General features: G+C 39.3%; 2 protein-coding genes and 1 long non-coding RNA gene across 4 annotated transcripts; 2 read left to right on the forward strand and 1 right to left on the reverse strand.

The window, feature by feature from the left end:
* The first annotated feature begins 28,077 nt into the window (after positions 1 to 28,077).
* Positions 28,078 to 58,279, forward strand: LOC141633774 (nicotinate phosphoribosyltransferase 2-like). 2 transcript variants are annotated; one of them, XM_074446183.1, is made up of 15 exons: positions 28,078 to 28,468; positions 30,733 to 30,880; positions 35,074 to 35,193; positions 35,313 to 35,447; positions 35,533 to 35,594; positions 49,819 to 49,894; positions 50,624 to 50,725; positions 51,316 to 51,432; positions 54,414 to 54,472; positions 54,923 to 55,097; positions 55,297 to 55,431; positions 55,515 to 55,613; positions 56,853 to 56,961; positions 57,719 to 57,831; positions 57,937 to 58,279. In XM_074446183.1, exons 1-15 carry the CDS (start codon positions 28,329 to 28,331, stop codon positions 58,012 to 58,014), a joined length of 1,668 nt encoding a protein of 555 aa, XP_074302284.1. In that variant the 5' UTR covers positions 28,078 to 28,328; the 3' UTR covers positions 58,015 to 58,279. The 2 variants fall into 2 exon arrangements, with proteins under 2 accessions (XP_074302284.1, XP_074302285.1); XM_074446184.1 differs by lacking the exon at positions 35,074 to 35,193 and having other exon boundaries at positions 28,149 to 28,468.
* A 1,685-nt stretch (positions 58,280 to 59,964) lies between these two features.
* Positions 59,965 to 61,561, reverse strand: LOC141628539 (PI-PLC X domain-containing protein At5g67130-like). Its single transcript, XM_074441666.1, has 4 exons — positions 61,316 to 61,561; positions 60,637 to 60,918; positions 60,383 to 60,469; positions 59,965 to 60,135 (listed from the first exon to the last, which is right to left on the reverse strand). Exons 1-4 carry the CDS (start codon positions 61,559 to 61,561, stop codon positions 59,965 to 59,967), a joined length of 786 nt encoding a protein of 261 aa, XP_074297767.1.
* Positions 61,562 to 61,796: 235 nt separating this feature from the next.
* LOC141633356 (uncharacterized) lies at positions 61,797 to 62,934 on the forward strand. The gene is made up of 2 exons (XR_012538129.1): positions 61,797 to 62,093; positions 62,419 to 62,934. It is a non-coding gene; the product is annotated as an uncharacterized LOC141633356 (long non-coding RNA).
* Positions 62,935 to 144,179: the final 81,245 nt, after the last annotated feature.

Raw genomic sequence — 144,179 nt, forward strand, 5'->3', positions numbered from 1 at the left:
ATGGTCTAAACTATACCTATCTTTCGATCTTAGCACAGTTTAGTCGATTCAATTGATGGTCTAACAACTTACCCTATCTTACGATCTAATGGGTCAGCCACAAAATAGGTATCTAACTGGTCGCATGCATTCGATTCGTTAAATACAACAATTAAAATCAATTAAAACGAAATAAGCTCACGAGGTCAGTCGATCGACCGGGTAAAGTGGTCGATCGACCAACACGCGGGTTCAGGCCGTGTCTAATCTAATGCCGCCTATGCTATAATTCGCCTACATCCTAGCACAAATTATTTAGCTACTCACGATGAAAGTGATAACAACAATAATACTAGGGCAATAAAGTACTGAATTCATGATTAAAGCGGTAAAACAAATAATTAACATGCAATAATAAAGATGGTTTCGGGAATCTATCTAGCAATTCTAATCTAATAACGAAAGAGATGAATTGAATTAGGGCAGAGAAATACCAAGATTGCAGAGGAACGATTAAGAACAAGAACAAAATTCCGATGCTCACAATATTCCAAACCCTAATTGGTAAACTAAAACTAAATCAAATTTCTGATAATAAAGTTTGAGTAAAAACTGATATGAACTCGGGTAAAAACTGATATCCTAAACTGAATGTTTGTGTTACGTTATATAGCAAATAAGCGTAACAATTATTCCAAAACCTAAACTTCACGGGCTTCAAGATTCACGGTCTTTTAATTCACGTCTGAAATAGCAATCTGGTCGATCGACTGATATGACTGGTCGATCGATCGCGCTTGCGATGAATGAAGCTTCGGAACCCGAACATTGGTCGATCGACTGAGGGTGATGGTCGATCGACCACTTGAGCTGCTACTTGACTTCTTAAAACTCGTGGACTTGTCTTTTGGGCCTTGAGATGCGCTCCAAGCTCGTTCCTCGGGTGAATACTTCACGTCAAGTGCAATGCAGGATACTCGGGGACGGATTTAGCTTGATTTCCGCTGGATTCTTCACATTTCTGCAATAATGTACAAAATATGGAAGTAGACGGAAATAGGGAGAAATGCAGCATAAACTACATGAATGAGCTCTGAAATGCGTGTAAAAAGGGATGTAAAACATCATATAAAAGACACGCATCAAACTTCCCCAAACCAAACCCTTGCTTGTCCTCAAGCAAGAACTAGACTCGATCTAATGACCTAATGGAACGAGTTCAATCTCAGAGCGAGATGCAAACTGTTAAGCCTAAACCAATTTAATGCACAACCAACAATCAATTAGTAATGTGAATCATGCAAACGAGTTATAAGGTCATTAAGAACTGCTGAACCGTCGACTGTAGAGACTTATCAAATCGGACTCTCACGAGTCGCTCATATCACACATAAGCACAGGTGAATATATAAGAGGATAGAAAGAATTTATTTTTGTAAAGACTCTCACCTAACTGCGACCTATAAGAACATGCCTGCAATAAAATATGAAAATGATCTCTATGACCGTACATATGCATTCCAACCAAACAGATGACCAATGACACATGCCGAGGTATATATGGGATATGTGAGGTATGGGTAAGAAGAGGCAAAACATTTTATGGTAAAGTGGAGGTACAGGTGATCAAGCTAGTACCAAAACGGAACCAAGTGGCAACATCCAACTTCTTGCTCATAAACAATCGAAACGGTGCTATAACAGGCACAAATCTCACAGTCTCCAAAATACTAAATCAATAAACTCCCCATAAGATATATATGAATCATGGGAGCAAAAATCGCCAAAAGGTAAGGATTGAATTATGCGAATTGATTCTTTCTTTTTCTCTTTCTTTCGAACTTCAGTCGATCGACTATATATGGCAGTCGATCGACTGCTTTGAACAGTACAGAACCTCTTTTTTTTTTCTTCTTTTTCGAATCATTTTTCATTTTTTTTTTCTTTCTTTCTCTCCTTTTTCATTTCAACTTTCCAACATAATCTCAAATAAAGCATATGCCACCAAAACGAGTAACAACCCCAAGAACACAGACTACTAGCTTGACAAAGGACAGGCTAAATGTAGGATGTAGTAAATGGGACAAAAAGGGATATTTTTGGCAGTGTGGAGCTCATGGGCAAAATGAATAAGGGGAAACCTCTACCACATGTGTCAACAAACCACAAATCGAATGCATACAGGTATTAAGTAGATCAAGTTCATATTTATGCAAATTAAGGAAACATGTCTCATAAGGAGTACTACTCACATTTCTAAGTAAACCGGTCATAGATGTCACCAGTTATAGGCTCTAATAACTCAGAAATATGATGTAGCTTGCCAATTATTAAAGTCAAGTCTCAAGCCCAGCAAAATAATTGACGAAAACTCGTAGACTATGCATATACGATTCTACTAAAAACATGTTAATCTAGCAAGGCCCAGGCAAAACAGATGCAAATGCAAAATCATCATGGAAATACTACCGTTCCGACTCGACCTACATGCTAAAATAAACGTGCATTTTATGGGAATTTTTTGAAATTTTTCAATTTTTTTGGAATTTTGTATATATAAGAGAAATGAAATGAAACAATGCAAAACAGAATTAAACGTGAATGCAAGCAGATGATATGCGACGCAAAACCCTTCCCCAAACCAAATCGCACAATGTCCCCATTGTGCAAAATCATGTAATGAAGAAAAGAGAAATGGGAATTTGCGAGAAAGGAAATAAAATATGACATGAAGTGGGAATAAGGAACTCACAAGACTTTAAGCGCAGCAAAGGAAACCTCCCCAAACCAGCGTGAGCTAGAAGGTTTCAGTAGCCAGCAGTGCTACCAATAATCACCTGAAAAGACAAACAAAACCACGGATAAAACCAAGAAAGACAATCATGAAGCGGTAAAATTGTGCACAAATGAGAAAATCAGAAGAAATAAATAAAACGACGGAAGATAAAGTGGAGTAGAAAACTCCCTTAAGTCCGCATATCGACCAAACACAAAGGGGGGAGAGGTCGTGAACAAATACAAAGCAGTGTCTATGGTCGATCGACCTATATGGGCAGTCAATCGACTAGATGAACAGGAACAGAAGCTCCTGGAAAGCGCAACTCAGTCGATCGACCATGATGGCCAGTCGATCGACTGAAAGTATTCCTGTACTCCTTATTTCTTCGTATTTGCTCAATGATTTGAGCTAACAAGCTCTAAATAACTGCAAGTACACAATAATACGCGCCCAAAATTGCACAAAACCCAGAATAAAGTCTAAAGTGCTTAAAAATTCGAAACAAACAAAATAAGATGCGAAGTTTTCGCGCACACAAAAAGCAATGAAAATTGTTCGAAAGCAATAAAATGTTTGTAAAGCTTTTGATCAACTAGTAGTTAATCAAGAAAGGCCAAGGTATGGCCCACTTCATCGGCTTCTGCCTACTAGAGGTAGCCTCAATGGTGCTCATCTTATCAGTTGCACCCTTCTCATCTTCAACAGTCGGAGAGCCCAATGGATCAACTTCGTCATCTCCCCAATCAGGGATCTCCTTGGAATTGTTAGAATCCACATCAGCCCATCTCACCTTGGCTGGCTCATCCTCCACTTTCTCATCGGTTCCATAGCTCAAGCAACCAAGACCTCCTCTTTGAATGATAGGCTTTGTCGCAGCTAGAGTGACCTGCAGCTCGTCCTTCCCCAAACCAGCTCCTGCAATGTCTAAAACAATAGATTCTTCCTCCTTTTTGCTCCCAATATGGGGCGGAGGGGTTAGCACAGGAGTAGTAATAGAGACAGGCAATTCAGAAAGCACAAAGTACGATTTCTTTTCAGAAACCGTATTACATGTAACAGGCCACATGGAGTCCTTCTTTTTAGCAGGTTGGGCAAAAATGATAGAATGTTTCCCAACTTTGAAGGTCAAAGTTCCAGAGCCAACGTCAATGATCGCACCCGGCGGTGTGCGAAAACGCCTTCCTAGGATGATCGGTATATGGGCATCCTCAGGCATGTCAAGGACAACAAAGTCAACAGGGAAGAAAAACTTCCCTATTTGGACGGGTATGTCCTCTAGGACTCCTATAGGCTCGACCGCAGATCGGTCAGCCATCTGAACTGTCATGTCTGTGATAGCAAACCGGGTCAACTTAAGCTTCCTAGCTAAACTCAAGGGCATGACGCTTATGCTAGCCCCTAAGTCACACAATGCCTTCTCAATTGAGAAGGTACCTATGTTGCAAGGAACAGAAAAACTGCCCGGGTCCTCTAACTTAAGGGGTGCAGTGTGAGACAGATAAGAGCAAGACTCCTTAGTAAGTGCGACAGTGTGCACTGTTTCAAGTGACCGCTTTTTTGACAAAAGTTGTTTCATAAATTTAGTATAAGCGGGTACTTGGTTAACTAGCTCGAGAAAAGGAACCTGTACATTCGGACTACGGATAACTTTTTCAAATTTGCTTTGAAAGATACTGTTCCTTGGTCGGCACTAGCCTCTCCGGGTAAGGGGTCAAAGAAGTACCTTGGCCCTCTCCTCCAAATCTCGCGGCATCCTTGGACTTAGGCTGAAAGTCCGTCACCTTCTCTTTGTTGAAGCTAGACCCCTCCTCAGACCGTCTCAAATGAGAACCATTGACCATCATTGGGTCGAACTTCGGGACCGGGACTGACCCATCAGCACTCGGGTCTTGTCCTAACACCTTCGAGACTGTGGTACCCCGAAACAGGTGGTCTCGCAGATTACTTGGCATTAAAGGACGAAACTCCTCAGCATCAGCAGCGATCTCGGCCGATCGACCACTGTCCTCAGTCGATCGACCGAGATGTACAGTTCCAGAAGCTCCTGTAACCCGTGTTTCAGTCGATCGACCAGGCACTTCAGTCGATCGACTGAAATACCTGGTAGACGCCTTTTTCTTTGATTTGTTCGTTGAAGCTTTCTCTTGACTCGTCTCCGGCTCATCTTTTTCAACAGTGTCCTCGACCATGGCAGGTCCCTCCGGAGTGGACCCACTCCTTAAAGTGATGGCATTTAAGGTCTCCTTTTGGTCGGTTTGAGTCGGCAAGTGTCCGGGAGCTCGAGTGTTGCTTTTGCTAGCCAATTGAGCAATTTGGCTCTCTAGTAGCTTCATCCCGACCTCTCTTGCTTGGGACTCCTTTAGCAACAAGTTCTTCAGCTCGGAGAATTCAGAATTCTGTGATTGTTGCTGCTGCGGCACATAAGGAGGTTTCTGATATTGTTGTTGCTTTTGATGAGGGGTTATATAAGGCTGTTGCTGCGGCGGAGCTTGAGTTGGGTTAAGGACATTTTGGCTCCTCCAACTCAAGTTCGGATGGGTATTCGGCTCATAGTAGGTGTTGATCTGCCTATAGTGTTGAAAGGCAGCACAAGATTCAAAGGGACTAGGGCAATTTTTTGAGACATGGCCCTCACCTCCACACCTTTCACAGACGAAAGGACCGTTTGACACAGAATTGACTTGGTACATCCCACCTTTAGAAGCTCCTCTAGCTCATACTTTCAAATCTCGCAGTAAGAGCCTCAAGCGCAGCGACAGAGGAGGATTCAGCAGCACTCCTCTGGTTCCCTCTAGAATTTCCATACTCGGCCTTGTGGGTAGCTAGATCGTCAATGATCTTCCACCACTTGGTTGCTCCCAAATTTTCAGCGAATCTTCCATTGGCTGCAGCATCCAAAATGGCCCTCTGATCGTCGTACAACCCATTGTAGAAATGATTGCACAAGCTCCACTTTTCGAACCCATGGTGCGGTATGGTTCGCACCAACTTCTTGAATCGGACCCATGCTTCATGGAAGTTCTCACCTGGCCCTTGTTTAAAGCCCGTGATTTGAGCTCTAATAGCGATCGTCCTTGAAGCAGAGAAGTACTTCTTGTAGAACGCCAATGCCAATGAATTCCAGTCAGTAATTCCATGAACGGCTCGGTCCAGATCTCTATACCACTCCCTTGCAAAGATCACGAAGGGAGAAGATGAACATGGTCTCCTTGATCCGGTCCTGGGTCACACCGGCTGGTGGGGGAATGGAGCAAAGATGAATCAATAAAGGTCTCCATGTGTTTAGTGCATCTTCATTTGCAGCTCCCCCAAACTGGTTTCTCTCAACCATGTTGATGTAAGAAGGCTTTGGTTCGAACTTCCTGGCATCTCCTGGTAGTTCGAACCCCTTGTATAAGTTTTCAGCTGTCGGCTCAGAATGACTAGCTATACTCGCTTCCTCGGCCATGACTGGAATTTCAGAGAGAAGTAATCGCCTCTTGAAGAAGTGGAAACGGTGAAGATCGTGGGTCTTCTTGAACAGATTGTGCTCGTAATAGCTTGACAGAGTACTCAGCTCTTCCTCTGTCGGTAGTACTCTTTGTGTTCGTCTCAACTCGCGCAAAGATTTCTCTATCTCAGGGTCAAATGGCACTAGTTCACCACCCTGTGACCTGCGCATAAGAAGAAACTACAAAAAGAATATAAGAAAAGTTTAAGGAACAGAAGTCCCTTAAACTAAGACAGACTAAAAATAAAAACAACTAAAATTAGGACTATTGCCTCCCCGGCAACGGCGCCAAAATTTGATACCCGTCGTTGTGAGTACCAAAGATAAAATTTATAATTCCTATTAAGACTAACCTAGTCTAGTGGTAACAGGGTCGAACCACAAGGAGGCAGTTGTAAATTCTAGTTGATTTATATCTAGTCTAAGGTGACAAAAGTGGGGGTTGATTTGAGTTGGTCTACAGCTAACAGTAAATAAAGACAATAAACTAAAAGACGGATTAAACAGATAAAGAAGGGGTACTAGGATGGTCGGTTCATTATAGCTTCGGCGGCAGCAAACTAAGTCGGTCTGAGTCAACACAGGTGAGGCGGGAAATAAAGAGGTCCTCTCGGTCCACTCTTAACAAATAGCATCTTTCGATCTCGCTATAGGTCCCTAATATCACTAATACTAACTTTCGTTCTGAAAAGTGACTAATGGTCTAAACTATACCTATCTTTCGATCTTAGCACAGTTTAGTCGATTCAATTGATGGTCTAACAACTTACCCTATCTTACGATCTAATGGGTCAGCCACAAAATAGGTATCTAACTGGTCGCATGCATTCGATTCGTTAAATACAACAATTAAAATCAATTAAAACGAAATAAGCTCACGAGGTCAGTCGATCGACCGGGTAAAGTGGTCGATCGACCAACACGCGGGTTCAGGCCGTGTCTAATCTAATGCCGCCTATGCTATAATTCGCCTACATCCTAGCACAAATTATTTAGCTACTCACGATGAAAGTGATAACAACAATAATACTAGGGCAATAAAGTACTGAATTCATGATTAAAGCGGTAAAACAAATAATTAACATGCAATAATAAAGATGGTTTCGGGAATCTATCTAGCAATTCTAATCTAATAACGAAAGAGATGAATTGAATTAGGGCAGAGAAATACCAAGATTGCAGAGGAACGATTAAGAACAAGAACAAAATTCTGATGCTCACAATATTCCAAACCCTAATTGGCAAACTAAAACTAAATCAAATTTCTGATAATAAAGTTTGAGTAAAAACTGATATGAACTCGGGTAAAAACTGATATCCTAAACTGAATGTTTGTGTTACGTTATATAGCAAATAAGCGTAACAATTATTCCAAAACCTAAACTTCACGGGCTTCAAGATTCACGGTCTTTTAATTCACGTCTGAAATAGCAATCGTCGATCGATCCGATATGATCGGTCGATCGATCGCTTGCAGCGAAACAGTAGCTTCTGGAACCCGAACATTGGTCGATCGACTGAGGGTGATGGTCGATCGACCACTTGAGCTGCTACTTGACTTCTTAAAACTCGTGGACTTGTCTTTTGGGCCTTGAGATGCGCTCCAAGCTCGTTCCTCGGGTGAATACTTCACGTCAAGTGCAATGCAAGATACTCGGGGACGGATTTAGCTTGATTTCCGCTGGATTCTTCACATTTCTGCAATAATGTACAAAATATGGAAGTAGACGGAAATAGGGAGAAATGAAGCATAAACTACATGAATGAGCTCTGAAATGCGTGTAAAAAGGGATGTAAAACATCATATAAAAGACATGCATCATTTATGCACTTAATAGTCATAATTAAGTACAACTATAAACCCAAAACTAGATTGATTACACAATGACTCTATCTCTCGACATTATTTGATGCTAGTCGTCATATTATAATTATTTTATGTATCGAATACAATGATGAAAACCTCCACTGGTTTCTAATATTGACGAAGTAGTACTAGCAAAATTTATGTTAATCAAATAAACATTTAAAGAAGAAGGTCCCATTAGATGTCCCACAACTAACTTGTTGATTCTTCAAAAATTTGGGGTAGTTTCCTTTCTAGCGTCCAACAATTAAGACAATGGAAACTTTATCGGTCGGGATTGATAGGTTTAGTATCGTTATTCTCAATAACTTTACTTTTAACATTACCTTGTATCAATTCCATTCTAATTTTACTTCTTTGAAAACCTTATCCTTTTCTTAACGGTTTAAGAGAATGCTCCCACTCATTTCAATGAGTCTTTGCTAAGCGAAGCAATATTGAAATTCATGAAGACTACTCTTCATTCGTTTGTTTAGTCTTAAAACTTTCATTGAAGTGGTTACGGTATTTTGGTCAATTTTGATTTCAAACAAATCTAGTTACCAAAATGATGTAACATTTCAAGGTACTTAATTTAATTAAGCATATGAGAAACAATTCATTGTAAGTAGATATGTTGGCCAAGAATCAAAAACCCTTTTGATCACGAATAACTTTTATCTATACTCTTCACAAGAGATCCTTACAATGGATAATACGAGGTTTTTAGAAGAAAAATCAAATTTTGTCTTTAGTTACGATGTTTTAATGGAGATTTGAGCTAAAATCGAAATGATATCGTATAGGTAAAGAAATAGAACAATATGATTAACGAAATAGTGGAAAACTTAACATTTATCGTTTTATTAATACTTGTAAATAACAAGTAAAGCATTTACATAGTGACCTCTACCCAACTATGATAAATGATTCCAAGATCCAAATTCATATTAACTTGGGGCACGGTGTGCCGAAATACCCTTTATTAACATGACTCGGTGGATTGACTCTTTAATCGATTCTACTTTCAGAACTCTTGGTCGATAAAATTACATTAATATTTATCTCTAGCCCGAAACACATCCGGAAATCGTCGTGAATACTTTCGTTGAGTTCAATCCAAATTTCGAATAAATGTGTCCATGATCCCAATTCATATTAACTTAGGGCACGGTGTGCCAAAATACCCTTTATTAACATAAATTCGGTCGATAGACATTTATCACCCACTTCCCCTACGTAACAAGATTTGTACTCCGGTAGGGCCGAGTGCACTCCCTCATGAAATAGGTTTTCATGGTTTCTACTTTTTGGTAAGGCTAAGTCTCAATTGTTTATTTTAGCGAGAGGTCATGTCAATTTATTATCTATCACGTTTTAAGTGAACTAAAGCGGTGAACTACGATAATTGTAATTGACACGGTCGATAAACTCGATTTAAAATGCATGTTTAGTTATGGCGATTTAGCGATGCATGCAACATATAAATAAAATGCAAAGCATAAAAATAAAATCCTAGTATGGCGTTCCTAAAATAGTAAATCTAATTAACTATTAGAAATTCGGAAACCAACTCCTTGGTCCCTTGAACTCCGGTCTTGGCACACATCCCGAGGTAACACATTCTTGATGGACCGTCTTCTCGAATGGCACCGTCTTCAAGGAACTCCGGAATAATAAAATTATAAAATGAATTACATAATTTCCTATTATACATTTGTAATTAAAATAAAAATAAATATATTAAATTACAAAACGGTGATACGAGATCACCAAAATTACAACCGAATCGATATTCCCATACATTTCGGGTAATACCAATTAAAACTAAGGCCATACTAAGTAAAATTACATAATTCAAAAATTACATAAAATTAAATTATGATAATCATAAAAAAAAATGCAGCATTATATTATGTATGAACATGCTAGATTTTATGCTAAATCACCTTTTAAGAGCCAATATCGTATATTAATCGGTTTTTACGGATTCTTCCCTTTTTTTATTCGCATTTTGAGGCGTGCGTTCACCCATGGACGGTTCGAAATGATGATTCATGTCAGCTGACCCCAAATCATTTTGGGATTAAGGCTCTGATGTTGTTGTTGTTGTTGTAATCGGTTTTTACGGATTTGCGTGATTTAACCTTTTAAAATCACAATAATTGCATAAATTCATATTTATGTACAAGTTAATTACCCTAACCATCTTAGGACTCAAAATTAGTCTCCACTAACATTTTGACAATAATTAACCTTGATTTCTTAATATTGTTCATAAATGGACCTAAAATACAAAATTATGCTATAAACTTCAAATTAAATTATAAAAATTTCAAATAAATTAAAAATTTGAAATTTAAACTCATGAAAATTCTGGAAAAATACCATGACACTCATAATATTCAAAACTTAGGTTAAAAATTTCGAAAATTTATCGAGAAAAACAATGTTGCGGTTTATCGGTTTTAATAAATATGACCATAAAAATATGAGAAAAATTATATTCATCAACTTTTCACTTTTAGATATGAAATATGCGATAAAATGCAACATGTGACATTTTTCCTTTAGTCATGAAGTATGTTTTAGCATTATAACTAATTATAGTCACTATTTATGTGATTTTTCATCAAAAATTCATAAATCATGCAAAAAGACTTCACTATAGCCAAATATTTTACACACATCTTGTAAAATTTCATGTGACAACATACTAAATTTCCATGACCAGATTCGAAATATAACTCATATTAACCTATTTACCCATTTAAATACGATTTTAACTTGAAAAATCCATATTTCGAGCAAAACAACTCATTTTATCATGACAATTTATAGGTAATCAGTAGATAATATATGTGAAAACATATCCAAAAATCACTAAAAAATTCAAAGTTTAGCTAATTTTTGTCCAAAAATGACATTTTTTATCATAAAAATCACATTTTAATGCCAATATTATAACAAAATGAACAATAAAATCCATAAATAAACCAAAATGTCCTAAAAATCACTTAGGACTAGAAACTTTTAACATGCAAAGTTATTTTTAGGTTTATCTTCATAAATCCATATTAATTAGTTTTGTATGTTAATCTTATAACTCGGAAAAACTATAAAACGATTTGCATGCAAACAACCTAAGGCTCTGATACTGCTTGTTAGGAATATATAATCTCATTAATTTAACATATTCATATATGTAAATATTTATTTAGTCATAAAATAAAAGCTAGATCTTATGCATGCAAACTAAATAACAAGAGATGAGAAAATCGTTTTCTCACCATCAAAAATTCGGCCAAATGGGCACAAATGAAGGTCTCCTACCTTCATTTGTTCTTGAGCTAGAAAATACATTAGGATGATCATCCATGACTTCAAATAGAAGCCCTCCAATAAGTAGCACCCAAGACTATCCCAAAATCCCACAAAATAATATGTACTAGATATTTGTAATGTGGTTTACCTTAAAATTGATTACTAATACTCATATACTAATACTAGTATTATTAGTGATTGATTTGTACAAATTAGATTCATAAAAATAATTTTTATGAAGAACAAGAGAGAGAGTGTTGTGTTTTTTTTCATAAAAACATGAGAGAATGAATAATTGAGAAAAATCTCTCAATTGTAGCTAGTAAAAACCGGTGGGTGTGGGTGGTTTTTAGGACCCTTTTTTTTTCCTTTTTGTCTTCACAAGACTAATTAGTGTAAGTCTTTGTCATAGTCAAGTCACTATCAAATGTCATGGACAAATGAATAAGACAAAACTTCTAAAATTGCCCACCAATTTTCGGTTATCATGTGTAATATGGAGTCCATTTTATTTTTGTCAATTGTACAATTGTATGTCATGTGACATGTGACATGTCTTATGTCATGTTTTAATTTAAAATGCATATTTAACAAATTAAATATCATTTATAAATTAAATAAATCACATTTAACAAATTGACTAGTAATTCAAAATTACTTTCACATAAAATGGTCATTTAAATACTAGTTAGTATAATTCACAACATCTTGTAATTATAACTAACTTATCATTCTCATCTCGCGTGTTTCGCAAACACCGATTAATTTTAGTAATATAACTTCTTAAATTACTAAATAAAATCTTATTTAATCACATTATAATAAGATGTCATTTTCTCTCTTATGATAATGATTTGTTCAATTTTAAGGAATTAATTAATCTATATCGACATACAATTAATTAACCTTTTTCAATTAAGGGAATCATCCTTTAGGTGTGAGCTCAAGGGATCAACAGATCACCACCGTCGCACGACAGTAATGTCAAACTCTAGCCAGCCAATCATTACCGATATGTGTGGACCAGTTGACTATATATGTAATGTATCATCCCTTTTGTATTCTTGTTATGAGATTTAAATATGTGATCAATATGATCGACAATTGTGATCGCATTATTGTCGGGGACACTTACTCCAACAATCACCTCTTCTCCTCGCTGCCATTCCCCATAGTATCCTGCCTTCACCGTCCCGACATATCACTCCTATTCCCACACCTTTTCCCCCCTTCACTCTCGCATCAATATGAATAATCCCATCGCACCCCCTCGTTCTCACCTCCCGTCCTCCATTGTCCCCTGCTCTCTTACTCTGTCCAACACCTTCCTGCATTCCCCTACCTCCTCTTACTTCCTCCTCTTCCCCTCTGATTTCCCTCAACAGTTCCTCCACTCTCTTCACCACTCTATCACAATTTACGCTGACCCCTTCAAAAAGTAATTTGTTTCTCGCCTCCCATATCGCCCAACATCCGACCATTAACAAATCTCTCTCGCTGACATCAACGTCTCTCCACACATCCTCCACCCACTCCCTCACCTGCTCATAACCCATCATCGATCTCACCCCCAAGTCCTCTCATATCCCTTCCACCTACCCACATCCCATGGCGAGATGAAGACAAGTCTCCATCCCCCTAAAACATATAGGACATCCCGCATCGATTCTTTGAATTCGAATAGCTAAGTTGCTCCTCGTAGCCAGCCCATCGTTACAAAATTGCCAAAAGAATGTCTTGATTCTCGGCCAAACCCCTGCATCCAAATACGGTTCCATAACCACTTCTCCTTTACCCTTTCCAACTGCCCATCTTCATCACCAAAGTCCCCTACAAGAGCCTTATAGGCCGACTTCACCGAATATAGGCTGTGCTTCTCGAGGTCCCAGCACCATATGTTTCGTTTTTATTCATGGGAATGTGCATTGCAAGAATTCTATCTTGTTCGAAGGGGAGAAATAAGCTATGTACCTTTTGCGTGTTCCAATTCCGTCCATCCACGGTAAACAGCTTCACCACAACCATATGCTGATCAGCTGTTCTTTATGGGGAGATTACTCTCCATGATTGTGTGTTAGCCATCCACGGGTCGTTCCACACCTCAGTACTCATCCCATTACTTATTATCCTTCTTAAACCAAGGCTTAAAACCCCTCTTGCTTCAACAAACCCGCGCCAGGTATAGCCCGGATTAGAGCCTAATCTTGCATTCATAAAAGAGCCATTCGGAAAATATTTACCACCTATAATTCGGGACATGAGGCTATCACGGTTTACGAGCAATTGCCAAGCTTGTTTTCCAAGGAGTGCTGATAAGGCTAAAGTCGTATTACCAAATCAAAGTAAATCCTAGCTTAGTACTAACAAAATAGCTAGCGGTAAGTCAGGGTCGAATCCACAGGGAGGCGGTGATTATCTAGTTTGTTTATATTTAATTCCGTCTTAAGGTAACCAATTTTGGGGGTTTGATTGTTTGTATGCTAATCAACTAATTGCAAGTAAATAAAAGATGAATAACAATAATATTAAAAGGTCTAGGGATCGGGTTCACTAGGTCGTCGTCAAAGAGTAGAATTTAATTCATTGATTGAGCAATTTATATTGTTGAAAGTCATATGATCGGTCGATTCAATATTTCTTTTAGATCTAATTTAACATGCGGTCGCTATCATTAAATTATCTCTATTCAATTATCGTGGCCTATACTAGTCTTAACCCGGTCGGTGATAATCCTAGTTTATGCAAGACTAATTAATCAATTCTGATCAGTAATCAACTAATTAGAAGTAGTACGATAATCAAACAACAATTAAGAGCAATTTAACAATCAATTCATAATAATCCCTTTTCTAACAACCTAGATCCCCTTTCACCCTAGATAAGAGATTTAGCTACGCATAATAGAAAGAAGAACAACAATAACATTAATAAGAAACATGATTGCAAGCATAAAAGATGAACAATGAAATAAATGATTAATAATAAAGGAAAGATTAAGAACAATACCGTAAATAGCTAGATCCGGAAGTAAGAACAATAAATAAACTAAACTAAGTATTTTAGAGAGTTTTCTAAGGTAGCTATATTAAACCTACTGAAAATAAAGCATCCCATAACCTAGGGTACGAGTTTTGGTATTTATAGCAATACATAACCGACTTAAGGAAAGTTGCGGGAATTATAAAACTGGAAGGTTCCTCGATCGAGTCAAGGGTGACTCGATCGAGGCACCAAAGTTCAAGAACACCCAACTCTCGACATTGCGAAATTTAGTTGATTAGGTTGGTTCCTCGATCGAGTCGAGAGTGACTCGATCGAGCATGAAGTTCCTCGATCGAGCCAAGGTTGACTCGATCGAGGCACCAATTTCCTGCTTCGCGCACTGAACTTCAAACGACCGCCGTTTCTTCGTTACTTGTCAGAAATAAGCGATTTTTGCGGCGTTGGAAAGCTAAGAAGATAACCTTTCACCTCCAATTGGAATCACTTGAAAATCTGTTGTAGAACTCGAGATATGGCTCTTCAAAGGAGGCACTTGTAATAAGAAGCTCTTTTCTTCGTGTTTTCTTCTTAACTTCTCTTCCTTCATTCTTATGGATTCTCGTGCCATGCTTCGTGTATCCCTTCATGCTCACTCCGCGATGCCCATTTCATTCCTTTGCTCCTCAAATGCATCATTCCTGCATTAAACATCAAAAGGCGGAAGTATCAACATTCTAACATAAAAGGCATGTAAATGATATAAACTAGCACGAAAACCGTATCAAAAGTAATTAAGGGGAGGCATAAATATGTATATAATTATGACTCATCAAACTCCCCCAAACCATCTCTTTACTTGTCCTCAAGCAAAGCATCACGCAATACAAAAGGCAATCATACAAATGGCGAATAAACGACTCAGAGCTAATGTTTAATGCACATACAAATCCCAAGCTATCCATATCTGTAACAAAGTAATGACTAAAGTGTACCAATAAAACAAATTCAAAGGTACGGGAAATAGAAAACGTAGCTCAAGTCTCAAGTCACCATACTAGATACAAATGCCAAATACCTTTCGATCTTGCAAGACAAATTAGTCGGATTCTCGCGGATTCACTCATGCACTCATAAGTATATAGGGTGAGTTATATGTGAAGATAGAAAGAAGTAGAAACACTCACTCAACTTATGAAACATGCATGCAATCTAATGTGATAGGGATTTCCCCAACTAATATGCAATCATCATATGTAGACAAAAGTACATGTATCAAGGACAATAAGGGTGGCAAATGGGTTAAAGGGATAGAAATGGTTTGTGCCAAAGCACGTTATGGATATGAGGAGCTAAGACGGTAGTCGCAGCGCTAACCAAAACAAAAACCAAATCTTTGATAATAAATGAACCCAACTTAGAGAAATGATCTCAACTTTACAACATATGAGAGCTAACAAACTACTCTCCAATTATACATTAGACTCTAACAACCATCTTTTTTATCATTGACAAAACCAAATGAAGCAATCTCTTTTCTTTTCTTTCCTCTTTTTCTATTTTTCGATTTTTTCTTTCTTCTTTTCTTTTTTTCTTTTTTTTTTCCGCTTCATATTTTTCTTTTCCAACACAAGGATACAACACAATCGCTAAAAGTATTTTGCTATACCGACAGGACAACAATAAGTCCCAACCCAACCATAATAGCAAAATAATTATGATAAACAAGCAACTGCGACTGTCCCGAAAAGGTAGACAAATTCTTGGATTGTAGCTAATAGGATGTAATTTAAGATTGGCTACAAGGGTTCAAACGGACTAACAAAAGGATAATTGTAAGGCTTATTTGAACGATAAGAACCGCCTATCCACATGTACTTAGTCAAATGAAAGCAATAAAAGTATCAAGAAATCAATGTCACACTTATGCAATTTGATATTACACATTCCACAAGGAGAAACCACACTCAAGCCTAATTGACAATGAGACCAGTTTATTGATGTTCCTGGCCTAGGAAGCTCTATAGACCTCAGAATTTAAGTAGTTTACCAACGTAATTATGTCAAATCTAATCAATATAAGGCATGTCAATACGGTAAAGACTTGAATTATGAGCTTTGTTTTCATGGCTAACGAGTCAAAACAATGTACATGGACAACTATTTGGGATTCAAATGCAAAAACAATGCAATTTAACATCATAGTTATTAAATTCACCAAGACTCGACCTAAAATAAATAAATAAAACATGTTTTTGTATTTTGAAATTTTTTAATTTTTATGTATTTTTGATATAAAAGCACACAACAGAAATAAATCACACAACATAAATAAACTCCCCGGCAACGGCGCCAAATTTGATAAGGCTAAAGTCGTATTACCAAATCAAAGTAAATCCTAGCTTAGTACTAACAAAATAGCTAGCGGTAAGTCAGGGTCGAATCCACAGGGAGGCGGTGATTATCTAGTTTGTTTATATTTAATTCCGTCTTAAGGTAACCAATTTTGGGGGTTTGATTGTTTGTATGCTAATCAACTAATTGCAAGTAAATAAAAGATGAATAACAATAATATTAAAAGGTCTAGGGATCGGGTTCACTAGGTCGTCGTCAAAGAGTAGAATTTAATTCATTGATTGAGCAATTTATATTGTTGAAAGTCATATGATCGGTCGATTCAATATTTCTTTTAGATCTAATTTAACATGCGGTCGCTATCATTAAATTATCTCTATTCAATTATCGTGGCCTATACTAGTCTTAACCCGGTCGGTGATAATCCTAGTTTATGCAAGACTAATTAATCAATTCTGATCAGTAATCAACTAATTAGAAGTAGTACGATAATCAAACAACAATTAAGAGCAATTTAACAATCAATTCATAATAATCCCTTTTCTAACAACCTAGATCCCCTTTCACCCTAGATAAGAGATTTAGCTACGCATAATAGAAAGAAGAACAACAATAACATTAATAAGAAACATGATTGCAAGCATAAAAGATGAACAATGAAATAAATGATTAATAATAAAGGAAAGATTAAGAACAATACCGTAAATAGCTAGATCCGGAAGTAAGAACAATAAATAAACTAAACTAAGTATTTTAGAGAGTTTTCTAAGGTAGCTATATTAAACCTACTGAAAATAAAGCATCCCATAACCTAGGGTACGAGTTTTGGTATTTATAGCAATACATAACCGACTTAAGGAAAGTTGCGGGAATTATAAAACTGGAAGGTTCCTCGATCGAGTCAAGGGTGACTCGATCGAGGCACCAAAGTTCAAGAACACCCAACTCTCGACATTGCGAAATTTAGTTGATTAGGTTGGTTCCTCGATCGAGTCGAGAGTGACTCGATCGAGCATGAAGTTCCTCGATCGAGCCAAGGTTGACTCGATCGAGGCACCAATTTCCTGCTTCGCGCACTGAACTTCAAACGACCGCCGTTTCTTCGTTACTTGTCAGAAATAAGCGATTTTTGCGGCGTTGGAAAGCTAAGAAGATAACCTTTCACCTCCAATTGGAATCACTTGAAAATCTGTTGTAGAACTCGAGATATGGCTCTTCAAAGGAGGCACTTGTAATAAGAAGCTCTTTTCTTCGTGTTTTCTTCTTAACTTCTCTTCCTTCATTCTTATGGATTCTCGTGCCATGCTTCGTGTATCCCTTCATGCTCACTCCGCGATGCCCATTTCATTCCTTTGCTCCTCAAATGCATCATTCCTGCATTAAACATCAAAAGGCGGAAGTATCAACATTCTAACATAAAAGGCATGTAAATGATATAAACTAGCACGAAAACCGTATCAAAAGTAATTAAGGGGAGGCATAAATATGTATATAATTATGACTCATCAAGTGCCATATTAAAATTGTGAAAATCACGGAACCAAGGCCTCCAAGGCTCTTCGGTTTCACAACCTCTTCCATGCTATCCAAGGGATTTTTCGTTTTCCATTTTCCGCTCCCCACCAAAAACGAGAGACCATCGAGCGTAATTCATCACAAAAATTCTTCGGAAACTTAAAGACACTCAAAAATTCTTCGGAAACTTGAAAATTTGTAATTAAAAGAATATTATATGTTTTAAATAATTATTTAGGTAGCACAATATTATTATAAGTTATTTAACAATAAACCATGTTTTATTATTTATCGAGTATATTTTAAATGTTGATACATACATACATACATTATATACTTACATTTTTTACATTATATACTTACATTTTTTAATAATAAATATTAAATTTGAATCACATTAATTAGTTAGCGTGCAACGCACGGACATGAAATCTAGTCTTAAATAAAAGGGAGTAATATTCCATAACAAATTCATGTTTATCCATCCTTGCATCCTTTTTAGACCATGCCCAAGCAAGGTCAATTGCTAGGTCATGACCTTACTTGGTCACACTAATCACCATTTAACTAGAAAATTATTGTGACCTTTGGGGAGAAGAGGTCAATTTGTGACCTTTGGTGAAGCAAATTGACCCAATTCATGACCTTATAGGTGGAGATATGTGATTGGTTGACAATATTAATAATTAATAAAAAAAATATATATGAAAAGGTGATATAATGTAGTGGAGAGATGTAATTAGTTGGAAAGTGAAAAATAATTGGGTTGATGACCCAGTTGGGAAGGTGAAAGTAGGTTAAGATAAATAAGGTGGAATTATGGGTAAAAGCGGGCCGCGACCTAATTAGTGCGACCTCTACTTGGAGATGGTTTTAAAACAGGGTGATGCTCATTCATGGACATGATTCACTCAATCATGGACATGAATGACCATTATGCCCTTGTCATTTTTAAACCCTAATTTTTCATTTCCATTTTTCCTAATCCAATCCAACTCCGTCAAACCACCAGACTCCCCCACCGGGCCACCGCCGGCTCCCCTCCCTGCACCGACCACCTGCACCGGACCACTCCTCTCACTGGATTAGCCGCACCGGAACCCTAATTAATTGAATACGATGACATCAAAGAGTGGGATAATTTACTGAAAGCCTGACATCAGAATCTTTAGCATTCCACTTTCAATTATCTCATGTTTTTAGTGCGATTGAAATTGTTAAACAAGTATTGACTTCTCTGAACTACATGGTCAAACCAGAGGCCACCCTTTTGCCTACCAGCGCAGTCACAGCCATACGAAACTCGGATCATAAATTTCAATTATTTTTTCAAACCCTAATTTAATCTACTTGTAACATCGTTAATAAAGTAAATATAAATTATTAATTTGTAATACTCCGTATTTATGAGTCTTTGGGTACTCTATCGAGTAGGCCTTACTCTGTCGAGTAAGGGTGAGTTGCGTTTTAAAATAGTTTCTGACCTGTTGGGTACTCGATCGAGTAACTAGGATACTCGATCGAGTAAGGGGGTACTCGATCGAGTACCTTGGGTACTCGATCGAGTAGCCGGTTTACGGGGAGTTTTACTCGGGTTTTGTTAATTATGCGATTAAGATATATAACCTTCTTCGTCATTATACTAAACAATTTTGCAAAACCTAATTTACTGTTAAAGAGAGAAAGCAAGTACGTTCATCATCTTAATCGCATTGTTAGCAAATCCCGGAGTTTGGAAGGTCGGTTTTCATCGTTTGTTATACCGTTGAGATCCTTGCGTCAAGGGTAAGATCTATGTACCCTTTTTGTTGTCTTTCCTTTAAGTTGGTTAAACCCTAATCTAGGGATTTTGGGGTTTTTGAGTAGTTTGTGATTTGGTAGCATTTGTATGTTGTATGATAGGAGGAGGGTTCGTAGAAGAAGCTTTTTGATTCAGCTATAGAGATCGTCTGATAGTTGTGCTTTCCAGGTAGGATTTCCTACTCAGTATTAGTCCCATAATGGGATGATTGTTGATGTGTTGTGGTTGATTGAATAATATAGTAATTGTATTGTGACGGTTGTTGATTGTGATTGTTTGTCTCTAGTTCTCGAGGCGTGTCCTCGGCTGAGTGGGGTCACTTGCGGGAGTGACTTCACGCCTAGTTTCGCCCTTCGTGGAACCCGCCACGGAAGGGGATGTGCACATTAATGGACAGGGTTATCGCTCGTTATGAGGAGCGGGGATTTGGTGGGTACGTGCCGCGTCCCCCATCGGCGGATCGGTCCAAAGGGACGATCGGTGATTGAGATTGTTGGAATTGGTGTGGTTGTGTGTGTGACGGTTAAGTCTCTTTTATCTTATTGATGATATATATTGAGTTGTGTGATTAGTACTCGACCCTGTTGTTGTTTTGTAAACTGCGGTGATCCATTCGGGATGGTGAGCGGGTTTGAGTTGAATCTTGGGATAGGCGGGAGGTGCCACCGTCTGACGATAGAAGTCTTCCGCTTTAGTCTTTTAGTTTTATGACATTTCAGTATTTCAGTAGACAGTTGGTTTTAAGAACTTGTACCCGTATTGTGGGATTTGGTTTCAGTTGTACTTTTCACTAAAAGTTATATCATTTAAGTTGTTGCGTTATTGTCTTATGAATATTATGCCTCGGGTAACCGAGATGGTAATATCTTCATACCTGAGTGGTCCTGGTAAGGCACTTGGAGTATGGGGGTGTTACAAATGGTATCAGAGCGACGATCCTGAAACCTGTAACCAATGAACCTAATGAACATAGGGAGTCAATTAAAATGAACCCGGGGTAAAGGTTGTAGGAGCTAATGCAAAGGCTTGGGAGACGTCCTGAAGTCGCAAACTCGCCCTACAATTTTGAACCGGTCACATGGGGGGTGTATGTCAAGCTCGAATGCGTTGTTTGGTTAGCTGGTGTATGAATGTGATGAAGTGTGTGTAACTGTTGGGTGTTTGCGGTAGAAAGTTAGGAATGTGAAAGAAAGGTTGATGATATATGTAGAATTGTAGTTGGAACGAAAACATGTTGGGTGTTTACAATGTGGCGTTTAATAACATGATATAATGATTTCGTAGATCGTATGAAAAGATGCGTAGCATTATATGCTTAGTTATGATATAATGTTGGTTTTATAAAGTTTTTAGCATGTTAGCATATGATATAGCATGCGGGTAGCGTTTCTGAGTTAGCATGACTCGATCGAGTGGGACTGACTTGATCGGGTGGGTTTTTGACAATTTTGAGTCCAGAATCGTGTTTTTGGGCACTTGATCGAGTACCTCGGGCACTCGATCGAGTAGGGGGTCACTCGATCGAGTAGCCTACTCGGTCGAGTATGTTAGAGATCAGAAGGTCTGTTTGGGGTCTGAGGTTGGGGCACTCGATCGAGTATAGTGGGCACTCGATCGAGTGGCCTATTACTCGATCGAGTATGTTTGGGAACTCGATCGAGTAGGGTCTGGGCAGCTTGTTTTCGTGTTTTGAGGTTTTGGCGCGTATGTTTATATCCACCCCTTTTTCTGTTATAGTTTCAAGATGCCGCCCAAGAAGAATGCGTTGTATGCGAGAGCTGAGCTTATGAACATAGATGACATCGTTAAGATGTTGGAGCATCAGGATGCTCTTACTGAGGCTTTAAAGACTGTGGGGAAAGATAAGGATAAGGAGAAAGAGGTTGATCACTCTAAAATCAGCCTCTATATAGCGAGGTTTAACCCGAAAGAGTACAAGGGAGTTGGGGAGCCGAACCTTCTTGATAGCTGGCTTAGAGAGATGGAGAACATATTAGATTTGGTTCACTGTCCTGATGAGATGAGAGTGGAACATGCTACATTCTATCTGAGGGAGGCAGCTGGTAAGTGGTGGGATACGGTGAAAGTGAGTGCTAAGGAGTTGTATGTGAACCAAGGTTTACCTGCTATACCTTGGGAAGAGTTTCGTAGGGCTATGAGAAAAGAGTTTGTACCGGAGCATGTGAGGAGTAAGTTGAGGGATGAGTTTGACAGTTTTAAGATGACCGCCGAGATGTCTGTGGCCGAGTACTACAGGGCGGTTCAATGACAAGTCTAGGTATGCCGAGGATATGGGTTTGAGTGAGGAGAATCTGGCGCTGAGGTTTGAGAGGGGTTGACCCCTAAGATTATGGATAAGTTACCCGTGGGAGTCCTTACGATGTTAAGGAAGCTTATGAGAGGGCCGGGAGAGCCGAGAGGTTGGTGGAGATGGCTCGGGAGAGGCCGGTGGTAAGAAAAGGAAGTCGAGAGCGAGGGTGGTGGCCAATCTAATCACAAGAAAGGCAACCACAATCGATCTAAAGGGTTTTTTTCTGGTCGGGGTTCGATCTTTGGGGCTTCCTTTGGGCGTGGCCGTGGAAGTGTTAGTGGTAGTTGGGGAGTGACCTGCTATAGTTGTGGTGGTGTAGGACACAAGAGACATGAGTGCACAAGTGCACCGGAACTTTCCGGAGACTGCGCGCAGAGCTATGCGAGCAATAGACCGGGCCGGGTCATGGCCAAACCGGGGAAGTCGAGCTACCAGAGTGAGGCAACCGCAACAATGGTAATTCTTATCAAAAACCACCAACGAACAACAACAACAATCAAGGGTCGGGTGCTAAGCCGACCACATCACCAAGATCTTGTCCAGGGAGGTAGACGAGAAGACCAAAGTGGAAAGTTATTCATGATGGATAAGAAAGCAAACAGGAGGATGCACACGTTATCACCGGTACTTTTCTTGTTAATGGTATTCATACCTTTGTTTTGTTTGATTAGGGGGCTTCTCAGTCGTTTGTATCTTCGAGTCATGTTAAACGGTTGGGTTTGAGGGTATATGAGTCTGTAAGTGAGCAAGTTTTTATACCTTCGGGTGAGTCTGTATCTTGTGGGAGGTTATATAGGGATGTACCTATGATAGTTGGGCAAGTTGATTTCCCTGTAGACTTGCTAGAGTTTCCTTTTGACGGTTTTGAGATGATAGTTGGGATGGATTGGTTGGGAAAGTATAAAGCTAAGATAGACTATCATCAAAAGAAAGTGTCTTTAAGAGGTCCTAAGGGTGTTAGTGTGTCTTATCGTGGGTTTCTAGTCAAACCCAAAGTTAAGTTGATTGCAGCTGTCACTTTGAAGTCTTACCTGAGGAAGGGATGTCCTTTGATCTTGTGCCATGTGAGAGATGACCGGATAACGAGTCCGACAGTTGATCAGATACCGGTGGTGGGAGAGTTTGAGGATGTGTTTCCAGAGGAGATTCCGGGGTTGCCGCCGAGAAGAGAGATAGATTTCACAGTAGAGTTGAAACCAGGGACGGGGCCAATCTCTAAGGCACCGTACCGTATGGGTCCTAAGGAGATGGAGGAGCTTAGGAAACAGTTGGATGATCTGATAGAGAAGGGATACATTAGATCTAGTGTATCGCCGTGGGGAGCACCAATTTTTTTCGTGAAGAAGAAAGATGGGAGTTTGAAGTTGTGCATAGATTACAGGGAGCTGAACCGAGTGACAGTGAAGAACAAGTATCCTTTGCCAAGGATAGATGACCTATTTGATCAGTTGAGTGGTGCATCGGTCTTTTCCAAGATCGATCTGAGGTCGGGGTACCATCAGGTGAAGATTAGAGAGGTGGACATACCAAAGACAGCTTTCACGTCAAGGTATGGCCATTATGAGTATATGGTGATGCCGTTTGGATTGTCTAATGCACCAGCAGTGTTTATGAATTTGACGAATAGGATCTTTAGACAGTTTTTGGACAAGTTTGTAGTGGTGTTTATCGATGACATCTTAGTCTACTCTAACACTAAGGAGGAGCATGAGGAGCATCTGAGGATCATGTTGCAAACTTTGAGGGAGCATGAGCTATATGCTAAGCTATCCAAGTGTGAGTTATGGTTAGAGAAAGTTGCTTTTCTGGGGCATGTGATCTCTAAGGAGGGAGTAGCTGTGGATCCGGAGAAAATTGAGGCAGTGACAAAGTGGGAAGCACCAAAGAATGTTGCTGAGATCAGGAGTTTTCTGGGTTTAGCTGGGTACTACAGACGGTTCGTGAAAGATTTCTCCAAGATATCTAGACCTATGACAGCGTTGATGAGGAAAGAGAACAGGTTTCGTTGGGATGAGAGTTGTGAGACGGCGTTCCAAACGTTAAAGGAGCGTTTGACCACAGCTCCTGTCTTAGCATTGCCTGAAGGGATCGAGAACTTTGAGGTTTATACAGATGCCTCAAAGAACGGGTTGGGATGTGTGTTGATGTAGAACGGTAAAGTGATTGCCTATGCTTCTAGGCAATTGAAGCCTTATGAGGAGAACTACCCTACTCATGATCTGGAGTTGGGTGCAGTGGTGTTTGCTCTCAAGATATGGAGACATTACCTTTATGGAGCAATCTTTAAGGTATTTTCTGATCACAAGAGTCTCAAGTATATTTTCACTCAAAAGGAGTTGAACATGAGACAGAGGAGGTGGATGAAGCTGATTGGCGATTATGACATGGAAATTATCTACCATGAAGGGAAGGCCAATGTAGTTGCTGATGCTTTGAGTAGGAAGAGTGTACATTCTCTGTGTACATCTCTATCTTTGATGAGGTTGAGAGATGAGGTAGCGAGATTTGGGATACATATGATGCAGAAAGGAGATGCCATGGGTGATATGACAAGTGCGGCTTGAGTTTTATGATGACATTCAAGTAAGCGGGCGTTGGATCCTAAGATAGTGGAGTGTAGAGTCGAGTAGAGAAAGGGACAATGTCTCGATTCTCCATTCACACAGATGGTAGTTTGAGGTTTGACGGTAGGTGGTGTGTTCCTAATGATGAGGAGTTGAAAAAGACTATCATGACAGAGGCACATTGCACACCGTATTCAGTACATCCAGGTGGTGACAAGCTATATAAGGATTTGAAGAACACGTTTTGGTGGCCTGGGATGAAGAAAGAGACAGCTGAGTTTGTGGCCCGTTGTTTGACATGCCAGAGAGTTAAGGGGGAACAGCGACGACCACAAGGTAATATTCAGTCTTTAACGGTACCTGAGTGGAGTGGGAATCCATTTCCATGGATTTTATCGTGGGTTTGTCAAAGAGTCAACAAGGTAATAACATGATTTGGGTAATAGTGGATCGACTGACTAAGTCAGCTCACTTTGTTCCAATGAAAGATACATGGACTAAAGCACAATTGGCTATGGCCTATCGAAAGAACGTGCTTAAGTTGCATGGAGTCCCTAAGGACATAGTGTCTGACAGAGATGCGAGATTTATATCAAGGTTTTGGAAAGAGTTGCAGGAATCGTTGGGAACAACTTTGAAGATGAGTACAACATTTCATCCTGCGCGACAGACGGACAGATGAGAGAAACAATCAAGACTCTTGAGGATATGTTGCGAGCTTGTGTGATGGATTTTGGTGGTAGCTGGGAACAGAGGTTGGACTTGATAGAATTCTCTTACAATAACAGCTATCACACTAGTATTGGTATGGCACCGTTTGAGACTTTGTATGGAAGGAGATGTAGGAGTCCGATTTGTTGGGACGATAGTGCTGAGGCAATGGTTTTAGGACCAGAGATGGTGCATGAGATGGTGGAACAGATTAAGATGATCAGGGAACGGATGAGGGCAGCTCAGGATAGGCAAAAGAGTTATGCGATCTACATCTACATCGGGGACATAGAGTTTCAAGGTGGGGACAAGGTTCTTTTGAAAGTGTCTCCTATGCGTGGAGTTATGAGATTTGGGAAGAAAGGCAAGCTAAGTCAGAAGTTTATCGGGCCTTATGAGATCTTAGAGCGAGTTGGGGAAGTTGCATATCGTCTGGCTTTACCAGCTGCGCTAGAGAGAGTGCATAATGTGTTTCATGTATCGCAGCTGCGGAAGTATGTGAGTGACCCGTCACATGTGTTAGAGGCAGAGAACTTAGAGCTAGATGAGTCCTTATCATATTTTGAGGTGCCTAAGCAGATTCTTGATCGAAAGGTTAGGAAGACTAGGAGTGGTGAGACAGTTTTGCTTAAGATCCTTTGGTCTAACCACGAAACTGAGGAAGCTACATGGGAGCCAGAGGAAGCTATGAAAGAGCGTTACCCTTTTCTTTTTGATCAGGTATATATGGTTACGGGGACGTAACCTTGTTTCTTTTAGGGGGGTAGGAGATGATCGCGACGAGTTTTTAAGAGTTTCATACCCTTTTTGTATGTTGTGTCGGTATGTGTGTCGGGATGAGTTGGGTTAGTAACACGTTTTATGTTGAGTTTTGTTTTGGTTGTTGAGTCGGAAGTGTTGAGGGAGTACCTTTGTTTAGTAGTGGTTTGAACTTCGGGGACGAAGTTCTTTTTAAGGAGGGAAGACTGTAATACTCCGTATTTATGAGTCTTTGGGTACTCTATCGAGTAGGCCTTACTCTGTCGAGTAAGGGTGAGTTGCGTTTTAAAATAGTTTCTGACCTGTTGGGTACTCGATCGAGTAACTAGGATACTCGATCGAGTAAGGGGGTACTCGATCGAGTACCTTGGGTACTCGATCGAGTAGCCGGTTTACGGGGAGTTTTTCTCGGGTTTTGTTAATTATGCGATTAAGATATATAACCTTCTTCGTCATTATACTAAACACTTTTGCAAAACCTAATTTACTGTTAAAGAGAGAAAACAAGTACGTTCATCATCTTAATCGCATTGTTAGCAAATCCCAGAGTTTGGAAGGTCGGTTTTCATCGTTTGTTATACCGTTGAGATCTTTGCGTCAAGGGTAAGATCTATGTACCCTTTTTGTTGTCTTTCCTTTAAGTTGGTTAAACCCTAATCTAGGAATTTGGGGGTTTTTGAGTAGTTTGTGATTTGGTAGCATTTGTATGTTGTATGATAGGAGGAGGGTTCGTAGAAGAAGCTTTTTGATTCAAATTTGTAGAGACCGTCGATAGTTGTGCTTTCCGTAGGATTTCTACTCATTATTAGTCCCATAATGGGATGATTGTTGATGTGTTGTGGTTGATTGAATAATATAGTAATTGTATTGTGACGGTTGTTGATTGTGATTGTTTGTCTCTGGTTCTCGAGGCGTGTCCTCCGAGTGAGTGGGGTCACTTGCGGGAGTGACTTCACGCCTAGTTTCGCCCTTCGTGGAACCCGCCACGGAAGGGGATGTGCACATTAATGGACGGGGTTATCGCTCATTATGAGGAGCGGGGATTTGGTGGGTGCACGGCTGCGGTCCCCCATCGGGGATCGTCCAAAGTGGACGATCGGTGATTGAGATTGTTGGAATTGGTGTGGTTGTGTGTGTGACGGTTAAGTTTTGTTTATCTTATTGATGATATATATATTGAGTTGTGTGATTAGTCATCGACCGGTTGTTGTTTTGTAAACTGCGGTGATCCATTCGGGGATGGTGAGCGATAATGAAAGCGAGTTTGAGTTAGTCTTGGGATAGTTTGGGAGGTGCCACCGTCGACGATAAAGTCTTCCGTTTGTAGTCTTTTAGTTTTATGACATTTCATATTTCAAGAGATGATTGGTTTTAAGAACTTGTACCCGTATTGTGGGATTTGGTTTCAGTTGTACTTTTCACTAAAAGTTATATCATTTAAGTTGTTGCGTTATTGTCTTATGAATATCATGCCTCGGGTAACCGAGATGGTAATATCTTCATACCTGAGTGGTCCTGGTAAGACACTTGAAGTATGGGGTGTTACATAATTGATCAAGATGAGAACTAACGTCTATAGTTGATTAATTTGACGGATAAATTGAACAAAAAGTCCATAAATGAGTAAAGTGCATAACTACGTTAAAAAATTCCGGTCCAAAAGAATCGAGCGTAAAGGAGAGGGAGTTGGTGACGAACGAAAATAATAAAGGGTGGTGACAAAGGAGAGAGATTCAGGAGAGCGGCAACAACAACGACATCTATCTCATCACATTTTCAACCATTTTTTTTAAAAATATTATTATGATCTCATTAAACTTGTAAATGAATCAACAAAATTCCATACAAACCCTAGAAAGTTGACTATTAATCAAACAACTTGGAGGTGAAGAAAGTGAACGGTCCGAGGACAACAATGGCGGAAGATGGACAACGACGTCGTTCTGCAATCCAACCTCCCACGAATCCAATGGTGACACCTTTATTGACTGATTTGTATCAGTATACCATGGCCTATGCTTACTGGAAAGCTGGCAAACATACTGAACGCGCTGTGTTAGTTTCTTCTTCTTATTCTTCTTCAATCTTTCTTTCTATCTTAATTATTATGTGATGATTTCAATTGTTTTCGTTTTAGTTATTCCTCATCGTTAGTCATTTTGATTGTGTAATATTTGTATGCGGTTGATGATTGGCGTGATTTGTGAGTCGTTAGTGGTGTAATCAGGATTTGAAGTTCGCAGTCGTAGTGTAGACTGCAAATTTTAGGATGCGAATGAGTAGTGATTGAATGAGTTTGATCAACTTGGATAAAGATACCATAATTTATTATGGTACTTGCTAAATCCCGCCCATCAATTTACTTAATCACGCGCATTATTCTCCTTTATCCCGAGTATACCCCTCTAACTTCTCACCCCACCAAGAGAAACAAGAGTGAGAAACAAAAGAGAATTAAAAACCCAAAAAAAAAAAAAAAAAAAGAGAAAAACCAATTAATTGAATCGTTCCATTTGCATAACCCTCAGAATAATCAAATTTTATGAAACACATATGTTAATTTGAAATTAAAAAATTAATTCAATTCTGTAATTGTAAATTATTAAGTAGATTAATATTTTGTATCATGTTTTTAAAGGTTTTTTTTTTGTTTTGGTTAGGGTTTTGAATTTCTAATGTTAGAAATTGGTTGACTGATTGTTTGGTTGTGGAGGAGTGGCGCAGGCTGCTTGGGTAGAGGACGACAGAGAAAACGGCGTGTGTGGGTGGCCGCTCCTAGTGTTATGGTCTATGGATGGCGGCAAATGTTGGTTTGTGAGGGCTATGTTCGATGTGGGGGAGGGGGAGGGCGAGGAGAACAGGTGGCCGGTCTAGAGAGGGATCGAGACGGCTGAGTCTCCGAGTGGTGGCGCGGCTGGGTGGCTCGTAGTGGAGTGGTGGTGGTTGACGGTGGTGATGGTTGAGAATTAAAGGAGAGAGTTAAAAGATGAAAAGCTAGAGGGAAAGAGATTTTTTAATTCTCTTTTAAGATGAAGGGTACTTTTGGAATAACAGGAGCAAAATGCGCGGGATTGAGTAAATTAGTGTGCGGGATTTAGCAATTACTTGAGTTTTAATTGGTCGCCACTCGCCAGTTGCCACCGGCCCCTCGCTCCGCCACTATGGAGCAAAATTAAAATTAATGTAACGTTTTTGACTGTAATTTCATTGGTGACGTACAAGGCTTCAAACACATTAATTAATAATGCTAAGGATTTTTGGTTAGAACCACACACATAATCATAAAATAGGAATCAGTATAATGAGGACACAATTTACGATGTTTACCAAAAATGGTTACGTCCTCACTATAGTCGCACTAGGAATATAATTGATCACTCATATAAAATATAAATACAACAATGAGTATATGATTACAACAGTGAGGATATGATTGATTATCTTTTAATTACGGAACGTTGCCTTACCTTCTTTTATAGCTAATGACAAGTTATAACTCCAAGACGCTAATAACTACATGAAACATCTCTCATTCATGTTAGTGATCAATGAAACAAGTAATTCATAATGGTGGGAATTAATTCCAACAGTTTATGTATGTATTAAGAGTTTATAGAGATAGTATAATTGATTATCTTTCAATCACGGAAAGTTAGCTTTAGAAGATCTAACTTTGTTCATTTGTGTTGTTGCTGCTTTAGTTTTTGTTCGGGAACACGGTTGTTGCTGGGCTATTTGGTCTTAATGTCTGGTGGATTTATGTATTTGAATGATATTGTTTGTTGCTGGGATTAAGGCTCTGATGTTGTTGTTGTTGTAATGATATTGTTTGTTGCTGGGCTATAAGATGAACTTATATCCCTACCAAAAACTTATGATAGTAAATCAGTAACTAATCTTTTTTTATTAGGGTATTAGTTCCGTTAACATCTGGTTTTACAATATTACTTGAGTAAAATCTCTTGCACGAGTATATGTGGATTGCAAATATGTATATGGCATTGGAAGTAGGTCCGGTCAATGAGGTGGTGCCTTGGTGGCTTGTTGCTTGAAAATGTTTCTCAATAATGGGCCAAGGATGGAGATCAGCACTCGGCCAAATAAGATATTGTGTTCATACAAATTCTCAAGCGAGATTGCTTATAGAACCAGTAGAGTCTTATTCTAAAACCAATTGCCATTAGGTGGTGTTGCTAATTAGGATATGATAAACAATTGCCTATTTTTTATTATTTCGATGACATGTGGTTTGTCGTGTCTTGATATATAATTGTGGTTATTGATTTTTTTTGTTATATTCCTGATTTTTTGTCTTTTAGTTTTGATTTATTTTTTCGAAGGAGCCCCTTTGGTGGCGAGTATACAGTTTTTGCTGGTCTAGAAGAGTGCATAAGATTCATAGCCAACTTCAAGTTTACTGAGGAGGATGTTATTTTTGTTAGAGACGCTATGCCTGGTAAATGTGAGGTAAATACCACTAAATGTTCTATGATATAGTAGATTCTTTTTTTTTTTTTTTTTTTTAATTTATGGTAGTATGAATGCACAACCTCTATTGTATTGCTAACACAAGGGCAAAATTGCGTACACCCGATTCCCTTTACACCGCAATTTGCGGGAGCCCTTGAGGGACTCGGGTAATATTGTTGTTGGTAGTAACAATGCGTTGAGGTGATAATTATGACTCATTTACTTAGTACCCAAGTCATTATGATGCTATTGCATAAGTATCTTTCCTATGTTGGAGGGATTTTGATTTGCCTTGGAGGAGGGAAAATAGATCCCTCCAAATCCTTCCTCCTCCATTTCCCTCTACCCTTATTTGCTATCCAACAACAACAACAACAACAACAACAACATCAGAGCCTTAATCCCAAAATGATTTCTGGCATGAATCATCCTTTAGAACCGTCCATGCGTGAACGCACACCACAAAATGCGAATAGAAAAGGGAAAATGAAAAACAAAAGGGAGAGCGAAAATGTAAAGGAAAGTCAAAGTAAACTTAGAGGTTTTAAAATCGAATTCCGGTTTTTTTTATAAAAACTTTAAATTTAAATCGAGAGAAAAGATTAAAACGATTTTGAAAATCGAAATAGAATTAAGGATCCGGAATGCCTTAAAAGTAAACCAAGTAAAATACATAAGAAAGTGGTTGGTAAAAAAGTGTAATAAAGGAGAGAAGAACAAATAATTTAATTTTATTAAATTAAATAAAAACACTAAATATGTCAAAAAAAACATCAAATACCAAAAATCCACATGTATCATTTCCCTCCATTGTGCCATCTCCGTCACCATACTCTCCTCAAGCCCCAGAAATCTCATATCGTGCTCTATCACTCTCAATCATGTATGTCTCGGTCTTTCTCTACTTCTAGGGACCTTTTCTGTTCTCCAAGTCTCCAGCCTCCTAACTCTCCTAACTGGTGCGTCCATAGGTATCCTTCTCACATGGCCAAACCATCTTAGTCGGTTTTCCATCATCCTGTCCTCTATTGGCGCCACTTTTACCTTTTCCCTAATCACCTCATTCCTTAATCGATCTTTCCTTGTATATCCGCACATCTAGCTTAACATACGCATCTCCGCCACACTCATCTTTTGAATGTGACAATCTTTCACGGCCCAACACTCGGAACCGTAAAGTAAGGCAAGGCAGGCCTAGGCCTAATTGCTGTGCGATAAAATTTTCCCTTTAATCTTTGGGGCATATCTTTATCGCATAAAAACCCTGAAGCACTCTTCCATTTCAACTATCCCGCTTTAATTCTGTGAGCCACATCTCCGTCTAACTCCCCATCTTTTTGAATAATAGATCCTAGATATCTGAAGAAATCTGACCTCTTAACAACATTCCCATCGAAAATAATACTCCCCGCCTCTGTCGATCTCACCCCCATCTCACCCCTAAAGTCTGCCTCCATAATTCCAACTTTCTCTCCATCCCCTCTTTCGTCTCATTAATCAACACACTATCATCAGCAAACATCATACACCAAGGGATGTCGTCCTAAATATCCCTTGTCAACTCATCCATAACTATAGCAAAGAGAAAAGGACTAAGTGCGGAACCTTGATGCACCCCGATGGTAATGGGAAATTCTTCCTTTCTCCCAACATTAGTGCGAACACTTGCACTAGCCCCCTCATACATGTCTTTTATGAGGTCAATATATTTTCGAGACACACCCTTTCTCGCCAAAGCCCACCAAAGTACTTCTCTTGGTACCCTATCATATGCCTTTTCCAAGTCAATAAAAATCATATGCAAGTCCTTCTTCTTGTCCCGATGGTGTTCCATCAACTGTCTCATGATAAAAAACGCATCCATAGTCGATCTCCCGGGCATAAATCCAAATTGGTTATCCGAGATGTCTACACATCTCCTAAGCCTTTGCTCGATTATCCGCTCCCATAACTTCATCGTATGACTCATAAGTTTAATTCCCCGATAATTGGAACACTCTTGAACATCACCTTTGTTCTTGTACAAAGGGACAAGAGTGCTTCTCCTCTAAGCTCATGGCATCTTGTTGCTCCTCCAAATCTTGTTGTAGAGCATGGTTACCCATTCGATCCCTTTCTCCCCGAAGCACCTCCAAACTTCTATGGGTATACCATCCGGTCTTTCTGCTTTCTTTGACCCCATCTTCCTTAACGCCTTTCTAACTTCACTCTTTTGTATTCTATGCACAAATTCCCGATTAACCATGCTTGGTGTTACCTTTACATCTCCAAAACCTTGTTCCTGATGTCCATTAAATAAAGTATTAAAGTAAGAACTCCATCTAGCCTTTATTTCGTTATCCTGAACCAGAACCTTGTCGTCCATATCTTTCACACACCTAACTCTCCCAATATCTCTCGTCTTTCGGTCTCTTATGCGAGCCAGTTTATAGATATCCTTCTCTCCTTCTCTCGTGTCCAACCTGACATACACTTCTTGGTTAACTTTTGCCCTCACATCCCGTACTGCCTTTTTAGCGGCTCGTCTAGCCTCCTAGTACTTTTCAAAGTTCTCATCACTCATGCATTTCGCCAAAACCTTATAGCATTCACGTTTTGTCTTTATCGCTTGTCTCGCCTCATTGTTCCACCAAGATGTGTCCTTACTTGATGGTCTATTCCCATTAGATTCCCCTAATACCTCCCTCGCCAAATCCTTTACAACATGCTCCAATTTATCCCATGTTGCATCAATATCTTTCTCCTTGCAACCCGACCAAATATCGCTACTTCCAACCTTATCCAAAAACGCTTGTTGGTTTTCCCCTTGTAGCTTCCACCACTTGATTCGTGCCTCACCGATTATCTTTCTCTTCCTCAAGTCTCTCTTACCCCGAAAATCAAGCACCACTAGTCTTTGTTGTGTTGCTGCACTTTCCCCGGGTACTCTTTCCTCCACACATTCCTTACCAAAAGGAAGTTAATTTGACTAGCATTTCCTCCACTCCTATAAGTCACCAAATGAGAATGTCTTTTCTCGAACCAAGTGTTCATTACACCCAAGTCATATGCCAAAGCAAAATCTAATATGTCACTTTATGCTTCATTTCTCTCCCTGAAACCAAAACCCCCATGAATGCTCTCGAAGCCAACTTGACTAGTACCCACATGCCCATTGAGGTCACCACCAATGATCAATTTCTCTCCAATACGGACTCGTTCTACAACTTCTTCCAGATCTTCCCAGAAGGCTCGTCTAAAAGAAGCATCCAAACCTACTTGCGTAAGCACTTATAGCAGTCACCACCTCATCCCCGACTACAAGCTTAATGCTCATAATCCTATCACTCTTTCTTGATACTTCTACCACATCATCGATGTAATCTTTATCAATGACAATACCCACTCCATTACGACTTTTGTCTTTACCCGTGTACCAAAGCTTATAACCCCAAGGCCCTATCACCCTTGCTTTATCTCCGACCTACTTTGTCTCTTGTAGACACATTATATGCACTCTCCTCCTTTTCATAAACCCCCCCACCTTCGCTCTAATCTCCCTGTCAAAGAGCCAACATTCCAATTACGAAAACATAACCTACTACCCTTCCTAAAGTCATGTCTTGATTTCTTTACCCGCTCTTGACCATGCTTCCTAGATCCAAACCTATTTGACACCACACCCATACTTCGAGGTGGCGTGCCGCTTTTGGGCGACGACCTAACAACCCTTGCATATTTTTCACTACACCCGGGTCTAGAAGATGTAGCGCACCCTTGCTTATTTGACACCACCCCCAAATGTAAAGATGGCGCGTCGCTTCCGGGCGACGACCTAGCAACCCTCACATACTTTTCACTACACCCGGGTCTAAGAAGTGCAGCGCGTCGCTTCTGAGGAGACGCCCCAACGATGTTCAAATTCCGATTCATGTCCATAAAATGTGACTTAAGTTTTTATGCTGGCTGCCATAGACCTACCGCAACCCTCCTCCTTTATCCAGGCTTGCGACCGACAGTGAATGCCCGAAAACACTCACAGGCGGAGTTTTATTTGCTATCCAAACAAGGAATTTTAAAATCTCCTACTCTCTCTCCCTTTCCCTCTCTCCAAATCTCTCCATCCAAACACACCCTTAGTGTCTATACTTCTGCTTGTTGATCATGTATTATCTTTTAATTAATTTGCTGTCATGCCCTTGAAATATCAGGAGGGTTTTCTGGATTACCTTCGAGAATTAGATTGCTCTGAAGTTGAAGTCTATGCTATTCCAGAAGGATCAGTTGTTTTCCCAAGGGTGCCTCTTATAAGGGTGGCAGGACCTGTTGCTGTGAGTCATGATATATACCACGATATTACACTTAGTCCTCATATTGGGATTCATGGTAATTACTACGTATTAACATAAGCATTGGAGTTTTCTAATTGAGTCTCTTTTATTGAATTCAGGTGGCTCAACTTTTGGAAACCACTCTTGTCAACCTTATCAATTTTGCATCACTGGTGGCAACTAATGCTGCAAGGCATAGAATGGTTGCTGGAAATGACAAAGCACTACTTGAGTTTGGCCTTAGAAGGGCCCAGGTTCGATTTTAAATACCTTGCACTGATTAGTTACAACACTTGACAATTTGTTATCAGTACATAAAGGTTTAATCTTGTAATATAGGGCCCCGATGGAGGAATTAGTGCGTCAAGATACTGCTACATGGGTGGTTTTGATGCAACAAGGTAACTTCTTTTCTGTAAAAAAGTGTTGTTAAGATTCAGTTGCCTTTCGATGCAGTTCATGATGTTGGAGGCAGGGTTGCCGAATATGTAATACGCTCGATACGAATTCGTAATACGAATTTGCTAATACGTATTCGTATTAGCTTAATTTACAAAACAAATAAATAAAAAATAATTTTAGCAAAATACTTAAATTAATGAGAAAAGAAATTACAAAGACTTCATGAGAGAAAATTGATCTAGTAATGATCTTACACGTCCTTGAATATCCAAAGCAAAAGAAAAGCTAATAAACAATAGCAACAAAAGACAATCTGCGACCCGCAACTGATCTGTGCTCGCTTGAATCCGTCAAACATTAATACCGGTGGCCAAACCTTGCCAAGTCATCTCTTGGAGCTTAAGGGATGAATCCTCTAAGCTTGGATCATCGGGCTCAATATCCCATTTCTTGAATTCCCCCGTCACATAGTCAATTGTAAATCTGGATATGAGACGGAGTTTGAATGAATAAATACAAGTTTCTCGGCTCTAATATTATTCAATCGGTTTCTAACAAAACTGTGAATGAACTTGTATGTGCTCCAATTCCTCTCGGCAGAAGAAGAACTGATAGGCTGTGATAAGATCTTAATCACAATCTGAGATAATTCCGGCGCTTCCGAACCATACGAAGACCGCCAAGTGATACCATCCACTATTAAAGCATTTTCTTGGGCCGCCTTCAAACCAAATAATCCCTTCTTCATATGAAATAGGCCAAACTGTTCTCTTAATTTGACTTCTTCAGTTGGATTTGCAGCAAACTTCTCAAACGCCTTCATTACTCCCGTGACAACCTCTTTATCCAAAATTTGGGGCCTTTCTTTTAACACCTCCTGGAGCAGGGGATAGAAGATAATTAGCATCATAGAAACGAGGATTCAAAGCAAATCCTAAACAATGAATGGGAACATTCATCTTCTCCCATCTCTCTGTTATAAGATGCTCCATTGTAGGAAAATCAGCAGAGTGCCTACATGAAAAAAAAAAAAACAATAATTACTCTTACACATGTCATGAAATAATACACTACATTAATAATTTTTAGCAGGAATGTAAAGGCTTGTAATCAATCAATCAATCAATATTTATAACTAAAGGAGGCTTTTTTTTTCTTCTAATTATACTATCAGTATTAGAATTAGGAGATAATTAATTATTTACAAGTTTTCTATTATAATTAGGAATATAATTTTCTATTAGAAATGAGAATTAATTAATTATTTTACAATTTTCCTATTAGAAATAGGAAATAAATTAACAATTTATTAAGGCTTTTTTTTCCTAATTATACTATTAGAATAAGGAGATAATAATTATTTAAAATTTTTGCTATTATAATTAGGAATATGATTTATTAGAAATGAGAATTAATTAATTATTTTACAATTTATAATTAGAAACATGAAATAAATTAATTATCTACAATTTATTAATATTAAAAAATTATTCAGTAGTATTTGGTCACTTTTTTTATTAAATTAGAAGGAAAAAAAACCTTTGATATATTTATAATATCCACTTTTATAATTTCCGATTAAAAAAATGAGGTATTATGAGGCTAAAAGGGCCTAGGCCGAACCGGGTTGTGACAAATGTGCATGCATAATATGTACTACATGGAATTTACTCATGTAAAGAGTAAAATGAGTAAAATGAACGCTAAAATATGCCTCTACGTCTTCTGTTATTGCTAATGTCATATTTAATTATACATAATACAAAGTTTATTTTTCAAATGTCATATGTATTTCTCCTACTAATTTTAAAGTTATTTCCCTCACAATACACTTCAACTTCTATTGATAATTTATTATTATATTATTTACATTCATTTGTCATTATATAAAAGTATATTAATCAAAATTTAAATAAGATATTCACAAATTATTGATAAGTACAAAGTTTGATGTCTATTTTTCAAGGAGTATTAAAAGATAAAGAAAGTTCCTGCTAATTTGCGAATCGAAATATCATATTATAACAAATGAGTAAATGTTTTGAAAAACTTTATTGTGCGATTGTTTTACAATTTAAAGTAAAAATGGTACCGCGAGTAATAAAATAGATTTGAATAAGGCTTGAAGGTAAATTAGATACACTTATTATAGAAATATGTATAAGGTTAAGATTCAATTCAAGCAACGTTCAACATTAAAAAAAAGTCATGAAAAACACATAAAAGGGTAAGAGTAGTCTTTCCCTAACATAGTGAAGACCGTTTCTCTCAAGCTTTTCTTCTGACAAATTTACATGCATAAAAAACGGTACTATTCAATTATATGGAGCAAACTAATTATTGTTGATGCTATAACTTTTTTTTTTTTTGTAAATTGAGCGCATCATTACTATAATTTAGAGAGAGATACGAATTGGGGAAGGGTGAGACATATTCGTCATGCATAATACGATGCTTTAACCACCTTTAGCAAAAATATAAAAATAAATGAAAAAATTTCAACCTAAAAGGAGGTCACGTACTTGCCAACTCTTCTATAGTTCTCTATCGCATTAATATTATCGTGAAGTTTATGACATTTATTTCATATTAATAAAAAAAATGATTATACTGCTTTGTACAATTTGTGATTTATAACTTTTAGCTAACTTATTTGAACTTGCTTAAATTTATATATTTTATTTGAAGAATATTAATTATAAATATGATAAAGATAAAGTTTGATCTTTAATTTCATCAGAGATAAAAAAACTCAATTTTTATTTTCTTATAATATACTAATTAAAGGTCATAATGTAAAACATGAAATTACACCACAATCTACTATTTCAATATGTCGATGATCAACACTCAAAATAACACATTTGTTATTTAAATAGTGTAAAAACTCTCAAAATGCTAAAAAAAATGTTCAATTTGTCGTTATCAAACAAAACCTAAGTATCTGCATTTTTTTTGTCATATTCAACTTAATCTTTACGGGATGTAAAAATGATGAAATTCAGATAGTAGCGGTTAGTTAGATGGACTTTTCAAGAGAGAGATGAAAGCTTTGCATTTTAGACCGTTTTATGCGTGAAGCGAAGGGATTAAGTAGTGGGCTAAAGGTTGTTTTGAGTGGGAATGAGGTTGATTGCGACGAGTTGGTTGACTAAAGTTTTTCCTTACTAGATCTAGAAAGGGGATAATAAATATGAGATGATAAAATTTGAAGAAAAAAGGACAATAAAAATGAGATGGAGGTAGTAAGATTTATTTATGCAAAATGAAATAAATAGCAAAGTTCGTGTATATATATAATATTCAAACTTATTCAGTTTACAAACATAGTACCCAAACACTTTGTTTGAGTATCTGGAATGGAGGTAGGAGAGGGGACGAGAAAAAGACTAGGAAGGGAAAGAGAGAGAGAGAGAGAGATAAGAGGGAAGAAGGAGAAATAAATTGTCTTCGATAAGTGGAGACGGGGATCCATATCATCTAGAGTAAAGATTGGTGTTTCATGGAGGTGAATGTGATTTATGACTTCTTAGATATAAAACGTGGCAGAAAGGTAGTGATAGTGGTAATGGATTGGAGGTTGTTTCAAGTAGTAAGAACTAATCACAGTGGCTGATTTATTTTGCGGGTAAATTAGTGGGGTGGAGGAGGGTGCATTTGTGCAGGGTGATGAGTTTAACGAGGATAGTGATAATAAATAAGGTTATTTATCAGCAAAATATCGCTTGCATTAAAACATATAGGTAACATGAATAATAACAAGAAACCTCAAAACATCATACTGATAAACTTAATCTTGACCCCATCAATCCAAATTAAAGTAAAATCTTAATTCTAACAACATTGTCGAGAGAAGGGTTAGTTTCCATTGGATTGTGGATTTTTCTAGAAGTAGGGGTTTAGTTTTTCATTTGGTTGGATAAATTTGAGAGAAGTTTCGAAGACAAGATCGATCTTTCAAGGGATGAGATTATTTTAGATCATGTGTGAATAGGGAAGAAAAATAAGGGTCTGCGTAAAGGATTTTGTTTCAAATGAGAAGATGGGGGGTAAGACTATTGTTATAGGGGGGGGGGGGGTGTCATAAGCAGCCCCAACCATGTAGTATTGCGTTGGAATTTGGTTCACATTTAAAGGTACGTCTATAGTTTGACCGGGAGATATAACACTTAACTACCTGTAAATATTTTACGTAACTACCATTTGACCCAATAATGATTAAATTATGATTGTTTTTCTAAAGAAGGAGATTTGTTGCATCATTGAGTTGATTATGCAAAGTAAATATTATTGTTTTGCTTGACCAATTGAAAAACAAACAGGTATTAATGAACAAAATCTAAAAACTTCGAGTCCTAAATATCATATATATAAATTTCATATTGGTTTTATTTTCCTAAAAAAACAACATTGTCGAGAGCAAGGGTTAGTTTCCATTGGATGGTGGATTTTTCTAAAAGTAGGGTTTAGTTTTTCACTTGGTTGGATAAATTTGAGATAAGTTTCGGAGACAAGGATCGATCTTTCAAGGGATGAGATTGTTTTAGATCATGTGTGTGAATAGGGAAGAAAAATAGGGGTCTGCGCTGCGTGAAAGATTTTGTTTCAAATGAGAAGATAGGTGCCAAGACTATTGCTATAGACAGGGGGGTGGGGGAGGGTTCATAAGCAGCTCTAGCCATGTAGTATTTTATCAGAATTTGGTTCACATTCAAACGTACTTCTATAGTTTGACCGGGAGATATAACATTCTAATTACCTCTAAATGTTTTTACATAATTACAATTTGATCCAACAATGATTAAATTATGGTTGTTATTCGAAAGAAGGAGATTTGTTTCATCATTGAGTTGATTATGCACAGTAGATATTATTATTTTCCTTGACCAATTGAAAAACAAACAGGTATTAATGAACAAATTCTAAAAACTATCAGTCCAAGTATCATATATATAAACTTCATATTGGTGTTATTTCCTTAAAAAAAACACTCTTTTATTCTTAAATCAATATTATGTTAACGGGAATAATTTGTTGGTCATGCGGCATATATAAAGTCTTAGACATGAACGATGTACTATATGTCTATATTCCATTTTATTGTGAAATTTATATTTATATTCACACATTATTTTAATATCCGTGCAACGCAGGGGCAAGAAAATTAGTTGTACCTATTTGTAGCCATAACATCCTTCACCTCTCCTAACATATTGTCCATTTTCTCATATATTTCTCCCATGAGAGGACCTTCACCATCAGCAAACTTCAAGACATGATAAAGAGGTTCCAAAATTCTGATAACATTTTTTTTCTCAAAAAAAAAAAAAAAAAATTCTGATAACATTTTCAACCTCTTCCCAAAAGCGATCATCTTTTTACATATTCAACAACATCAGTAGTAGTTTTATGGGAGTTTTCATCTCCTTTTTTCACCCATTATTTCCATTTCTTTTGGCATACCAAAGTCACTAAAGCTTCTCTACAATCCAATATCCTCTGAAGCAAAGTATAATGACTAGCAAACCTTGTTTCAGCAACTTTAAGTAGCTCTAAATGCGAGTAGTTTTTGAACATTGCTAAAGCGTTTTGATGATTTGTGACATATTTCACAATAACTTTTCCCTTCTTATACGTATCACTCAATCAAGGGAATGTCTTCCCAAAATCTTTAAATAACAGATTGACCGTATGTACCACACATGGGGACCAAAAAATATGTTTATGAACCCTCTCAATTTCTTTATACAGTTGGCTGGCTGCATTATCTGTTACAACTTGAACAACATTGGAAGGACCTACCTCATCAATAGCTTTTAACAAATAATCTGAAATAACAGAACCTATTTTCACCACACCTGAGAAATCCGAAGCATTCATGAACATAGAACCCCTGCTATTCTCAGCAATGGCATTAATAAGTGGCTCATTTTTTACATTAAACCAGCCATCAGAGATAATGGGCACTCTTCTTTGTGTCCCCCATGTATCTTTAATCGGAGCAAGTTCTTTCTCAACGTTGCTTTTGCATACGTCTAGTAGTGTTGTCTTTGCCCTGTCATAAGACGGGGGTTTGTATCCTCTGGAGCACGACGTATGGCATTAACCATATCAGCGAAGTATGGACTACGCATAGCATTGAATGCAATGCCATTTGCACAGAAGAAACGCATCATTGCTTGATCAACAACATCCCATTCTAACAAACCAAATGCTGCTTCAAGTGGGTTGGATGCATCTCTCGTGTGCTTTTTGATAATGACCGAACTTTTTAGTGTTGATGACACCCCTTTCTGCCTTTTCAACAGCTTTCTTAACCTTGCTGAACTCTGCTAGATTACTTTTCATCACTGAACAACGCTTAACATCACTTTTTTTGCCAGCTGCTGAACCAAAGAAATGGCAATGAATACGAGTATATGAACTCTTACATCCCTTATGACAAAACTTACAAACCCATCTTCGGTTTGAATTTGATCTAACTGTATCTTCACCTTCCTTATTAACATACTCGATGAAGGCTAAAAGTGGCTTCCCCTCCTGATCTGAGTTTTTCCTCTTTGGCTTACATGTTTTGCTTAAGACGGGTTGGGTTTGTTGGATAGTGTCATTGTTATCAGATGATATCAGATTCATCTGATAAATCAGAGATGATTTCTTCGATGGGCTCTTTGTTTTTTGAATTTCTTTTGTTAACCATGGTATTTGTGTGTATTTGATATTTTGATTAAAGGAAGAATAGATGAATTGGATATGTTTTGCATGGTAGTGCACATATATAGTGCTCAAGGAAGATGACGGGTCAGTTTATGGGTTTATTCAACTTGACAGCGGTAGTTATAGAAGACTAGGATTCTAGGGAGATGTTTCAATTTCTTTCCAAGTTTCAATAAATTCATACGGCTAAATAATTATAATTATAATAACTTATTATAAGTTGAAGTCATTATTAATTCGAGTATATGTGTTAATTATTCAATATTTTTTTATAACGATATTTAGTCGAGTCAATTTAGATGCAATTAGTCGGAAAATTGAAGAATAATTATTTCCGTTAATATATGAGTACTAGTTATCGTATAGGTGTATATAATTAATCGTTACGAATAGTTATCATATATGTACCATCGACATAACTCGAAACGAGTAGTTACTATAAAAGTATCATATACTTACAATTGACATAACGCGAAACGAGTAATTATTATATATGTATCATATATACTATTACTCGTTATCATATACATGCCATTGACATAACTCGAAACGAGTAGTTACTGGCTAGGTATCATATATATGATTACTCGTTATCATATACTTACAATTGACATAACTCGAAACGAGTAGTTGCTGTATATGTATCATATGTATAATTACTCATTATCATATTCATACAATTGACATAACTCGAGACGAGTAGTTACTATATATGTATCATATATATGATTACTCGTTATCAGTAGTTACTGACTTGTATGTATCATATATATTTACAATTGACATAACTCGAAACGAGTAGTTACTGTATATGTATCATATATATAATTACTCATATATGATTACTCGTTATCATATACTTCCTCCTATTCACTAAGTTATTCCACATTGCTTTTTTGGGTAGAATTTAGTAGTATGGTGATATGTGGATGTAAATAAAAGTAAGAGAGAGAATGTGGGTCATAAGTTATTATAAACACAAATAATAGACAAATAAAGAAAGTGGAAGTTCTTTGTGAATTTGCCGTTTTAGGAATTATGGAAGATCTTAGAGAATAGGAGGGAGTATATGATTACTCATATATGATTACTCGTTATCATATACTTACAATTGACATAATGCGAAACGAGTAGTTACTATATATGTATCATATATATAATTACTCATATATGATTACTCGTTATCATATATATGATTACTCGTTATCATATACTTACAATTGACATAACTCGAAACGAGTAGTTACCGTATATGTATCATATATATGATTACTCGTTATCATATACATACCATTGACATAACTTGAAATGAGTAGTTATTGTATATGTATCAAAATTCAAATATATGATTACTCGTTATCATATACATGCCATTGACATAACTCGAAACGAGTGGTTACTCATTACTATATATATATCATTTATATGATTACTCGTTATCATATACTCTGTATATGATTACTCGTTTTCATATACATCATATACATGCCATTGACATAACTCGAAACGAGTAGTGTCATACAGTCGGGTCACAACATGATTCAGGTCGAGTACTGATCTCGGTCAGGTCATACGTGTAAAAAAAAAAGGTTTATAACGTCTTTTTATTTTACTATTTTTAGCCGAAAAGCATACTTTTTAAAATTAAATCATATAGTATCTAATATTAATAATATAACTATGATTCTATAAACAATCTGGTCGGGTTCAGGTCGGGCAAGTTTGGCTCTCTCATCCATTTCAAGTTAATTCGGGTTTCGGGTCTGGTCATTTCAGGTTTCGGGTCTTTCTCGGGTTTGTAGTTCAGGTCTGTTTCGAGTCAAGCGAGTCAGGTTATTTTAGGTCGGGTCATTTTCGAGTCAATGAATAAGAGAGAAAAAGCCATTTCAAGTCTTTTCGGTTCCATTAGAGTTAAATTTTGTCGGATCATTTTCGGGTTGGGTGGTTTCGATCGGGTCAATTCGGGTTTCGGGTTTGTTGTTCGGGTCTGTTTCAGGTCAAGCGGGTCAAGTTATTTCGAGTCGGGTCATTTTCGAGTTAATGAATAAGAGAGAAAAAACCATTTCAAGTCTTTTCGGTTCAATTAGAGTTATGTTTTGTCGGGTCATTTTCGGGTTGGGTGGTTTCGAACTTTCGATAAGGTCATTTCGAATTTTGGGTCTTTCTGGTCAAGAAACAGTCAATAATAATGTCAGTAGTTGTAGACTTGTAGTGAATGAGTTTTTTTCGGGTTCATTAACTAATTTATGTAACTACATTGTTCATTAACTAATTTATGCAACTTATAAAGTCATAATCGCACATTAACTGATTAACGAGAAAATAATAGAATTGTAGGAGTTTACTTATTTATCAAAAGATCACTATATTCCGTTACCATGCTTACCAACGTAATATTATTAGACTACATAGTACATACCCATCTACAAGTACCTCAATCTTATTATTTTGAATTTTTGATACATAATATATGGAATTTGCAAGTAAAATCCATGATATTATTCCTCAAATTCTTCCGTTGGCAGTTTGGCACAAACTCAAATGATAAATTATGTTGACGAAGCTTAGTTCCTTAATGCTCAACACTTGCCCATCCTTTCATATTCTAATTTATTATCTAGCATATGCTTACAATATATAATGTTCGCCTTTTTCCCTCTCGGAGCGCCGAGAAAATGTTCTTGAATTTTTGAATACGAGCTAGTGAAACTAAGATTGCAATGTTTGCATCTCCAACACTTCTCATCTCCTCTAATTACTTCATTATAGAGTGGTTGTGTAGAGGCCATTTTTATAAGAATAACTTTTATTTTTATAGGATAATGTATGAAGATTTTCTGAGAAATAGAGTAAGGTGCTAAGATAAGTGTAGTGAAATGAAAATATGTTGAACGTAGTCAATTTATACGGTAAATAATCCATTTTTTTTTCAAGCAATATAAATTCTAAACATAATTTTCTAAATATTCATGATGGAAAATATAAAGGAAAAGGCAAAAGTCAAAAATCTTGTTCCCAATAAATAATTATGTGAAATGTTAATAGACTATTAAGTGTTCCAACTTCGAATCACACCAATAAAAAAACCAATAAAACAAAAAATCTTCCCCGTTCCCAATACAAAACTTCATCTTTTTCCTTCCCAAATCAAACAGCCTTCATCTTTTTCGTCCTTCATCAATGGTGAGCAAACAACCTTCATCTTCTTCCTTGATTGTGAACCCCATGATAAAGCGGAAAGTAAAACTAATAAATCCAAGCGGAAAATGTGGAAATTTTAAAACTTTTATTTATTAGATAAGGTTTAGCATGCGGGAGTCACTAAAATTAAACGGAGAAAGAGTATGCGGAAATAAAACATAGGTTCATACAAACATAATAGTCAAAAATGGGGAAATATATCCCTCGAATGACAAGACGCTAATGGGTGAGTCTAAGCAGTCCTACTAAATAGAACTACTAATCCAAGGTGCTCGCTAGCTCACACGTCTAAACCCCACACATGCAATCTTCACAAACCTGTCATTTATGTAAACATGAAAGCCACATTCAGTGGGGAGTAACTCACCCACAATATGCCAAAATACACATAACAAGGAGCTCAAATATGTAAATCATATAGAGCAATACAAATGACGTGGATATCAAAAGATCTATAATTAAACATGTCAATTAAATGAGAGGGAAACAAGATAGATCAATATTAGCATATTAAAGACTCAACTATTCATAGGCTTAGGTAGATAAGATAAGAAAACAAATAAGAACATAGGCATGACCACTTAATCACGAGCTCGAATTCTAATGAAATATGACAAATGCAACTTATCCAAACCATGCAAGACCTTCACTACTCAATCCATATAATTCCCCTGGTAGAACGATAATAATGATCAATGACTCAGTCCAGTCTAAGTCTAAATCCCGATTCGACATGCGGCAGAACCGTCCGCATCCAAGATTCGATTGACAGAACGGAAGTCGAGTACCCACATTCGGCAGAACGGCCCGAAAGGGGCGGAAGAAATGAGATAACCAACTCCCGGCAGAACGGCACGAGAGTGGTGCAACCAATACTTAGCAGAACGGCACAAGTAGGCGTAAAGATACGTCAAGCAATAAGATATAGCATAATGGCATTTTCACAAGAGTACGACTTGATTTAATTAAACCAGTAGAATAATTCCCTCGTATTTGAAATACGATAAATAAATTAGGATAAATGAATTAAAGTTCATATTATAGATAAATGAAGATATTTCATATAATTTTGACATAAATAAATAATGAACTCTACATTTATGATTCATGTGAGAAATATATATATAAATGAACGGTAGATAAAGGATTTAGGATGCAAAAACATGTGACGGAAGTTAAATAAATTAAACCCGAATACATTTATTTCACGGTCAAAAATTAATCTAACCGAGGCTACGGCCTAGCCATGACCGGCACCTGCCCAGCCATGGCCTGGCCGCACACCCGCCATGGCTCAGCCACGGCCTGCAAGATGGCCGCACACCCGCCATGGCTCAGCCACGGCCTGCAAGACCTGGCCACAGCCCCTGCACAGAACAGCCAGTAGCACGGCAGCCAACAGTGTACAGCAATAGCATGCAGCAGTCCAGACCAAAGTTGGAGCATTTCCCTCTTGTCCAACCGTCTTAGGACGGTTTTTCTAGGCCAAACCATGACGGATTTCACCCGAACAAAAGACCCAATCCAAACATGTACATGTACTTGAGACCATAGCAAGAAAATTGGTTCAATTTAGCATAAAGAAACCCGTCAAAACAGCCCGCGAAAACTGCTCAATAAGTCCATTTTCACGTTTTAAGAAGTTCATTTGTGACCTTAAGACGAAATTTTAAGCATGAAAAGGATGAAATTTCTCACATACAACCAACCCATTACATACTTGGATATACATATGAGACGGAAATCAACTATTTGGTTCAAATCATCCGTGGAATCGACTCAAAAACAGTCCACAAAAGTCATCCATCATCAACTTATATATACATGGTTTTTCTAGCAATTTATGAGGCCGTCTTAAGACAAGTTTTAAGCATGTTACAAGGCGGAATTCATCCAAACAAAAGACTATATTCATTATGAACCAACAACAATTTCAGCCCACAAATCGCATCCAAAAACGCCCAAAACAGCCCCATAGTTCACGGTTTCATTTTCAGTTTTGCGGCGTCTTAAAGACGAAATTTTAAGCATGAAATTGATAGTATTCATCCAAATAAATTACCCAACATGATTACCCACTTCACCATGAGTCCAAAGGTACCAACTTTTCCCAAAATGGATAAGTCAAACTCGAATAAAACCGTCTCAAAGGACACCACATCAACTCAGTCAAGAAGAAAACTTTATCGTATAAAAAGTAAGAACACATGTAAATACATATAAATTTCAACATAATGTCGAGTAATCCCATCACCGTTACCTTGAATGCTCTTCAATCCTCGAGTGTGTCGTCCACAATGTAAGAATCTCCGTCCAGGTCTTCATGTTTTTCACCTAGCACTCGAAAAGGATTCGGTTTTCAGCTAACACCGTGATATTTATAAGATGAGTCAAAACGAAAATCTTACAAGACTTACAAGACTGCAACTTTCTTACCTGATGGAGGAAGAAAAGGGGAAGAATTTGGCGCAAGAATTACGGAAATTGGTCGAGAAACGAAGGAGAAATCTAAATTTTTAAGCTTGGAGTATGTGTGTTCATGGAGGACTTGTTTGTGTCGATGCAGGAAAGCAAGGAGCTTGATTTTCTATTTTTTTTGTTTTTTTCCAACAATGTAAGGGGAGATAGTGATAGGTTGTGAGTGGAGGGTAATAAAATAATAAGGGTAGGTGGTGTGTTGTCGATTTGTGATCGGTCCAAATTAATCTAGTCTCACAAGAGAAATGTGACGGTCTTTTACTAGACGGAAATACGTCTCAAGTCTACCACCACCACCACCACCACCACCACCACCACCACCACCACCACCACCACCACCACCACCACCACCACCACCACCACCACCACCACCACCACCACCACCACCACCACCACCACCACCACCACCACCACCACCACCACCACCACCACCACCACCACCACCACCACCACCACCACCACCACCACCACCACCACCACCACCACCACCACCACCACCACCACCACCACCACCACCACCACCACCACCACCACCACCACCACCACCACCACCACCACCACCACCACCACCACCACCACCACCACCACCACCACCACCACCACCACCACCACCACCACCACCACCACCACCACCACCACCACCACCACCACCACCACCACCACCACCACCACCACCACCACCACCACCACCACCACCACCACCACCACCACCACCACCACCACCACCACCACCACCACCACCACCACCACCACCACCACCACCACCACCACCACCACCACAAATATACTCCCTCTTATTCACTAAGTTCTTCCACATTTGTTTTGGAGTGAAATTTAGTGGTATGGTGATATGTGGATATAAATGAAAGTAAGAGAGATAATGTGGGGTAATAAGTTATTATGACCACAAATAATAGACAAATAAGGAAAGTGGAAGATCTTTGCGAATTTGCCGTTTTAAGAAATGTGGAAGATCTTAGATAATAAGAGGGAGTATATTTTTATATAAATTAAGCTTTAAAAATATAATTTTATAAAAATTACGCTTAAAAATATAATTAATTAAATTAATCAATTTAAAATATTTTAAAGCCGTTATACAAAAAGAGCGGGTGTTTCATTGATCCTCCATCCTCGTCCTTCATCTCAATCTTCCTTTGAATCATTTCCACCATTAAACCTAAAAAATCCTATACTTCATATCAGAAATTAAGATGAAAGTAAGAAGGAATTAAAGCTAAATCCTACAACTTCATGTCAAAATGAGTACATAAGTGTAAGTATCTTTCATTACTTAACTTTTTTCTTCAGTTTTCCTTGTTTTGGCAAAGTATTTCAGTTCGCTCTATCTGAGCAAATTCTTAACGTATTAGGGCGAACTGATTCGCTAACGAATCATGAATTGATACGATCGTATCGATTCCCGATTCGCTAGGGGTTGGTGCGAATTCGGCAACCTTGGTTGGAGGTCTTGTTTGGGTATACATAAAACTACCATGATGTCTCTTTCAGTATATGTGGCAAAACACTGCCGAGATCTTCTAATATGGTATAACCTGTTTTGGTATCAGTCTCTACTTTCTACCCACTCGATAAAACGTTCTATTTTTATTGTACTGAATTCAAGAGGATATTGTGAATTTCTGATTTGTATTACTGGGGACCATAGGGTGCTCCACAATTGAAACACGATAGGCTCTGACTATGAATACATGGATGTTTCTCCCTTGTTTAACGGATCATGTATGTTTCTCCCTTGTTTAACGGATCTTGTACAAGGTCAGGTTGCAGTAATTGGTAACTAAGCAACCTTTTTCTGTGTTGCAGCAATGTTGCAGCTGGACAATTGTTTGGAATACCGCTCAAGGGAACACATTCACATGCCTTTGTCAGCTCATTTATGGTGAATCCTTATTTAGATATTTCCCAACTTGTCATTTGTTTGACGGTGAAAAAAATTGAACATGATGTTAGATTTAGATGTAGTCTTTGTTCTTAATGGCGGTATAGGTACACTTGCCTTTCATAGATAAAGGTTTTGCTCACAAACTAATGTCGTCGGAACTTTTTTTTCTTTCTGAGGGCTAACATGATTTGATCCTGTACAAGATCTGTTAACTAGAACTGAATAAGACATGCACATATGCTGTTCTAAACCACTTGTTTTTTTGTTAATTATATTTCAAATGAACCAGGTCGCCATTTTGGCCATTTAATTAAGTGGTCCTACATGTTCTAAAGGCAGCGTCAAACATTTGATAATTATCCTTCATAAAAGCAGGGTTTACCTGGACTGGAGACTCTTTAATTTAATTGACAAATGAAATTTTGTGGCTTTCTTTATAGGAAACTTTAAATGTATTATTAATCTTGAAACATTACCGAGTATGGAGATATTCAAGTTTATTCAAATTTGTTGACTTTGGAGTTGTCTTTTTTTTTTTTTTATTATTATTTTTTTTTATTATTTTTTATTTTTTTTGGTGTTTAAAGCTAATACTGTAGTAAATAAGCTAAGCAGTCATTACATCTACCAGTGGAAACTAGTACCTGTGTAATGAGCTCTTAGTTTCTCACCTTCTCCGCATTAAATTAGAGTGTGCTTCGAATTCAACTCAATCCTGTTCTACAGAGCTTAGATGAGATTGTGGAGAAGTCACTAATCAGTGCCTATGGATCAACTTTTTGTGAGGATTTTGTCTCTCTGGTTCAAACATGGTTGGCTAAAATTCAGGTGTTCAATTCTTTCCTTCTTGAATTTACATATACTATCTTCAATGAGTAGATATGGTCAGTTCAGCTCATGTTACTAAATTTTCTCCTCAATAAATAATACTCTCTCACTTTCAATGGTTCTATATGTTTGTCATTTTATATGAGGGGAAATTTGAAAAGTAGTACTCCCTCCGTTTTTTAATGATGTTTCTATTCTTGACAATATGTGAGGAGTATTTTAATAAAATGGGACATCATAAAGATATGGAGGAAGTATCTAGTAAAATGGTGTTAGTATTTGTTACTTAGATTTTGCCTTAGTAACTATATAGTTGAAAGGAAGTTCTATAGCTTTCATGGATATGTTTGTATGTCCTCGAGTTATTTTGAGTTTTGATGCTTCAAACTGTCATTTGCCACTCAAAGTTGTTTGACTATGTGCCTCATTTTCAATATATATAAAGATAAATATGGAAGTGCTATACAGATTCCTTTGCATTTAAGCGAGTAATTAGTAATTTCATCTCTGGCTCTGAGTCTGCTGACCATTTGTTTTGTGACTTTGCTGTTGACGTTGCAACTTCATCATCTTCTTCATATTCTTCACAGAGGACGAAGTTTTTGACCAGTGGCTTTGGTGAGACAAATTTAAGCGAGTTAGCAGCTTTCACCTCATACGCCTTGGCGTTTCCTGAAAATTTTCTGGCTCTAGTGGACACATATGATGTAAGTGGTACTTGTATGAGTGTGTTTAAACTATTGAGTTTTCTTGGCGCAGCATATTTGTTATTGTTCAATAATGAATGTGGTTCTATTTAGTCATTTTGCGTCATTTTAAAACTCATACACTTGCCCTGATGCTGAAACCACTCCTCTCCTAGGTAGCACCAAAACGGACACGGACATGTGATACGGCATTTCATGAAATTTAGGACACGGGACACGCTATTTAAATTTAATAAACTATATATATTATGGTTATAAATAACATGATTTTATTTTTGTAATGTATTTGATATTAAATTTAAATTAGTGAAGATAAAATTTGACTATGACTATAACAAATTCTCATTTCCTACCCAAACCCATCTTCTAATCAATCTCTTTTAACATTTTATTCCTCGTCTAAATTATAACATGTTTAGGCGTGTGTCCGACGAGTGTCGGGTGTCCGACACGGCGTTCGACACGGGACGGCTAGTTAGGAGGAGTGTCTGTGCTACCTAGCTCCTCTCTATGCTCTTTGCATATCATATGATACCTTCTTTGTGTTTGTTTGGATACGATCACCGGCCACACGGGAATATGAACATCCTAGTAATTCAAAGAGTTGTTTAGTTGTCAAAGTGATAGAAACTAGAAATCGGAACTCATAGGGTAATTCCCACAACCCATATGTCGTACGAAGTTTTGTACCGTGGTGGCCTAGGTAATTGGAATTTCAAATGTGAAAATTTAACTCTTTTGCCCATCAAAGGATTCTAAGCACTTTTCCCCTCGCTGATTCTTCATCTTACTCATTTTCTCATTTTATTTTACTTTTTACTGTTTTTGCAATTCTATTACTTCTATCCTTCCTTACTCTTTGTGTTAAGCTGAGATAATTTAGTAGAAGAAACAATCAGAAACAGTTGGACCTTGCAGTACTAACATTCTGATTGTTAGTACTATACTTTAGCACAAAGATAGGAGCATAATCAGGCGTAATGAACAACCATGATTGATAATTGTCAATTTTCTAAATAGTAGAGCAATCCTTGTACAAAGTTTTAGTTAAAAGTTTTAAACTATATTTTGACTTTTCAAGAATCCAAGGTGTTTAGGCAAAAGCTACACCTTTCTGTATGTTATTTGAGGAATTTTCTTGGGTTTATCTATGGGGTACCCTCCATTTTTTTTTTCCAAATTTTATGTGGTACCCCTTGTGCTTCAAAGTTCTCTGTGGTACTCCTAAATTCTATCCCTGAATTAAACCAAGACCCTATATTGTGTAAGCTGTTAAGTTATACGTTTGTTTTGTAATTGGTCAAAGAAATGACTCATATACCTCTATTTAATGTTTGATTATCTTCTTCTCTCTCTATCAAGATAGCTGATCCTCCTACTCGTTCTACCTCCCAGTATTTCCACCATTAACACCAAAACAAGACCAAGTCATTCACATTTTTCCTTACTTAACCAAGTCCGTTATTAATTCATTCTAATAGTTAGATTGTAAGTGAAGATGAAAGAAAAAGAAGATGGTAGGAGGCAGAGGAGAGAATGATGAGATGTTGAGGTTTTGACTTGTGGTGGTGATTAAGATGGTGGATAGAGAGAAAGAAGGCTGTTAATTGGTTAAATGAGTAACTGACGGAAAAATGTGTATTGACAAAAATGTTGATGGAAATTGTTATTGAGAGGCACTACGTAGAATGTTTAAATACAGAGGTACCCCATAGTTTCTTAAAAGTTAAGGGGTACCATGTAGAATTTGATAAAACACAGGGATAACCCATAGGAAAACCCGATTTTCTTTAATATCGATCAGTCCTTGAGTTTCAGATTCTAGCAAGAAACTTAGTCAGTATGGTATTGGTAATTGGTAATGTTTCAACTCTCGAGTTATTGAAATGGTGGTTGTACTGAAATTGATTTCTAAGCATGGTTAAAGAACTACTACTAAAGGTTTATGATGACTTCATGAGGGATATATATGATTTTTGAGTGGGCAGACCACTGGGGAGGACATAAGAGTTCTTTAATTTGATTAAAGAACTACCACTAAATGTTTCCACTGGTTTGCTATGGTCCCTAGACAAACTAACAAGTAAGTGGAGCACATACCATTAGAGTTAAACATTTGGGTGGCCAAGTTAGATTTGAAAAAATGAAATATAACCCAAGATTTTCAGTACCATGATCTACGTGGTTGGCCAGCAAATCAATAGTACTTTTTTCTTCTTGTATACGGGGAACCAATTTCTTTTGGAAGTAGCTCCCATATTTAGTAACCCTACTTTATACAACTATATCTGGTTTGACGTACACATCACTTCTTTTTAAGATATACGGAGTACTTTACACATTTCCAAATTATTGTGTTTTTATTCAGATTTTAAGCACCAAAAAAGCTGAAATTGTGAAAATTGAACAGGCGGGTATATTTGACCCACTTTTTCTGGTCTCAGTTTGGTCTGTTGCATTTCAGAAGACACTTTTTCGACCTAATTGTTTTATTTTGAGTTTTGGTACCAACAAGTTGAGTCATAATGTTGAACTAATTTTAAATTGTGGAGATTTGACGCGTTTTAACTTTTAAGTTGTGCAAAACTAAGTTGAGCCTCAAAAGTATGAGTTTTATGGTGCTAGAACCAAAGAGGCAGGGATGGTCAAGTTGGTTGAAAGAAGTACCACATAGCTTTTTGACTCTTTGTATCATTGTATGTGATCTTGGTATGCCTCATAAAGCAAAACTTAACTTAAAACCGTTGCTCCAGTGCCTCAAGGGGTCCTGCATATATAAGGGTAAAGAGGATTACGTAGCATGTGAGCTGTTTGAGTAAAAGCGAAACATAAATTATATAACATAAAGTTGTGAACTGTGAAACCTTGTCACATTCATAAGATTTGTTGCTCATGTTATGTGGAGTAAAGGTTTGTTGTTGATGATCTCTTAACATTGGAAGTGATCTCATTTGCATAATAAACCAATTGCAATGTGGCAGGTTTTGAGGAGCGGAATTCCAAACTTCTGTGCAGTTGCTTTGGCTCTCAGAGATTTAGAGTATGAAAGGAAGATGAAGGATGCATTTCTTTATTAACTTGCATATTAATTTCTCTCTATGCAATTGCATTAGTTACTTAGCACCTGTGTAACTTCTCTCCTCCATCTCTAGGTGAAGCAGCAAACTATTAGACCTTGTGGATTGACAAGATGTTATTTTGAGTTCATCTTTCTTCACTTTTTGTCCGACCATATTAGGGGACTTTCTGTTGTAGAGGATGATATTAGAAATACAAATGATAGAAGCATTTAAAAGGGGGTAGGTGGGTCTTTCTATTTCTTTACAAAACCCCCTCTATTTTTTTGTGTTTGCATACAGTTCCGAACTTCTTATTGTTGTGGTTAGAATGATATAAATTCTCTACCATCAGGGCTTTAGATTACCCATTCTGCATAAACAATTTCTTATAATTATCTCATCTGACTTTATAGTTCATGTCATGGTTGCAGGTATAAGGCCATGGGAATTAGATTGGACTCTGGAGACCTGGCTTATTTGTCTTGTGAGGCACGCAAGTTTTTTCAAGCTATTGAGACAGAGTTTGGAGTTCCTGGTTTTGGAAAGATGAGTATTACTGCTAGCAATGACCTCAATGAGGAAACTTTGGATCATCTAAACAAACAGGTGATAAAATATTGTTGTAGTGTATCTGTTACCTGTCACTTCACTTCAAAATTAACATCACCTTAACACCCAGAAAGTCCACTGTAGCAAATGGGGATAAAATATCACATATGCAACCTTAAGCTGGTTATTTCTAAGTAAGAAATGAGTTTTATTGAATTTTTGGCATTAATTATATTTTATAAATTTGCATAGACAGGGCCATCGAGTTGATGCGTTTGGAATAGGGACTTACCTGGTGACTTGCTATGCTCAAGCTGCATTGGGTTGCGTTTTCAAGCTCGTTGAGATTAATAATCAGCCTCGTATGAAATTATCTGAAGATGTTTCCAAGGTCGGTTTGTGTCTCCTAGAGTCCTAGCGCCAGTGTTAGATGATAGAAAATCACATATAAAATATAACACATTGTTTTCTTAGGTATCCATTCCATGTAAGAAGCGATGTTACAGATTGTATGGAAAAGAGGGATATGCTCTCGTAGACTTGATGACTGGAGAAAATGAACCAGTTCCTAAGGTATGCGCTAACCAGCAACTAAGAAACCATCTCTTATTTTTGTCTATAGATTTTCTTTTGATGACTTTTCTCACTGTTTTTTGTGGATGTCAAGAGTTTACTTTTTTAACTTTTACTGAGTGAGTCAATTTGGTTAGCTAATCTAGTAGTTGTGCCTTTTATCATTGTGAAAGAGAACTGAAGGTAGTAGGTGATACGGGTACGGAAGCGATAATAAACAACAAACGTTGTTGGGGTGAAAGTCGAACTCGGGACCTTGATTCACGAAGGGACGAGATTGTTCTCGATGGGATATTTGACTGAAAGTCCGCAAGACTTTGAGCCAATGCGATATTTGGGTCGAAGATCTGCCAAGACCTCGATCCAATGGGTGTTTAAAATAAAGACGCCGATCTTAATTTTAAACGAGATTTGAAAAAAACGTTCAAACCTTGGTTGGTGATCAAATCATGATCGAGTTTTTCTGAACTTTTATTTATAACTTGTCTTAGTCCCTAATATAATGCATGTTATTTATACTAATTATATTGACTAATTCTAGTTGAAATAAAACTCCTATTCTAGCAAGAGCACCCGCCTAACAATCCTACGAACAACGATCGGAAATAACTCCTAACAGATAACTAATAATTAACTTGTATCCTAGTCGAATTAGTAGATCCATAATCGTATCAGTAGGGACTAACACTTGTGGCTTTACTTTTTACCTTATGGAGATACCATAGTAAAGGAAGCTCATTTTTACTAGTGCATTGTGGCTTCAGTCTTAACCTAGGGACTTCTGGATTCACCTGTCAGCTTGTGTAGATACTATAGTAAAGGAAAGATGATTTTTGCACTTGCTTTTGATTAATAAACTCTTTGTTATAGGAGTAATGAGAAGTTTACTCTCTCACGGAAGGGAGTGTAGAAACTAACTGTAAATTAAATCTTCGTAGTAAAATCCAATTGAAAGCTGAATTGTTGCTTGATAGGGTGAGATTTTAAGTTTTCGGGTCAAACCACCTTGTTTTACAGCTTTAGTTGATTGCGAAAATTTGCTCACAGAAAGTGGAATTTGTTGTTGAATTCTGCATATTGAGTCGAAGGCATTAGTTTGCAAAGGACCCTTGCAAGCACATGGTTCTATTTAGAGCAGAGAAGCAAATACGGTGTAAATTAAGAATGTGCTCCATTTAATCTTGTGTCCACAAATTAATCATCATTTGCCGAGTACTAAAATATGTCCTCTGATTGCAGGCTGGTGAGAGAATTCTCTGCCGTCATCCATTCAATGAGTCCAAAAGAGCATATGTGGTACCACAACAAGTGGAGGAGCTATTCAAGTGCTATTGGAGTGGTAGCTCAGGTATGATTTTCTATCTTAAATCTGGTACACGATACACTGTATATTCGTGCATGTCTTGTATGTGCTTGCAACAGTCTTTGAGCCCCGGGCACCAACATTGTGAATTTCTTTTCAAGCAATATCATGTTTACTGATGGAGACATGGAGAGTTTGTGGAGGAACACTAAAGTGGATCCACAAAGAATAATGGCTTTATTGAGTGTAATCAGTTACAATGCTACACTCTTATTGCTACGCTTTCTTTGCCTCGATGCACTTCTATTAAACACAGTCCCTCCATATCTATATTGTCCCCATTGAATTGATGATCAAACAATGTTGACTTGACTGATATTTTCTCACATTATATTATACTCCCTCTGTTTTTTTATATATGACTTTCTCACATTTCGAGACACTCTCTTCTCTCTTCAATATCTCTTAAAATATAAGACTAAATATTATGATATGTATATTCATATGAAAGATTTTTTCGTAAGGAATTTTTTGGTACCATTTATATATTTTTTGAACAAATATATTTTTTAAAATATTAAAGTCAAAGGCTTATCTCGTAAATGCAAAACGTCATATATAAAAAAATGGAGGGAGTAATTACAAATCTACAACTTTTTAAATTCGATTGTATGGAAATAGTTTGATATATCAAACTCAAACATGACAAATTTTACATTGACTATATGTGGATAATTTAATCGACAAAATTGACAATATTTGGGATGGATTTAATGAGTTATGAATCCTTTGCTTGTTGTAGACAAAACGAGAGAAAACATGCCACCTCTTAAGGACATCAGAGAGAGGTGCATGAAGCAACTGAAGCAAATGCGTCCAGACCACATGAGGAGGTTAAATCCTACGCCATACAAGGTACTATTTGTTGGGAGTTCTTATACTCTGGTAGAATATTAATTCTGTATTGAATGCGTTTATTTGAAACTAATTATAATAGTTTGTTACTATTATATTAAACAGGTGAGTGTGAGCGCAAAGTTGTATGACTTTATCCATTTCCTATGGCTAAATGAGGCACCTGTGGGAGAATTGCATTGAAGTCATCATTTTATGAACAAATTTGACAATTACGCATTCGTATACAATAGATAAAGGCGAAAGGCGAAAGGTTTGAACATCTCAAATTCTTATTCATATAAACTACATACCTAAATTGTAGAGCTTCTGTTTCTCTCTCTTGGCTTTAAATAGTAGTATTACCCACTTTTTTTATGACTCTTATGTAAGTCCATGTTATGGTACCAACATAGTTGTTTACTTCCATTATCTGATAGTATAATATGGAATAGGGCCATTTACGCCACACTAGTCTTATTTTTGGCAATTTGTGATGAGGCAATGTCTGTTTGAGTCCGGATTTCCTGTCCCGCATGTTGTCATCTCTTTGAAGAATTATCTGGATGACTATTAGGCACTTGAATGACATTATCATGGACTCCTGGTTGTTCGATTTAGCCGTCTAGTCTACCACAACAGATGTCAAAGATGGCTGGCTAATCACTTTATTATATGATCAAAGGATCAAATGCAATTTTCATATCCAATGTGCACACTTGCGATAATAATTTGAGTGTTGTAGTTTTAAAATTCCGCTTCTGAAGACCATCTTGGATGATTGTATCATAACTACCGAAATTCTCAACACCGCGAATTACATCCCATGATGTCATTTATGGTAAATCAATGCTTGGTTTAGCTGTTCACATTGTGCTTTATGCCGCCTCGCCTCATCCATAACAGATAGATCACCATGTCCATGTAAGCCCTTAATGTCTTTGTGGCTATTCTGAATCAAACTTTGACACATGGCTACGTGAAGTGGTTTTGATCGTTTATTTCACCTTCCAAATTTCTGCATTGCAAACCAATATATGCAACACGTCTTGAGATTCTCAACATCAACAAATAAATTCGTCCAGATATTATATTTGTGACGTTAGTCAAGGATGGTGTTGTACATGTACATTAATCTTGACATAGGAGCAATTAAATCGCTTTACCTATCGTGCACCCCCAAGATGCCCGGTAATCTTCAATCATGCCGTCACCATGGCACATGAAATCGGCCTGACTATTTGTACTTGTCACAATTAAATCTCGCTTTTCGAGACGAACAAGGATGGCGGTATTATCGCTCGTATCACTTGAGTTTTTTGGCACTGACTCAGGGATACCCACCCTAGGAGTAGGACATCATTGGGATCTATGGGTGCTTGTGTCAGCCATCTTGTTTAATTTTCACTCACTGCACTCCTAACATAGTATATACAGAGCTCTTTTTTTTTTTTTTTTGTTTTTTTTTGTTTTGTTTTTTTCCCTCTGTTTTTTTGGTCTAAGGGGAGCCATAAGGGTGATTTTAAAGCCGACGGGATTTCATTATATGTATTTCTAATCAATTAGTTCACTATAGACGGATATATCCGTCTAAAGTGAAAGACGGGTCAAATATTGGTGACATTTTTGGGCCTCAGCATGCAACGTGTTGCTTGTCTTATGCTTAAAGTTGGTGGATATTTGGCTCGTCTATAACTATAGATGGAGCAGAAGGTTTCGTGAGATACCGTCTCCCACTAAATTAGTGAGAGACATAACATAGGAAATAGAAATTAAGTAACTTCCTCCCCTCATCATGTGAGAGGTCTCTCAATAGTTATTGAGAGACCGTCTCTCTAAAGTTTTGTGTAGATAGATATCTCCCGTCTATAATGAGAATTTGTGATTTCTAATATGCTCATGTAAACATTTTTTCATGTGGACTTTCATTGTTTAGCGCCCTCGTGGCACAAATACAATGCTTTTTACGACAAAAGAGAGGAAGAGGAGATTAAGTTAGGGAAAAATCAATAAAATTTTCAATCTCACTGATATCATACATAAGGTTGTCCTATACAAGTGGGAAAAATGGGTGCCTATGTTACTCATTTATGGTGGAATATGTGAAATGGGTCGAACATACAAGAATACAAGAATACCCACTCGGTAATATTTTCAAAGATATGACAAGAAAATGATTGTAAACAAGGATCCGTACAACCACCGTTGCAGGGTTGGATGTCCAGCGCTATTAGATTTTGTTTCAGGCGGTGTTGACGATGGTAATGCAGCTGGTGGAGGTGGTGCAAGCACTAGCACATTGCATGACCCAAATGATGCATTCACCTATTTCAAGAGCACCAAAACCTATTAATAATACGGGAGACTAGGAGCTAACGGATTCAGGACAGATTATCAGTCCGGCCTATACAAAATTTTCAAGTAATAACGTTCATATTCGCTTCTTTATTGGGTTGGACAGGCCAGTTTTGATGGGCCGTACAGTACATGAACAGTGTTGGGACTATAAATCGGACGTAGGGAGTTAGGGAGACGTGAGGTAATAAAACATGCACATGAGAGACAAGCTAACCTTGCAATAAGCGATGTTGTCACATCCACAAGTTAGATGACCATTAGCTATATTAACTGCCTTTGAAGCACCACCACCGTCGCTCCTCTGCATAGAAAACCAAAAATTTCAAGTCCTAAGGGCTACTGTTAGTGTTTTGAGACAATATGGTCATCCGTCAGAATGCAAAGAGCGAGATCAAAGTGAAACAATTGACTATTCGATTGCGAGTGGAATTTTAATTATACACGGTACAGAGGGATGTAAGATGTTACCTGGTAGTAATCGACAGCAATGAAGTTAGGCCATTGTTTTGCGTTTTGTTGGAGACAAGTATTGATCATCTGAGTCAAGGGGACTGAATTGTCCAAGCAGGCTTTAGTGGAATTGGGATAATCCGGAAAGTAATTCTCAAGAACCAGAGATATTGTTTTTGTGCTTAATGCCGGAGATTCATCACGGTTTTTGCATGAACCTGCTATCATCCCGTCATCACCATCTGCAGTTCCATCAACATCACACAAGATTGCTTTATTCTGCATAGCTCCAGCTAAAATCTTTACAAAGTGACAATTAAGGGTTTCGTTATTTATACACTGGAAGCCAGTCCGTCAGTTCGCCATAGTGTGGCAAACAAATCAACCGGACTAAAATTGGATCGTCTTATTACAGTTGAGTCATTTTATATACAAATATCATAGGTTCTTTCTAAGTACAGTGTTACCAGTCTGGGTGTCTGGTCAATTTATGCTACGTTTCTGTTTGGATTCGCGATTTCTCAAGTCCATGGTCAGTAGGTCACTGATCGCGTCAAATGAGGTTATTTTGGTAATTTTGAATCATGCTTTTTACGACCTCTATTTAAAATGAGTGATTCAGGTCAGTCATATGTTGTAGTCAAATCGTTATATTTTTAGGTCGCGTAAAATTGAAATTGGTCTTTTTAAAACATACCTCGTATATCAGGTTGTAGAAGCTACGCACAAAAACTGTTATTTTACTGAGATTAACACTTGTAATAACAAATATAACAGAGAATATCAAGACGATCAACTCACATTGATTTTCAAGCACGTAGTTCCAATTGTAGGCAATCCCTTCAGAAGCCTCCTTGGATTTGACAGAGGTAAAGACTAGTAATCGCTGATTTTTCTGCACCATATCATCCACAGTTGGCCAGTCGCCGCCATTTTTAGGCATCCGAGACAGAGGAAACATCAGCTTGTCAAGCCCAGCAGCTTTGAAGAGCTTAGTAAGGCCATTCGTAGATGTCTGTTCACATAATATCTCGGATATTATGCAAATCGTAAATATTTCGGTTGCTATTATTTTGTGATTACGTTCCTATTGTATATTCCTTATTTACAGGGTTTGTTAGCCCTTTTGTAGCAACTTCCTCTTGTATAAATTAACTCTCATACGATGAATGGAAAACACAGAAAAAATACTTTCACAATTCTCTTTCTCTCTTTTTGTGTTTCTTATTTCAGTTTACTATATGGTATCGTGAGCAAGGTTGTTCTTGCGATATTGTTTCATTCTTTTTCTCTCTTTTGTTGATCCTTCACAATGGTTGACGATAAATCAATTGGTAGTGAGGGGAGCGGTACTGTTAATCAAATCAATCCGGTTTATGCTCTCTCGAACCAGGATGGTACGGGAGCACGGATTACTCATGTCACAGGGGACTCTTCGACTTCGACTTCCGCTGCAAAAACAACTGCTATCTTCGGTGAGACCCCAGTTGTTACTAATATGGTTCGACTGAATAGTAAGCTTCCTTTCACATGGATAATTGATACGGGTGCCTCCACACACGTTTGTTATAATGAGGAATTATTTGAATCGTGTGTTAATATCACCCCGTCAATATCGGCTTACCAACGGGTGCAAGTTTGACAGCCACTAAGACAGGGACAATAAAGCTTAATGATAAATTGTCTCTTTTTTATGTTTTATTCGTTCCGTCTTTTAAGTGCAATCTTTTGTCGGTCTCGCAGCTGCTATCCACACATGAATTATGTGTGAAATTTACTAACTCCAAATGCCTGATACAGGACCATGCCTTGACGACGATTGGTGAGAGTGATCTTTCGGATGGGCTTTTCTACTTGACAATGACGGAACCTACTCGGGTTAATGTTGTGACCGGGCAAGACAGTGTTGCGTTGTGGCATCAACGACTAGGACATCCTTCATATCGGGTTATGAAGCATATTCCTTCTATTTCCAGTTTTCATTCGGATTTTTCGTCTTGTGATATTTGCTTTCGGGCAAAACAGACTCGTACTGCTTTTCCGTTGAGTGATAATAAAGCTGATTGTTTGTTTGATTTAATTCATTGCGATATTTGGGGGCCGTATCATCCCAATCGTGCGTGTGATTCTCGTTTTTTTTTTGTCCATTGTTGACGATTTTTCGAGGTGTGTCTGGGTTTACTTAATGAAAAAAAAGGACGAAGTTCCTAAACTTCTGCGTGATTTTTTTTCTCTAATTGCTCGACAATTTAATAGTCATGTGAAAATTGTCCGAAGCGATAATGGGACGGAATTCAAGGGGCTTATTCCGTATTTTCGAGAAAATGGTATTATTTTTCCGACTTCCATGGTTTAAACACCCCAACAGAATGCTAGGGTCGAAAGAAAACATCAGCATATTTTAAATGTTGCTCGAGCCTTACGATTCCAAAGTTCCGTTACCTATTGAGTTTTGGGGGGAGTGTGTTTTGACAGCGGCACATTTAATTAATCGTACTCCTACTCGAACTTTGCATAATAAAACTCCCTTTGAACTGTTATTTGGTAAACTTCCCGATATGGGCTTAATTCGGGTTTTCGGGTGTTTATGTTATGCTAAAAATATTTACGCTCGTGATAAGTTCGATTCCCGGAGTCGCCGTTGTATTTTTATTGGATATCCGTTCGGTAAGAAAGGTCGACATTTATATGCTCTTGAGACGGGCGACTATTTTCAGTCACGAGATGTTCAGTTTATTGAGGACTAATTCCCTTTTGCGGCACATGAAATCATCTCTGAGTCTTCTGTAACAGACTCTCCTGTTGCGTCTGACTTTTTCTCTGATTTTGCCTCATCATCAGCACTTTCCCCACCCATTGTCGAGGAAGAAGGGTCAGGTAGTTTGCAGGTTGAGGGTGCGGTTGAGACTGTAGAAACGCAGCAACAGGGTACTGAAACAGAGTCCCCACTTTCGTCTGATGCTGTTCCTTCGGGTGTTCAAACTGATAATTCCGGTCCCTCTAATCTGATTCCTCTTGATCAGAACATGGCTCGAGAAGATGGTAATGGGAGTGCATCCAGTGATCCTCTGGTTAACACGGATGAGATCATTTCTGATTCAATTTCTGGTGTAGATATGGGTCGAGGTAAACGACTAAAGTTTGATAATTCCCGTCATAAAGACTTTGTGCGCTGGGATAAGGTGCATGAACACATTAACACGACTCTGGTTCCGTCAAACCCGTCACCCACATCAAAACTCGTCACAGGTACTCCGTATCCTATTGATCATTATGTTAATTGTAAGCATTTTTCGACTGCCCATCAACATTTTCTTGCAGCAATTACTAATGATACGGAACCCAACTCCTTTAAAGAGGCTGTCCGAGACCCAAAATGGAAGCAAGCCATGGAGGAGGAAATCGCTGCTTTAGAAGCCAATAATACTTGGTCCGTAGTGGATTTGCTATCAAATAAAACCGCTATTGGATGTATGTGGGTTTATAAAATAAAACGAAAACCGGATGGAACAGTTGAGCGATATAAAGCAAGACTAGTCGTGTTTGGCAATCACCAACAAGAAGGGATTGATTTTGCCGAGACTTTTGCTCCTACGGTAAAAATGCTGACGGTTCGAACATTTCTTACTATCGCTGCCATAAATAATTGGGAACTACACCAAATGGATGTTCAAAACGCTTTTCTTCATGGGGATTTGGAGGAGGAGGTGTACATGCGACTTCCGCTGGGGTTTGGTCGTGGGCTGCGTGGAAAGGTGTGCCGTCTTCATAAGTCTTTGTATGGGCTCCGTCAGTCTCCGCGTTGCTGGTATGCTAAACTTGCTAATGCTTTATGTGACTATGGTTTTTCTCATAGTCCTTGTGATCATTCCCTATTTATTTATCGTAAGGATGATATTGTTATCAATTTTCTCGTATATGTTGACGATTTGGTAATAGCTGGTAATAATAGTGTCGCCATTCAAGAGTTTAAAAACTATCTAAGTCAGTGTTTTCGAATGAAAGACTTGGGTAAATTAAAATATTTTTTGGGACTTGAGGGGGCACGGAATTTGAGTGGTATTTTTTTGCGTCAGCGTAAATATACCCTCGATTTATTAACGGAGACGGGGCTTCTTGGCTCAAAACCGGCTCCTGTTCCGATGGAAGAAAAACATGAACTTGCCTTACGTGTGAAGCCGTTAATTTCTGAGCCTACGAAGTATCGTCGTTTGGTCGTCAAGTTAATTTATCTCACCCTTACTCGTCCTGAGATTACCTATTCGGTCCATATTCTTTCGCAATTTATGCAAGCCCCGTCTCAAGACCATTAGGATGCGGTTATACGCGTTGTTCGTTATCTCAAAGGGAATCCGGGACAGGGCATTTTATTGCGCGCTGACGCGTCTATGGTACTTGAGGCCTATTGTGACGCAGATTATGATAGCTGTCCTATCACTCGTCGTTCCTTGTCCGCGTATTTTGTATTTCTTGGAGGTTCACCAATCTCTTGGAAAACAAAGAAACAAGCCACTATCTCTCGTTCATCTGCCGAATCTGAATGTCGTGCCATGGCTTCCGCTACTTGTGAAATTATTTGGTTAAAAGGCTTGCTTCGAAGTCTGGGTTTTGATCAATGTTCAGCTGTCACGCTTCATTGTGATAACAAGGCGGCTATCCATATTTCCAATAATCCCATTTTTCATGAACGTACAAAACATATCGAGATTGACTGTCATTTTGTCCGTGATGAGATTGTACGGGGTACTATTACGCCATCACATGTTACCACCTCAACTCAGCTTGCGGACATACTCACAAAGGCTCTCAGTCGTTCTCTGTTTCATCATTTGTTGGGCAAGTTGGGCATTGCTAATCCCCATGCTCCAGCTTGAGGAGGGTGTTAGCATAATATCTCGGATATTATGCAAATCGTAAATATTTCGGTTGCTATTATTTTGTGATTACGTTCCTATTGTATATTCCTTATTTACAGGGTTTGTTAGCCCTTTTGTAGCAACTTTCTCTTGTATAAATTAACTCTCATACGATGAATGAAAAACACAGAAAAAAATACTTTCACTATTCTCTGTTTCTTATTTCAGTTTACTATAATGTCACATAATCCTCTATGAATATTGTAACGATTTCCTTTGGGTTTGCTTGGAGAAAAGCCTGGACCTCTTTAAGCACATTGATGGCAGTTTGCTGAAACTAAAGTAACTGAATTTGTCAGTGCCGTTTGATAGCTTGTTTAAGTAGGTTCGGAGAAGAAGGCCTTAAATTTCGAGGGACCAGTTATATACGAGCTTGGTTGTATTTAGCTTTCACGGTGAATATGGACTACTATGTCACCACAAATAGGATTATACATAAGCATTGTACAACCAAGGTATAAAAATCCGAGCTTATATGTATTCTTTCTGAGCTAATTCAAAGTTCATGTTTTTAATGTGTAAATGGATGAACTCAATACTTTCTACTAAAGCTCATATTCTTTAACATAAAGCTCGGATACTTTATCACAAAGCTCAGATTATACACCATAGAACATATACAACTGGTTGTATAGTCCATAAATTGCTATGTCATACGGAGTACTATTTTTTTTTTCAGTGTGAAGGGAGCCAAAAGGACGATTTTAATGCTGACAGAATTTGAACCCATGAGTACCACCTCTCATGAGTTTACCAACTAAGCTGGTTGTCATCTACACCACTCTGTCATACTATCCTAATATCAGGACGAGAGTCTGTATTAGTGATATTAAGGACCTATAGCGAGATCGAAAGATGCTATTTGTTAAGAGTGGACCGAGAGGACCTCTTGTTTCCCGCCTCACTTGTGTTCGATTTAGACCTGTTTAGTATGCTGCCGCCGAAGCTTTAATGAACCGACCATCCTAGTACCCCTTCTTTATCTGTTTAATCCGTCTTTTTAGTTTACTGTTTTTACTCTTAGCTTTAGATCAAATCAACTCAACCCGCACAATTGTTACTTTAGACTGAATTTAAATCAACTAGAATTTACATCTGCCTCTCTGTGGTTCGACCCGACTGCCGCTTGCTATAGTTGTAGTTGGAAATTATAAATCTTATTTTTGACACCTCACGACGGGTATCAAATTTTGGCGCCGTTGCCGGGGAGGCAATAGTCCTAATTTTAGTTGTTTTAATTTTAGTCTTTCTTAGTTTAAGGGACTTCTGTTCCTTAAACTCTTCTTATATTCTTTTTGTAGTTTCTTCTTATCGCGCAGTCACGGGGTGGTGAACTAGTACCATTTGATCCTGAGATAGAGAAATCTTTGCGCGAGTTGAGACGAACACAAAGGGTATTACCGACAGAGGAAGAGCTGAGTACTCTGTCAAGCTATTACGAGAACGAGTTGTTCGAAGAAGACCCACGATCTTCACCCGTTTCCACTTCTTCACCGAGACAGTTACTTCTCCGAAATTCAAATCATGGCCGAGGAAGCGAGTATAGCTAGTCATTCTGAGCCGACAGCTGAAAACTTATATAAGGGGTTCGAATTACCAGGAGATGCCAGGAAGTTCGAACCAAAGCCTTCATACATTAACATGGTTGAGAGAAACCAGTTCGGGGGAGCTGCAAATGAAGATGCAGCTAAGCATATGAAGACCTTTATTGGCTACTGCTGTTCCATACCCCCACCAGCTGGCGTGACTCAGGACCAGATCAAGGAGACCATGTTTATCTTCTCCCTTCGTGATGCTGCAAGGGAGTGGTATAGAGATCTGGACCGAGCCGTTCATGGGATTACTGATTGGAATTCCTTGGCATTGGCATTCTACAAGAAGTACTTTTCTGCTTCTAAGACGATTGCTATTAGAGCCCAAATCACAAGTTTCAAACAAGGGCCGGATGAGAACTTCCACGAGGCATGGGTCCGATTTAAGAAGCTGGTACGAACCATACCGCACCATGGGTTCGAAAAATGGAGCTTGTGCAATCATTTCTATAATGGGTTGTACGACGATCAGAGGGCCATTTTGGATGCTGCAGCCAATGGCCGATTTGCTGAGAATTTGGGAGCAACCAAGGGGCGGAAGATCATTGACGATCTAGCCACCCACAAGGCTGAGTATGGTAATTCCAAAGGGAACTAGAGGAGAGCTGCTGAATCTTCCTCTGTTGCTGCGCTTGAAGCTCTTACTACAAGATTTGACAAGTATGAACTAGGAGGAGTTTCTAAAGGTGGGATGTACCAAGTAAATGCTGTGTCAGACGGTCCTTTTGTCTGCGAAAGGTGTGGAGCTGAGAGACACGTTTCGAAGAATTGTCCTAGTCCCTTTGAGTCTTGTGCTGCCTTTCAACACTATAGGCAGACAAACACCTACTATGAGCCGAATGCCCACCCAAACTTGAGTTGGAGGAGCCAAAATGTCCTGAATCCAACTCAACCTCCGCAGCAAAGACAACCTTATGTACCTCCTCATCAAAAGCAACAACAATATCAGAAACCTCCCTATGTGCCGCAGCAGCAACAATCGCAGAATTCTGAATTTTCCGAGCTTAAGAACTTGTTGCTAAAGGAGTCCCAAGCAAGAGAGGCCGGGATGAAGCTAATAGAGAGCCAAATTGCTCAATTGGCTAGCCAAAGTAACACTCGAGCTCCCGAACACTTGCCGACTCAAACTGACTAAAAGAAGACCTTAAATGCCATCACTTTGAGGAGTGGGTCCACCCTTGAGGGACCTGCCATGGTCGAGGACGCTGTTGAAAAAGATGAGCCGGAAACAAGTCAAAAGAAAGCTTCAACGAATAAATCAAAGAAACAGGCGTCTACTAGGTATATCAGTCGATCGGGATATACACCGATCGATCGACTGATACACGGGTTACAGGAGCTTCTGGAATTGTGCACAACGGTCGATCGACTGAGGACAGTGGTCGATCGACCAAGGATACTGCTGATAGCGAGATTTTTCGTCCTCCGATGCCCGATAACTTGAGGGACCATTTGTTTCGAGGCACGACAACCCCGAAGGTGTTAGGACCAGACCCGAGTGCTGATGGGTCCGTCCCGGTTCCGAAGTTTGACCCAATGACGGTCAATGGCTCACATTTGAGACGGTCTGAGGAGGGTTCAAGTTTCAACAAGGAGAAAGCGGTGGACTTCCACCTAAGTCCACGGATGCTGGATGCAGACGCGATTTAGAGAAGAGGGCTAAGGTACTTCTTACACCCCATATCCCAGGAGAGACTAGTGCCGACAAAGGAACAGTATCTTTCGGTAAGTTTGAGAAAGTTATTCGTAGCTTGAATGTTCAGGTACCCTTCCTTGAGTTAGTTAACCAAGTGCCAGCATACACTAAATTTATGAAACAGCTATTATCAAAGAAAAAGTCGCTTGAACATGTCCACACTGTCGCTTTAACTGAAGAGTCTTGCTCTTACTTGTCCCACACTGCACTCCATAAGCTAGAGGACCCGGGTAGCTTTTCTGTTCCTTGTAATATAGGTACCTTCTCTATTGAGAAGGCATTATGTGACCTAGGAGCCAGTATAAGCGTCATGCCTTTGAGTCTAGCTAGGAAGCTTAAATTGACTAGGTTCGCGGTGGCAGACATGACAGTTCAGATGGCTGACCGATCTACGGTCCAGCCAATAGGAGTCTTAGAGGACATCCCTGTCCAAATAGGGAAGTTCTTTTTCCCCGTCGACTTTGTTGTACTTGACATGCCTGAGGATGCTCATATACCCATTAGTTTGGGTAGGCCATTTCTGCACACTGCTGGTGCAGTCATAGATGTCGGTCTAGGAACCTTGACTTTCAAGGTAGGCAAGCACTCTATTGTTTTTGCCCAACCGGCTAAGAAAAAGGACCCCATGTGGCCGGTGACTTATAACACGATTTCTGAAAAGAAATCGTACTTTCTGCTTCCTGACTTACCTCTCTCTATTACTACTCCTGTGCTAACCCCTCCGCCCCAGATTGGGAGCAAAAGGGAGGAAGAATCTGTTGTTTTAGATGTTGCAGGAGCTGGTTTGGGGAAGGAAGAGCTGCAGGTCACTCTAGCTGCGAAGAAACCGATCATTCAAAGAGGAGGTCTTGGTTGTCTGAGCTATGGAATTGATGAAGTTGTTGATGACGAGCCGGTTAAAGCCAGAAAGTCTGATTTGGATTCTGACAAGCCCGAAGAGATCCTTGACTGGGGAGATGATGAGAGTGTTGATCCGTTGAGCCATACGGACGTGGAAGCTAGGAAGGGTGTAACTACTCAAATAAGCACCATTGAGGCTACCTCTAGTAGCCAGAAGCCGACAAAGTGGGCCATACCGTGGTCCTTCTTGATCAACTATTAGTTGATCGAGCTCGTTATAAACTTCATTTTATTTGCTTTTGTTAAAGACAATTTTTATTGCTTTTGTGTGCGCGAAAACTTCGCATTTTATTTCGCTTGCTTAGGATTTTTAAGTACTTTAGACTTTTTTCTGGGTTTCGCGCAATTTTGGGCACGTATCATTGTGCATTTGTAGGTTTTTAGACCTTATTTGCTCAAGTTATTGAGCAAATACGAAGAAGTAAGGAGTACAGCAGTACTTTCAGTCGATCGACTGGCTTAATTGGTCGATCGACTGAGTTGCGCTTTCCAGGAGCTTCGTTCTGTTCATCCGTCGATCGACGCCTTTGGTCGATCGACCGAAGACACTGCTGTACCTATTCACGACCGCTCCCCTGCTGTGTTTGGTCGATTTACGGACTTAAGGGAGTTTTCTACTCCACTTTATTTTCCGTCCATTTCTTTATTTCTTCTATAGTCTCATTTGTGCACAATTTTACCGCTTCAAAATTGTTTCTCGGTTTTATGCGTAGTTTTATTTGTCTTTCAGGTACCTATTAGTAGCACTGCTGGCTACTGAAACCTCCTAGCACACGCTGGTTTGGGGAGGTTTCCTTTGATGCGCTTAAAGTCTTGTAAGTTCCCAATTTCCACTTAACGTCATGTTTATTTCTTTCAATATACGCAAATTCCCATTTCTCTTTTCTTCATTACATGATTTTGCACAATGGGGACATTGTGCGATTTGGTTTGGGGAAGGGTTTTGCGTCGCATATCATTTGCTTGCATTCACGTTTAATTTTGTCTTGCATTGTTTTATTTCATTTCTCTTATATATACAAAAAAATTCAAAAAAATTGAAAAAATTTCAAAATTTCAAAAAATGCACGTTTATTTTAGCATATAGGTCGAGTCGGAACGATAGTATTTCAAGGATGATATTGCATTTTGCACCTGTTTTGCCTGAGCCTTGCTTATCATCATGTTATTAGTGGAATCGTAATTGCATATCTACGAGTTTTCGTTAAATTATTTGCTGGACTTGAGACTTGACTTAGAAAATTGGCAAACTACAACATATATTCTGAGAATTAGAGCCTATAACTGGTGACATCTCTGACCGGTTTATTTAGGAATGTGAGTAGTACTCCTTATGAGGCATGTCACATAAATGTGCATAAATATGAACTTAATCTGCTTAATACCTGTACGCATTCGGTCTGTGGTTAGTTGACACATGTGGTAGCGGTTTCCCTTTTCTCATTTTGCCCATAAACTTCACACTGCCAAAAATATCCCTTTTTTGTCCCATTTACTACATCCTACATTTAGCCTGTCCTTTATCAAGCTAGTAGTCTGTGTTCTTGGGGTTGTTACTCGTTTTTGGTAGCATATGCTCATGTTTGAGATAATATTGGGAAGATGAAATGAAGGAGGAAAAAGAAAAAGAAAGAAAAAAAAAATGAAAAAATAATTCGAAAAAGAAAAAAGAGTTCTGTACTGTTTCAGCAGTCGATCGACTGCCCCTATAGGTCGATCGACTGGGGTCCGAGAAGGAAATTAATTCGCATAATTCAATCTTTATCTTTTGGCGATTTTTGCTCCCATGTTTTATTCTTACCTCATGGGGAGTTAGTTGATTACTTATATCTCCGGAAATTGTGAGATTTGTGCTTGCTATAGCACCGTTTCATTTGATTATGAGCAAGAAGTTGGATGTTGCCATTTGGTTCCGTTTTGGTACTAGCTTGATCACCTGTATCTCCACTTTTCCATAAATGTTTTGCCTCTTCTTACCCATACCTCACATATCCACATATATATCTCGGCATGTGTCATGGTCTCTTGTTGGTTGGAATGCGTATGTACGGTTGTAGAGATCATTTTCATATTAGATTGCAGGCATGTTCTTATAGGTCGTAGTTAGGTGAGAGTCCCTACAAAATTACTTCTTTCTATCTTATACATTATTCACCTCTGCTCATTTGTGTGATTTGAGCGACCCGTGAGAGTCCAATTTGATAAGTCTCTGCAGTTGACGGTTCAGCAGTTTTTAACGACTCCATAACTCGTTTGCATGATTCATTTGCTAATTTTTTGTTGGTTGTGCATTAAAATGGTTTAGGCTTTACATGTTGCATTTCGCTCTAAGATTGAACTCGTTCCATTAGGTCATTAGATCGAGTCTAGTTCTTGCTTGGGGACAAGCAAGGGTTTGGTTTGGAGAAGTTTGATGCGTGTCTTTTATATGATGTTTTACATCCCATTTTACACGCATTTCAGAGCTCATTCATGTAGTTTATGCTGCATTTCGTCCTATTTCCGTTTACTTCCGTATTTTGTACATTATTGCAGAAATGTGAAGAATCCAGCGGAAATCGAGCCAAATCCGCCCCCGAGTATCTCGCATTGCATATGACGTGAAGCATTCACCTGAGGAACGAGCTTGGTGCGCAATTCAAGGCCCAAAAGACAAGTCCACGAGAAATATGAAGTCTAGTAGCAGCTTAATCAGTCGATCGACCAACCATCGGGTCCCAGAAGCTACTGTTTGCTGAAGACCAGTCGATCGACCAGTCCTATCAGTCGATCGACCAAGACGCTATTCCAGACGAGAATTAAAAGATCGAGATTTATCAAGCCCACTAGTTACTAGGTTTAGGAATTATGTTACGTATACTCTGTTTATAACATAACCTAATTCATTCAGTTTATCATCAAGTTTTGTTCAGAAATTCATCAGTTTGACATTAGCTTTCATAATTTAGGGTTTGGATTATTGTTGAGCATTGGATTTTCAGTTCTTATTCCTAATCTTTCCTCTGCAATCTCGGTATTCTACTGCCCTAATTTTAGTTCTTCTTTATTTTCATTAGTATAGAATTGATAGTTAGATTCCCGCAACCAATTTTATCGTTTATGTTAATTGCTTATTTTATCGTTTCAAGCATGAATTCAGTAATTCTTATCGTTAATGTTATTGCTTTTACCCTTAGCATGAGTAGCTAGATTATTTGTGCTAGGATGTAGGCGAATTTTAGCGTAGGCGGCAAAGTATTGAACACGGCCTGATTCGCGTGTCAGTTGATCGACTGACATTCTCGGTCGATCGACTGACCTCGTGAGGTTACCCTTCGTTTTAATTGATTTTAATGTTGTATTTAACAAATCGAATGCATGCGACTAGTTAGATACTTAATTTATGACAAACCCATTAGATCGAAAGATAGGGTAAGTTATTTGATCACCAATTAAATCGACTAAACTGTGCTGCGATCGAAAGATAGGTATAGTTTAGACCGTTAGTCGCTTTTCAGGACGAGAGTCAGTATTAGTGATATTAGGGACCTATAGCGAGATCGAAAGATGCTATTTGTTAAAAGTAGACCGAGAAGACCTCTTGTTTCCCGCCTCACTTGTGTTCGATTTAGACCTGTTTAGTATGCTGCCGCCGAAGCTTTAATGAACCGACCATCCTAGTACCCCTTCTTTATCTGTTTAATCCGTCTTTTTAGTTTACTGTTTTTACTCTTAGCTTTAGATCAAATCAACTCAACCCCCACAATTGTTACTTTAGACTGAATTTAAATCAACTAGAATTTACATCTGCCTCTCTGTGGTTCGACCCGACTGCCGCTTGCTATAGTTGTAGTTGGAAATTATAAATCTTATTTTTGATACCTCACGACGGTTATCAGTCATGAATGTCAAATAGAAGCCATGAAGTCAGCAACCTTGTTGGCTTTACGAAAACAATGTTTAATTATCACTTTATCAAAGAAATGAAGATCTAATTTCACATCCTTGATAATACTAGAGATTTCCCAAGGAATTTGTGAAGTACTACGAAGTGAGTTAATAACACATAAGTTATCACCCTCCACAATTAACTTTGAGATTCCTAAGTGTTTAGCGGCTAAAATACCTTCTTTTAAAGCGAGAGCTTCCGCAACAAGAATACTATTAGATCCGCACTTTTTTTCTCCTAACAAAACGACTTTACCATTATGATCTCTTATACAATATCCTAAAGCAGCTTTATTGCATTCTATTCTCGAACCGTCAAAATTTAGCTTTAGGAAACTGTTTTTAGGTTTCTCCACCATATTTCTTCCTTACTAGAATTGATTCTAATTGACTTGTCTTTTTCGGGATGGTTGAGATCCTTATGTTTAGTCTCATTCCAGATCTTAATGCTATTATTACATAAAATAATAATTTTGCTACTATTGATATGAACATTGTTAAATATAATGTCATTTCTATAAAACCATGCATTCACACAAAGAAAGATAACTTTAATGAAATCATCTTTTGGAATTAAGTTTTTGAGATAATTGAGTTTCATAAGAAAGCTTTGACTTGTAAAATTATCATAATTTGACAAAAACTTGTTGAAGCTAATAATATTCATGTCTTGGATAACCGAACCAATCAAGGGATATTCGTAAAAGAAATGATCTTTGTTTTCAATATGATATTTGCACAAAAAACAAATAGGTGAGACATTAATATGACTTTTAAGAAGCCTGCTTTTCGTTGGGAGGCCATCAACGCAGGCTTTCCAAAGGGAAAATTTTAACTTTGGAGGAATATTCAATTTCCAAATCCAGTGAAATTCACATTTTTCAAGACTTTGATCGAACAAACCTTGTGCTAACCATGTTGTTGTTTTGGTAGAAAAATTTACGTCTACGGACAACCCCCAAAGAAGGGTATCCGGAATATCATTATATGGCAGTGGAATGTTAATCTGATTAACAACATCGTTGTTTACTAAATTGGATAATTTACAAACATCCCATTGTTTATCAGAGGTTATGAAATCTTTAACCAAAAGATTAAGATTACGGGTACTATCATCACCAATATTGCTGGTAATTGGGTGTGAAAAGACCCAATTATCAGTACAAAACTTAATACTGCTACCATTCCCTATCTGCCATCTCAACCCTTTTCTAAATAGAGCTCGAAGACTCATAATTTTACGCCATTGCCCTGAAGAGACTGAATTAGGCTTATGATCAAAGAGTGAACAATTTCTCTGGTATTTTTTAGTAATCACTTTGACTCATATGCTTTCCTTATCCATAAGAATTTTCCATAAGAGTTTCATTTGAAGAACTTTATTAGCTGTTTCAGAAGATTTTATCCCCGGTCCACCAACCGCTTTCGGTAAACAAACTTTATGTCAACCAATCAATTTAGGGGAGCACTGAGAAGGATTCTTATTCCAGAGAAAGCCTCGATTAATTTTATCTAATCTATTATGGATTAATGAAGGAAGAAGGAAGCTTTGCATTTGAAAAGTTCCCTTCGCGGCTAAATTAGCATTTACCAAAACTAGTCTACCTGCTTGCGATAATGAATTCGCTTTCCATTTCGATAATTGAGTGCAAGAAGATTTAGCAGTACTTTCAAAAATATTTTTAGTCACTCTGCTAAATACTTACCTAAATGAGCAATTATAGGACAACCTAAATATTTACCTAAATGAGCTTCCTCGTTCATACGAAGAATACCCCTAAAAGATTCACGAAGAGAGCGATCAACATTTCTAGTGCATTGAAAAGTAGATTTGTCAAAATTAACAAATTGTCCTGATATCGTTCAAAATTTATCTAATATAGACTTAATGTGGTTCTACAACTCTGATTAGAGGCTTTAGCGAAATGTTAGTGTCATCCGCAAAAGTAAGAAATGGAATTTTCTCTACCACAGCTTCAATTCTAATACCAATATCACTAGAACTAAGATCACTATTTTTTTGTAGTGATCTTGCTAGAATTTCGGCGCACATAATAAATATATACGCGGTGAAAGCGGGTCTCGTTGTCGAATACCTTGAGTGGGTCTAAAGACATCGCCTAGTGTTCCACTTACTAACACCTAGAAAGAAGCAGTTTTCATACATTCCATAATCCAAGAAATCCACTTAGCATTAAAACCCATTTTCTTAAAAGTTTCCTCAATAAAGTTCCACTCTAGTCGGTCGTATGCTTTTTCCATATCAAGTTTAATTTGTAACACCCGCGAATTTCCCATTTTGACATTTAAAATTTATTAAACAGTCCGATTACTTTATTTTATATTTTTGAATTATTTAATTTAACTAAATTTATTTTTAAACAAGATTTCTATAAAAATGATATTTTAAGGCTTAATTTGTATGAAAATACGTATTTTAGTCGGATAATTTTAATAACGACAAATAATAATAATTCCCGTCTAACATAGACCGTCGCATTTCATATGAGAATCTTATCTAAACAAGGACCAACCTTAAGTCGATAACACATACCACCTACTCACCCCACACCCCACACTCTACATTTATATATATTTATATATTATTATTATTATTATATATTATTAATATTATTGTTGTTGTTTCACCGTGCCCCCACCCCTGTATTTCTTCCTTCTTTTTCATTTCGAAAAGAACAACAGCAGCAAACGTAACAGAACCGTACGACTCCATTTCCGTCACCTTCAAACCCGGATCCCGACTTTATTTCTCCACCTTTTCCTCTAATTTTTATACCATTATCTTCCCCTTACCTTCCTCCTTCTTTATAGGTAAGAAAGCTTCTCTTTTGTCGAGTTTTCGAAAATCTCGTCTTAATGACAACTCGGTTTCATGTTTTAAAAAACCTATTTTTCCTCCTTTTAGTTGGAGACCTTGAAGACCGGAGAGCGGCTCGTACTTATGCACGTTTTTACTCGGAAATTCGAGAAGCTAATTTTTTTTGGTAACGGTGATAGGTTACTCGACAAATGTCGAAATTCCACCTTAATGTATCGTTTTATGTGCCTTTGCTGGACAAGTTCGGTCCTTTATGCTGTTTCTCATGTGTATGATAATTTCTGTCTTAACCTTGCTTCAATTGTCGTCTTAGAATGAGTCCCCATTGGACTGTTTCGTCCTCTGTGTTAGCAGTCGAATTAAGGGCTAGGTGGGCTGTTTTACGTGGTAGTATTGAGTAGTGATTGGGTGTAAATCGGTTGTGGTTATTCACGAATTAGCTGTGTTAATTTCCGTCTTAGCCTCGCCATAAAAGATGTCTTAAAAGGGGTTGAAGTGGACTGTTTGAATGTCATTTTTGGAGCCGTGAAACACGATTTTCTGTGCAGGTTTTCAAACGTTTACATGCCGAGTTTTGGGACATTTTCTACGTGTTCATTGGATTGTTTATTGGAGCTGTTTTGGTACCACCTTTGGGTACGGTTTTATACAGCTTTTGGGACTGTTTCTGAGATAGTTTATGCAGGTGTGTGGGGACTGTTGTCGTGGTAGTTGTGGTACCTTTGTACGCACTTCTAGGAGCGCTTTGGGGACTATTTTGGTGGCCTGTTACGGCCTGCATTATGGCCTGTTTGACAGTTTATTTTGCCTGCTTTGTGTTCTTCTTTAGGCTTGTTGTATGGTCAGTTTTTGGGTCGGTTACGGCCTGTTTTGTTACTCGGTTGTGGCCTGTTTTGACGGTCTGTTTATCCTGTTTGTGGTGGCCTGTATTGGCCTGTCCTGGGCTGGGCAGTGTGGCTCGGTAGGGGTGGCCACGGCTACCTAGGCAGTGGCTGGCCGTGAGTTGGGCAGGTTGGTCACGGCCTAATTGTCTACGGGGTTGGTCACGTGTGGAGCTAAGCACAACTTGTGCAGTCCGCTACCCTCTTTCTTCCGTGTTCTATGCTTTCTAATGTCTTATTTTATGCCTTGAACAAGCCTAGTAACTCTTGGTTCATCTATAAATCATAATGTGTGCTTAGAAATGGTGAGAATGTGGGTTATTTACATTTTGTCTCATGCTTTATATAACTTAATTCGTTAAATATCGTTTATTTATATATTTTCCTCACATGATTTATAATTGTGGAATGCATTTTTTATTTATCTCAATTATATATAAAATGACGTCTTTTCAGTGTAATATGAGATAATTTAATTATTCGTGCCTTGTGATTAGAAAATGGGTTATCTTACATTGGAGTCATTTATAATTGAATGCTTGTTTTGCTTATTATAAATGGTTCATTTCCGTTTGTTTACATTTTCATTCAAGTGACACGTATTGAGAAATGAGTCACTAATCCATGTTTACGAGTATAACTGGACTTGGACGTCTTACTTGAATTACCATCGGCTCATTACATTATTAGTCCCATTCCAAGTTGATTCGTATCGTTTGGTTGAGTCGTATTTTTATGATATATCTTTACGCCTTACTTGTGTCGTTCTGCCAATTTTGGTTTACGCTGCTCTCGTGCCGTTCTGCCGGGAGTTGGTTGATTTATGTTTTTCCGCCCCTTTCAGACTGTTCTGCCGATTGTTGGTTAGCTCATATCGTATTCTGGTGACAATGCCTTTATGCTATACAGTTTGCTTGAGTTGTCTTTACTCCCCTTTCGGACCGTCCTGCCGATTGTGGGTTTAGCTCATATTTTCCGCCTCTTTCGGACTGTTCTGTCGATTGTGGGTTCTCGACTTCCGTTCTGTCGATCGAGTCTTGGATACGTACTGTTCTGCCGCATGTAGAATCAGGAACCGTTCTGTCCCGAGGGAGTCTGGCCAGATTCAGACTACGACTGAGTCTTGTGATTACCATTGTCGTCCTACCAGGGGAATTATATATTTATATATGAGTAGTAAAGGTCTTGCTTGGTTATAGATATTGGTATTTGTCTTTCAAGGCAATAGTTATGCCTTGTGTTGTTTGTCTTGGTCCTATCGGATATTAGGGGTGAGCTATAAGCCCTCTAGTTGCGATATGATCGTCGGGATTGATGTTCCCATCCGTTCTTATGGTGAGATGCAAGCCATAAGTATGAATGTGACATTAGTAGCCACGTCCCGTGCAATGTTTGCTAAGTGGTTTTCCAAATAATGGCTACGGTTTCTATTCTTGTAATTTTCATTGATTGATCCCTCACTTATCTACTCCATATGATTCGGATTCTAATCTCATATCTATGTTATAATTCTTTGAAATGCGTGCTTTTGCATAAATGACCGTATTTTTGTCTTTCATATTATTTAATTGTCTCACATGAATAGTTGAATCTTTATTATGCTAATGTTGGTCTATCTTGTTCCATCTCATTTAATTGCCTTGTTTACCTATAAACTTCATATTCATATCTTTTGTAAGTATCTTATATGACTTACCTGTTTTAGTTCTTTGTTATATTCGTTTCGACATTTTGTGGCTGGGATAACCTTGAGTTACTCCCCACTAACTGTGGCTTTCATGTTTACATGAATGACAGGTACTAGTTGGTGCATTTATGGGGTGAAGACATGTGTGAGGTAGCGAGCACCTTGGCCTTGTAGTCGGTTTATTAGGATTTCTTAGACTCACCTTTTATCATTTTGTCGTTCGAGGGATATATTTTCCATCACCTTGACTATCACGTTTGTATAATTTAAACTTTATTTCCGCATTCTTTATTTATGTTTTGGATTTTAATTAACTCGCGCTTGAAATTTTAAAAGTTTCAAAAATTTCCAGATTTCCGCTTGAATTTTTATAAGTTATATTTTAGGCGTTGTCGCGGGGTATCACAGTTGGTATCAGAGCCTATGTTGCTCCCGACGCACACACGTGTACCCCAAATTTAAACTTGAACTTGACCTTGAATAATGAATGAGAGATGAGTAGACTTAAGGACCTAAGGTGGTAGTCTGTAGTGTGTTTGTTCTTTGTTAAGTTCTAACATGTTTGTTGATTGTCAATTAGTGTTGTACCTTTGGATCAATAACCGTGTGCTTACCGACGTGAAGATCAAGATTTGGTGCCTATTGTCGGGAATTGAAGATTTGTTCAACCTTTGAAGAATGCTTCTCCTTCCTCGAAAATATTTCTCATTCTTTGTGTACCTTGCCTTATTCTTTACTTCTTGATGCTAACTTCTTCTTCTAAACTCTCTTTTCTTTTCCTTGGAAGTTACTCTTGTACCCTCCCAACTTGTCCTTTGTTCCTTGCTTATCCTCCCTTAACGCCTTTTAGATAGTTCTCTTTCTTTTGTGAGATGTTAATTTTGGTTGGATAATTTGGCTTTATGGAGTTTGTTTGTGGTTGACCAATAACCCTTGGTTTTGATAGGTTGTGATGTTAGAAAGACTAGGTAGTGTGATGTGACATGCTTAGTGATTCTTATACCTAGTTCCTTGATAAAGTGAGTATAGTTGATTGGTGGAATTTCTTGTGTAAGGTGTGAGTTGTATATGTTACTTAGGTTATAGAACATGGCCTTGTTGTTTATACTTGGAAGTTTGAGTTGAGCTCGAGGTTAGCATAGTTGGTATACTTTTGTGAGTGTTGTGATGATTACATAAGAACCATGTTAGGCGAGAGTTGTTGTTAGTTTTGGAATCACATTTGGGTATTCTCTTTGCGGTGATGAGGATTAGTAGCCAGAGTTCTTTGGGATGTAATTATAAGTTAGGATCGATAGACGTTGAGTTGAGATGAGTTAGATGTTTTGGGTGGTTGTCTCGTAACTTGGAGAATGTCATCATCTATGCTTTAGGTTTTGAGAGTATAACAAGATCTCCTTGGGACGATAGAATATGCAAAAAGACTTTTGAATTTGGGTTTTTGATTGAGAGTTTTACCATTTTGAGAAACTCATGGTTGACACTAGTTGGATATGAGTATAGCTTTGTTAGAAGCTTGACGTTGATCTCGTAGAGGTTGTTTGTAGATGTTCGAGGATTTAGAGTGGTGAAATCACACTTTTTATGAAGTAACTTGTTTCATGGAATGACTTAGGATGAAGTAACGTAAGTGTTTTGAGGAAACTTTTGAGAGTGATGTGGTTGTGAAATCGATTTTATTAGGAAGTTTTCGGGACCGTTTAGGACGATGTTGTTATTTGAGATTCGAGTATCTGGCGTTTCCTTGTTGTCTAATTTCCATTTTTCTTTGATCCTAAGTGTTACCGTTCTTACCTCTCCTCCTCACTTCATCATGCTCCTCCTTTAAGTTTGATACTCGTAATCTGTGAAACTCTATCTTTGACATCCTTGTTGACCTTACTTCGAATCTTACCCCTAGGAAGTTCATCCTAGTTCTTTTGTTAGTTAAGTTTGGACTCTCTTAGCGCACCTTGTTTTTATGATAACTAAGTTCTTTTCATTTCGTACCATTTCTAAACATTTTAAGCTACCATTTTTGATTCGTTGTTATAAGTTTATGTTACTTTTACAAAACCTTACCTATTTTAAAGGTTTGAAAATGAAAATTTGATTTAGTTCCGTATTTGTTCTTTGAGTATAAACTTATTTATCATGATCTTGGATTGCTAAACCCGAGTTACTTTTAATTTTGTTCAATTTATGACTAACTTCGATCTATTTACGAATTCTTTGTCAAAGTTTAATATTATATTTTCAGAATTTGACTCCTTTTTGAAGTCCAACAGTGAATCTTTCAATTTCCATTTGGCTTTTGCAAAAGAAATTTTGAGTGAATTACTTTTTTTCTTTTGATTTTAATGTTGATCGGATGTTAGAACTCGTTATTAGAGACGTTTAATAACTTGTTCTACGCTTGTCAGCAAATGATTTTTGTCTTAAATTTGTCTTTGATTTGGAAGGTTAGCGTTTTTCTGTGCACGGCAAGAGCAATTTCGTTCCATGAATGAAACTTATACTTTTGAAAACTCTTCATTAATGTTTTTGAAAGTATTTTGATTTATTTTTTGTTTATACAAATGATTTGCTTTTTGATCTTATCTTTGATTTGGAATGTGATGTTCTTGAATGCGCAACGAGAGCACTTCCGTTCCTTTGATGAGAATCTGGTTCTGTCGGAAAATTTTATTTGAAACTTTTGAAAGAATTTTAATTCTTACGATAAGTAACCTTTTAATGTTTTGGTTACCGATTTCAAAATTTCGGTTTTATTTTTATATAACCTTTCATTTCTACTTTCAAGTTTCGAGGACGAAACTTTTTAAAAGATGGGGTGATTGTAACACCTGCGAATTTCCCATTTTGACATTTAAAATTTATTAAACTGTCTGATTACTTTATTTTATATTTTTGAATTATTTAATTTAACTAAATTTATTTTTAAACAAGATTCCTATAAAAATAATATTTTAAGGCTTAATTTGTATGAAAATATGTATTTTAGTCGGATAATTTTAATAACGACAAATAATAATAATTCCTGTCTTAATTTCCGTCTAACATAGACCTTCGCATTTCATTTGAGAATCTTATCTAAACACGGACCAACCTTATGTCGACAACACATACCACCTACTCACCCCACACTCTACATTTATATATTATTATTATTATTATTATTATTATTATTATTATTATTATTATTATTATTATTATTATTATTATTATTATTATTATTATTATTATTATTATTATTATTATTATTATTATTATTATTATTATTATTATTATTATTATTATTATATATTATTAATATTATTGTTGTTGTTTCACCGTGCCCCCACCCCTGTATTTCTTCCTTCTTTTTCATTTCGAAAAGAACAACAACAGCAAACATAACAGAACCGTACGACTCCATTTCCGTCACCTTCAAACCCGGATCCCGACTTTATTTCTCCACCTTTTCCTCTAATTTTTATACCATTATCTTCCCCTTACCTTCCTCCTTCTTTATAGGTAAGAAAGCTTCTCTTTTTTCGAGTTGGAGACCTTGAAGACCGGAGAGTGGCTCGTACTTATGCACGTTTTTACTCGGAAATTCGAGAAGCTAAATTTTTTTGGCAACGGTGATAGGTTACTCGACAAATGTCGAAATTCCATCTTAATGTATCGTTTTATGTGCCTTTGCTGGACAAGTTCGGTCCTTTATGCTATTTCTCATGTGTATGATAATTTGTGTCTTAACCTTGCTTCAATTGTCGTCTTAGGATGAGTCCCCATTGGACGGTTTCGTCCTCTGTGTTAGCAGTCGAATTAAGGGCTAGGTGGGTTGTTTTACGTGGTAGTATTGAGTAGTGATTGGGTGTAAATCGGTTGTGGTTATTCACGAATTAGCTGTGTTAATTTCCGTCTTAGCCTCGCCTTAAAAGATGTCTTAAAAGGGGTTGAAGTGGACTGTTTGAATGTCATTTTTGGAGCCGTGAAAGACGGTTTTCTGTGCAGGTTTTGAGACGTTTAGATGCCAAGTTTTGGGACGTTTTATACGTGTTTATTGGATTGTTTATTGGAGCTGTTTTGGTACCACCCTTGGGTACGGTTTTATATAGCTTTCGGGACTGTTTCTGAGATAGTTTACGCAGGTGTGTGGGGACTATTTTTGTGGTAGTTGTGGTACCTTTGTACGCACTTCTAGGACCGCTTTGGGGACTGTTTTGGTGGCCTGTTACGGTCTGCATTATGGCCTATTTGACAGTTTATTTTGCCTGCTTTGTGTTCTACTTTGGGTTTGTTGTGTGGTCAGTTTTTGGGTCGGTTACGACTTGTTTTGTTACTCGGTTGTGGCCTATTTTTGCGGTCTGTTTATCCTGTTTGTGGTGGCCTGTATTGGCCTGTCTTGGGCTAGGCAGTGTGGCTCGGTGGGGGTGGCCACGGCTGGCTAGGCAGTGGCTGGCCGTGAGCTGGGCAGGTTGGTCGCGGCCTAGTTGTCTACGGGGTTGGTCACGTGTGGAGGTAAGCGCAGCTTGTGCAGTATGCTATCCTCTTTCTTCCGTGTTCTATGCTTTCTAATGTCTTATTTTATGCCTTGAACATGCCTAGTAACTCTTGGTTCATCTATAAATCATAATGTGTGCTTAGAAATGGTGAGAATGTGGGTTATTTACATTTTCTCTCATGCTTTATATAACTTAATTCGTTAAATATCGTTTATTTATATATTTTCCTCACATGATTTATAATTGTGGAATGCATTATTTAATTATCTCAATTATATATGAAATGACGTGTTTTCAGTTTAATATGAGACTAATTTAATATTAGTAAATGGTTTATCTTACATTGGAGTCATTTATAATTGAATGCATGTTTTGCTTATTATAAATGGTTCATTTCCGTTTGTTTACATTTTCATTCAAGTGACAAGTATTGAGAAATGAGTCACTAATCCATGTTTACGAGTATAACTGGACTTGGACGTCTTATTTGAATTATCATCAGCTCATTACTTTATTAGTCCCATTCCAAGTTGATTCGTATCGCTTGGTTGGGTCGTATTTTTATGATATATATTTACGCCTTACTTGTGCCGTTCTGCCAAATATTGGTTTACGCCGCTCTCTTGCCGTTCTGCCGGGAGTTGGTTGATTTATGTTTTTCCCGCCCCTTTCGGACTGTTCTGCCGATTGTGGGTTAGCTCATATCGTATTTTGGTGACAATGCCCTATACAGTTTGCTTGACTTGTCTTTACACCCCTTTCGGACTGTCCTGCCGATTGTGAGTTTAACTCATATTTTCCGCCTCTTTCGGACTGTTCTGTCGATTGTGGGTTCTCGAATTCCATTCTGTCGATCGAGTCTGGATGCGGACTGTTCTGCCGCATGTCGAATCGGGAACCGTTATGTCCCGAGAGTCTGGCCAGATTTAGACTAGGACTGAGTCTTGGGAGTAACATTGTCGTCCTACCAGGGGAATTATATATTGATATATGAGTAGTAAAGGTCTTGCTTGGTTATAGATATTGGTATTTGTCTTTCAAGGCAATAGTTATGCCTTGTGTTGTTTGTCTTGGTCCTATCGGATACTAGGGGTGAGCTATAAGCCCTGTAGTTGCGATTTGATCATCGGAATTGATGTTCCCATCCGTTCTTATGGTGAGATGCAAGCCATAAGTATGAATGTGACATTAGTAGCCACGTCCCGTGCAATGTTTGCTAAGTGGTTTTCCAAATAATGGCTACGGTTTCTGTTCTTGCAATTTGCATTGATTGATCCCTCACTTATCTGCTCCACATGATTCAGATTCTAATCTCATATCTATGTTGTAATTCTTTTAAATGCGTGCTTTTGCATAAATGACCGTATTCTTGTCTTTCATATTATTTAATTGTCTCACATGAATAGTTGGATCTTTATTATGCTAATGTTGGTCTATCTTGTTCCATCTCATTTAATTGCCTTGTTTACCTATAAACTTGATATTCATATCTTTTATAAGTATCTTACATGACTTACCTGTTTTAGTTCTTTATTATGTTCATTTCGACATTTTGTGGTTGTGAGAACCTTGAGTTACTCCCCACAGACTGTCGCCTTCATGTTTACATGAATGACAGGTACTAGTTGGTGCATTTATGGGGTGAAGACATGTGTGAGCTAGCGAGCACCTTGGCCTTGTAGTCAGTTTATTAGGATTGCTTAGACTCACCTTTTGTCATTTTGTCGTTCGAGGGATATATTTTCCCTCACCTTGACTATCACGTTTGTATAATTTAAACTTTATTTCCGCATTCTTTATTTATGTTTTGGATTTTAATGAACCCACACTTTAAATTTTAAAATTTTCAAGAATTTCCAGATTTCCGCTTGAATTTTTATAAGTTATAATTTCCGCGTTGTCGCGGGGTGTCACAAATTGCAATCCAAACTCCTTTGCCTTTTTTGCGTTTAAACGAGTTGAAAATCTCGTGTGCTAAAAGAATATTATCTTGAATAAAACGATTAGGTGTAAAAACACCTTAAAAAGGATGAATAATCTTATGTAAGACACTCCGCAGACAATTAGTCAGCATTTTTGAAATAATTTTATAAATTGTTGAACACAGACTATTAGGGCGAAAGTGGTTTGCTGTTTGAGGATTATCAACTTCGGGAATCAATGCTATAAAAATATGATTTATTTCTTTTAGTAATTTATCAAAGTGGAAAAATGCTAAAACTACTTTAGTAACATAATTTCCTACGATATACCAATATTTTTGAGAGAACTCAAATGGAAACCATCGGGACCTGGACATTGCTCAACAGCTAAACTAAACACAGTTTGTTTAACCTCTTCCATACTAATATTACTAGTAAGAAATTTGTTATCTTCATCTGTAATTAAGCCACTAATAGACTTAAAATCCTCATTTTTGTCGAAATTACAAAGTTGATTTTTTATAAACCTAAGTTTTAACTCGTCAGAAATATCTTGTTTAATAAGTTCTTGATCAGTAGTACAAGAACCATTCTTATTAATAAACTGCTTAATACCATTTCTACTACGTCTAATCATGGCATAACTTTGAAAAAACTTGGTATTGATATCTCCAAAATTCGCTTTGGTTATATGAGATTTTTGTTGCTAATAGACACGTTTATAGTCAAGAATGCATCACGCTTTTTGAGCCATCGCAATTATGTGTTTTCTAAATGGGTAATATGAGAAGAGCCTAGTTGTTTTTGAATATTTTCTAACTTTTTTTCAGCATTGAAAGCTGTCTAAAAATATTACCAAATGTAGACTTATTCCATTTCTTAGCTTTTTGTTTAAAAATTTGCATTTTTGAGAAAGACAGAACATATACGATCCTTGAAACGGGTATTGCCAACAACTTTTGACCATTTTACTAAAATCATTCCGGAGAGTCCACATGAGTTCAAAACGAAAAGGAGGGGCTTTCGTATGAACTTGATTATGAAACTTCACAGAGATAGGACAGTAAAAGTATGATGTACAAACTGCATGTTTGGATAACAACTAATCCAACTAGGAGAGGATAAAGCTCTATTAAGAATTTCAAAAAAATTTCCGAACCGGTTTTCTTTTTTCTCCAAGTAAAAAAATTGTCGGAAAATGGGAGATCTTTAGAATTGGTATTATTTAGAAACTTAACCAATCTTAAACAACGAGCATTGGTAACCTTTGAACCCCCTTCCTTTTCACTAGGATTATTAATCTCGTTAAGATCCCCTAACAATAGGAAAGGTAAATTAAGATTGATGATAAAGTTTTGGAAATCATCCCAAAATTCAGTCTTCTCAACAGGTTGAGCCGGAGCATATACAAATATAAAGCAAAAAATTACATTCTTTATTAAGTCACAAATTTTACAAGAAATGAATATTTCCGATTTAAAAGAAACATTTATTGAAAATTTCATGGAAACAGATTGTTTCCAGAGTAACCAAATACCTCCGGACAAACCTATACTTGGAATAAAATTACATTGATTAAATCCAAATTTGGTTATTAAAAGTGAGTCGGGTATATTAACTGATTTAGTGTCACATATAGCTAAGATTTTAATTCCGTTTGAAGAACAAAAGAAATTAATTTCTTCACAAAAGTTCTTTCTTTTAGTACCTCTCGTATTCCAAAAAGCAATATTCATAGTGGAAAATTAGTAGTAGTAAAAACCATGATAGAACTAAGCGACCACAAACAAATGAGTTCGCATGCTATTATGTCATATGATATTATACCTTCGCAACTGAATCCAAGGAAGCAAAAACAGCCCCTTCTAACTGTTTCACTGCCCCAATTAAGTCAAAAGAAAGTAAAAATTTGACCATCAGTATAAATCAAATTTTCTAGACAAATTATTGGTAAATCAGGAAAACTACAGAGGTTATAGAAACCATCACAAATGGCAACTGCTAAAATGGACCCAAAAGGCATTTGACCAGAAAGGTACAACATAATAACATTAGCCAAGATAGAAATATTCTCGATAAAACTATAAGGAAAAATTACAAATAACCACCCCGTATTTGCGTATTTTTACAAATAACCACCATGTATTTGCAACTTTACAAATAAACCCCAAACTTTCAGCTAAACTCCCCAATCACCACCGTATATCTGCCCCGACACTTGTTTTTCTTATTTCCCGACTCGTTAAGTGACATTTTATTAAAATGCCCATAATACCCTTCTCTCTATTACTCCCAAACATCCAAATGTTGTGTAAAAATCATCAGCAATATACTCCCAAACTTATTGTTCAACAATCACAAACTCCATTAATCAAAACTTAAAACTCGTAGCTACGTCCATGGCGAAAACCCAAATAATGAACACATGTTCCACTTACTTTCTTACACTCCATTTTCAAGTCTCCTCTCCTCTACACTCCAGGAAAATCAAACAAATCCCATAAATTCCCTCACCATTCGTCATTTCTGGTCCTCCTATGCTTCTCCCTTCTCACCTTTTTCGTCTCTCAATCCTCCTCATTCTCGGCACCATAAACGTCTCTCATAAACCCAACTGCCTTCTTCATTCCCCGATTCACCTCGCTTCTTTTTTCGCCGGATAATCAAGGGGCGGAGTTCTGGAAACAGCCGGATAATCAAAGGCCTTGCTTGGATTTTGGGCTCGGATATCGAAGAGAGTCGTCGAAGATATATTCGGAGAAACAACGGTTCTTGGTGGTATTAGGTATTAGGGATTGATTGATGGATCTCATTAATAAGGGATTAACAATTTGGGGATTTAGGGTTCATAAGTTCGGGAGTATTACTAATGATTTACATAGTAACGAATGACTTTGGTATGTTTGTCAGTAATTGAGAGAAGGGTATTATGGGCATTTTACGTAAAACGTTACTTAATGAGTCGGGAAATAAGAAAAAAAAGAGTCGGGGCAAATATACGGTGGTGATTTGGGAGTTTAGATGAAAGTTTGGGGGTTATTTGTAAAAGTGCAAATACATGGTGGTTATTTGTAAAAATACGCAAATATGAGGTGGTTATTTGTAATTTTTCCAAACTATAACCATAACAACAAAGGACCAACATGCTAAAAGTATTAATTAAAACATGGCTCTTAATTAAAAGATGCCAGTCCAAAAACAACTTCACTGAGCTACAATGAACAATCTGATTCGAACAGAGAAAGACTAAATAGATTTTAGCTTGGGTAAAACCTATATTTGAAAATTCTTTAAAGTAGGCAATAGACTGATAAAAGCTCCGCGAGACCAAAGAGGAGAGCAAATCAATGTCCACAATGAAATAAATTGAAAGACAAGGCGGATTAATTGAATCTAATAAGAGCAAAACCTCAACCAAAAACAAATTGAGAGAGGACTGACTACTTACATCTGAAAAAATTAACCTATGATATGAATAAATAGCCACCGAGATCCAACTATGTTAGGCCGAGTAGGCCTTCTGTATTCCGTTCATTATATTTACCAATTCATCATATTCCGTTGATGGTATTTACCAATTCATTGTATTTGGCTGAGTAAATTCTTTGTATCAGCCTTCTTCCTTGATGTATAAATAGGCTGATGATTTCTAATAATACAACACACAATTACATATTCTCCTAGACTTAGTTTATCATGGTATCAGAGCCTCAAGCACTTGAGGCCTAAATAAATTTCGCTTCCCTGCCAGTGGGTTGATTATTTACGACGCTTGTAGATACCCAGTATCTGCTGAGACTTCAACAAACACCCGATGATTATCGGACTACAACATGTTTTGGAATCGCGACGTTTGATCGACAGTTTGTGCACAACTTTACGTCGGAAAACTTAAAACGATTTCGAAAATAAAACTTTTCAAAAGTACCTGGAGTGTTTAAAGCACGACGACGGGGTCGCAATGACACGCAATGACACTAACTAGAGTCAAAACTGACACCGGACCAAAAACCGACTCAAAAATTCAAATCCTGACTCCAACAACGAGTCAAATCGAGTCAACCACAAATAACAAACCATTTCAAACCTTCTATACTAAGATTTTCCGGATTCATGAATGGTCAAGTACCAAACATGTGACTAAAAATCTTAGGATAGAACAAATCATGATTGCACTTGTGTGAAAGTGACAGGACAACTCGAAGACCCACGACGTGGCTCGCGCCTCTTTGAGCAGCCCAGGTGGCCACGTCGCTCAAAACTCACACAACCACTCATTTTCCTATAAATACCCCTCAAATGCCCCCATTTGAGAACTTACACGAGGGTCCCCCCCTCTTTTCTCCCTTAAAATTCTCGACTCGACTTCTTAAGTCACAATCCGACGCGTATTTACGACCTACCGATAGTAAATACAAGCCTTACACATTGTTTGGTACCGTCATCGTGCATTAAATCACTTGAACTACCAGTTCGACCACTACACCGTCACTAATCTTAATAAAACACTCTTTTTACTTACCAAAACGGTTTTAAACCGAGTCTTTTCCGACCAAACGAGTTGTTACACTTACGTCGGTTTCTCGCCATAACCAAACATGTAAGTATGAGGGTGTAAAAATCATTCTTTTATCATGTCTTTGCTTGTTTTATGACCATAATATGCTAAAACATGCATAACACGATCCAAAACATAGGATAGACGAGCCAAAACTGAGTTTTGGCCTGAGGTAGAAGCCCCTTGTTCTGCACAGAGGCCCGCGCCTCAATGGGGTGCCCAGGTCAGAACTCAACCGTGTTTGTTCTCGTCCTTCGTCATTAATCTATTTTCATATTTGTAATCGGTTTTACCATTTCGAATGTTTTCAAACCCTTTTATTTATTTTTACAAATTCTAACCATAAAACATTTTTCACCCTTGGTTCTTAATACCATGATGGTTTAATCCGTGTTCCGGTGATAATATTTGGTTTATAACATTTAAAAGGTATTTTAAAGCCTTTCATTTCTTTTCTTTATATTTTGAGAGGTATTTTAAAGCCTTTCATCATTTCTTTACATTTCCAAAATAAACATATTAGTCACCAACACAAAGTTATCCTTGGTTCCACATACCATGCCGGATTTTAACCGGGTACGATGATGAGTATCGACTAATTATATTCAAATGAACTTAAAACAATTAGTTCATGTTCATTCTCAAAACTATCCATGACAAGTCGAACCCGACACCGAATATCATCAAAATAATGATGATTATTCGAGTCTCGTTCCTCAAATCAACAAATACGGTCTAAACGACCCTTTCAAACCAAAACGGGTTTAAATACCCACTTTTCAACACATTTCATAAACGTTTTTCAAATGGTCAGAGCACGGCATATAACCATTGACTGACCCGCGCCTAAACAGGCCTTTTCTTTCCTATTTTCAAAACCAGGGGAGACCCCCTTGCACCGCCAACAGGCTCGCGTCTCATGTGGCCGCGTGGTGCAGGGTCTGTTCCCTTTCCAGTATTAGTCTAAGACGATCCCGACTCCGGCCAACCTGGATATAGGACGAATCAGATGACTATTTGTTCATTCAAAAATCACATTTGCAAAATGTCTTACTAAGACAAAAGGATCACGTTATGCGCCATAACCCTAATACGGTAAATGGATGTTTAATTTCCGCCTTGCATGCAAATCAACCATAAATCCAACTCGACATCTTATACTTGATACTTGGATTAAATCAACCGACTTAGAAAGCTCTCACATGTTAGGTTTAAATTAGTGGATGCACATTCATGCATTTAAACCGTTTTATCAACTTTTGCATTCAACCAACCAAGATCGATCAGTAGAGGCCGCTACCGCGGGCGGGATTGGGTGTCTGATTAAAGGGCTACCAAATACGTACCTTCACCTCTTACTCAGAAACTTTGGATAGTGGACGACCTTATCTAGGGCGTACGAGAGTCATTCTAGAGATAGGATGTTAAAGAGGGACGATTCCTTATCTTTAGTACCTATGTCAAACCCTGCTTTGTGCTTCGTTTAACCGAGGTATAAAGTGGATTCGAACGGGTTCCAAACATCCCACAAATGCTTGGTGGCGACTCCGAACATCTCTAATCATTTCGAGACCCTTACCGAGATGAAACCGACCGATCTAAAACGATCCGGTCAAAAGCATTTTTACGCCGCTGAGCGTGGCTTTCAAAAGATCGATGCACATCCGCACATCAACTAGGCTTGCAGGTGGGCCAATGTCCACAGATTGGCGACTCCGCTGGGGATAACTAGGACACTTACGTCTTTGTGATCCCTAGATGGTGAGACTCGAACGAGGTATTGGTTGGAATGTATTAATTGATATTACGGTCACGGTCGGGTTCCTTGTCCGGATCCACAACCTAACCCTCTTCGACCAATTGGTTTGTCTCGTCGGCGTGAGTTTTCTCATCCCCGCGTTTTGAATCCCGATTGAGTCAAGCATACCGTTGACGTTACACATTTCTGTTTCGTCAAAGAGCTTTCATCACCTTCGAGCACGAGACTAGGGCACCCTCCTTACACATTTTGTTTAGATTGGTATCCCTCTCGCAAATCGGGGTTTGATTGCTTGGTGTGTAACCCACCCTTCTAAGCCAAAACCGTGTCAGCATTATGCATAATATAATGAAACTGTGAGTGCTTATGTGCTACTTGATCATAAGTCCTTTCGTGTCATTTTCAAACTTTCAAAAATACCCTTTTGCGCCGTTATAATGGCCATTTCAAACCTCGGTCTTTCGCCAACCGTCGCACGCCTTTCTAGGCCGTCGTAATGACGATTTTCAAACCCGGTATTTATAACCACTTCAACACGCCTTTCTAGGCCATCGTAATGACGATTTTTCAAACCCGGTTTTTATAACCATTTCAACACGCCTTTTTAGGCCGTCGTAATGACGATTTTCAAACTCGGTTTTCTACAACCATTTCAAATCACCTTTTTTACGCCGTTATAATCGCCGCGTCTAGACACGGATCTTAACCCGCTTCGCGCCGACAATGGCTCTTTCAAAATCCGAGAAAAGCACACACCCTTTTCTCGAGACACTTTCGAGATCCCGAGGACCATGCACCGTCCCCGAGACCTCTTCAAGAATTCCAAACTCGATTTTCAAAACATACAATTTTGAATTTCAAAAAACCGTCTTGGGAGACAATACATTGTTTTCCTAGCCGATTCAGACCCAAAAACGTCTTTTGCAAATAAACTCAAGACAACCCTTTAAACTGACCGAATTGCGGGGATCTCTATCTTCGGAAGCCGTCCATAAAGCGACAAATGAATCTTTTTGGAAATTTCTGTTTTCGAAAACTTCAGTCCACCGTTCCAATTCCGCCTCGTGTCTATCGAGTCGAACCAAACGTACTTATAGGTCTTTAATTATGAGTCGTCTTACCTCATGACTCGTCCAATGGCGCCACGCCACTACATTGGACGCGTCTCAAACGTTCGGTCAACACCGTCACGTCATAAATCGAGTCAGCACCGAGGTACCACACACGGTCATCCTCATCTTGTTGAGTCTGATCCTTGTCTTGCGCTTTGTGTTGTCTGCGTTCAGTCTTTGAACTGTGTCAGATTGAGTTGTAATGTGAGCCATTTTTCTGCCTCAGAGCCATGGCCCCGTCTTCAACTTCTTTTGTCAACAACAACAACAATGATAACAACAGAGATGTCACAACTGATCAGCTAGCCTGCCTGTTCACCGCTCTTAAGGTCACCCTGGATCGCGTCGAGACCCGTATCGACGCCCTGGAAAATAAGGAAGCTGGAGAACATAATACTCCACCTTTGACTGAAACCGAGAAGAGGGGTCAAACAGGAACTTTTCACCCGACAACTTTACCCTGACTGATGTGCCCAAGTTCAAAGGAGTGGAGGACCCAATTAATCATATACGTGCCTTCAAAGACTACATGGCCATAAAAGGGGTCAAACAGGAACTTTTCACCCGGATCTTTCCGTTCTATCTGGAATCGATCCCTCGCTAATGGTACTACTCCCTTGATCTGAAGAACCTTACTATTTGGGATGAGGTCGCAGTTGAATTTGCCAAGCAATTTGCCGACAATGTTGAAATCCAATCCAATACCTGTACTCTTGAGGTCCTAACCCAGAACGACAAGGAGGGATTCACTGAGTTCTTAACCCGTTGGTGGAGGGTAAGTACTCAGCTGGTCAGCAAGCCGAGTGAATAAAGCTTAATGGAAAAGTTCGTCAACAATCTCCGCCCAGTGTATGCCAACTTACTGAGGTACCAAAGTATTAAGACCTTCCAGGATCTACAAATCCTCGGGACTCGCATTGAAGATGACCTCCAGAAGGGCGTCTAAGCCAAAACCACTGGTAGAGGCTACCAAGGATCTGCATCAACCGGATCTCGCCCTTATGGTCAAACGAACAAGATTGATGAGGTCAACCTCCTTGAACCAACCGCTAAGAGAGCTGAGCGCCCCTAGAGTGTGTTCACTAATATAGGGTCAACTTATGCAAGTGCCCTGAAGAGGCTCATGGACCAGGGGAAGTTTCAAACAATCGGACACACCCCAGATCCGACCGATGCTAAGAAATCCCGCTTCTGGAACCCCAATGCCTACTATCAGTAACATCAAGGGAAAAGACGTGATACGGAAACCTGCTTCAAACTCAAACACATCATCCAAGACATGATTGAAAAAGGGGATTTGCCTTTACCCCCGCCGATTAAGCCAAAAAACAAAACAAACCCTCTGGGAAAAAACGTTATCTCCAATGATGAGCCAACTCTGGACTGCTCACACCTCATCCCGCCAGTTGATGACGAGGTGAATGCTTTGGAGAAAGATCCCTCGGAAGGGGTATTTGTGTTCAGTGTCGCCACTATGCTCACCATGTTGCAACAGGTTGAGGAAGCTATAGCCAGTCTCTCCGAAAGGATCACCCGACTTGACGATGCCTACCGTCGACTTATCTTCAATCCTCCACCACCACGCCCGAGGGAGAGTCCCCTGAGCGCCCAAAACTACCCTCACTAGGATTGATTTCTCCCGCGACCATTCTGGCATGCACCTCACGATAATCACCCCCACAATAATCAGCCTCACAATAACTACCCTCACAAGAATCACCCCCACAAAAATGTCCCTCACAAAAACTGCCCACCGAGGAATACTCCTCCAAGGTACCCTTGGAATTCGGAAATTAATGGCATCTGGAGAGATGATGTTGAGGATGTCTATATCGTCCCAGGGAAGTAGGCGAATGAGATCGATCACCTTACCCGGTCCGGACGTCCCTATCAGAACCCGAACAATCCAACGGTCGTTCCAACAACGAATGACCAAGTTGTCCCGGACATGGGCACTCAACCAAAGGCTCCCAAGCATTCGATCCTCAAGCAGCTCCAGAAGGCAAAAGCCGAAATGTCAATTTGGCAACTGATCGCGACATCCTTTGAGCATCGACAGGCTTTGCTACAGGCCTTGGGAAAATTAACTGTGCCCTCCACCTCCTCCCCTAAAGAAATAGTGGCACACATGACAAGGGACGCCCCTGATTTGAACAACTCGGTCGTCTTCTCTGACGAGTATATCCCTCCCTTTGGAGCCAATCATAATCTTGCCATGTACATTACCGTACAATGTCTCAAGAAGAATGTGCCCATGGTCCTTGTGGATGACGGGTCCACAGTGAATGTCATTCCCCTCAAGACGGCTCACAAATTGGGTATTAAGGAAGCTGATCTGGTCCCGAAAAAACCAAGGAGTACGCGCCTATGATGGCACTCGTCTCAAGGTCGCAGGGCTTATCACTCTAACTGTCGCAACCGGACCACTGGAATGGCAAACCAGTTTTCAGGTGGTCGATATCGACGCCTCCTTCAATATACTCCTGGGACGTCACTGGATTCACGCCGTCAAGGTAGTTACCTTAACTCTCCACCAGAAAATCAGGGTCCCCTTCAACGGGAAAACGATCACGATTTCGGCTTCCCCGATCAAAGCCGTCATGAGAAAGGGAATAGCCTCCCAAGCCATTGAGGAGGATGATAATGAAATGTGGGGATTCCAAGCCGTGAACGCTATAACTGATGAATCAACACCCTTTGATTGTGACCCGTTTGCCAACCTCACAGTCAACCGCATCATGATGCGCCAAGGTTACTTCCCGGGTCTGCCCCTCAATCCACTGAAGAGCACCTTACCTCCCTTGAAACAGGCCAACGTCCCCAACATCCCCTTCGGACTGGGCTATGAACATACCGATGAAGATATCCAGGAGATGAACCTCCTAGTTCGAAAACGCAAGAAGCACGGGGTTATCCTTCGTCCCTATCATCTGACTCTCAATGGATACTTTGCCCCCGAGGGAGAGTCCGAGCTCTACCATGGCTTTCCGGAGCCGATCTATGACTCTGTGGCCAAGACCGGGTACCCGGGTGTGGAAGTCTTCCAGGACTGCTACTTCATCCTCGACAACACCGAAGCTGCATCAACTGAGTGTAAGCCGCCGTCATGCCTCAATGGACAAGCTGTCACCCTCCTCTTTGGAGAGGATAACATCAAGCACCTCAACTATGAGAACATCATCAACATCGCCCTGAAGGACAACCAGTTTGACCCAACTGCCTTGATCTCCGACATTGACCTGGAGAAAGCTGCACAAGGCTGGAGGAAAACCATCAAGGGGACCGATCGCCGAGGCCGTATTCTCAAGATCACAACTGGAGAAGGCCCTATGTTCAAAGAGGGAAGTGAAGAAGAATCTGAATCTGAGTCTGAGTTGAAGTCAGTGTCTGTCATATAGCTCCCAACACTCCTGATGTCCCAGTCAAGGTCCCCTTCCCGCTGTTTTATCACAAAGTCGTGGCTGATTCAGAGGCTGAGTCTACTAGGGTCACCCCCACTTCCATGAAAGGTGACAACCTGGAGCCTGTTCTAGGGGCCACCTCCTCTGCTGTGTCGCCTCTGACCGACCATGAGATGTCTGTCCTCTCCGATCTTTTCGCTCATGTCAACTTAATGAACGCCAAGTTTGCTTACGACTCATCTCAATTTAACTGCAATGCAATTCTGAATGACTATGAGGAATTTGACTTGAGTGACTACCCACCTCACTTAGCCGAAGAACTTGACAAACGGGAAACCAAAACCCCTGTCATTGAGGAGACCGAACCTATTAACGTAGGAACCGACAACACACCTCAAGAACTTTGGATAGGGACAACCCTGGACCCCTCGGAAACACAGCAATTCATCGACCTCTTCCACGAATACAAGGACGTATTCGCCTGGTCCTACAGAGATATACCTGGGATTGACAGGGAAATTGCGGAGCACCGGATACCCATTAAGCCTGGAGCTAAACCTGTGAAGCAGAAGCTGCGTCGAATGCGTCCTGAATGGACCCTGAAAATCAAGGAAGAAGTGGATAAACAGTTCAAGGCTGGTTTCATCAAAGTGTCTGAATACTCTGACTGGGTGGCCATCATTGTGCCTATACCGAAGAAAGACGAAAGAATTCGGGTTTGCGTCGACTTCAGGGATCTAAACAAGGCGAGTCCAAAGGACGACTTCCCTTTGCCACATGTTGACATTCTGGTGGACAATACTGCCGAGCATGCCCTCCTATCATTCATGGATGGGTATGTTGGGTATAACCAGATTAAAATGGCTGAGGAAGACATGAACAAGACTACATTCACTACGCAGTGGGGTACATATTGCTACACAGTCATGCCTTTCGGTCTCATAAACGCCAAAGCAACCTATCAAAGAACCGCTACCACTCTCCTACATGATATGATGCACAAGGAGGTAGAGGTATATGTCGATGACATGATCGTCAAGTCAAGAGAACGGGACGACCACATCGGTGCCCTTCGGAAATTCTTCGCTCGTCTGCAGAAATATAACATGAGACTAAATCCTCAGAAGTGTGCATTCGGGGTCACCTCCGGAAAACTCTTGGGACATGTCGTCAGCAAAAGAGGCATTGGGATTGATCCAACAAAAATCAAATCCCTCCAAAAAATGCCACGGCCTAAGAACGAGAAGGAGATTCGGGGATTTCTCGGTCAAGTTCAATACATCAGCCGCTTCATTACCAAGCTCACCATGATTTGTGAACCAATATTCAAGAAGCTTCGCGCCTCCGATCACACCGATTGGGACGACGACTGTAAAAAAGCCTTCGACAAGATAAAGGAAATCTCATCCAAGCCTCCTGTCCTCATGCCACCTCAACCGGGGATTCCTTTATCCCTATACCTGACTGTTACAGACACAGCCATGGGAGCAATGCTACCACAAACAGTCGACGGCGAAGAACGAGCCAGCTACTACATCAGCAAAAAGTTCATTGAGTACGAGACGAGATACACTCAACTGGAAAAGACATGCCTTGCCCTAGTATGGTAAATAAAGAAGCTGCGGCATTACATGCTCAGCTACACGGTCCACATCTACTCTTAGATGGACCCAATCAAATACATCTTCGAGAAACCCGTACTAAACGGAAGGCTGTCTAGGTGGACACTCATGTTGTCCGAGTTTGATCTCAAGTTTTTACCCCTCAAGGTTATCAAGGGAAGGGCAGTCGCCGATTTCATGGCAGAAAATCCCGTCAACGAGGATCCAACGACCGACACATGGTCACTTCCTGACGAAGACATCCTTTGTGCCGACTCCGATGCATGGGACCTATACTTCGACGGTGCATCTAACTTGAGAGGCTTCGGGGTAGGAATCCTTCTAATATCACTAGAGGGAGAACATGTTTCGATCTCGGTCAAACCAGACTTTGCCCTCACCAACAATGCCGCGAATATGAAGCATGCCTCATCGGCCTACAAGCAGCCATCACACTTGGCATCAAGAGACTGAGGGTCCACGGCGATTCCTCTCTCATCATCAATCAGGTGTCCGGATCATGGAAAATTCGAAGTGACAGCTTAGCTCCCTACCGAGCAAAGATCAATCAAGAGGCCGAGTTCTTCGACCAAGTCGACTACTTCCATTTGCCGCGAGAGGAAAATAAATTTGCTGATGCCCTGGCAAAACTTGCCGCGCTCGTCAACATACCTGACGACATGACATCGATGCTCCTATGTGTCAAGAGAAGGAGCGAGCCAGCTCACATTTTTGCCATCAACAACGACGAGGAAAGCCATGTCGAACCTTGGTACCAAGCCGTCTTCAACTACAAAACCAAAAATGAATTCCCTCCTAACTCTGACCCAAGAAGACAAAGAGCCATCCGTTTACTTGCATCACAATTCGTGATAAACCAAAATCAACTATACAAAAGAACACCCCAAGGGATATTCCTCCTTTGTATTGACCATCACAAAGCCAACAAAGTTATGGGAGAGGTCCACGACGGAGAATGTGGCCCTCACATGAGCGTAATGATGCTTACCCGAAAAATCATGCGGCTAGGTTACTACTGGACCACCATGGAAGCCGATTGCCGTAACTACGTCAAACATTGCCACAATTGCCAAATCTTCGCCAACATACAGCACATACCACCATCCCTTTTGTACACCATGACATCACCCTGGCCTTTCTCAACCTGGGGCATCGACATCATCGGGAAAGTTAACCCGGTAGGCACCAAGGGGCATTTTTTCGTCCTCGTCGCCATTGACTATTTCACCAAATGGGTAGAAGCGTAGTCATATGCAGTCTTGACCGCCAAACAAGTGGCCAAGTTCATCCAAAACAACATCATCTGCCGATATGGGGTACCCTATAAAATCATCAGCGATCAAGGCTCTCACTTCCGGGCGGAAACTAAGGCCTTGCTGGACAAATGCAAGATCAAACGACATCGATCATCCCCTTACCGTCCCCAAACTAACGGAGCGGTGGAGGCAGCTAACAAAACTCTTGTCACCATTATCAAGAAAATGCAAGACAACTACCACGATTGGCCGAGGAAACTCCTATTCGCACTCTGGGGATACCGAACCTCTATTAGAACACCGACAGGCGCCACACCCTTCTACCTAGCATACGGCATGGAGGCGGTTCAATCGGTAGAGTTAGAGGTCCCTTCTCTACGTATCCTGTTAGAGAGTCAAGTCCTTGAGGCGGAATGGACCCGTCAAAGGTACGAGCAACTCACTCTTATAGACGAGCGGCGATTCAACGCCTTACACAACGTCCAGCTATACCAACGACGTATACAACGGGCATTCAACAAGAAGGTCAAACCCAGGAACATTAAGGAGGGCGTCTTGGTCCTCAAGTCGGTCCGAGCACCGCTACCCGTCGATCCGAGGGGAAAATTCAAACCTAAGTGGGCCGGGCCATACCTTGTCAAGAAAATACTTTCGGGGGGCGCAGTGAGACTGAGTGACCTAGACGGGGAGGATTTTACAAACCCGACCAACCTAGACCAACTCAAGAAATACTACTCTTGAACCATAGCAACCAACGACCTCAGCCTAGTTTTACAACTAGCCTTCACCTTAACCCTTTTTCAAGTCAAGTTCCTCAACGCGTTCTGATTTGAAATTGCATGTTTTATCGAGTCTAAGTTGCGGCACCTTGCTCGTTTCGAATGTCCTTTGATCTGTCAAAGGCAACATCCATTTGCACTAAAACAAATTCACAAAAACACCTTGAACTACGACCATGGTTTGATTTCACCTCTTCAGGTGGATATGTAGGCAGTCCCTCTTATGCATGAGGGATACAACCACAAAACCCAATCAAATTTACATAACATTTCGAACTACGATCATGGTTTGATTTCACATCTCTAGGTGGATACGTAGGCAGTCCTTTCCTACACAGGAAGGATACAACCATCCCCATAATAAAAAAAAACCTTACATACGAAAAAACATCCCCATTAAAAAAAGAGAAAAGGGAACAACATTCCCTTTTCCCCACAAAAAATACAAAATAAGCCTTTCTCCCTTCCTCCCAAAAATCCCAATTTCCTAAGTGCAAACGTTTAGGACGATTCGAATTGCCTTTACAAAATGGATGGAAGAAACAAGCGTTCACAATTTTTGACACAAGCAATCCTCTTATTTAATTAGTAATGGGAGGGATTACAATTTCAACAACAAATAAAGCTCGATGAGTCTACAACTTGTCAAAGCTAAGGTGTCGACTAAAACACCTCACATAATAAAACTAGCACAAAACACACAAAACATAGCTAGTACAACATAATAAAAAACTCACAACACTAATACAACATAATAATAAAGTGGGTAATGGAAATCTTCACTCCACCATTCTACCCTTGCCTTTTCCCTCGGGGTACATCTTCCCCGTGTTCTTCTTATTAGCCTGCCTAGCATGGATTTCCTCTTCAGAATGGATCCTCAACGAATCTACAATGGCAACGGCCTTCGGTCTAGTGCAAGACCGCATGTTCGGCCCGAAACGAGCCCATGCACGACCCACCAAATTTTTGGGACTCGAGCTTCTCCTCTTTGGTGGTCTCATCACATCGGGGATAGCTCTATCAACATAATCCTCAAAGAAGGCACGATTGGCCTTGCCAACCTCTCGATACTTCAAGTCGACAGCCTCATCCTTACGGAATTTGTACCTCTCTTCCAAGGACGAAGCTCTTATCTACTTGACATAAGCGGGAGTCACCCATGTCGTGGAAACGGGGTTTGGTACCTCCCAAAGCGGCCGAGTGGCCCACCATCTTTCGAAGACCTCCACAAGCTCGGAGTTCCGGAAAACATTCTCTTGGACAAGGGTATATTGAGCGGGCACCTTTTGTTGACGCCCCATTTGCTTCATGACCTTTTCAGGATAAATGAAGGAGGCAACCTTCAAACCCACCACCATCAAAGAACGAGGACTAGCACTCGAAGCGGGCAACCCCGTGAAGGACCTCAAGTGACACCATGGCACCACCCAACGGATGTGAGGACCACCCTCCTCCGCCAATCTTGCGACCCAATGAGCCTCGGTGGAAGCAAAGCTATCCGAGTACAACTTCTTCCCCATAGTAAGGTGACGGAAGGAATAAGAAGAAGAATCAACTGGAGGCTCTACATACCTTAGCCTCTCCAATAGCCACACTTGAAGGATCCTTGGGGACCCAAATGAAGGAGCCTCTCCACAAGAGCCTTCCTTGTCCAAAGCTTGGATGATCTCGCCAAGCACCAACCATGATGGATCTCTACCATGCTCCATTTGCTCAACCACATGAACAAGGGTCATACTACTATAGCATTTCAGCCCCTCCTTCTTCAAAGTATCAACAAAGAGGTACACATGGATAAGGCGTCTAATCGGTTTGAAAAGATGTTGATAAGAGCCAACATGTCCACGCCATGTGGAGCAAGAAGGAAGTTGACTTGACTTGTCGACACACCCAACATTGAACACAATTTCTCCTTGTAGCACAACCGAGTCGGAGGAAGCACCAGAACACAACCCGGCCACCCACCAATGGCTCCAACTTCTTCGGCAAGAGGACAAATTTAACTTTTCGGGAAAACGAAAACATGGTGTTTCGAATCCCAAAACCGAGAACATGCTTAGAGAAATGAGGATTGCACCTTGACTTGATGGAGCACCAACAATTGACCAACTCCCATGCAAATAAGTTGATACTTTTCGGGAGGCGAAAAATCCCGGCACCATTGTCGCAACCCATTCTCAAAGGCATCCATGAAATATTTTTGTGGAAGAAGAAGAAGAGGTTTTATAGAGATGTTTTTGTGTTTCGGATGATGAAACAATGAAGCGCAAACATCACTATCTATACAAAAACAATCAGCGTGTTTTTCCAGAAAAGGGGGAGAGCTGGCTCCCATCGCCAGACCGCTCGCGCCTCTTTAGGCCTTCTCCCAGGATTCCCGCTTTAACTTGTGTCTTTCAAGTTGTGTTTTCTCCTGATACCTTAAACCTCCCACCATCTTCGGGATGATCCCGGACATTTTGTGTTTCCTCACACTCACATTTCCTTGTTTTTCCGTTTTACGAAATCCGACACGGTTTCCATGACGCAGCTTTAAACATACGGATTTTTCTTTCTTTTTTTAAGGGGGGAAGGGCTAGTCGCCCCGATCCGCGACGGATCGTTTCCATGTCAGTCAAAATTCCGAAAATTTTTCGCTTTTTCGCAATTTTGCGGCAAAAATAAAAATCGAGAATTGATAACACGACATCAGTTTTCCTCAAAATTCAAGCGCTCACAAATCCGAGTCTTGACCTCACAAAAACCAAATCAAATATACTCGTAAAAATCTTTTCAAAAGTTCTCCCCTGACGGTTGGAGTTTGAATTTTTCGAGTCACAAATCAATTTCAATAATTTCGATGCAATTTAATTCACGACACGAGTTAATTGCTCAAATTTTCAAATCACGTCCTTTCGGAGTCCAAACGTGACGACTTGTGGCGAAAATTTTCAAAATTCATTTCAAATTTCAAATTTCAATTTTTAACTTCGTGGCATCGTGGTTAATCTTTGTTTTCAATCAAGTGCTTTTTACTTGTTTGCGTTTATGCATATATGCTACCCGTTGCCTGTTTTCTACATTAACGATGCATGAACTAGTGCGAAGCAAAAAGGAGAATTGACAGCCGACATCGCTCCTCCGAAACGCAACACAAAAAAGCAAAAAAATCACAAGATGAACCACAATCCAAAAACACATATATACAAACCGCCTCACGCAAAATATAAATGTGTACGAGCAAGAGTCCAAGACACAGACAAACTACTACAACTACTCCGCGCTTCCTGTCGGACCAGTCCCGGTCTCACGAGGAGTCGCTGCCAATGCGGACACTACCACCTGCTTAGACTCCCTCTCCGGAGAACTCTCCAGCGTCTCACGCTCCAACTCGACATGAAGCTCCTCCGCTGCAGCCAACTGAGCCCTCAGAGAGGCAATCTCCGCGTCTCGACTCCGTAACTCATCCTCACGACGCCTCAACTCCTGGTCTCGATGGGTGATCCCCAACCCCTTGGCCTCGATCATCGACCTGGCTGTATCCAACTCAGCACGGACCCGAGCAAGCTCCGCCGGATCCGCAGTACCCTGCAAAATGCAATACAGGTCGTCAAGATCTAAAACGTGAAATGTTACACAAAATACACAAAAAACAACACACAAAAATACCTGAGAAACCGAGCCTCCCTCGCAGCCAGGTCACTACCAAGCGCCCTCTAGCGGTTAACCATCCGCCACAAAGCCTGATGACTAACGGTCGTCACCTACATCCAAAAGGCCCTTCAATACAATACAAGGCAAGACACGAATGAGGAAAAATGTTCAAATCAAGAACACACCCTCAGAAAGATCAACCTTCACTCCATGCCAACGTCGGTCACCTCAGCAACCCCAGGCTCTGGCAAACGCAACTGTAGCTCCTCACCACCCGACCCCTGAAAGGTGGTCTCCGCCGGGAAATATGGGGGCTGAGTCCTCATCAGCCTGTCGACTCCCTGCAGTTTGGGTCCGTATTAAAAGTAACGAACCCTCCTATCAAAAGGGACAACGAGAACAAAACAGAGGGAAATATACCTCGATCGGGTACTAGGTAAGCCTCGACAACCGAAAGGTGTCGTAGTCAACCTCCCGCAGCAACAACTCCTCACCACCCTGACCGTGAAGGTGCTCCTCAACCTCGTCGGGGGTCGACTCTTGGAACAACATCCTAAGCGGGTCGATGTGGAAATAATCTATATGCTTCCCTTTAATTATAAGGATTATAACAAATTTATAAAGATGATTACTAGTCATAAATGAAAATTACATAAACAAAATAGAGAGATTATGAAATCAACCTTCGGTCCTAGCAAAATCGGCCTAAGAACAATATCGCAATGATATTCACCTATCAGTTGTACCCAAGATTATATGAGATATGCCCTTTTCTTCTTGCTAGAATCGATCCCTAATTAACTGATTAATTTTAGGTTTTTGTGTTTTTCTTTGATGAGAGGAGGCTAGGTTAGAATTAGGTTAGAAAATGAATCCTCCTTTTTCCTTATATTAACCGAAAATAAGAGAAGAAAAGGAGGGATTTTTCTTTCCCATTTACTCAGTTTGACCGAGATACCCACACAACAAATAAGGAGAAAAATATCCTTATTTTAAGTTGTTATCCAAAATGTATAATAATGTGTATTATTATAAATTGCCATTTATTTTTGTTCCGTATTAATAAGTCTACATACAACGACTTTTCGATATCGATATATTAATGTCGGTCTGTAATAATCAATTATGACGATATCGTATAATATATACATTAACTATAAATATCGCATATTTATAATTAGCTAATTAAATATAACCGATTACATTTAATTACGAATTAACATCTTAATTCATTTAAGCTAACATTATATACATTAATTAAATATAACATATTATATTCAATTTACGAATTGACAGTTAATTCGTCTCAGCTAATATTATTTAATCGGCATTAAATAATCGTCTCATCAACACATTGACTAACTTTTTAGTCATATAAGGCATCAATGTGATTACATTTCCATAATCACATCTCTCAAACACATTTTTTAGGTGTGACTTTTAGGGACCAGTTGATCACCGCCATCAGTATGATAATAACGTCAAACTTTCTAGCAAGCCAACCGTTATTAGGTAATCGTTAATCAACTGATAAAATACGAAGTATACCCTTGTGAACCTATAAGAGATTTATTAATGTTATCACACTAATTTGTGGAGGACACAAGCTCCAACAAATTCCCACTTGTCCTCACAAGTGTATGTGCGATAACCGATTCTCATATCCTAAAATTTCTCCCACTCAATGTAAAACAATTTTCAAAATCCGTATTCACAAAGGTCGTATTTTACAAGTGATCAATATCAAGAGTGGTTTCCCCGACTAGAGAGTAACTTAACTGATAAACGAATCATCATTCGAGCATGGCCATGCATTTCAGTTACAACTCCTCGAGTGGCCCTGAGAAATAACTAAACCTGATAAGGGTTGGATATTTTCTTCAACTCGAATCCTGCAGATGTAAGCACAGTATGAAATGACCCAGGAAAAAATCTACTTAGTCTCCAGTTACGGCAGGCCATGAGAAGGAAACCAAAGTCACCCAAAAACTGCCTTAATCTCAAGAGACAGTCGGTAGTCAAAAGAATCGACTCTAGGAACACAATGGACGTCCTATCCACGACCTAGTACCGAATGTTTTTAAACATTTAGGACTCCATTATGTTGTCACAAAAATAATTGTCCTACGAGGTATCGTTATAACCCGTATTTGTGATCGATCAGCCAACTGATTGACTTATGGCTCGTTGAACCCACCATCAATCGACTGCACAATATAATAGCCAGAGTTATCAACTCATATGGGCGATTACGGACCAAAAAAAAATATAATGTAATTCAGATCACTTTGTGGCGTTCAATGTTGTCAGTACAATCCACATGAAAAACAAAATATTATATTAAAAAGATCAAGTTATAAATAGTATATGAAAAAGATAATGTATCAAATCCATAATCAACTACTATAACTCAGGAACATGTTTAATTCTCATGGAAATAACGTGCCCTTCATGCTTATCAAAATTCAACGGTTTAGTGAGAGGGTCCGCAATGTTATCATCCGAAGCTATCTTGTCAATCACTATCTCTTCTTGCTCCACGTAATCACGGATCAGGTGAGCTTTCCGATGTACATGTCTAGATTTGTTGCTAGACTTTGGCTCCTTAGCCTGGAAGATGGCACCTCTATTGTCACAATAGATTGTGATCGGGTCATTCGAACTAGGAACTATCGTAAGTCCTTGTAAGAATTGACGCATCCATATAGCTTCCTTAGCTGCTTCCGAAGCGGCATAGTACTCAGATTCAGTGGTAGAATCTGCTACAACACTGTTTAGAACTCTTCCAGTGACCGCAAAGACCATTAAGAGTGAAGACGAACCCGGACTGAGATTTTGAATCATCTCGATCCGTTTGGAAGCTAGCATCTGCGTAACCGATCGCGCATAGCTTAGTATCGCCTCCATAAGTCAATACCCTATCCTTAGTCCTCCGTAGGTACTTGAGGATGTTTTTAACAGCTATCTAGTGTGTTTCACCTGGATTCTTTTGGTACCGACTCGTCATACTCAATGCATATGCCACGTCTGGACGTGTGCATATCATGGCATACATGATTGATCCTATTGTAGATGCATAAGGAACACGACTCATGCGCTCAATTCCTTCAGGCGTTGTGGGTGACTGAGACTTGCTCAACTGCATCCCAGACGTCATTGGAAGGTTCCCCTTCTTGGAGTTGGTCATGCTGAACCTCTCAAGAATCTTATCCAAATAAGACTCCTGACTAAGTGATAACGTCCGTCGTGATCTATCTCGGTAGATACAGATTCCTTATATGCGTTGTGCCTCAGCCAGATGTTTCATTTGGAAATGGTTCTTTAACCATCCTTTAACCGAAGATAGGAGAGGAATGTCATTCCCAATCAAGAGTATGTCATCGACATACAATATTAAGAAAACAATATTGCCCCCACTAGACTTGATATATAAGCATAGTTCCTCGACCGATCGAGTGAAACCATACTCTTTTATCACCTGGTCGAAACGATGATTCCAACTCCGAGAAGCTAGCTTAAGTCCATAAATGGAACGCTTAAGCTTGCATACTTTCTTAGGATGTTCAGGATCTATGAAACCTTAGGGTTGCACCATGTAAAACTCTTCCTCCAAATAACCGTTTAAGAAGGCGGTTTTCACATCCATTTGCCAAATTTCATAGTCATGAAATGCGGCAATCGCTAAGATTATCCGAATGGAACGTAGCATGACTACAGGTGCAAAAATCTCATCATAATGCAATCCGTGCACTTGAGTGAAACCTTTTGCCACTAGTCGTACCTTATAGGTATCTGGTTGCGCGTCTACAGAATGCTTTATTTTGTTAAGCCATTTGCAATGTAGAGGTTTTACCTTATTTGGTAAATCAACAAGATCTCATACGTCATTCTCATACATGGAGTCCTTCTCGGATTGCATGGCTTCGAGCCATAGCTTTGAATCGGAACAGGCCATAGCACCTTTATAGGCAGCGGTTTCATTACTCTCTAGGAGCAAAACATCATTCTCCTCGACCATACCAATGTATCTGTCCGGAGGATTAGAGACTCTACCCGACCTCCTAGGTTCCTCAGGAATATTAACCGTGTCATCAGTTGGGGGAACTACTTCCTCCATCTGTTCCTCGGTTGTTGGTTCTTGAATCTCCGACAGCTCGAAGGTTCTATTACTTGTCTTGTTCTCGAGAAATTCTTTCTCTAAGAACGTCGCACTAGCTGCAACAAAAACTCGATGTTCGGTAGGCGAATAGAAGTAATGACCAAACGTTCCTTCTGGATAACCTATAAAGTATGTCTTGACCGATCGCGGGCCGAGCTTATCCTCGTGTCTCCACTTGACATAAGCCTCGCAGCCCCAAACCCCAATAAAGGACAAGTTAGGGACCGTTCCCTTCCACATTTCATATGGAGTCTTGTCAACAGCTTTAGTCGGACTTCGGTTAAGTATAAGAGTAGCTGACAAAAGAGCAAAACCCCATAATGAATCAGGCACTACCGTGTGACTCATCATGGATCGAACCATATCAAGTAAGGTTCAATTTCTCCGTTCGGACACACCATTTAATTGAGGTGTTCCAGGTGGAGTTAACTGCAAAATGATTCCACAGTCTTTATGGTGTTGATCAAACTCATTTGAAAGATATTCGCCACCCCGATCTGAAAGGAGTGCTTTAACCTTTCTACCCAGTTGGTTCTCAACCCTGTTCTGGTATTCCTTGAATTTCTCAAAGGACTCACTTTTATGCTTCATTAAGTAGACATATCCGTATCTACTCAAATCGTCCGTGAAAGTGATAAAATATCTATAGCCATCTCTAGCGGTAATTGACATAGGTCCACAAACATCAGTATGTATGAGTCCTAATAGGTCACTAGCGCGCATTCCAACACCTTTGAAGGAAATTCGAGTCATTTTGCCAATGAGACATGATTCACACGTGCCATATGTAGAAAAATCGAATGTAGGAATAGTCCCATTATCGACGAGTTTCTTCACACATTTTACATTTATGTGTCCCATTCGACAATGCCATAGATAGGTTTGATCTTTGTCACTAACCTTTAATTTCTTTTTATTCACGTGTAATACTTCCGTGGTTTGATCTAAGATGTAAATTCCATTCATGGAAACTGCTTTGCCATAAATCATTTCATTGAAAGAGAAAATACAGCTATTATCCTTTATTAAAAATGAAAAACCGTCCTTATCGAGTACGGAAACAGAAATAATGTTCTTAGACAAACTGGGTACATAGTAACAGTTATTTAAAAATAACTCCAAACCACTAGGGAGTTGGATTACATATGTTCCCTTCGATACTGCAGTAACTCTAGCTCCATTCCCGACTCGCAGGTTCACATCACACTTTCCGAGAGGTGTGATGTTTCTTAGGCCATGCAAATGATTACACAGATGAGAACCACAACCAGTATCAAGTACCCAAGTTCCAAAACTTGCATGGTTAATCTCAATCATATGAATATAAGATGACATACCAACAGGAACGACGCAGCCTGCTTTTATGTCCTCACGGTACACGGGACAGTTCCTCCTCCAATGTCCAGTCTTGTGATAATGGTGGCACTCAATGTCACCGCCCTTGCTCTTTTCCTTGCCCTGTGAGCCACTAGTCTCAACAGGCCCACTCTTACCGTTTCCTGGCTTTTTAAACTTTGGCTTACCTATAGTTAGGTCGCCTGGAGCTTTGCCCTTACCTTTATTCTTGTTGGAAATCGTGAGAACATCCTGCTTCATGCTCCCACTCAATTCATATCCTTCTCGGTCTGTACGAGAAGTGAGTGTAGCTCATGAGGACTTTTCTTTAAGTCATTCATGTAGTAGTTCGCCCTGAAAAGGGCAAAACCATCATGAAGAGAATGAAACATTCGGTCAATGACTATGCTCTCACTGATTTTGCAATCAACTGCCTCCAATTTCTCGACATTCTCAATCATGTTAAGAATGTGTGGGCTAACCGGTTGGCCCTTTTGGAGTTTCGCATTAAAGAAGCGACAAGTATGCTCATAAGTAACGATTCTCGGTGCTTTTGAGAACTCGTTAGTGAGCGTGGTGAAAATCTTGTTCGCACCTTGGGCAATGAAGCGTCTCTGCAAATTGGTTTCCATTGCAAAGATGAGTACGTTGTTTATCGCACCCACTTCCATGACGAAATCACTATAAGCAAGTGACTCGTTAACTCCTGCATTGGGGCCTGGGTTTACCGGTATTGGCTCAGTTAAGTACTTGAGCTTACCGTCAGCAATGGTAGCATTCCGTAGTCTTTGCCTCCCGTCCCGCAAAAATTGGACCCATCATTCTTCGATCGTGTGAACGATTCATGTTGTCCATAAAAACTTTAGGCCAGGACTCGCGTCCAAGTGTGGCACTCGGCATTGGGATTTCGTTATTTCCACCATTTATTGTAATAAAGATTATCAAAATAAATGAATTCTACACTGCGAAAAGAAGAATAAAAATAATAAGCATATGCATCGTTATAATTTTAAGTCTTAATGCAGAACTGTTATAAGGGAAGACTCAAACATTTATATAATTGACCTCCCTCAAGAATTATATAAATGATCCCAAGACTCAATTATCTGTAAATTGATAAGCCAACCTTTTGGCTAATTCTCTTTTAGAATTCTTGGTCGATAAATTTACTCAAATTCTATCTTTAGTCCATCATAATCACGAGAAACTCTTCGGACTATAATGTTGAGATAAACTAAGTCAACACAAACTACTTACCCAACGTAGAAGGGGTCATATTATGCCTACCGACGAAGAAGGGATTCATAGTTGTTTGCCCTTATAAAGACTAGTCTCAATTTCCGTTTTAGAGGAAGATCCCATCATCTTCATTTGAATTCATTTTAAGTGAACTAATATCTAGCATGCATGAATGAATAAACTAAGGTGATGGCTTATACTGAGTGACATCTGTATGTCTATGAAAACTAATATACAATCTTTATGAGTCAATTTTCATGCATTTAAGTAGGTGATTTGGTTTAGGCGGAATATGATGCACAAACTATCATGTGAATGAAAAGCAATAGGAACGAAAACGTAAAAAAAAATAAAAAGTCCTAGTGTGGCCTATCTATCAGAATGAACATAAATACAACTTTGGAACCCATCCTTGGACCCGAGAAGCTTGTCTTGATGTTCCATCTTGATCCATGTAGCGGGAGTGAGCTCCAATCTCCATCTTTAGTCTTCTCAAAAATTACAATTTAAAATTACATAATAAACCTATTTACATTCTAATTTCAAAACCGTAGTAAATAAAGAAAACCAAACGGAGATACGAGATCTCAAATTACATTAAAAATTATTTTCCATCATTACGAAAACATAATTTGACTAAGGCCACACTAGGTATTACAAATTACAACCGATTGCAAAAATACGTAAATAAATTCATTCAACGATTCATTCAACAAAAGAAAAGCATCAACTAAATAAAATTAAACATGCAAGAAATAATTCCTTAATTATGTAGATTAATTTCCCAAACCACCTATTTAATTGATCAAATTAAGTGACAATTCCTCAATTACTCACATTAATTTTAATCTTAATTCACATTAAACTTGTAATATGAATTTAATCCAACATTATTTTAAACTTCTTTAAAATAACTAGGTATCTTAAAATTTTGAACTGTTTCAAAACATACAATCATACAATATAAAAGTAATGTATAATTATAATTATTGGCCAAAAACAACAATAAAAGAAAAAAAGCAGAAAATTTTTTTCTTTAAAATGCACACGGCATAACAGCAAAAAAAAAACAAAAATGGGTTTTATAATTTTCTTTTGCTGCTCACGGCTAAACAACCCAAAACCGAAAAAAAAAACTTCTCTTCTCGGCTTTTCAGCAAAAACCGAAAGAAAAAAACAGGGATTTTTTTTTTTTTATCAATTCTGCCCACGGTGAACAGTAACAGAAACAGGAAAAAAAATTTCATTCTTTTCTCGGCTAAAAAAAACGAAACAACCCCAAATTTTTCTTTTCAATTTGGCATTATGCCCTAAAACAAAAACTTTATGATGAACAAAATCGTTTATAGTTGCTATTAGAACAAGATTAGCATATGAATTAATGAAACATGATTAACCGTATATGCCAAAAACTATATAGCAAAAACAAATTTTATATCATCAACATGACGATTCCATTTACATTTTAACTTAATCTTCATTAAATCAAACATCTACCAATTCTTCATATAATTATTTGAACTGATTAAAACAACAATATGAAAAATAAAAATGGAAATATAGCATCAAAAATAAGAACAAAAAAACCGGTTGGAAGGGAAAATTCTCCTCGGCAAAAACAAAAAAATTTCCAGCCGTTTTTATTTTTTTTATTTTTTTCGATTCAACAAACTTTGTTTAAATTCAAATTATGAAAATCATCAAAAATAAAATTCGTGGCCTTGGCTCTGATACCACTTGTGGGAATTATCTGTATGCTTCTCTTTAATTATAAGGATTATAACGAATTTATAAAGATGATTACTAGTTATAAATGAAAATTACATAAACAAAATAGAGAGATTATGAAATCAACCTTCGGTCCTAGCAAAATCGGCCTAAGAACAATATCGCAATGATATTAACCTATTAGTTGCACCCAAGATGATATGAGATATGCTCTTTTCTTCTTGCTAGAATCGATCCCTAATTAACTGATTAATTTTAGGTTTTTGTGTTTTTCTTTGATGAGAGGAGGCTAGGTTAGAATTAGGTTAGAAAATGAATCCTCCTTTTTCCTTATATTAACCAAAAATAAGAGAAGAAAAGGAGGGATTTTTCTTTCCCATTTACTCGGTTTGACCGAGATACCCACACAACAAATAAGGAGAAAAATCTCCTTATTTTAAGTTGTTATCCAAAATGTATAATAATGTGTATTATTATAAATTTCCATTTATTTTTCTTCCGTATTAATAAGTCTACATACAACAGCTTGCAGTCGATATATTAATGCCGGTCTGTAATAATCAATTATGACAATATCGTATAATATATACATTAACTATAAATATCGCATATTTATAATTAGCTAATTAAATATAACCGATTACATTTAATTACGAATTAACATCTTAATTCGTTTAAACTAACATTATATACATTAATTAAATATAACATATTATATTCAATTTACGAATTGTGATTAATTAATTCTCGGCTAATATTATTTAATCGGCATTAAATAATCGTCTCATCAACAAATTGACTAACTGTTTAGTCATATAAGGCATCAATGTGATTACATTTCCATAATCACATCTCTCAAACACATCCTTTAGGTGTGACTTTTAGGGACCAGTTGATCACCGCCATCAGTATGATAATAACGTCAAAATTTCTAGCAAGCCAACCGTTATTAGGTAATCGTTAATCAACTGATAAAATACGAAGTATACCCTTGTGAACCTATAAGAGATTTATTAATGTTATCACACTAATTTGTGGAGGACAAAAGCTCCAACAGTTGACTGGTACCACGAAAGTCTCGGTAAAGCACTAACGAGCTAGACGCTCGCCCAGGTACCAAACTGGCTCGATCGCTGTCTCCAAGTACAAGCGCTGGGAGCTGCGAAGCCGCAGACACTCTCTGACAGCGGCCGACACCTCCGTGTAGTGCTCCGAAGGCCGCCCTATAAACTGCATTCAAAACAAAGCTACTCAACCGACTAGGGGCTTCCTAAGCTTCCTAGTCATCCTATCTCTATCTATTTCTATAAAGAAGGAGTAAAGAACAGCAACTTACGTCAACAACTCGAAGGGCGTTCACACGACGCCTGCAATCCTCGTAAGTCAACTTAATCGACTTCTTCTGAGCCACCGTCCAACCCCTCACGGCAGGGTAGGTCGAAGGGACACCACCTCTAGTCCCCGGACGCAGAGGGACGAAGTAAGTATATGACCAAGCCTGTAATCAAACACAGCAAACACAAATCAACCAATCTTTCCAAAAAATTGCCAAAATCAAAATCAAACTCAAAACTACAAAAAATGCTCGTACCTCAAAGATGAGGCCGGGACTAACCAAGGCAGGGGCACTACTGTCCCCCACTGACTCCGGACGCACCGCCGCGTGCAAGTACCTGGTGAAACTCGCCAAGGCCGGTGTAACCCAGTCAAACTGACCCAAAGTGTCAAGGTCAGCAAGGAGAGGAAGTACCTTGGTCGACAAGCGCTCACCCTTGTCACCAAAGTACGTGGCACCCAAGAAGTACCACAACCACAACGGCGCCTCTTACGCGTCAGCTCTAGCCTCAGCCTCCGGACTCGCCAACGACGCCGGAGCAGGACCCACCACTCTCCCTCTGAAGTGGTCTGTCACATATGAACTCGCGATCAGGTACGGAGTAATGTCGGAAGGCTCAGGCAGAGCAGTACCGACCAGATGAGTAACCGCAGGAGAAGACACCCTCTCCGGTGTCTCTGTAAACTCGACAGGCGTCTCGCCGCAAGGAAGGCCGGATATCATAACAAAATCCTCTAAGATCACGCCGACCTGCCCGAACTCCATGTGGAACGACGACGTCGTGTCCCAGTACCGATCCAACAAGGCACGGATCAGACACAGGTTCGACCTAATCGAAGACCTGTGAATATCCCGCCAAGCGGCCACCAACGGCCTAAAAGCCGACCTCTCTATCAACGCCCTCGTATCGGCTCGGAGAACGTCGTAAAAGCCCAGGCAGGTAGTGAAACCCGAGAAAGTCCTCATGGTGCCGATCTCCTGAAATAAAAAACAAACAACGTCAGAACACCTCTCCAGGTCTGATACTTCAAAAGTGACGAAAGTTCAATTAGGTGACACGACTCACCAAGCCCTCGTGAGCACTGTAGGAGATGTGCATGTCCAGTCGAAGCAGCAACTGGCTACCGTCAAAACCCTCGGCCCAAGCAGGCGCCGCCCGCAGGTTCAGCCCCCACGGGGCTGTAACCCGTCTAGCCTCCCTACTTGCGACGTCTGCATCATCCTCAACCGTCTCCGCCCTCCGTCTCTTCTGACCACGAGAATTAACGTGACGGATGGAAGGCATCTGAACGACCCTAGCGACGTTCTGTAACGTCCGTCTGGTCGGCCGAGGAGTCCGCCTCCTCGTAGAAACCCTCCTTCCATAGGTACCAGCCTCAGACCCAGTCTGAGCTCTCTCAACACCAGTAGCCCCAACAACGGGCTCTTCACGCTCCTCAACGGACCTCTCAGCCTCAACAGTCTCCTCATGGAGCCCCTCCTCCTCGGAAGTGTCCTCCACTACCGTGGCGGGTGCACTAACCGGAGTGCTAACCGACTCCGTCCCAAACAGGTCCTCAAAGGTCGCAGCAAGGGACCCAGCCTTTCCCGAGCACTCTCCTGCAAAAAAAGAACGTCAGCCGAAATTTCGGCATTGCGACGGCGTAAAATGGACAAATCCAAAAAAAAAAAAAAACTGCAAAGCTAAACAAGGGCAATCCCGCCCAGGCATAGCCAAACAAAAACAGTTTAAAAAAAACACAAAAAAAACGACTCGCCCTTCTTTTCAAGCAAAAGACGAGTCAAAACAACCAAAACAAAAAACGGCACCCCAAGACCCATGCAAGGTCCGCCAACAAATCAAAATACATTCCCGATATAATGGGGTATTTTTCTACAGGCTCAAAAAGGCAATTTCTACGCTAATTTGAGCGCAACCCGGTCAAAAATTCAAAATACGACCACAACAAGGCAACGTGATTTTATCACGCCTTAAAGCGACCTAAACTACCAATAAGGTCCATTTCAAGGCAAACTGACTCAATTCAAGCTCAAACAGGCGTTTATTCCGTCAGACATAAGACCGTAACAAAAGGCAAAAATTCCAATTTTGCCCACAATACCCAACAAAGGTCCACAATGGCAAATACAGTCTTTCCCGACTACAATGAAACCTAGTGGGACCCACTACTCAAGCAAATAAACTTGGCTTTGTGAAATGAGACGATTTCTTCGCCTCACTCATGTTTTTCGAGCATAGGGAGCGGGAACGGGGACCAAAATGCAAACTAAAATACGACCCCGTGATAAACGATGCACCCAAAACATTTAAAAACCGCTATAAAAAGTTATTTTCGACCGCCACCGTAGGGGTTTTTTCTACTAGTGTCCCCCTGATTTTGATAAGATCCCCATCATACATTTATTGGAACCCGCAAGAAATAAACAAGATGAAACCTTTCCAATATATGTTGCTAACTCATGGACAAAACCCAATTACGATAGGCTCCAACAGGGAATTCTACCCTTAAACAAACAAGATGCCAGAGCACTTAAGATCAAAGCTGCTTCATACACCATCATTAACAATGTGGTTTTTAAGAAATCGCAGGCTGGACCATACCTCAGATGCCTGCAACCACAAGAAGCTGAACAAATACTATCAGAAATCCACGAAGGACACTGTGGCAACCATAAAGGTGGCAGAAGTCTAGCAAGCAAGGTACTCAGGACAGGCTACTTTTTGCCTACACTGAGGGCCGACTGCCTGGAATTCAGTTCTAAATGCAAAGCCTATCAAATTCATGAACCATACATCCATCAGCCGTCTGAGGAACTACATTCAATCTCTGCCCCCTGGTCGTTCATGAAATGGGGCATGGATATAGTAGGCAAATTACCTCAAGCACCTGGATATAAAGTCTTCATGCTAGTAATGTCTGACTACTTCTCCAAATGGATAGAAGCAGATTCATACAGGCAAGTCAAAGAGAAGGATGTCATATCATTCATCAAACACAACATCATATGTAGATATGGGATACCTTCAGAAATAGTGTGTGACAATGGCACACAGTTCGTGGAAAAAGAACAACGGATTTCTGCGCACAATGGAATATTAACCTGGTAACATCTACACCAGGCTATCCAAAAGCCAACGGGCAGGCAGAATCCAGCAACAAAGTAATAATTAGTTGCCTGAAGAAAAAGCTAAAAAGAAGAAAAGGCAGATGGGCTGAAGAACTCCCCTTGGTCCTTTGGGCTGACCGGACTACACCTAAAATAGCTACAGGCCAAACCCCGTACTCCCTGGTCTATGGATGTGAAGCAGTGATTCCAGCAGAGATTGATATTCCATCAGCCAGATGTAGCCTGAACACAGTAGCGGACAACGTTCCCCTGATGGAGGAGAGTCTGGACTTAACAGAAGAATTAAGAGATGCAGCCAACATTATATTGGCAGCCTACCAGCAAACAGTGGCTAAAAGTTACAATAAGATTGTCAAGACCAGAGTATTCAGAATAGGAGACCTTGTTCTCAGAAGAGTTTTCCAAAATACTAAAGAGAAAAACGCAGGAAAACTGGCTCCAACCTGGGAAGGTCCCTACCTGATCGACTCAATCGTCGGTCAGGGCGCCTACAGGCTACAAACCCTGGATGGCGAGATGATCCCCAGAGCCTGGAATGTTGCACACTTAAAATTATTTCACATATAAAATGCACTCCTCAGCCCAGGTAAAAACCTTTACTTTACCTTTTTGCCTGGCCTGATATGCAATTACATGTATGATACTTGCCGTTATATGAATAAATATCCTACATGTTTCTTCTTGTTATACGCCTGATTATTTGTTAATATGAAATTCTCTCCTTTTTCTTTTACCAAATAGAATTTTGAATACTTTTTTACTTACACAGTGCATTCATCTAGTTCACACTTTACTTAAACAAATTTTTAAGATTGAGGGCCACTCCACTAGCATACACACTACTCATATGCAAAAAACACCCAACTTTCAGTTGCAAAATCCTCAAAACAGGCCTTAAAATACTGAGCTCAGTCTGAGTAAACAGGCTAGGGAATACTCTCCCTAATTTGCTTGTCATAAATGGGTCATAAGCCCTCCAGACAGGCATTGGTTATAAGCCCTCCAGACAGGCAAATACCCCACCTATAACACAAAAGCCTGGCCAGATCCAGCACAAGAGCCTGGCCAGATCAAACGCGAAGAACCTGGCTTGATCCAGTAGACTAACTGGCTTGATCCAGTATAAAATACAAACACTACAAGAAGAGCTTACTCAAACACATCTCAAAAACACAAAAACACAAATACCAGAAAGCAAAATACTAAATATTTAAAGGTCAATCAGACATAGCTGACCAACCACCAAAATATTCAATCCAGGGACTTCCCCCCTGGATGGGACCTATTTACCAAAATATTCAAGAGTAATAAATATTCATCCCAAGGACATTCCCCCTGGATGGGTCAAACCAAAAACAGAGATCTAAACGGGTTTCGAATCATAAACTAATCCACAGCCCTCCACCATTTCCTGATCAGCGGACTTCTCCTTAGTATGAGGAGAATCCACTTCCTCTTTCTGCCCCAAGTTGGCCAAGTCAGGATATTTAGTTTCCAAAGGTGTCTCATCCCGATCCGGGTCCCACCTAGCCCTATCAGATTCAGGATCTCTTATAGCATCAACCCGGCCAATACCAAATAAATATTGGGAAGCATCAGCAAGCCGTGCCTCCAACAACTCCTTTTCAGCACCAAGATCTTCATTTTTCTTCAACTGATCTTGCATAGCCTGTTTCTGAGCAACCAACTCTCTTTTTACAGCTTCAAGCTGCCCTCTTACAACTTTGAGCTCTTTCTTAACCGCCTTCTCCGCATTTTTTGCTGCCACCTCACAAGCCTGAGCAGCCTTAGATGCCACCCTGGCTGATACAAGCTGGGACTGAAGTACTGACTCATTACCCCTGGACAAATGCAACTCATGGTTAACCCTGTCCAACTTCTCCTCCAAGCCGCTAATATTGGCCCGGGCATCCTTAAGCTGGCAAGCACTGATCAACCCAGCATCCAAACCCTGAAGAGGAAAAAGTGAAACTTATTGACCAAACCTAAAGCAAAAGTCAATACAAAAAAAAATCCATTATAACCAACCTCCTTGGCTTGGGAGGTAAGAGCAGCAGCATTCACCATAAGAGAGGACAGGAGCGCCACAACCTTGGTAGAAGACTCAACAACATCACCAGATAACAGTTGACTACTCATGTTGGCATAAAAATCATCTCTCTGTGTCCGTGCAGCTTCCATATCGCCAAACTGAGCAGACACTCCCCTAATGCTCCTAATCGGCTGGGCTTGAATAGGTTCCTCCTCTTCCTCCGCCTCTTCAGTAATAACAGCCTCTTTTCTCCTTTTGGCAGCCTGTACGACTTTAGGAGACACAAGCTGAGGCGGCTCTTTATGAACTTGAGCATCAGAGACTAGAATGTTGAGAGTCTTATCACTTCCACTACCAGTAGCCTCCTAGCTCCAAGACTGCTCAGAAATTTTGGCAACCCCAGCCTTCAAATAAGTAGCACTAAAGCTAGCTAGTCTAGCAGAAGATCTATATACTGGATAGACAAAAGAAACACGTATAAACGACAGGAAACGGATATGAGAAAGAAAATCATCAGCATAAGAATACAAAGAGGACGTACAGGAAAGAGCAGAAGAGGTAAGCTTGCCTTTAGGCGCCTTAATAACACTTAGCTTAGGCCTCATATACCGGGGCAGCAAATCTCTACCCAAACTACCGGGCCAAGTCCTCTCTTCCTCAGGAAGAGCCAGGAAAGCCTCTATCCTCGCGATAGACTCCTCATCAAGAGGATCAAAATTCCAATCAGGAGCTGCAAACATCCCCAAAGTACTCAGGTAAAATTTAAATACTTCAAATATGTGCAAAATAAAATATGTAAAAATTAATAAGTGCAGGACACTTACCACTCTCCAAGGGAGGATATCTTAAATAGTCCAGGCCAGAACCCAGACTCTCAGTCCGGACAAACATGTAAGTTTTTGCCCAGCCTTTATCATCAGCCGAATCCAGGTTGGTGATTAATGAAGACATCTTAGATCTAATCCGTAAATTAAAACGACCAGTAGAATGATTTTTCAGATGATACACTGCCTTGATATCATTGACAGTAATTATAAGATTATGCTTGGCACATAAATTCTCAATAGAAGGGACAAGTTTCCAAACCATTGCATAATCTGGAATGGAGATACTTCCATGGCCCGGATGGTATAAATCATTAAAGGAGTAAAGGGAAACTTACAACCAGCATTGAAGGCCCATTCATAGATACAAAACCAGCCTGGTGACGTCCAATTGGCCCTGACAGGACAAGATTCAGGAATCTAGACCTCAGCTGAATCAGGGATCAACTTTTTCTCTCTCAAAATTCCATCATAATTTGTTTTTAACAGGTTCTCTTCAGACAAAGTAGACTCAAGTGACCGGAGAGCAGAAAAAATAGAATCTTGGTACTTGAAATCTATAGCACGAGCAGGAGGATCAATCTCAACTACCTCCTCTTCATGAGTTTCTGTCGGATCAGGACCAACCGCAGCCTTCTGAGAAGCAAGACGTTTTTTGGCTCCCGTATTCTGTAATATTTCTTGAAATAAATGTGTTTATAGAAATTGGAGAAGTTCTATGAGGAGTTGCAGGAAATAAATTAGGGTTTATTTTTGAGAAATTAGGGAAGAATCCTTAGAGAGAATATAGCAAATAAGATAGAAGAATTTTGGTAAATGTTGAACTCATCCTCAACAACGTATTTATAGGAGTGGTACAACGGTTTAAAAACCCTAGAAATTGCAAAACTGTCAGCATGACATCACCAAGCTAGCCGTTATAGTGTTTAACGGTCACTAGAAGTCTAAGAGTCATTAAATAACTATGATTCTTTTTATTTTTAAGCCCGGTAAATTGACATCTCACCCCTGACCGGACACAGCATGGATGAAATGTCAAGGGGCAATTGTTAAGCCCAAATTAGCCTGGACTGACCTTAGTCTAGCCTGGCATAATTAGGCTGACTGGGGCAACCAAGGATCGGAAAAATCTGACTATTGTTTGACAGGTAAAGAATATTACAGGGTAGGTATGCTACTAAACCTTGGAAGAAAGACCTGATGGTAAGAAAGGAAAGCATGGAATGGCCTAGCAGAGTTCCTAAGCAGGCCGGACTGAATTGTCAAGCAACATAATGGCTATATAAAAGGAAAATACTCATGTCCTATTTTCATGGAAGACCAAGTCCAACTCCAAGAACATTTTATTCTCACGTACCAGATCGTGCAAAAGAGAACAAGCTAATGTTTGTTGAGGAAGACTAAGTCTAGCGGATAAATTGGGAATGTGCCCTATTTTTCAGCTAGCAGCTGCCAACGGCCAAGAGGAACATTGAGCAGCATCCACCGTTAGTATTTGAAGATTATAAATAGCATTGTCTAGAAATTGTAAAGGGGGACTAATTATTCATGATTGATATACAGTTTTCTTCCTATTTTTCTCTAAGCATTTAAGTTTACACACCAAACTTGTAATCAGCCTACCAAAGAAATACAACAACATTATTTATATCTAATTTCCATCTATCTTTCATTTATATTTTCATTCCTAAATTATAGAACTAGATACCCTTATCACTTAATAATTAAGCCGGATCCTTCCAGGGAAAATCTTGCTAAAACAAGGATGATATGCACAAAAATGCCTTCACTACACAGTGGGGCACATAATGTTACACTGTCATGCCCTTCGGTCTAATCAACACTGGAGAAACCTATCAAAGAACCGCCACCACTCTCCTACACGACATGATGCATAAGGAAGTGAAGGTATACATCGATGACATGATCGTTAAATCAAAAGAACGATACGGCCACATCGGCGCCCTTCGAAAATTATTCACCCGTTTTCTGAAATACAACATGAGGCTAAATCCTCAGAAGTGTGCATTTGGGCTCACCTCCGGAAAACTACTAAGACACGTCGTCAGCAAAAGAGGCATCGAAATTGATCCAACAAAAATCAAAACTCTCCAGCAGATGCCTCGGCCTAAGAACGAGAAGGAGATTCGGGGATTTCTGGGTCAAGTTCAATACATCAGCCGCTTCATAGCCAAACTCACCATGATTTGAGAGCCCATCTTCAAAAAGCTCCACATCACCGATCACACCGATTGGGAGGATGATTGCCAAAAGGCCTTCGACGTGATAAAGGAAATCCTAGCCAAACCTTCCGTCCTTATGCCGCCACAGCAGTGAACACCCATATCTCTGTACCTGATCGTCACCGACACGACCATAGGGGCAATGCTAGCACAGATAGTCAATGGCGAAGAACGAGCCATCTACTACACCTAATTGGAGAAGACATGCCTCGCTTTGGTATGATCCTTAAAGAAGCTGCAACACTACATGCTCAGCCACACGCTGCACATCTACTCCAAGATGGACCCCATTAAGTACATCTTTAAAAAGCCGGTATTGAACAGAAGTATATCCAGTTGAACACTCATGCTATCTGAGTTCGACCAAAAATTGGTGCCCCTCAAGGTCATCAAGGGAAGGGTTGTCGCCCATTTCCTAGTAGAAAACCCCGTCAACGAGGATTTAACGACCAACGCATGGTCACTCCTTGGCGAAGACATCCTTTGTGCCGACGCCGACGTATGGGACCTAATATTTGACGGTACATCAAACCTGAGAGGCTTTGGAGTAGGAATTATTTTGATATTACCCGAAGGAGGACACGTTCCGATCTCGGTCAAGCTAGACTTTTCCGTCACCAACAACGCGGCCGAATACGAAGCACGCCTCTTCGGCCTACAAGCAGCTAAACACTTGGCATCAAAAGATTGTGGGTCCATGGTGATTCCTCGCTCATCATCAATCAAGTGTCCGGAACATGGAAAATCCGAAGCGACAGCTGATGCGTGTATTTTATATAAGGTTTTTACCTCATTTTTACACGCATTTCTGTACTATTTTATATGGCATTTAGCTACAAATACCCCCGAATAGTCTAATTTGGTTTGTCTTGTGTAAATTGCAGGTATAGACCGAAGAGGAAATAAATCGAGCCCAAACTGATCCCTTTTTGCATACATTTATGGAGAACAAGGAATCGGAGCTTTGATTTTATCACTTTCAAGACGGGTGAGCCTATTTCGGAAGGTGTCATAATGCCGAACGTGCCAAAATAGCTCGATCGATTACTTTTCCAGTCGATCGAATGCTTTATATCATGAAGATCACATGATCGAGCATTTATATTACTCGATCGAGAAGGTATTATAAGGAATTACTCGATCGAGTGGTTTATTTCAACTCGATCGAAGGGTTTGTTGTTTAGTTACTCGATCGAGCGGTTTTATTCCACTTGATCGAGTGGTTTGCCTTGTATTTGTATTTTTTCCGCCTATTTTTGTATGGGCTTTTGTAATTAGGCTTTGGATTAGGTTTAAGAGGAAGATTTGCGTGTGCTACTAAGGGGAGTAGACTGCGTAACTCTTCCTGACTTACCTCTACTTCATCTTTTCCACTGCTTCTCTTTCCTCTACACTTTTCTACTCTAGAACTTGGATTCGGAATTCATAATCGGTATTATTATCTCCTTTTATTTCTTAATCATAATTGTTATTTTAATTCTTTCCTTCTCTTATTGCTATTGTTATTGCTTTATTTAATCGCTCTAATTTCGTTGCTATCATGTTTAATTCTTTTTATCTATGTATTGTTATTGTTGACTCGATAATGATGTGTAGCTAATTCCCTCTTGCTAAGACTAGGGAATCCATGATTATGAAGGAATAATAATTGCCATATTAGGTTTTGTGCTTGTGTGGTCTCTGTTGTTAATCGCTGCAATTAATTGTTGTTGTCTAATTGAGTCTACGTAATTAGTCATTTTATCGTAGTAAACCTTGACCTAGACCGGAAGGTTGGAAAGGGTGAGACTCGTAGCGAACATTAGGGCACCATAGTGAGGGCGAATTGAGACCGGAAGGAGATATTCACTGCTCCTTTGTCCATACTTGCATTGACCTGAGACCTAGATTGCTTGACTGAATGATCAAGCTGAACCGACTGTCTTAGCTGTTTCACCTTTATTTGCTTAATCTTTATTCTCTTGCCTTTTCTTCTTTATCATTCTCATTAGTTTAGAACAACCCAATTAAAACCCCCAAATTGGTTACCGTGACGAACTTAGACAAAGCTGACATTTTCCCATCTCTCTGTGGAGATCGACCCGACTTCCATAGCTATATTAGTTAGAGCCAGTTGGTTATTTTTGATAGGTATACGACTGCCCTGTCAAATTTTGGCACCATCGCCAGGGAGGTGGCGCAATTTTGTTGCTTTATTTAAGTTTGTCTTTCGTCTCAAGGAAATTTTTCCTTGAGACTGATCTCATTTTTGAAAAGTTTTTTATTAGTTTGCAGGTTATCTGTTCTATAAGAGAACATTATTGTACCTGCTCTCCTTTGTAAACTCTATTTGCCAGGATGCCTAATATAGCCAGTCATTCAAAGCCAACGGTGGATTCCCTTCCAAAAGGTTTCTTACTACCCACTACTGAATCGGGAACCTTTGGAATCCATCCATCCTACATACAGCTGGTCGAGAGAAATCTCTTTAAGGGGTACTTGAAGAAGATCCATGCAGGCATATAGAGCTATTTACAGAGTATTGCTCTACCATTCCTTTCGCTGCTGGGGTGACACAGGACAAAGTTATGGAAGTTCTTTTTCCCTTTTCTTTAGCTGATGATGCCCGGGAATGGTTGAGGGATTTAGATAGGGAAGCAGCCGGGGTAACCGACTGGAGTTCTCTTGCTTTGGCCTTTTACAGGCGATACTTTCCACCACAGCGCACTAATGCGTTGAGAGCTCATATTACTTCATTTGAGCAATTGCCCACCGAAGACTTGGATGGGGCTTGGACTAGGTTCAAGAAGCTCGTCCGTTCTGTGCCTCATCACGGTTTCAAGCGTTGGTTCCTATGTACCCAGTTTTACAATGGGTTATATCGAAACCAGAGAGCTATCATTTATAGTGTAGCTAAGGGGAGCTTCACGAAAAACGTGGAGGATGATCAAGGGTGGCGTCTTATTGAGGAGATGGCTATCCATGTTGCCGAATATAGAATTCCCCGAGGAAGTGGGTAAGTTAACGAGTTGGCAGGAGCTGAAGTGGAGAGTCCTAGCAAAAGTCTAGGTAATGTGTAGATTACGGAGATTATGGGTGAGAGTGCACAAGTTTGTGCAATTACTGAGCATGTGGAGATATGCGGTAGATGCGGCAGGGAGGGGCATGACCACATTGATTGTATGGCGAGAATCGAGCGCGTCCTTGCTTATCAGAAATACAAGCAAGCAGTTCTTTTTTCTCAATTATATGAAGAAATGACAAATGTTTCTACTCCTTCCACGCCAATGCCGCAGCCAAACCCCCCTTCTACAAACGGGGAAATTGTCGAACTGAAATCCTTGATTGTGAACTTAACACAACAGTTTGGGGAGAAATGCAGCAAGAATGAAACAGTTATCGTGGAGTTAAGAGAACAAGTCGCGCAATTGACACTCGCGAAAGACCAAGCTAACTATCCACCTACATGCGACCCAGTGTAGATACCCGGTATCTGCTGAGACTCCAACAAACACCCGATCATTATCGGACTACAACATGTTTTGGAATCGCGGCGTTTGATCGACAGTTTGTGTACAACTTTACGTTGGAAAACATAAATCGATTTCGAAAATAAAAAATTTCAAAACATTTCAAAAATACCTGGAGTGTTTAATGCACAACGACGGGGTTGCAATGACACTAACTAGAGTCAAAACCGACACCAGACCAAAAACCGACTCAAAAATTCAAATCCCGACTCCAACAACGAGTCAAACCGAGTCAAACACAAAAAACAAACATTTCAAACCTTCTATGCTAAGATTTCCCGGATTTATAAATGGTCAAGTACCAAACATATGACTACAAATCCTAGAACAGAACAAATCATGATTGCGTTTTTTTTGTGAAAGCGACAACACAGCTCGAAGACCCGCGACGTGGCTCGCGCCTCTTTAAGCAGCCCAGGTGGCCACGTCGTTCAAAACTCACACAACCACTCATTCTCCTATAAATACCCCTCAAATGCCACCCATTTGAGAGTTACGCGAGTGTCTGCCCCCTCTTTTCCCCCTTAAAATTCTCGACTCGACTTCTAAAGTCACAATCCGACGCGTATTTACGACCTACCGATCGTAAACACAAGCCTTACACATTGTTTGGTACCGTCATCGTGCATTAAACCACTTGACCGGCCACTTCGACCACTACACCATCGCTAATCTTTTAAAACACTCTTTTACTTACCAAGACGATTTTAAACCGTGTTTTTTCCGATCAAACGAGTTGTTACATTTACGTCGGTCACTCGCCATAACCAAACATGTAAGTATGAGGGTGTAAAAATCCTCTTTTATTATGTTTTCATTTGTTTCATGACTCTAACATGCTAAAACATGCATAACATGAACCAAAACATGGAATAAACGAGCCAAAAATGATTTTTGGTCTGAAGCAGAAGCCCCTTAGGTCGCCAACTAGCTCGCGCCTAAATGGGGTACTCAGACCAGAAATCAACCGTGTTTGTTCGCGTCATTTCCCTTAATCCATTTTTCATATTTGTAATCGGTTTTCACCATTTCAAGTATTTTCGAAACCTTTTTGTTTCATTTCACATGTTTTAACCATAAAGCATTTTTCACCCTTGGTTCTTCATACCATGACGGTTAAATTCGTGTTTCGGTGATAATATTTGGTTAATGACATTTAGAAGGTATTTTAAAGCCTTTTATTTCATTTCTTCACATTTTTCAAACAAACATATTAGTCACCAACACAAAGTCATCTTTGGTTCTACATACCATGCCGGATTTTAACCCGGGTGCGATGATGAGTACCGACTAGTTACATTCAAATGGACTTAAAACAATTAGTCCATCATCATTTTTAAAACTATTCATGTTAAGTTTGTCAAATCGAACCCGACGCCGAATATTATCAAATAATGATGATTATTCGAGTCTAGTTCTTCAAATCAACAAATGCGGTCTAAACGACCCTTTCAAATCAAACAGGGTTCAAATACCCATTTTCAACACGTTTTATAACATTTTCTAAAAGGTCAGAACACGGCACATAAACCGTGGGCTAACCCGCGCCTAAACAGGCTCCCTATTTCTCATTTTCAAAACCAGAGGAAGGTCCCTTACACCGCCGGCTGGCTCGCGCATCTTATAGCCGTCTGGTACAGGGCCTGTTCCCTTCCAGCATTAGTCTAGGACGATCCCGACTCCGGTTAGCCCGGATATAGGATGGATCAGATGACTATTCGATTATTCAAAACCATATTTGCAAAATGCCTTACTAAGACAAATGGATCATGTTATGCACCCTAAACCTAATACGGTAAATGGATGTTTAATTTTCGCCTTGCATGCAAATAAACCATTAATCCAACTCGACATCTTATACTTGATACTGGGATTAAATCAACCGACTTAGAAAGCTCTCACATGTTAGGTTTAAATCATTGGATGCGCATTCATGCATTTAAACCGTTTTATCAACTTTTGCATTCAACCAACCAAGATCGATCGGTGAGGCGCTAAACGCGGCGGGATTGAGTGTCCGATTAAAGGGCTTCCCAATACGTACCTTCACCTCTTACTCAGAAAATTTGGATAGTGGACGACCTTATCCAGGGCGTACGAGAGTCATTCTAGAGATAGGATGCAAAAGAGGGACGATTTCCTTATCTTTAGTACCTATGTCAAACGCTGCTTTGTGCTTCGATTTGACCGAGGTATAAAGTGGAATTCGAACGGGTTCCAGGCATCCTACAAATGCTTGGTGGCGACTCCGAACATATCTAATCGTTTCGAGACCCTTACAGAGATGAAACCGACCGATCCAAAACGACCCGGTCAAAAGCACCTTTACGCCGCCGAGCGTGGCTTTCAAAAAAGACCGCTGCCATTGTCCACAGATCAGCTGGGCATACGCAGGTGGGCCATGTCCACAGATTGGCGACTCCGCTGGGGAAAACTAGGACACTTACGTCTTTGTGATCCCTAGATGGTGAGACTCGAACGAGGACTTGGTTGGAATAGATTAATTGATATTACGATCACGGTCGGGTTTCCTAGTCCGGGCCCACAACCTAACCCTTTTCGACCAATTGGCTCGTCTCGTCGGCGTGAGTTTTCTCATACCCGCGTTTCGAATCCCGATTGAGTCAAGCATACCATTGACGTTACACATTTCTGTTTCGTCAAAGAGCTTTCATAACTTTCGAGCACGAGGCTAGGGCACCCTCCTTACCCATTTTGTTTGGATTGGTATCCCTCTCGCAAATCGGGGTTTGATTTCTTGGTGTGTAACCCACCCTTTTAAGCCAAAACCCGTGTCAGCATAATGCATAATATAATGAACTGTGAGTGCTTATGTGCTATCTGATCATAAGTCCTTCCCTGTCATTTTCAAACTTTCAAAAACACCCTCTTTGCGCCGTTATAATAGCCATTTCAAACCTCGGTCTTTTGCCGACCGATGCATGCCTTTCTAGGCCGTCGTAATGACGATTTTCAAACCCGGTTTTGTATAACCATTTCAACACGCCTTTCTAGGCCGTCGTAATAACTATTTTCAAACCCGGTTTTGTATAACCATTTCAACACGCCTTTCTAGGCCGTCGTAATGACGATTTTCAAACCCGGTTTTGTATAACCATTTCAACACGCCGTTCTAGGCCGTCGTAATGACGATTTTCAAACCCGGTTTTGTATAACCATTTCAGCACGTCTTTCTAGGCTGTCGGAATGACGATTTTCAAACCCAGTTTTGTATAACCATTTCAACAAGCCTTTCTAGGCCGTCGTAATGACGATTTTCAAACCCGGTTTTGTATAACCATTTCAACACGCCTTTCTAGGCCGTCGTAATGACGATTTTCAAACCCGGTTTTGTATAACCATTTCAAATCACCTTTTCACGCCGTTATAATCGCCGCGTCTAGACACGGATTTTAACCCGTTTCGCGCCGACAATGGCTCTTTCAAAACCCGAGAAAGGCACACACCCTTTTCTCGAGACACTTTCGGATCCCGAGGACCATGCACCGTCCCCGAGACCTTTTCAAACATTTCAAACTCGATTTTCAAAACATACAATTTTGAATTTCAAAACCGTCTTGGGAAGCAACACACTGTTTTCCGAGCCGACTCAAACTCAAACCGTCTTTTGCAAATAAACTTAAGACAACCCTTTTCAACTGACCGACTTGCGGAGATTTCTATCTTCGGAAGCCGCCCATTAAAGCAACAAATGAATCTTTTTGGAAATTCCTATTTTCGAAAACTTCATTCCACCATTCCAATTCCGCCTCGTGTCTATCGAGTCAAAGCAAACGTACTTGTGGGTCTTTACTTATGAGTCGTCTCACCACGAGACCCGTCCAATGACGTCACGCCGTCATGATTGGACTCGTGTCAAAGGTTCGGTCAAACACCGTCACGTCATAAATCTAGTCAGCACCGAGGGACCACACACGGTCGCCCCGTCTTGTTGAGTTGATCTTCGTCTCGTCCTCTGTGTTGTCTGCGTCCAGTCTTGGAGCCGTGTCAGATTGAGTTGTAATGTGAGCCGTTTTTCTGCCTCAGAGCCATGGCCCCGTCTTCAACTTCGTCTGTCAACCACAACAACAATGATAACAACAGAGATGTCACAACTGATCAGCTGGCCAGCCTACTTACCGCTCTTAAGGTCACCCTGGACCGCGTCGAGACCCGTATCGACGCCCTGGAGAACAAGGAAATTGGGGAACATAATACCCTACCTCTGACTGAAACTGAGAAGAGGCTGAAACTTTTGGAAGAACAGCTCCTAGCCCGGGGTAACAACATCCATCTTGAAAACAACCGAAGGTTCGAGCCTTTTGGGGACCAGTTACCTGACAACTTCACCCTGACTGATGTGCCTAAGTTCAAGGGAGTGGAGGACCCACTCAACCACATCCGTGCTTTCAAAGACTACATGGTCATTAAGGGGGTCAAACATGAGCTTTTTACCAGGATCTTCCCATCCTCTTTGGAGCCGATTCCTCGCCAATGGTACTACTCCTTAGACCCGAAAAACCTTACCACTTGGGATGAGATCGCAGTTGAGTTTGCCAAGCAGTATGCCCACAATGTCGAGATCCAGGCCAACACCCGTACTCTCGAGGTGCTAACCCAAGACGACAAGGAAGGATTCACTGAGTTCCTAACCTGTTGGAGGAGGGTGAGTACTCAGTTGGTCAGTAAGCCAAGTGAGTCAACTCTGGTGGAAAAATTTGTCAACAACCTCCGCCCGGTTTATGCCAACCTCGAGGTATCGAGAATATCAAAACTTTTCAAGATCTGCAGATTAAGGGACACGTATTGAGGGCGACCTCCGAAAGGGTGTCTTAGCAAAGACCACTGGCGGGGGTTATCAAGGATCCACCTCAACCGGATCTCGCCCTTACGGTCCGACAAACAAGATTGATGAGGTTAACCTCGTCGAACCATCTGCTAAGAAAACTGAACGCCCCCAGAGAGTGTTCACCAACATAGGGTCGACTTATGCAAGTGCCCTGAAAATGCTCATGGACCAAGGGAAGTTACAACCGATCGGGCCACCCCGGACCCGGCCGACGCCAAGAAGTCCCGATTTTGGAACCGCAGCGCCTACTGCCAGTATCATCAAGGGAAAGGGCATGATACCGAAAATTGTTTCAAACTCAAGCACCTCATTCAAGACATGATTGAGAAGGGAGATTTGCCTATACCCCAACCAACTAAGCCGAACAACAAAACGAATCCCCTGGGAATTAACGCCATCTCTGACGATGAGCCGACCCTAGACTGCTCTCATCTCATCTTGCCGATTAACGACGAGGTGAATGTTCTGGAAAAGGATCCTTCAGACGAAGTATTTGTGTTTAGTGCTGCCACCATGCTCACTATGTTTCAGCAAGTTGAAGAGGCCATAGCCAGCCTCTCTGAGAGAATCACCCGACTTGACGACGCCTACCGTCGACTCATCTTCAATCCGCCAACACCGCGTCCGAGGGAGAATTCCCCAAGCATTCAAAACTACCCGCCCCAGGATGGGATGCTCCCGCGACCATTCTGGCATAGACCTCACGAAAATCACCTTCAATATAACCATCTTCAAAATAACCACCTTCAAAATAATCACCCTCAAAATAATCACCCTAAAAATAACTACCCCCATAAAAATCGCTCTCACAAAAATATCCTTCACAAGAACTACCCACCGAGGAATATGAAGGAAAAGTAGATCTATATACTAACATATTCATATATGTTTTATTTGAATTTGTCAGAAAATAAATAAATGATCTTATGCATGCAAACATCAAGAGTTAAGAGAAGAAATCGGTTCCTTACATTGCATGTTTCGGATATTTGGGCACTAGTAAGATCACCTACCTTACTTAGTTCTTGAGCTTTCCTTATGGATGAACAAGATTCAAAGGTAGAATCTCTCCCAAAGATGAATACCCAAGGTAACCTCTTAAAGACTAATATTATTTGCACTAGAAGAATATTAATCTTACTAAAATTTGACCCAAAACTATTGTTTTTCCTCTTGAATATTTCGGTCAAGAGTAGATGAATTTTTGGAGTATTTTATCTCTCTAAATTCTCATTAAAATGTAGAGAGGAAATTAAATTTCTTACACTAGAAATTTTTGGTGAAGTTGTGAATGAATTATTAGACACTAGCTTTTGCATGTAGTGTGTTAGTGTGTCAAATAAGCAAAAACATTTGCTCATCTTCATATGGGAAAACCGAAAAAGGGAAGGAGAGAGAGTCCAATGCATGCTCTCCTTTTCTTCCCAAGAGAAGGCTATGTATGCAAGGCTATGAGTAGTATTCATAATTGTGTTTTCCACTTTAAATAATCAACACAATTTTATCCTCATGCTCCCTCCATTTCGGTACACTCACATAAAATGGATGAGTCCATTTTATTTGTGATTTTGTCAATCTGTCACATGTGACACATTACAAGACATCTTATATATAAAATGTGTTTTTAACAATTAAAAATCAACATATTAATAAAATATGTCATTTATAAAAATAACATGGTAATTCACAATTACTTGTACCAAAATGGTTTTCCAATTATAAATCACAATATCTTGTATTTATAATAAATTATTCATTCTGTATCAATTGTTTCCGTAAACAATAATTTCATCTAAGTAATAAAACAATTCGATTACTTAGACCGTATCTTATTATAATCAAATATAATAAGACACGTAAATATTACTTCCAAAAATCGTCCGTCAATTTTAAGTAATTTAATTAACTCGTATCATCATACGATCAATTAAATAATCAATTAAGAGTGTTACCCTTTAGGTATGACCTAAGGGGATCAACTGATCACCACCGTCGCACGACAGTAATGTCAAACTCTAGTCAGCCAATCATTACCGATATATGTGGACCAGTTGACTGTAAATATTACATCCCACATGTATTCTAAAAATGAGATTTAATAATGATATTTAAATCATGTGATCGCACTATTGTTGAGGACACATTTCCCAACAATCTCCCACTTGTCCTCGACAAGTTTGCGTCACCAATTCTCTTGTCCTATTACTATCTCCCACTCAATGCAAGGTGTCTTTCGGGTCGTACTTGCAAGTGATCATATCGAGAGTGGTTTCCTCGATCTGGAGAATAACTGATTGACCGGATTTATCTATCATAGATACCTTCCGAGCGTGGCCACGCATTTCCAGTTCATTACTCCTCGAGTGGCCCTGAGATATTGTTTTAACCCTGACAAGGGGGTGGACAATTCCTATCGCACTTATTCCCTTCGACTAGCCACAGCCATCATAACCCAAAATATGCCCATTTGACCCCATTTACGAAGGTCGTAGTAACACAAATCAAAGTTAATATGAAACTGTGCCATCTTAGGCGAACAGTCTTTAGTCAAAAGAATCGACTCATTAGAATACTATAGCAGCTCTCGCCACGACCAGGCTATATAAATTGCCAGAACTCTATAAGCGGTCATAAGGCCCGACAAAATGTTCCTAACAGTCTACCTATGTGATCGACTAGTCATCCCACATGACTCTATGGCACTTGAACTTGCCATCAATCGCATCACACTCTAGTCACTTCGAGATGTCACCTCATATAAGTGACTATGGGCGAATACAATGCTAATCCGTGTTCACTTTAACGGGGTTCAATGTTGTCTCTACAACCCGTTTGGATGTAACAAAGTATAATAAAAGAGTTTTAAAGAAAAAACTCGAACGACAAATGCGATTATCACATATGAATAGTCAATGCCTGATTACTATTTCATGTTTTATAATCTAATTTGATCTTTTATGTAGTTGTTCATTTCAATTCAATTAAAATGACATGACTCATCATGTTTAGCCTTTGAGAAGGCTTTGGTTAGTAGGTTTTATCAACTTCTTGTACCTTACTCAACCTTACTACATACTCGTTTTCCTTTGTAATGTATACATTTGCATCACAACACTTTCTGAGTACGTGTCGATATCCAATCAAGACATAGGTCCTCTAACCTAAGAATAGCTCCCACTTTGTTTTCACGATTAATGCGGGACTCATCCTCTTGCACATCTCATGATTGCAAGTGTACTCAATTTCCGTTATAAATATCTCTCATTGTTCTTTATTGCCCAGAACGATGCTAGAAAATCTACTTCTTAATTAACATAGCCACAATGGTATCTTAACCATCCTAATGTGTTTTGATTATGGTTTTGTCAGAAACCATGTGCAATCTCAATTGTCAATTGTCACTTCTGTAACACCCTTACATAAAATTGCATCATAAACACTTTGCTTTACTTCCTTAATGCTTCTGCAAGCACTTAAGGGTAATCTTTATAGCTTACTTGGTAAAGATTACTTAAATTCGATTTTGAAAAACAATTCATCATACTCCAAGTATATGAAGTGTTATACATCATTTTCTATTTAATTGATTTGGCAGCGAAAGCAAATGGAATCAATCAAATATGTTCAATTTAATTGAACTAGTCATGAATCTTATCTACATAAGACTTCTTATTGACACTAATATCACGTGGATTTATCTACATAAATCCGGATATTCAAGATGTATTATAATACTCCAAAAGTCTTAAATCATTTCCAATGATCAATATGTCATCCACATATAAGACTATTAAAATTTCCGTAACTCCCACTAAACTCCATGTATAAACACAACTTCTCGACTTATCGAGAAAAGTTTTATAACATGATCAAAACATTGATTCCAACTCATTGATGTCCTACTGAAGATTCTCTCTTAAGTTTCACATTATCTTAGGATTGCAAGAATCTACTAAACTCGAGACATGTATTGAATACATTCCTTCTAATTGAAGAAGTGGGTTTTAGATTCACTCGCTATGTATTTCATAATAATGAAACACAATCCCTAAGAAGATCCAAATAGACTTAAGCATCTCAACTGGTGAAAATCCCTTTACAACCAATCAAACCTTGAAATCTGTCTTTATTAGTGCAAAACCCTTTGTCACTAATCAAGCCTTTTATTTCGGATTCTCATGGCTCTAAGCCTTGTATTGAGTTGTGACTTAATCACTCTTATGTAAGTCATATGTTCATTTCTTTCTAGAAGTAATCAACTTGAATCAAATGATCTCTTTTGTAAGTTATAAGCTCTTTACTTTCTTAAAAGTAGCATGAATTCATCATTTTCAACAAGTGATGAATTTTAACCTCCTAGGTTTTGAAGAAACAACGTTTTACACAAAACGTCTCATGTAGCCAAGAAAGACCAGTTTCTTGCGACATGACATTCTTTGTGGCTCTTGAATAAAATTTCTCCCACTCTGTCTTCTAGAAATAACCTTGTATTTTAGAAAGACAGCTTCACGTGCCGCAAACCCGTCGAACTCGTGATAATTGAAAAGGAAAAATGAGCATTTGTTTCTTTTGTAAACTTACAAACATGGTAACCTACCGTTTCATATCTCATATGATTCGTTTTTGATTTAGTGGAAAAATAATTTAGACAAAAATGATAAAATCCCCAAAAGGATCAAGTAACTCAAAGTAACATGATTGAAATTCAAACCATATCGAATTAGCGTTTGATTTCTTATCCAACCACACATTATCCCATAATGTGTGTCAAAAGAGATTAACTTGTGATATTATATCACATTTCATTTGGCTTATATCAAAGTCTTCACTTTGATAATCCCATCATGATTAAATCATGATTCTTTGAACTTTGAACTTCTTCAAAGATTTCTCTATTTACCTTATTAAGCGAACACATTAGCGTCAACTTAAATCGTTGGTAAAAGAAAATGATCAACCTATTTTGGATCGATGATTTACAACCTCGATCTCCTTTTTAACCAAAAGGCACGAGATATCTTGCTTTGAATACAAGATACGCATAAACCATTAACAATCTAATGGTTCCAAGAGTATTCGATAACTCTTTGCGTTAATCATTCCAGAATTTAAGGTTTAATCTTGGGTTACCAATTTGAGTCTTGCATCATCTTCATGATATATCATTCTAGTTTAGTTTAGAATATAATCACCTTGATAATGGGCTAGCCATACATCAAATTGTGGTGTATAGGGTCACAAAAGTGAAACCTCTTTTGTATCTTAACAAGTTTGCATTCTTATTTAGAGTTTATGTACTTAATAGTCACAATTAAGTACAACTCCAAACCCGAAAACTAGATTTAGTACACAATGACTCTATCTCTCGACTTCATTGTTGCTAGTCGTCATATTCTAATCATCCTATGTATCAAACATAATGATGAAAACCACCACCAGTTTCCAATATTGATGAAGTAGTACTAGCAAAATTTTATGTCAATCAAATAAACATTTAAAGAAGAAGGTCCAATTAGATGTCCCACAACTAACTTGTTGATTCTTCAATAATTTGGGGTAGTCTCCTTTCTCGTGTCTAACATTTAAGACAATGGAAACTTATCGGTCGCGATTGATAGGTTTAGTATCGTCATTCTCAACAACTTTACCTTTAACATTACCTTGTATCAATTCCATTATAATCTTTACTTCTTGAACCTCGTCCTCATCTTAACGGTTTAAGCGAATGCTCCCACTTATATCAAAGTCTTCACTTTGAGAAGCAATATTGAATTCATGAAGCTCACTCTTCATTTGTTCGTTTTAGTCTTAAAACATTCATTGAAGTGGTTGCGTTATTTTGGTCAATTACGAATTCTTGACAAAACTAATTACCAAAACAATTTATCGCTTCAAGGTACTTAATTCAATTAAGTATATGAAACATAATCCATTGTAAGTAGAAGTGTTAGTCAAGAATCAAAAACCTGTTTGATAACGAATAACTTTAATCTATACTCTTTACAAGAGATCCTTAGCAATGGTTCATTTGAGGTTTTAGAAGAAAAATCAAATTTTGTCTTAAGTTACGATGTTTTAATGAAGATTTGAATCAAAAATCGAAATGATATCGTATATGAATTGTGGTGAAGAAATAGAACAATATGATAACGGAATAATGAAAACAAAACATTTATCGTTATAATAATACATGTAAACAAGTATAGCATTTACATAGTGACCTCTACCCAACTATGATAAATGATTCCAAGATCCAAATTCATATTAACTTGGGCACGGTAGGGCCGATGAAACCCTCATCAATATAACTCGGTGGATTAACGCTTTAATCGATTCTATTTCTAGAACTATTGGTCGATAAAATTACATTAATATTTATCTATAGCCCGGAACACATGCGGCTACGGTCGCGAATACTTCCGTTGAGCTCAATCCAAATTTCGAATAAATGTATCCATGATCCAAATCCACATCAACTTGGGCACGGTATGGCCGATGAAACCCTCATCAACATGAACTCGGTGGATAGACATTTATCACCCACTTCCCCTACGTAACAAGGTTTGTACTCCGGAAGGGCCGAGTGCACTCCCTCGCGAAATAGGTTTTCATGGTTTCTACTACTTGGTAAGGCTATGTCTCAATTGATTGTTTTAGCGAGAGGTCATGTCAATTTTATATCTATCACGTTTTAAGTGAACTAAAGCGGTGAACTACGATAATTCTAATTGACACGGTCGATATACTCGATTAATAGATGATGCATGTTTTAGTTATGGCGATTTAGCGATGCATGCGACATATAAATAAAATGCAAAGCATAAAAATAAATCCTAGTATGGCCTTCCTAAAATAGAAAAACTATTTAACTATTACATTTTTGGAAACCAACTCCATTGGTCCCTTGAACTTCGGTTCTTGGCACGCATCTCGAGGTAACACCGTCTTTATGTATCGTCTTCCTTGAGTGACACCGTCTTCAAAGAACTCCGAAATAATAAAATTACATAACAAATTACATAATTTCCTATTATACATTTGTAATTAAAATAAAATAAATCTATTAAATTACAAAATGGTGATACGAGATCACAATAAATTACAACCGAATCGATATTCCCATACATTTCGGGTAATACCAATTAAAACTAAGGGCATACTAAGTAAAAATTACATAATTCAAAAATTACATAAAATAAAATTATGACAATCATAAATAAAATGCAGCATTAAAATATGTATGAACATGCCCAATTTTATGCTAAATCGCCTTTAATTAGCCAATATCGTATATTACTCAGTTTTTACGGATTTGCGTGATTCAACATTTTATAATCACAAAAATTACATAAATTCATATTTATGCATAAGTTAATTACCCTAACCTCTTAGGACTCAAAATTTAGTCTTCACTAATTATTTGACCATAATTAACTCATATTACTAAAATTTGTTCATTAATGGACTTAAAATTATAATAAAATGCTATAAACTTCAAATAAATCACAAAATTTGAAATAAATTCAAAATTTGAAATTTAAACTCATGAACATTCTGGAAAAATACCATGACACTCATAATGTTCAAAAAATTAGGTTAAAAATTTCTAAATTTATCCGGAAAAAACAATGTTGCGTTTTATCGGTTTTAACTAAAATAATCATAAAAACATGTGAAAAATTATATACATCAACTTTTCAATTTTAGATCTGAAAATGATAATAAAATGCAACATATAATGTTTTTCCTTAGTCATAGAGTATGTTTTATTAATATTTCACTAATAAAGTCACTATTCATGCTATTTTTCTTCAAAAATCCATAAATCATGTAAAAAGACTTCACTATAGTCTATTATTTTACACACATCTTGTAAGATTGCATGTGACAACATAATAAATTTCTATGACCAGATTCGAAATTTATCTCATATTAACCTATTTTTCACTTAAATCCGATTTTAATAATAAAAAATACATTTTTTGAGCATAAGAAGTCCAAAAATTATGAAATTTTACAGGTCATCTCAAAATAATATATGTGACAACATATCCAAAAATCACTGGAAAATTCGAAGTTTAGCTAATTTTAGAACGAAAATGACATTTTTACTCATAAAATCATATTTTAATGCCATTATTGTATAATATGAACAATAAAAATCCATAAATTAACCAAAATATCCTAAAAACATTTTAGGACCAGAAACTTAACATGCATGAATTTATTTCGTGATATTTCATAATAACACCAATTTACAAGTTTTATATGTTATTCTTATAACTCGGAAAAACTTTTAACCGATTTGCATGCAAACAACCATGGCTCTTGATACCGATTGAAGGAAAAGTAGATCTATATACTAACATATTCATATATGTTTTATTTTAATTTGTCATAAAATAAATAAATGATCTTATGCATGCAAACATCAAGAGTTAAGAGAAGAAATCGGTTCCTTACATTGCATGTTTCGGATATTTGGGCACTAGTAAGGTCACCTACCTTACTTAGTTCTTGAGCTTTCCTTATGGATGAACACGATTCAAAGGTAGAATCTCTCCCAAAGATGAATACCCAAGGTAACCTCTTAAAGACTAATATTATTTGAACTAGAAGAATATTAATCTTACTAAAATTTGACCCAAAACTATTGTTTGTCCTCTTGAATATTTCGGTCAAGAGTAGATGAATTTTTGGAGTATTTTATCTCTCTAATTTCTCATTAAAATGTAGAGAGGAAATTAAATTTCTTACACTAGAAATTTTTGGTGAAGTTGTGAATGAATTATTACACACTAGCTTTTGCATGTAGTGTGTCAAATAAGCAAAAACATTTGCTCATCTTCATATGGGAAAACCGAAAAAGGGAAGGAGAGAGAGCCCAATGCATGCTCTCCTTTTCTTCCCAAGAGAAGGCTATGTATGCAAGGCTATGAGTAGTATTCATAATTGTGTTTTCCACTTATAAATAATCAACACAATTTTATCCTCATGCTCCCTCCATTTCGGTACACTCACATAAAATGGATGAGTCCATTTTATTTGTGATTTTGTCAATATGTCACATGTGACACATTACAAGACATCTTATATATAAAATGTATTTTTAACAATTAAAAATCAACATATTAATAAAATATGTCATTTATAAAAATAACATGGTAATTCACAATTACTTGTACCAAAATGGTTTTCCAATTATAAATCACAATATCTTGTATTTATAATAAATTATTCATTCTGTATCAATTGTTTCCGTAAACAATAATTTCATCTAAGTAATAAAACAATTCGATTACTTAGACCGTATCTTATTATAATCAAATATAATAAGACACGTAAATATTACTTCCAAAAACCGTCCGTCAATTTTAAGTAATTTAATTAATCGTATCTTCATACGATCAATTAAATAATCCATTAAGAGTGTTACCCTTTAGGTATGACCTAAGGGGATCAACTGATCACCACCGTCGCACAACAGTAATGTCAAACTCTAGTCAGCCAATCATTACCGATATATGTGGACCAGTTGACTGTAAATATTACATCCCACATGTATTCTAAAAATGAGATTTAATAATGATATTTAAATCATGTGATCGCACTATTGTTGAGGACACATTTCCCAACAGAATACCCCTCCAAGGTATACTCGAGACCCTGAAATTAACGGCATATGGCGGGATGATGTTGAGGATGTCTATGTCATCCCGGGGAAGGAAAAGCGGACGAAGGAAATCAGACATCTCACCCGGTCCGGACGTCCCTATCAGAATCCAAGCAACCCAGCGGTCATTCCAACAACGAATGACCAAGTCGTCCCGAAAGTGGACAGTCAACCAAAGGCTCCCGAGAACTCAATCCTAAAACAGCTCCAGAAAGCAAAAGCCGAAATCTCGATTTGGCAGCTGATCGCAACGTCTTTTGAGCATAGACAGGCCTTGCTGCAGGCCTTGGGAAAATTAATCGTGCCCTCCACCTCTTCCCCAGAAGAAATAGTGGCACACATGACGAGAGACGCCCCTGATTTGAGTAACCCGGTCGTCTTATCCGACGAGGATATCCCCCTGTTCGGAGCCAATCATAACCTGGCCCTGTACATCACCGTACAATGCCTCCAAAAGAATATACCAATGGTGCTCGTGGATGACGGTTCCGCCGTGAATGTCATTCCTCTCAAAACTTCCCACATGCTGGGTATTAAGGAATCTGATTTAATCCCAACGAACCAAGGAGTACGCGCCTACGACGGCACTCGTCGCAAGGTCGCTGGGCTAGTCACTTTGGCCGTCACAACCAGGCCACTAAAAAGACAAACCAGTTTTCAAGTGGTCGACATCGACGAGTGCTTCAACATGCTCCTGGGACGTCCCTGGATTCACGCCGTCAAGGCGGTCACATCAACGCTCCACAAGAAGATCAGGGTCCCCTTTAACGGGAAAACAATCACGATTCCCGCTTCCCCAATCAAAGCAGTTATGAGAAGGGGATAGCCTCCCAAGCCATTGAGGAGGACGACAATGAAATGTGGGGTTTCCAAGCCGTAAACGCCATAACTGATGAATCGGCGACCTTTGAGTCTGACCCGTTCACCAACCTCACGGTCAACCATATCATGATGCGTCAGGGTTACTTCCCGGGTTTGCCGCTCAATCCACTAAAGGACTCATTGCCTCCCTTGAAACAGGCTAAGGTCCCCAACATTCCCTTTGGGCTGGGATACGAACCTACCAATGAAGACATCCAGGAGATGAACCTCCTAATCCGAAAACGCAAGAAGCACGGAGTCATCCTCGGTCCCTACCACCTTACTCTCAACGGATACTTTGTCCCCGAGGGAGAGTCTGAGCTCTACCACGGCTTTCCGGAGCCAATCTATGACTCTGTGGCCAGGGCTAGATACCCGGGAGTGGAAGTCTTCCAGATCGCTACTTTTATTCCCGACAACATCGGCCGCATCAACTGAGTCCAAGCCGTCACCATGCCTTGACGGACAAGCTGTCACACTCCTATTTGGGGAAGATAACGTCAAACACCTCGACTATGAGGAAATTATCAACATCGCCCTGAAGGACAACCAGTTCGATCCAACCGCCTTGATTTCCGATACTGACCCGGAGAAGGCTACCCAGGGCTGGAGGAAAACCGTCAAGTTGATCGATCGCCACGGCCGCGTTCTCAAGATAACAACTGGAGAAGGCCCTATGTTCAAGGAGGGAGGTGAAGAAGGATCTGAGTCTGAGTCTGAGTCGGAGTTAGAGTCCGTCACTCCGGATGTCCCAGTCAAGGTCCCCTTCCTACTGTTTTATCACAAAGTCGTGGCTGATTTAGAGGCTGGGTCCACTAGGGTCACCCCTACTCCCATGAAAGGTGACAACCTGGAGCCTACTCCAGGGGCCACTTCTTCTGTCGTGTCGCCTCTGACTGACCACGAGATGTCTGTCCTTTCCGAGCTTTTTGCTCGTGTCAACTTAAGGAATGCTAAGTTTGCTTATGACTCATCTCAATTTAACTGCAATGCAATTCTGAATGATTATGAGGAATTTGACTTGAGTGACTACCCACCTCACTTAGCCAAAGAACTTGACAAGCGGGAAACCAGAACCCCCATCATTGAGGAAACCGAGCCTATTTACGTAGGAACCGACAATACACCTCAAGAACTTAGGATAGGGACAACCCTGGACCCCTCGGAAAGACAACAGTTCATTGACCTCCTCCACGAATACAAGGACGTGTTCGCCTGGTCTTACAGAGATATGCCTGGGATTGACAGAGAAATCACAGAGCACCGGATACCCATTAAACCTGGGGCTAAACCTGTAAAACAGAAGCTACGCCGGATGCGTCCTGAGTGGGCCCTAAAAATCGAAGAAGAAGTGGACAAACAGTTCAAGGCTGGGTTCATCAAAGTGTCTGAATACTCTGACTGGGTGGCCAACATTGTGCCCGTACCAAAGAAAGACGGAAGGATTCGGGTTTGCATCGACTTCAGGGATCTGAACAAGGCGAGTCCAAAGGACGACTTCCCTTTGCCACATGTTGACATTCTGGTGGACGACACTGGCGAACATGCTCTCCTATCATTCATGGACGGGTATGCCGGGTACAACCAGATTAAAATGGCTGAGGAAGACATGCACAAAACTGCGTTCACTACACAGTGGGGTACGTATTGCTACACGGTCATGCCTTTCGGCCTCATCAACGTCGGGGCAACCTATCAAAGAACCGCTACCACTCTCCTACATGATATGATGCACAAGGAGGTAGAGGTATATGTCGATGACATGATCGTCAAATCAAAAGAACGGGACGACCACATCAATGCCCTCCGGAAATTCTTCGCTCGTCTGCGAAAATATAACATGAGACTAAATCCTCAGAAGTGTGCATTCGGGGTCACCTCCGGAAAACTCTTGGGACATGTCGGTAGCAAAAGAGGCATTGACATTGATCCAACCAAAATCAAAGCCCTTCAACAAATGCCTCGGCCTAGGAACGAGAAGGAGATTCAGGGATTTCTCGGTCAGGTCCAATACATCAGCCGGTTCATTGCCAAGCTTATTATGATCTGTGAACCGATATTCAAGAAGCTCCGTGCCTCCGATCACACCGATTGGGACGACGACTGTCAGAAGGCATTCGACAGGATAAAAGAAATCCTATCTAAACCTCCTGTCCTCATGCCACCTCAACCGGGGGTTCCTCTATCCCTATACCTAACTGTTACCAACACAGCCATGGGGGCAATGCTAGCACAAACAGTTGGCAACGAGGAGCGAGCCATTTACTACATCAGCAAAAAGTCCATCGAGTATGAGACGAGGTATACCCAACTGGAAAAGACATGCTTTGCCTTAACATGGTCAACAAAGAAGCTGCGGCATTACATGCTCAGCTACTCGGTCCACATCTACTCCAACATGGACCCGGTTAAATACATCTTCGAAAAACCCGTACTAAACGGAAGGCTGTCTAGATGGACACTCATGCTGTCCGAATTTGATCTCAAGTATGTACCCCTCAAGGTTATCAATGGAAGAGCAGTCGCTGATTTCCTAGCAGAAGATCCTGTCGACGAGGATCCAACGACCGACACATGGTCACTTCCTGACGAAGACATCCTTTGTGCCGACTCCGACGCATGGGACCTATACTTTGATGGTGCATCTAATCTGAGAGGCTTCGGAGTAGGAATCCTTCTAATATCACCAGAAGAAGAACATGTTCCGATCTCGGTCAAGCTAGACTTCGCCGTCACCAACAATGCCGCTGAATATGAAGCATGTCTCATTGGCCTACAAGCAGCCATCACACTTGGCATAAAGAGATTGAGGGTCCATGGCGATTCCTCACTCATCATCAATCAGGTATCCGGATTATGGAAAATCCGATCTGACAGCTTAGCTCCCTACCGAGCAAAGATCAATTAAGAGGCCGAATTCTTCGACCAAATCGACTACTTCCACTTGCCGCGAGAGGAAAATCAATTTGCTGATGCCCTGGCAAAACTTGCCGCGCTCGTCAACATACCTGACGACATGACATCGATGCCCCTATGTGTCGAGAGAAGGAGCGAGCCAGCTCACATTTGTGCCATTATCGACGACGAGGAAAGCCATGATGAACCTTGGTACCAAGCCATACTCAATTACAAAACCAAAAACGAATTTCCTCCCAACTCTGATCAAAGAGGACAAAGAGCCATCCGTTTACTCGCATCACAATTCGTGATAAACCAAAATCAACTCTACAAAAGAACACCCCAAGGAATTCTCCTCCTTTGCATTGACCATCACAAAGCCAAGAAGGTCATGGGAGAGGTCCACGACGGAGAATGTGGCCCTCACATGAGTGCAATGATGCTTACACGGAAAATCATGCGGCTAGGTTACTACTGGACCACCATGGAGGCCGATTGCCGTAACTACGTCAAACATTGCCACAATTGCCAAATCTTCGCCAACATACAACACATACCACCATCCCTTTTATACACCATGACATCACCCTGGCCATTCTCAACCTGGGGCATCGACATCATCGGGAAAGTCAACCCGATAGGCACCAAGGGGCATTGCTTCGTCCTCGTCGCCATCGACTACATTACCAAATGGGTAGAACCACAGTCATATGCAGTCTTGACCGCCAAACAAGTGGCCAAGTTCATCCAAAACAACATCATTTGGCGATACGGGGTACCACACGAAATCA

Source organism: Silene latifolia, chromosome Y, assembly GCF_048544455.1.
Source record: "Silene latifolia isolate original U9 population chromosome Y, ASM4854445v1, whole genome shotgun sequence".
NCBI lineage: Eukaryota > Viridiplantae > Streptophyta > Magnoliopsida > Caryophyllales > Caryophyllaceae > Silene > Silene latifolia.

What these genes read in the sequence shown, in the direction of transcription:
- LOC141628539 (XM_074441666.1), bottom strand. Translation starts at nt 61,561, where the DNA reads ATGCCTAAAAATGGCGGCGACTGGCCAACTGTGGATGATATGGTGCAG. An exon ending in TCTACAACCTGATATACGAG is followed by an intron (nt 60,919 to 61,315) that starts GTATGTTTTAAA and finishes CACTTTGTAAAG; the next exon opens with ATTTTAGCTGGAGCTATGCA. An exon ending in TTGCTGTCGATTACTACCAG is followed by an intron (nt 60,470 to 60,636) that starts GTAACATCTTAC and finishes TTTTCTATGCAG; the next exon opens with AGGAGCGACGGTGGTGGTGC.
- LOC141633774 (XM_074446183.1), top strand. Translation starts at nt 28,329, where the DNA reads ATGGCGGAAGATGGACAACGACGTCGTTCTGCAATCCAACCTCCCACG. An exon ending in CTATGCCTGGTAAATGTGAG is followed by an intron (nt 30,881 to 35,073) that starts GTAAATACCACT and finishes TTGAAATATCAG; the next exon opens with GAGGGTTTTCTGGATTACCT. An exon ending in TATCTGAAGATGTTTCCAAG is followed by an intron (nt 55,432 to 55,514) that starts GTCGGTTTGTGT and finishes TTGTTTTCTTAG; the next exon opens with GTATCCATTCCATGTAAGAA.